Source organism: Hydra viridissima, unplaced genomic scaffold (genome assembly GCF_058129835.1).
Source record: "Hydra viridissima isolate aposymbiotic clone 2 unplaced genomic scaffold, HvirCarnegie_v1 scaffold_16, whole genome shotgun sequence".
In the NCBI taxonomy this organism is placed as follows: domain Eukaryota; kingdom Metazoa; phylum Cnidaria; class Hydrozoa; order Anthoathecata; family Hydridae; genus Hydra; species Hydra viridissima.
The window spans coordinates 4842719-4959725 of record NW_028324315.1 but is presented as its reverse complement, the minus strand read 5'-3'; the positions used below and the strand labels follow the sequence as shown (position 1 = coordinate 4959725).

The 117007-nt window shown below is 29.1% G+C and overlaps 10 protein-coding genes across 15 annotated transcripts in view; 6 read left to right on the top strand and 4 right to left on the bottom strand.

The window, feature by feature from the left end:
• The first annotated feature begins 872 nt into the window (after positions 1–872).
• On the top strand, positions 873–4439 carry LOC145181133 (uncharacterized). Of its 2 annotated transcripts, XM_090073642.1 has the most exons (6): positions 874–1382; positions 1754–1812; positions 2007–2183; positions 2351–2452; positions 3410–3511; positions 3934–4439. In XM_090073642.1, exons 1-6 carry the CDS (start codon positions 923–925, stop codon positions 3967–3969), a joined length of 936 nt encoding a protein of 311 aa, XP_089929768.1. In that variant the 5' UTR covers positions 874–922; the 3' UTR covers positions 3970–4439. The 2 variants fall into 2 exon arrangements, with proteins under 2 accessions (XP_089929769.1, XP_089929768.1); XM_090073643.1 differs by lacking the exon at positions 3410–3511 and having other exon boundaries at positions 873–1382.
• Positions 4440–9721: 5282 nt separating this feature from the next.
• On the top strand, positions 9722–19377 carry LOC149877652 (uncharacterized). The gene is made up of 18 exons (XM_090073641.1): positions 9722–9844; positions 12276–12597; positions 12821–13021; positions 13140–13221; positions 13340–13536; positions 13708–13926; positions 14083–14253; positions 14383–14454; positions 14855–15238; positions 15461–15505; positions 15677–15799; positions 15945–15986; positions 16121–16498; positions 16676–16729; positions 16879–17895; positions 17984–18401; positions 18585–18694; positions 19094–19377. The coding sequence occupies exons 2-18, from the start codon at positions 12279–12281 to the stop codon at positions 19099–19101; spliced, it is 3840 nt and encodes a 1279-aa protein (XP_089929767.1). The 5' UTR covers positions 9722–9844; positions 12276–12278; the 3' UTR covers positions 19102–19377.
• Positions 19378–22554: 3177 nt separating this feature from the next.
• LOC145181647 (mitochondrial fission 1 protein-like) lies at positions 22555–24532 on the bottom strand. Its single transcript, XM_090073992.1, has 6 exons — positions 24387–24532; positions 23801–23859; positions 23562–23694; positions 23249–23319; positions 23029–23134; positions 22555–22787 (listed from the first exon to the last, which is right to left on the bottom strand). The coding sequence occupies exons 2-6, from the start codon at positions 23846–23848 to the stop codon at positions 22696–22698; spliced, it is 450 nt and encodes a 149-aa protein (XP_089930118.1). The 5' UTR covers positions 23849–23859; positions 24387–24532; the 3' UTR covers positions 22555–22695.
• Positions 24533–25446: 914 nt separating this feature from the next.
• LOC149877651 (uncharacterized) lies at positions 25447–27485 on the top strand. Its single transcript, XM_090074350.1, has one exon. The coding sequence runs from the start codon at positions 25458–25460 to the stop codon at positions 27381–27383; it is 1926 nt and encodes a 641-aa protein (XP_089930476.1). The 5' UTR covers positions 25447–25457; the 3' UTR covers positions 27384–27485.
• A 6827-nt stretch (positions 27486–34312) lies between these two features.
• Positions 34313–72537, top strand: LOC145181556 (uncharacterized). Of its 2 annotated transcripts, none has more exons than XR_016447949.1 (27): positions 34313–34446; positions 34933–34977; positions 35331–35384; positions 35469–35564; positions 36329–36430; positions 42810–42887; positions 43262–43317; positions 46804–46882; positions 47684–47702; positions 47869–47990; positions 48123–48179; positions 50181–50264; positions 50357–50440; positions 50666–50765; positions 51250–51333; positions 52446–52510; positions 52696–52756; positions 57344–57415; positions 57584–57719; positions 57926–57963; positions 58103–59704; positions 61554–63176; positions 63436–63560; positions 63655–63999; positions 64198–64243; positions 71483–71582; positions 72289–72394. XR_016447949.1 is itself a non-coding variant. In XM_090074002.1 (27 exons), exons 1-27 carry the CDS (start codon positions 34420–34422, stop codon positions 72331–72333), a joined length of 5334 nt encoding a protein of 1777 aa, XP_089930128.1. In that variant the 5' UTR covers positions 34313–34419; the 3' UTR covers positions 72334–72537. The 2 variants fall into 2 exon arrangements, 1 of the variants encoding a protein (XP_089930128.1); XM_090074002.1 differs by having other exon boundaries at positions 63655–63988; positions 72289–72537.
• A 7869-nt stretch (positions 72538–80406) lies between these two features.
• Positions 80407–89742, bottom strand: LOC149877650 (uncharacterized). Its single transcript, XM_090073550.1, has 4 exons — positions 89566–89742; positions 87989–88315; positions 84441–85802; positions 80407–80985 (listed from the first exon to the last, which is right to left on the bottom strand). Exons 2-4 carry the CDS (start codon positions 88233–88235, stop codon positions 80411–80413), a joined length of 2184 nt encoding a protein of 727 aa, XP_089929676.1. The 5' UTR covers positions 88236–88315; positions 89566–89742; the 3' UTR covers positions 80407–80410.
• A 3194-nt stretch (positions 89743–92936) lies between these two features.
• LOC145198818 (uncharacterized) lies at positions 92937–101376 on the bottom strand. 2 transcript variants are annotated; one of them, XM_090073549.1, is made up of 18 exons: positions 101182–101376; positions 100914–101001; positions 100287–100376; positions 100023–100102; positions 99846–99899; positions 99665–99763; positions 99159–99189; positions 98818–98942; positions 98599–98628; positions 98261–98389; positions 97945–98058; positions 97765–97790; positions 97447–97549; positions 97111–97374; positions 96692–97025; positions 96313–96378; positions 93657–93724; positions 92937–93205 (listed from the first exon to the last, which is right to left on the bottom strand). In XM_090073549.1, exons 4-18 carry the CDS (start codon positions 100050–100052, stop codon positions 93050–93052), a joined length of 1629 nt encoding a protein of 542 aa, XP_089929675.1. In that variant the 5' UTR covers positions 100053–100102; positions 100287–100376; positions 100914–101001; positions 101182–101376; the 3' UTR covers positions 92937–93049. The 2 variants fall into 2 exon arrangements, with proteins under 2 accessions (XP_089929675.1, XP_089929674.1); XM_090073548.1 differs by having other exon boundaries at positions 100282–100376; positions 101182–101355.
• A 4141-nt stretch (positions 101377–105517) lies between these two features.
• LOC149877649 (ubiquitin carboxyl-terminal hydrolase 2-like) lies at positions 105518–110899 on the top strand. 3 transcript variants are annotated; one of them, XM_090074379.1, is made up of 13 exons: positions 105518–105626; positions 106670–106846; positions 107071–107145; positions 107624–107720; positions 107816–107927; positions 108705–108815; positions 108974–109038; positions 109327–109427; positions 109540–109623; positions 109792–109870; positions 109994–110095; positions 110461–110590; positions 110676–110899. In XM_090074379.1, the coding sequence occupies exons 2-13, from the start codon at positions 106676–106678 to the stop codon at positions 110749–110751; spliced, it is 1203 nt and encodes a 400-aa protein (XP_089930505.1). In that variant the 5' UTR covers positions 105518–105626; positions 106670–106675; the 3' UTR covers positions 110752–110899. The 3 variants fall into 3 exon arrangements, with proteins under 3 accessions (XP_089930505.1, XP_089930506.1, XP_089930504.1); XM_090074380.1 differs by lacking the exon at positions 106670–106846 and having other exon boundaries at positions 105530–105626; XM_090074378.1 differs by lacking the exon at positions 105518–105626 and having other exon boundaries at positions 105990–106846.
• A 521-nt stretch (positions 110900–111420) lies between these two features.
• Positions 111421–112587, top strand: LOC149877648 (DNA damage-regulated autophagy modulator protein 1-like). The gene has a single exon (XM_090073988.1). The coding sequence runs from the start codon at positions 111544–111546 to the stop codon at positions 112387–112389; it is 846 nt and encodes a 281-aa protein (XP_089930114.1). The 5' UTR covers positions 111421–111543; the 3' UTR covers positions 112390–112587.
• LOC149877647 (splicing factor U2AF 26 kDa subunit-like) overlaps positions 112581–117007 on the bottom strand; it is a 7316-nt gene continuing 2889 nt past the window's right edge. Inside the window, exons 4-10 of the mRNA XM_090073989.1 lie at positions 115370–115449; positions 114742–114874; positions 114276–114318; positions 113869–113898; positions 113593–113655; positions 113431–113511; positions 112581–112944 (exon numbers count right to left, since the gene is read on the bottom strand). Of these exons, the coding sequence (XP_089930115.1) occupies positions 112860–112944; positions 113431–113511; positions 113593–113655; positions 113869–113898; positions 114276–114318; positions 114742–114874; positions 115370–115449 (515 nt within the window). The 3' untranslated portion in view covers positions 112581–112859. The remainder of the gene's footprint in view (positions 112945–113430; positions 113512–113592; positions 113656–113868; positions 113899–114275; positions 114319–114741; positions 114875–115369; positions 115450–117007) is intronic.

Genomic DNA, 117007 nt, shown 5'->3' with positions numbered 1-117007 from the left:
TGTACTATATGATTTAACTTATTAAATAGTCAACAAAGATATTATTTACCTACTTAAAAATAATTAATTTTATTGAGTTATTAACCTTTAATTAAACAATTTTTTAATTTAACAATTTTAACTTAGCTATAACTATCAAATTTAAACACACCAAATTTAAAACTACCAAATTCAAACACACTAGATTTTCAGTTAATGTAATAGTTATGGGTGTCATTGCTTTAACTAGAACTTTGACCTTGCTTTGTTTATTTTCATATTTGTAAGGTAATTTATTTACTTAATGAACATATTTAGCTCATAATTTCCAAAACCAACATTGTTTTGTTTAGCATTTAATCTTTATTCATTCTACATTATTTAATGTTTTTAGTTTTCATATCTTAGTTTAGTGCCAAGGACATCCAAGACCACACATCTTCTAACAATTTGAACTATCACTTGAAGTTCAAATTGTTAGGATTCATATCATAGGTCTTGAATTCATTTTATCAAGATATGTTAAACCTAATATATAGTCTTTAAAAAAAAATTATTTTTTTTTTAATTGTTCTTAACAACATGGAGTTTATACAAGTTACTGAAGTTATTAAACTCAATTCAATGCACACTAAGTGTTCTAGATATTAGTAGAATAAACATTCCAAAACTTATTTTAGCATCAAGTATAACTTTAAATTCATTATAACCTTGTTTTTTTTTTTTTGTTGTTCTATGATTTACATACTTACCAAGTAAATATTCTTAAAATATTTTTTAACTATTTTTTATAAACCTTTAAGTTAAAAATAAAAATCAATTAAATAGAATTTAAAAATAACTTTAGAAATAGTTTAAAAATTGAATAGTAGCTTAACTACCAAAGTGTGTTTTCTCATGAGTGCTGACAATTTAACTTTATAAATAGTTGCTACATGTTTAGATGTATATAGAAACTACAGCTTCTGTTCATCAATACGAAAACAAGAATAAATCAAAATTAAAATATTCAAGTGGATCAGGTAATCCTGACGAAACTTCATCTGGATACAGTTCTCGTGAAAGTTTTCTTGATCCTATGCAACCAGTTTCAATCAGTTCACAAAAAGATACAGCCCTACTAACAAAGTTTAACAAATCAAATAATTCTATTCCTACTGAGGAATTCACATCAGACAACAAATCTGATAGCGAAAATCTTAACTCTCAGCCATCCCTCACATGGCGTGTATCACCAAGTAGGTGTTGTCAGCACCATGAGTCAATTATGGAAATCAATGATCAGTTGTTGTTACAAAATAGATTGCTTGAAGAACATAATGCTAATTTGAGAGAAGAACTTCAATTGGCAAGGAGATTTTATCAATGCACACTTTCAGAGCTCAGCTCACAGCTTGCTAGGGGTAAAGTATGAGTTATTAAATATTGTGTATACTTCCAGAAAGTATTTGCTTATTTGGTTTATTAACCTTATGATGTTTTGTTTTCTCAAAGTTATAGTAGGTTAACATAAATTAATGGAGTATTCAATATTATTGCTTGATTTGAAAGAAATAGTTGAAAATTTTAAAACAAGTTTTTGATTTCTTAAAAACATTTCTCAAAAATTTCATCACACAAATATTTGCACTTTTTTAAGAAAAGTTCGCCATATTTTTCTTTTAAATAACTTTTCAACTCTTTTTTGTCTTTATTTTTAATATTCAATTTTAGTTAAAAAAAAAAAAAAAAAAATAGAATATTAAAATGAATAATTGTTTTTGCATAATTTTAGCTGAAAACCATATAAAGTATTTGAGTGAAGCCATTGATGCAAATGCAGAAGCTGTTGCAGTAAGTTGTAGCTTTCTTTTTTAAACTCTATAAAGCAAAAAGATCATCTTTCTGTTAATTTGCAAATGTATTTTTAATTTTGATATATGTTTTGATATATGTTTTGATATATGCTTTGATTGTTTTCAAACAAAGTTTTACTAGTGCACTCCTTTTTTTTAAACAGTTTTTAACCAAAAATTTTTTTTTTGAAGGGAACCCAAAATAAAGATTATTTTGGATCTTCTGTAAAGTTACAGAGCAGTTTTGATCGAGATAGTTTTGATTGCTCTTCATCTAGTGTAATCACATCCACTCCTAGAGCAGCAGTTGACATAACTGCATCACGATCAAAAATTCTCCATGGCAGAAGTTTTATAAAAATGAAAGAAGTAAACAGCATTTTTTTTTTTTTTTTTTTTTTCAGAGTTTGCATACATTTTGCTAAAAATTTCCTCTTTTTTTTCTTCTAGGGTTTTTGAATTTTAAGTTAAATAGTTATTTTTATTAAAACTGATGGTTAATAAAATATTAGCCATTTGTTAAAATATACTTGTAGCAGTTACTTGAGCGTAATCAGCTTTTGAAGACAGATATCCAAAAGTTAAAAGTAAGAACAGATTTGACTCGTTCATCAAGTGTCCCTGCCCTAAATAATAAGGTGAGCTTTTTATCTTTTTATTCTTGATCATTTTTACCCCATAGAATTTTGAATCAAAAAAAAAAAATAATAACCACACTTTTGTGAGTTTTGGGAACATGAGGGGTTAGAGCATTTCAATTATTGATGCAGTAATTTTTTCATGTTTTGAACTTAAAAGGAAAACATCAGAATAAATAACATCAGCATTATTTGTGTAATCACACTTTTGTACCTTTTGTGATATATTTTGAACTTAGGTGCTGTGAAACTGTAGAGATATAGTAAGATATATTCTACTATATCTCTATGCATATCATAGTGACATAAGATATAGGCAATTGGTGCCATAAGTAAATATCAAAAAAGTTAAAGTATGTATTTGGGTGGAGTTGAAAGAAATTAAATAAACACTTTCTAATTGGTTTATTTAGGCATTTTTACCAAAATATAGAGGATGTATAAATTAAAAATTTAAGCTACTAACTCAAAACCACCAAATATGGCCTAAGTAATTGATATGACAATGATGTTGTGTTTAAGCATCATGTTTTAACCTTTTTCTTAAAATAAATTGAATTAAGAATTTCAGCGTTGTCCAATGAACTTTTATTTTTAACACAGTAAAGACTCTGTTATAAGCTTACTGTTAATAAAAATTGCATCAAGGTCGCATTAGGATCATTCTATTAATGAGCTATTTTTTGATTATCATGTTAAAATTTACAGGAATTTTTTTTTTCTTGAAGACACATCGTCAAAGTAAAGTCTTTATGCAACCATTAAATCTATCAAGTCTTTTTTGCTTAAAAACTTAAACTGTTGAAGTTAAATGAAGTTTCAAATGATTTCATTGATTTAAGAGAAATTCTGTTGAATTTGTTATCAGCATTTATTTGTATAGCAAAAATAAAAAAAGTTTCTACTTGTAAAATTACACCGCATAAGTTCTTTATTTTTTTTAAAAATATTTTTTAGGTTTTGCCTGATGTAAAGCAAAAATCAGAGATGAGAAACCATTCTGTTAAAAATAGCCGCCTTCTTATGGATGGAAATTTATCTCATGAAAACAAAGCTGAGGTTTGAGACAATTTTCAGTCTTAGACACAAAAATTTTTATCTAATTTTCTATTGATAAACAAATCAGTTTTCACAACTAAAACTACTAGTCATAATGGTAGAGTTTTATAAAATCTTTTCTCGACACGATTAAAAGAATAAACAATTTGCAATAACTTTAAATTTGTCAAGGTGACATGGTCATCTTCACCAAGCAATATTATTTGGAGTTAAATCTCGATGAACAATAAACTTCTCTTTGTGAATGTGAACCTAATAGCTTTAATTTCGTCAAGCTGACTTACAAATCATAAAACTTAATGTGAATATTTTTTTAAAAAATGTTCAGGTTACTACATCATTTCATTTAAGTATCTCCCTTCAAATACGATATGCTTTTTGAAGCTATTTATATTTCCATTCTATTTGTTTCTTTCCTTAAGGCTGATAGACTGCAGTTGAGAACCACTCCCAGATGATCTTGTATTTAATATGGACAGAATTAGTCATGGATTAAACGAAGTATATGCATATTTTAATGCAGATATATACAGAAAAACAAAAACAATTATTTCATTTATTTATTTTAAATTTCGTTTTATGAAATGTTTTTTTTATTTTAATTATTTTTAATGTCAACGAGCAACAGAGGTTTGAAACGTTTTTATGTTCTTTTTATCACTCGCTGTGTTGTTGTTCTTTAGTAAATTAAATATTTTAAAACTATTTTTAGTTTTATAAGGAATTTGACGTAGATATTTTTTTTATCTGAAATTTATTTAATACGAGAAACTGGATATTTTAAATGTAAACAGCGATTTTTATAATTTACTTTCCTATTCCAACCTCACTTTGAGATTTAAGGATCAGGGAACGAGGAAGTATTTGATGGATGAGACAAATACAAATGCTATTATTTCAAAGAAAACATTTACTAAAGTTTAATAAATCCATAGCTTTGAAAATTCATTAAAGAAAATTCCCTCCTCCTCGGTTTACTAAAGGTATACGATTAAAACACGCTATAAAATGTTCCGATGATAAAGAAAAACTTTCTGAAGACACAGCTCTTAGTGGCGGGCGTACACACGATTTTTGTAGCAATATTGCGTCCGGAAGTAAAAACATCTGTTTCCACACTGTCCAAACAGCGCATACGGTCGGACGATTCCATTGCAGCATCTTTCGTAAGTCAAGTCTCTACATTTTAATCCGCATCTCACGTGGTTTGGGGGACCTAATTTAATTTTAATTCAGTTAAACGAAGTATTTTAGGCATGGCTAAAAAAGTTGTCTATAAAAATGTGGTTAATTTTATGAAAGAGGATTTTTGAATCTTCGAAATATTATAAATAAATTCTAAATTATTGGTTTAATATAAATTTTCAATTCAGTAATGTTTTAAAAAATAAGCAACACTTTGTTCAACTTACACTTGAGAAGATGTATATCTACCGTAACATCACTTTGAGACTGAGAATCATCACTAATGTGATTGGTTGATATGCCAGAAGCAAAGATTACAAGGAAAACGACCATCAAAAGCTTCATGGCTAAGGAATTCTAAGTATATAAGTAATCAAATCATCGTTAAAAAAAACCAGAGCATTTTTACCAGCGTTTTTTATATTGAATGTTAAAATGATGAAGAGTTCTTACCTGCTTTGTAATCACCTGAAGGTTTTGTAAAAGAGCATCTTGTTTTGAATACAACTTGGATCTATTTATACGAAACACGGGGGGGAGCAGGAGCGTTGTTGGTTTAGGTTAACCCCTGTAATTATTTTTAGTTAACAACTTTAATTGGAAAATTCCACTCGCAGCACTTAAGAAGCCGCACAATTCGGTAGCCATAGGAAATGATTTTGAGAAACCATATTGCTTGATTAATGAACTTTTTAAGAATAACGTTATGTCAAAAGCGTTATTAAGATATTTCCTTACTTTTAAAGTAAGTCATGGCGTATGGTTTTTTCGTTAGCAACAAAGAATGACGAATAATAACAAATAAAGTACAAGCTTTTTAAAAATCAGTTTTCTTAAATATATTGAACATGAAATAAATAATAAATTAAGAAACAAAGTTAGAACTAATACCTTAAATTTTATATTAACCTTTAAAAAAATTTTGAATTAGTCAAACTAATTTAAATCCATTAAATTTATTTTCCAAGTGCAGCAAAGTCATACATGAGGCAATCAACGGTAAAAAGTCATATGCGACATATATGTTCTAACTGTTCTCTAAAAAATGCTAGACACTAATGACTGCCTCCCAGAAAATCTTTTGAAAATTTAAATATTTTTGGCAAACCAACTGACAAATAAATACTTCTAGATAAGAAAGAAAGTTGAAACAAATATTGAAAAAGATAAATTAATTCTTTTACTTTATTTAAAGGAAAAATTTTCAGTTACAAAACATCGGTGAAAAATTACAACCACTTTCTTATGTTTGGTTAAAGCCTGGTGCCCTAAATTTCTACATTCTGTCGGGACTAAGCAAATTTTAGTCTTGTAAATATTAGTTTTGAAATTTGCATTTTCATTAACAACTTTACATATTTTCCGTTTTTTTTTTTGCTTTTTTGTTTAAGTATATTTCCTATTTATTAACATAAAATAAAATAAGTCTTTGTAAAAGACTCACTTTAAAAAAGAAAGTTTAGAAAACGATGACGTCATAACGAATGATCAGTGATTAATTCGTAACCTTCACGTTTGGAAAATAGGAGAAAACTCATTCTGTAAGCATAGAAATGTGTAGAAATGGCTGAAACGCATTCAATGAGTGCAAAATGTATCTCAAGTTTACACTTGTTTTCAAAAGTATTTATTTCTAAAAGTATTCTGTGGAGCTCAATACTTCATTCCTTAATTTGTATAGTAAGAGTTAAAATCTTAGGCTCAATTATTCCCACATTGACTTTTAGGGACTCTTAATCCCCTATTTATTATCTTCTTATTACTAATCTATGCATTCCATCACCTGAGTATGCGGTATTAAAGATATTTAAGCCTATTTTCAGAATCCAAAATTTTTAATCCATATATCAATTCTGTTAAGCAATTAAATGGCTATTAAAAACACTAAATTGATTGCGGTCACTATATGTATATATATATATATATTTTTTCAACCTCAAGGAAAAAATTTTCGCTAACCTTCGGTAAATAGAAGGAGCAAAAAAGTGAAAACACTGCTGTTGATGTTAGGTAGTTCCTACATCAAATTTTTCCTCTGCCGCAAAGATAGCAGGTGATGATCAACATAGGGTACCTCTATTTTTTACATTTATCAGGGATAAATGGGATCATCAATCAGGGATAGTCTTAAAGATGGCTCTAATAAACACTTAAAAATTAATTCAAAAGTTGTTAGAAATAAAATCCAATTTTTTTCTTTACATTTTATAGTTAAAAAACTAAGTTTATTTCTACCTTTTAAAGAAAAAAAAATATTTTCCATCGTTTTGTGAAATCCATTTTGGAAGTCATGTTGGAACCCAGCTAACAATTCTAAGTTTTTATTTTCGCTGAAGAATTCAAAAATCCTAAAATAAACTTAACATGAATTAACACTCAAATATTTAATCCCCTCAGTCTCATAGAATTTGTAAACAACTGAACTAAACCATTTACACAGCAAAAACCTTATTAATAAAGCCAACTGAATTTTAAAAGTTTATTAAATTAAAATGCAGCCAATTCAGATTAAAAGATATATTTGTGTTGATTTTAAACCCTCAATTGCACCATTTTTTCTTAATATATACTTAAAATTTTACTTAGTTCCTTGATTTTATATATATATATATATATATATATATATATATATATATATATATATATATATATATATATATATTGTGAGGAGGAAAAATGAGAAAATTGTAAATATCTTTAAGTTTTTACCCGGCTCAAACATATAACATTTGAACGAAGAAAAGAGCGAGTCAATCAAATTGGTTGGATGAACAGGTTCAATGAATAAGTCCCACAATTAGTGTTTAAAACTGTTTTCGCAAATACGACTAGAAATACAATGTTATAAAGTTTAACTAATAAAGTTCTCAAAAGTTCTGTAGCCATTCTAAGACAAACACTAATCGAAGGAAAACTTGTAAAACTTGTTTTAAAATACCATGGCTCAGAGGTCGAAACAAGAGTAATAAACGAACTTAGAGAAAAAGAAATCTATTGTCTGTACGAGAATCCAAGATAACATCTGCGGACAGATAGAAAAGGAAGGGTTGAGAAAATCTTATACCTTTTTTGGGGAGATTTTGATGAAGTAATTTAAAGATAGCTTTTGAAGATGTATTAAGAAAGAGTTTTTAGGAGATTTTGAGTAATTCTCTAGAGAATTTTATGAGAAAAGAGTTTTAAGAGATTTTAAAGAGGATCTTCTGAGAAAAGATTTTTGAAGGTTTAAAGAGAATTTTATGAGAAGACTTTATGGGCATTTTAAAGAGAACCTTATAAGAACAGTTGGTAAGAAAAGATATTTGAGTGATTTTAAATATGCGTTATTATCTGTATTAATGTATTGTCATTTGTATAAGATAATATTGAGAGATTATATATATTGATGAGAAATAGTTAAGAATATTTGCTAAGGAAAATAAGGGAAGAAAAACCTGTTCTTAGTATTACTTTATGCGTTAATAACAGTTATTGAAAAGTCTGATACTCCTACCGCGCTCCTGTCATATCTGCGCTACACACTGACAGTCCTTCCTCTATGTATCATATCTGTGTTACCCTCACACTCACATCACAGTTGTCATTACAATATCTGCGCTCACGCTCACATCGCTGTTGTCCCACACTTCTGCATCACTCTAGATAACTCTCTAATCACACAAAGATATCTAAAAAAATATGTAACATAAAAACCCTTATTTTACATATTTTTTTAGGATTTCTATTTAACACAATAATAGAATAACTTAAATAAAAAAAGCTTCGTTAAATCAACATCGTTGCAACAGCAATAAACATCAAAACTAATTTTTATAAGTATTTCCGACATGTTTTTGAATTGATTCAGCGTTGATTGTTGCATATTTTGCGTAAAGTTCATTTACGATTAGTATTTTGTTTTTGTTTTAGGCTGCTTATGGGGATTTGGATATCAACTAGTTTTTTATAGGTGTATTGGTTGACTATAGTTTGTGTATATCAACAACAATCATCGCCAACTTGCAACCTTGGTACAACAACAAGGCAGTTGCAATATGTTGCAACTTCAGAAAGAAATCTTACAATAAAAAGCTTTTCCTGTTTAATACTTCAATGTTACTTTGATATAGATAATGCTTCTACCACCTAATTCTTGTGACCTTGCTTTCACTACCTTATTCTTGTTAGCCTATCTCTATCTTATGGGTCGCCATCATTGATTTTTTAACAGCTGTAAAAAACACCTAGGTTTTTCGTAGTTAAATTATTTTTAACGGTATTTGAAGACAACTTTTTCGCGGATTTCGTTATAAATATTTCATATTACTTAACCTTTTGATTGGCTTTCACTTGAAAAAGTTCTCGCCCATCGCAGTTATTTTTTTGACCTACCAGATCTTAGATGATGTTAAATGCCACCTGTCGTCTTAAATGTTTTCAGAGCATTTCTGACGTAATTTTCGGAAATTAAGTCTCCTTGCTATTTCTCTGTTGCCGGTGTTAAAGCCATCCTGTTAATTTACAACATACTCCGGTGTCTTTTTTACTTACAGTTGGTAAGACGAAATTGATAAAAAAGAAATGGGCTCATCACCATGTTGATTTCTATTAACGTTTAACAGCGGAAACAAACTTTTTCTAAATTTCGTGCTGTTGACAAGAAATATCTATTATTAAGTAGCTAGAAACTTTTGTAACGTTCAAAATTAAAAAACTTAAATCAACAACTTTTCGCAACATCTCTTAAAAAATTAAACATTTGTTCAACATTCTTAGTGTTTTAGGGCGACAAAGAGGAGTGGATTCCGCTAAGAATGCATTGAGAGTACTGTTAGCAAATGTTCCCTCATTTGAAACTGAAACCAAAAAATAAAACCCTAATAATCAGTTTCTGCATTTGATAAAGGTGAATGAATCACGGAATTAAGATAATGATAAATAAAATAAGAACGTATAAATATACAAGAAATAAATGATAAATTCTTCCGAATGACGCGTAGAATAGGATACAATTGACGTATTAATGTCACTGTGTTTATTTGTTTTCTTTAGTCTTCGTATTTCACTGTTTAACTTGGATTTCTCATATTAAAAAATTGACGAAATAAACGAGCAGCCAAAAGAAAAAGATTTTTTTTCAAGAGACGTTTACTTTGAAAGATTAAAAAGGTAAAAATTAAATTTTATTTTATTCAAATAATTTCATTTTACGTAAATACATTTTTTTTTATTTAAGAATTTTATTACAGCCTACGGTTTGCTATTTATAGGAATATATATTTTCATTTTTATTCATACATACTGATAATTTAAAATTTTGTGGCGTTAAATCTAAGGGCGCGTTAAGTCTTAGGATGGTTTAAGCTTTCTTTTTAAATAACTTATCTATCACTGCAATCAACATCAAGTAAATTCAACCAAGCTTAAGCAAAGTAAGTAACAAACCATCTAGGTTTTTGTTTGCTCATTAGTTGCTTTTTAAAATTCCTCTTTTTTAAAAATGTCTGCGTTGAACAAATTGCTTTTTGATAAAAGCTTTATGTTGATCAGCTGATAATAAAAAGCTCCAATTAAAATATATAAAATTATCTACATTTTTTCACTAAATATTTTGTATTTCAATCAATCATCAAACTGAGCGTTGTATTTGTATAAACTTTTCATTTATTTGATTAACAATTTCATTAGTGGGGCAGGTTCGTCCGAAAGGCGATTAAATACATGATCGTGTGGTTGCAAAGGTCACAAACATAAAAAAAAACACTCAAGCAGAAGTATATTTTTATCAACTTATCAGTTCTAATTGTGATTATTAATAAGTATATTATTAATATTAAGAGAAAAAGTTAAGAGTCGTTATGACTACAGTGTTATGACTAGTCGTTATGGTACCAAAACAGTAGATAAGATTTAATTTAACTAGTCAGCATAATTTCAAATGATCAGACTTTTTAAACTTGTGTGTTATACAACACAAACCCCTCGAGAGAAAGGAGGACACTCACCGGTAGGGATTTCCCAACCCGCTGGGTAGTCAGGGAAGTCACAGGGTGAAATCCTGTTGTTTACGAAAAACGTTATTTTTTTTTGTGTTTTATAAAGTCGTAAACATATAAATTTTTTAAAATAGGAATAAAACACAACAACGGTTTCATATACAACTTTTTAATCGTTTTTTAAATCATGCGCAAAAACAACTAAATGAACCCCATCAACATATCTACAGGAAGGTTAGCAACCAGAACGTTTACCCTATTGCCACCGTCCCTGGGCTCGAGAGGTCTACCTAAGTATGTTTATAGGGTCTGTTTCATACTATAAACGAGCCTGACGCGCCAAAGGCATACATGTTATCAACGATGTTTACGTAAACACGAATGTACTATTTAAAATTAACTAAGTAAATATTTAGAAACATTTAAAGATGATAAAATAGTATTCATAGCTATATATTCCTCATAAAAAAAGAAGAAGCCATACTGAAGCCTTTTCAAAAATCTTTTAAACGTTATCTATGTAAAAATATAAATAATTTTCAAGATGTTATAAATTTAAAAAAAAAAAAATTTTAAGATTTAAAAAGAAAATAATAAAATTCAAATAAATATTTCAAAAACAAATAAAAGTTTTATTATAATTTCTGCTGTTTTTCAATTGCCATTCGCTAACAAACCGATACTTTTCTGAAACATTGAATTCTTTGAGTTGTAATATCTTTCGTGGAATGAAAAAATACAGTTGGCCATATTACGAGATCCCGTTGTTTTGACACGGAAACAAATTATTGTCTCCTCAACTCAGTTCAAGGGAATTTGTCGCCGTAGGTTTCTTGATACATATGTGTGTATGTGTGTGTTTATTTTATATATATATATATATGTATGTATGTATATATATATATATATATATATATATATATATATATATATATATATATATATATATATATATATATATATATATATATAGACACACCCAAATCTTAATTTTAGTAATACAAAACTTGTATCAATAATAATTTTAATGTACCGAAGTAGTGTCAAATTTGCTACTGGCAAAAATCACTGATCCTAATTTTTACCAGAATTATAGCACTCGTTTTTTGAACCTACTCTCTCCCCCCCCCCCCCCCTCCATGATAAATAGCACACTTGATTTTGGACACACAAAAACGAATATAAAACGTGTGCGAATCGTTTTGTTTTTCATGTAAAACTTGCATGTAAAGTTATTTGTAAAGTTACTTAGTAACCAACCTTTAATTAAAGCAACGTTCCATGCAAATAATTGCCGAATGACTTTATCTTATAGTAATGGACACTAGCGTCATTAAATTCTATAATATATTCTATAATCAAAAGTATCTTTTAGCTACCTTAACCATGTATCTATTTTAGCTCCCTTAACCATGTATCTATTTTAGCCACCTTAACTATGCACATTATACTAGGCAGAAAAAAGATTGATCATCCAATAAGATTTCAGTTTGTAGTAGTAACACAAGACAGTTCATGTGTACAGTATATACTTACCACATATTTGCATCTATTTGTTTGTATTTAAGTTTATTAAAATTGTTTTTTTTTCTTTCCATTTTTAGAGCATGAGGGTTGTAGTTTTACTAGTGTTTTTCTATGGAGTTTGTAGCAAGCCTACCAGTAAAGTAAGTTTTGATACATCTGAACAAGAATGTCTGCCTTGTAATACAGATTACTGTCCTAAAATAGAGTGTAAGTTTGGTGTAACCAAAGACAAATGTGGTTGTTGTGATACTTGTCTTCGAGATGAAGGTGATACTTGTGGTGGGATTGGTGAGGCACATGGTATTTGCAGAGAAGGGCTTATATGTCAAATTCGCCATCCAACTTCTCAAAGGAATCTCTTCATAGACCAATCAATGAAAATAGGGCGGTGTGAACCAGGTAATATCTATAGTTCTATGATTGATTTAAGGGGGTTAAACGCTGTATCTAATCTTTTCTTTTACCTCTTTTTATCATCTCTTATCTCCTACTGATGTATTTATCTAGAATTTTAAAACATTATTGTTTACAGTTTCTTTGTAAACACTATATTTCATGCCAAAATATATCCATACTGCTGATTTTTTCTCTTAAACCAACTTTATATTTTATTGTTCTTTAGAGGTTTGCAGCAACACTGTTTGTGGCATGCATCAATGGTGCAAGAAAGTTGAAAACTTGCCTGTATGCTATTGTAGAGATGATTGTGAATCTGATGAAGAAAAGTTGTGCAGTTTGAATGGTACAAAATTTAAAAATATTTGTGATCTTCGCAGGAGAGAATGTCAATTGCAAGAGAAGATTCCCCACATTTCATGCAAAGGTAATTAGTTGATATGTTTAAAAAAGTTTAAAAAAAGTTTTGATGTCAAGTTAAAATGTCTTCAAATATTTAACTTGCATCAGAGTGTTTATTTTTTATTGTGCTACTATTATTACAGATTGTTATCGTCCTACAGAAAGTAAACTAGAAACTATTGAATCTGGTACCATCTTAAATACATCAAGGATGTGTGAAAAAGAGTAAGATCACTTTGTTTATTATAAAAGATCACTTTGTTTATTATAAAATCTACTGTTTGATGCTGATAATAGTTTTACTTCTATGTTTTCAGAATTTAACATGTGTCATTTTTTTTAGAGAATGTGTAAATGGGTTATTTAAAATATTCTTGGATGACACTTGTTTAAAAGCAGAAGGTTTTTCTTGTTCAGAAAGCTCATACCTCCATCAGGGTATTTCCTGCTCTGATGGATATTTTTGTAATATAACTAAATTTGAGGAACACCCTGAGTATGGTTATCCAAATCTTGGGCAATGCAATAAAATTGAAGCTTGTAAGTTTTTATTTTCATAGTTTATCTTCTTATATAGATGTATGTATGTGATCTTTATTTTTAGGTTGTGTTCTCTTACGCTTTATTATAATTGCTTTTATGTTAAAAGTTTGTTGATTCATTTTACTTTGATCTTTATTTTTAGTAGGTTTTTTTTTTGTATTATTTTAGCAAAATGCTATTTTGAAGGAAAGCAATACAACTTTGGTGAAAAATTTGTAAACGACAATTGCACAGGTTACTGCAAATGCAATGGATTGTCAAACATAGCTTGTGTTTCTCTATGCCCTCCTGTATTTGTTAATTGCAATTCAGATGAAATTAGGGTGCAGGTTTCTGAGAGAGCTTCAGAGAAATGCTTTTGCGAAAGACCTACTTGCATGAAAAAGTGTAAGTGTAGGATTTAAATTTGACTTTATTCTACTCTTCTTAGTATGATTTAGCTGGCAGGAATTGAAATGAGAAGTTTTAGGAGGTCAATGTCTTCCCATAAAAAACCTAAAAAACTGACTGTTAAGTACTTTATTTGATTTGAATTTTTTTTAGCTGAAATATGTAAATTTGCAGCTGATTCTGGTTCTTGTTATGGATATTTTCCACGATGGCATTTTGATCCTTCAACCAAGACTTGCAAGGAATTTATATATGGTGGTTGTCAGGGTAACAAAAATAATTTTGCAACAAAAGATGAATGCTTGAAATTCTGTGGGGCTGAAGGTTTGTGTTTAATAACAGTTTTTATTGTTTCTAATTTAGCTGGGATAAGATGTTTTTAAAATATTGATTTGTAGTTTAAATACAATAGGGTGTACTTGTTTATATGTTGTTGACTGACTTTTTTTAAAGATGAATTAGCAGAAGTAGCAAAGAGGAGAAGATTTTCCTACCCAGTTAGAAAAAGACAAGAAAGAATAATGAGTATGATTTGACTTTAAATTATAAAAAATAAATTACTACAATCTATCCTGACAAAACACTGCAATCTGCATTGATGAAATTATGTTTACAACAAAAGGCTCTAAAATTTTTCAAAAATCGATACAAAATCAATGATACAAAATCTTTATGAATTTTAAAGATGTTCTATAAGACTCCTATGCAAACTCAAAAGTCTTTAGAAATTCTGTAGGATCTCTTTCCAGGGTATATTTGGAATTCAGACACTAAATTTAAATGATTGTTAAAAAAAACTCTTTTTTTTTTTTTCCTGTGTTTTATACAAAATATGATATACATAAAACTTTTATTACTTGAACATTCAATAAAATTCTATGTCAAAATAAATTTAAAAATAGCTTAACAATATTTTTTTTTTGAGGCAATAAAACAATGACCATAAGTGGATTGGTAATTTTGCCTACAACTGTAGAAATTCCTCCAAAATCATGCTTAGTTGTGCGTTTTCAAGATGTAACTTTAGCAGATATTTCATCTCGACTCATAGCAACTCAAGTTGTTCATTTCAATGAGGTTTTGACTATAGATGCAATTGATTACAGCATAAATAGTAAGATGCCATTACCAGAAGATATTAACAGAATATATTCAGTGAGTGCAGTTTTAAACATAGGTTGGTGTAGTAAAACTGGAGAAAATGAAAAATACATTGAAAAAAAGGATTACCTTTCTGATGTGAGAAACACAGTTGTGTTAAATAACAACAAAGATGAATATATAAAAGATATCAATATTAAGTGCTACGGTGAGTCATTGAAAGTCACTTTCAACAAAAAGATAAGTTTTTTTATAATATAATTTTGTAGTAATATTGTTCCATATCTGATTAAACAAAAAAAGTTGATCTATAGATTAATAGCCTTAATTGTTTTAAAGTGCTTCAGTAAAATGAAAAAAATCTATAAAGATCCTTTAAAATCTTTGTTTTATTTAAATTTTTAATTTTAAAATCATTATCTGTTTTTAGATTGTGATGAAAAGATGGTTTCACTTAATGGAATACAAATGGATTGTAAGCAAAGATTATATTGAAAAACGTTTATCATCAATAATTAAAAATGTTAAAATTGATGAAACTTTCTTGAAAATTTATCAATTTTACAAGCTTTTGTATTTAATTTAATATCATTTATGTAATGATGATTTTAAAATTGTGGCTACTAAATCATACTAATTTGTTTAGCTCCCATTGGAGAATCTGAAGTTGAAATGGTAAAAAAAGATGATGATGAGTTAAGTGGTGATGATGACACTGGAGATTATAATGAAAAGATGATTGTTGGAAAAGTTGAAGGTCCTCAAAGGAGTAAGCTACAATTTAATTGAAAATGTTTTATAATTTACTCTTAACGTAAATTTTTAAAGCAATATGCTTTTACACTACCTTTGATAACTTTTATACAAGACAGTTTATTATTGATATTAGAAGTTTTATTTTATCTTTTCTTTAGGCTGGTCACAATCAATTGGATTTCCTGAAGGTCCAAAATTTGGTGGGTTTTATTTAAATATGTCAAATGTCAAAATGAAATCAAGTCAAGATTTTTAAATTGAGTGCTCACATTAAATGAGCACTCAATTTAAAAATCTTGACTTGAAGTTTTAATTTTATGTTTTACTCACCTAGGAAATGAAATGATGTTGATAAGTGGTAAAATAATTTTTCCTGATGTTCCTAAAATCAATGCATCATCTTGCTTAAGAATATCCCTAAAGGATGTTACTGTTGCAGATTCCCACTCAATAACTATAGCATCAGTTTATGTTAATGCATCTAGTATTGAAGGCAAAGAGTATGAATATGTTCTTGAATCTAAAAAGCCACTAGATGAAGAGCTGAACCGAAGATTTACTGTTTTTGCATTACTGAATGTAAACTGGTGCCCAACTGGAGACTCTTTGAAATGGATTAAAAAAGGAGATTATCTTACAGATACAGCCTTCTCAGTTGAACTCCAGAAAAACATAAGTATTTATAAGCAGGATGTACACCTTATCTGTTATGGTAAATCAGTTTTATAATTGGAATTTTGTTTTGTAGCTTGATATATTATTTTATAGTTTAATGAATTGTTTTTGAAATGTTTTGTTTGTATAAAATAAAATATTACTCATTTAAACTGGTTTTCTGAAAAAACTTTATACTTGTTGTTTTTACATTATACAAAGTACATTTTTTCAGATTGTGAAGTTAAGCCAAATTTTAAGGAAGGAGATAACAAAGACAGAATAAGAGGTTTAAAAAGTTTATTACATTCTTTTCTTTGTGCTTCTGATATAAGGTTTATCAGGCTCAATGTTTGCAGAAATCAATAGCATCTTAGATAAAATTTTACTAGGAAAAAAAAAAAGTAATATTAAACTTTTAAACTTTTATATTCTTAGGCTTTTTAGCATTGAAAAAAAAGTCTTGCTTGGATAAAAAGACAGAATCAGTTCGGAATCATGGAGAAACATGGTTTCCTGATGTATGCACATCATGTGTATGTGATGATGGATTTTCTGCATGTGCAATTAAAAGCTGTGTATCTAATTGTACTACTGCACCAATTCAAAAGCCTGGAGAGTGTTGCCCTCAATGTTTAAACACTTGTTTACATAATAGTAAAGTTTATAATGATGGTGATGAATGGTCGCTTGATTCTTGCACTAGATGCAGTTGTGTTAAAGGAGAGAAAATATGTTCTACAGTTGATTGCTTGCCTGAAAGTATGTTATCTTGTGATAACCCTACTTTGGTTGATGGCGAATGTTGCAAAACTTGTCCTACACTTTTCTCTTCGCCTGAAGTTTATAAAGAGTGTTTTGATGAAAAGTTAAATGCTACCTATCAGCATGGAGATGAGTGGAAACAAGATGATTGTGTTTCATGCAAATGTAACGATGGTTTTTCTGCGTGTGCTGCAAAGTCTTGTGTTTCCAATTGTGCCAATCCAATAAAAATACCTGGAGAATGCTGTTCACAATGTCCAACATGTACATATGACAATAAAACATATCAGAATGCAGAAAAATGGTCCCCAAACCCATGCATGCATTGTCGTTGCGTTGAAGGACAAAGTCTGTGTTCAATTTTTGATTGCTTACCTGATTACATGTTATCTTGTGAAAATCCAGTAAAGCTGGAAGGGGAATGTTGCAAATCATGTCCTGAAACCTCTGATTCTGCATTTAAAATTTGCACAGATAAAAATACAGGGAAAAAGTATAGTGTGGGGGAGTCTTGGAACCAAGATCCTTGTAATGAATGTAAATGTACTCATGAAGGAACTGTGTGCCAAACTTCTGAATGTACTAAACTTAGTTGTGATAATCCTGTTCAAGTGGCTGGACAATGTTGTCCTGTTTGTGCACCTCCAAAAGAATGTCTATATGAAGTAACAAACAAAACATATCGCCATGGTAATTTATTTTTCGTTCATTATCATTCTCTCTGTTTTTAAAATATCAGGTATAATTTCTGGTTTATTAATATAGAAATATATTTAAGGAGAAGAATGGAACTCTCCAGATTTTTGCGGTTTTTGCGTATGTGATCATGGTACTGCTATGTGTGCAACATCTATGTGTGCTATCCCACCATGCTCAAATGGTGAGATTATTACCATACCAGGAAAGTGTTGTCCTGTGTGCTCAACATCAAATGTCTGCAGAGACCCCAACAATGGCCGAGCATATACAGAGGATGAGACATGGCAAAATATTAATTGTGAAATATGTAAATGTACTTCAGATCGAACCATTTGTGAAAATCCAGTGACAAATCTAGAAGACTGTGAAAGCAGTGCAAAGTTAACTAAAAACTGTGATGCTGTATGTTTAAAAAAAAAGACCAATGAGGCCAAATGCAAAAATTTTGATGAATCTTTCCCAATCGGCAGTGTGATAAAAAGAGATTGTAATACATGGTGAAATATTTTACAGTTTGCTTTTTTTTAACTTTAAATAGCGTTTGCCTAATAATATACAATATACTTTTGATAAACTACAGATCAAATAATTTCCTTAGTCTGTTAGTTTATCAAAAATTTTTACAGAAACAGGTATTGTGATATACATGGCTGGAATATTTTTTTTTTTTTTTTTTTCAGCGTTTGCATTGAAAATGATATATGGGCGTGTACAAAAATGGCTTGCCTACCTAAGGAAGATATTCTACCAACAGTAAATATACCTGAGGATCAAGCAGGAGATGATGACGGTAGGTGTAAAATATATTTCTTTGTATTTACTTGATAAACAATAATTACCAAAGAGTTTGAAAATTTAAAAGTCTTCCAAACAATTTTTTGTAAAAGTAATTACTTTATTTATACATACATACACACACACACACACATATATATATATATATATATATATATATATATATATATATATATATATATATATATATATATATATATATATATATATATATATATATATATATATACTTTGTATTAAAATTTATATTTATATAAATTTTTGAAAATGGTTCACTTTTTTTTTTAAATATTCACTAAACTGTTAGACAAAATAAGTTGGTTAAATGGTATTGATTGGTGGTAAGTACTTTTTAAAATATGTTTGATAAATTAAAAGTTGTACTTTGTTTTAGACCCATAAACACTCGATCCTGACTTCGTGAAACATCTCAGTTTCGCAACTTTACGTTTTTAACGACTTTTATTTTTAAGTTGTTGTTGTGATTGTCGTATTGTTATTTATATTATTATTACGTGTAAATATTGTTTTTATTTTTTAGTTTCATACTTTTATATATCCAGCGATGTTTTTTCTGTGCAAACTTTTTATAAATGTTTTGTAAATTTATTTTATAAAGATAAGCGCATATTTTGTTGCTCAGAACAGCATAATAATAATATATATGATATAAAATCACTCCGTAACTTTTTACTTAGTTTATAGGATTTTTGAATTTCTACTTGTCTTTTCAGTTATTAATCTCACTTCATTTTTTTACGGTTGTCCTCTTATGCAACCTTAATCAATTGAGTTTCTGGGAATCAGTTTTCTGACAGTTGCTTTTACACCTTTTTTTTTTTTTTTTTCCCCTAAATGTAAGTTTCTCACTTTATTTGAAGAAATACATCATCACAACCATCGTTAACGCTCCTTCAAGTCTGAGCCTTTAACCGAGTTCTTTTGAAACCTTTGGTCATTTTTTTTTGTATTCTATCAGGTTGACAAAAAAAATTATAAGAAAATCAAGGTAATCAAAGGCAAGTACCGATGTTTGCAATCAAACAACGTGTTTTCATCAGTTTTCATAAAAGTTCAAAATTTAGGCTAAATATCGCGAATTTAAACACTTTCAACGAATTCTTTTTAAAACTTTGGTTGTTTTTTAATGTGTTTTATCAGGCTGAGCAAGCATTATTACCCTTAAGCATTATTATTGTTAAGAAAGCAAGTTAAGAATGCTAAATGATTGTAAGATCCCATGAATTTACTTTCTTTAAAACATCAAATCTTTACATTGTACCTCCCTGGTAAAAAAACACAAAAAAAACACAAAGATAAACATTTGAAACAATTTTTTTTATAAAAATACAGACAAAATACATTAAATAACACGCAAACAATAGTTTATGGGTTGGAAATGATTACTTCAAAGAGAGACTTTGAGAAGCTTCACTATCGCCTAGTATTAGTCTCTGAGTAGGTACCATTATATTACCGAAAGCAGGAAAAATCTCCCTTTTTCACAGGAAATTTTTTCTCGGGAAATTCTTTTACGAATTTTATACGTGGTTCTGAGTTCGGGGAAATTTTTTTTTGTGGAGGCTTCTAACAGTCGAGTTTCCTGTACCACGGGAATGTTAAACAAGTCTCTTGCTGAACAGGAATTTGAAAGGGAAATTCTCGAAAAATTAACATCCAATAAATGCAACTACTCTTAGAATATAATTCTAATGCATAAAATACCAGTAGTAGTTGCCTTTGTTAGTTTAAACATGATTAAAAAAGTGTTTGAAAACAAAATCAGTTTTTCACCAAGACAGACATGATCAATGTTTTATGTAATGAATGTGAACAAAATTTCTTAAACAAGTTGAGAAACATCTCATTTATGATCAGTGCTATTCAAGTTGCAACTTGCAATGGTTTTGAGATATGAAATGATGAAAAACAGCATGACAATGAAATAGAAAATAACTTAGAGAGTTATGCCTGTTAAAAAGAAGGGACATGGTATGACTTTTTTGGGATTTTATCCACTTCAAGTGAAAGAACCAAACCTAAATTAGTGATAAGTCAAGCGCATTCATGGCCAAACGACCACATACAAAAGCTTACTTTGGTGAGCTTGACTATAAACTAGGTTGCCAAACAAGATTTGCCATTTAGAAAAGTTGACAGTTAAGATTTCTATAAAAATATTCAAAATCTAACAAAGGGGAAATATAATCTGATTTCTGCACAATGTCTCGCTCATTTATACCAAAGATGTAGCAATCAAACAGATGTAGCAATCAACATTAAAAAATTGAAAAAAAAATTTTTACATGGACAATGGGACTATAAGTTAGCCTTTACAATTGACTTATAGATATCAAGAAGCAGTAATGCTTTCCAATCACTTACTTGTCATTATGTCAAAAGAATTTAAAGCGCAAAAGATTTCTAACAAGTCAGGAGTCTTTTAGCGAAAAACACCCAGGAGGGGTGTTGGGCAGTTGAAATCAGTTCTTAGTAGTTTTTAGTCAACTTAGTTCAGACCTTAAACGCTGCTTGGAAATAATGTCACACAGTGATAGCTAAGTTTACAACCTGAAGCCAACTCAAGATGAACAATTACAATACCGGGTGGAAATTCTAAAACCTATTTTAGTGTTTTCAACACAAGTTAGTTTATACAATGGAATAAATGTTCATCGTGTTGTACTAAAACTCTATCCTCTGCGGGGCAAGTTGCAAATACTTGAAGAACTCTTTTCTGATCTTTTAGTGATTGTTGATGTGACAGGTCAAATACTTAACAGGTTTCCACATTAAAGAGCATGTGTTTTAGAGTATGCAATAGGTGATTTCCTTGACCCAAGACTTAAGGGATGCCAACTTGCCAAAATTGTAAACAATGACATAGTAAAGGATGCTACAATATAGTCCCTATTCAACTGTACAACCTTGATAAGGCTCAAATTTTCAGCTTCTTACCTGAAGAGAATCAACTGCAATTCTCTGATGAAAAAAATGCAACCATGGTTGCCCTGAAAAAACTCTACTTCAAAGAAAGCAACAGACCCTTAGATAAAGATCATTCCTTTTCCGAAGCTAAGTATGAAGTAGAATGTTAAGTGGATGGTGGATATGAGAAGGAGCTATGGAATATCCTACAATATTGGTAAGACAAACGTATGCAGTGGCCTCACCTTAGCAGTCTGGTAAGGAAATTTCCCTCTACTTCAGCCTCTTTCACTTGAAAGAGGCTGAAGTAGAGGGAAATTCTCATCTGCTGGCCTTCAGAAAAAACAAGCACAAAAATCTCAACACAGAAAAAATAAAAATGCTAGTGTACATGAAAGAATTTAAGAACATATTAAGTTTAGGTAAATTAGTACGTTATAAATGTAATGTAATACTGGTTTTAATTTAAGACATATCAACTGTTCCGCGTATTATTGCTTTTCAGATTTCAAAGTATTTTTGAAGAACGGAAAGATTTTTGTTTATCGGGATATTTTTTAGAAATCTCGTTTATCAGGTTTCTTTATCGATAAGTGGGAAAACCGATTTAAATTTTTTGGGAAATTTAAACGAAATCTCGACCACGGGAATTATTTTCGGGATATTTTTTCGAGCACTCGATCTCGATCTTTTTAAAAGTCGAGGTTCCGATGCTACCTATCCTTGAGACGGTGTACATCAACCGTGTACATTTAAATTTTTCCTCAATCGATATCAATTTACCATTGGTTCAAAATTAAAGCACTGTTCAATATTACAAAAATAATTTAGACAACTTTTTATCTACAAGCAATCGTCATAAGAAACTTGAAGAAAAACTACCATATCCTTAAACTCATAGAAAATAGGTTAAAAAACTCACAGGGGTCAAAGTTCAATAATGATATGATTTAAAAGAAACAAGAAAACAAAAATAAAAATAAATAATCATTAGCAATTCAAAATAGACCCAATAAAATTTCTAAATGTTGATATAGGCGTAATTTCAAGAGCTGTTCAGAAGACTGCTTAACGACGTTTTGATAACAAAAGTCCAAGAAATAATCCACCAACAGCTGCCACAGCTGCCCCACCAATCATAGCAATACCAAGAACACCATCTTTATAAATAAAAATGAAGTTTTAACAAAAATAAAATTAGGGAACTAAACGGAAAAAAATTGTGCTTGAAACAAACTCTCTTAAAGAAATGAAATGCACACACAGAAACTCTTTTTCAAGCAATAATATTTCTTCATGTGACAAAAATATATTAAAAATATGACTAAAAAAATGAGGGAAATAACTAATACAGAGAAATTTAATCAAACCAAGTTCTTATCAACTTTTGTTGTTACCTACCAGATTTCATTTTATCTTCTATAGATTTTTCCAAGTCTTTAGCTTGAGCATTGCGAGGCTCAATGTTCAATAATCTCTTCACGTATCGCAGAGCTTTATCATAGTCCTAGAATCAGTATTTTCAAAAATGTACAACTTTCCATAAAAGGATATAAAATAAAATTAAGACAAAATTTTAAAAATTTTAATTAAAAAAAATAAAATAAAACCTTTCTCTTACCCCCAGTTTGAAATAACCTAAGGCAATAAAATAAAGAAAGTCCCTTGAGTCCATATTTGTTGAGCAGAGAGCTAAATTAACAACAAATAATTCAGAAGTGAAAAAAAAAAGAAAACAATTTTTAAACTACTAATCCAATCAGATCACATCAGTATAAAGATTTTGGATTCCCAAAATCAAAGTGATCCCTAATAAAACTTATCATGAGATCCTTTAAAAAAATATTTTAGAGATTAAATATAATAAAAATATTTTATAGATTAAATAATTTAAAAATCTCATTTGAGATAGCAGAATTAGTTAAGTAATTTACCTTCAAGTAATCCAATTCCTTTCCTAATATCATCTCTGTATTTACTTCTTATTAGGGACCAACCATATTGAAATTGTGTTTCAGGACTCACTTTTCCTGAGCGCAACTCTGTATCATATTTATTTTGAAATCTCTTAGAAAAGAATAAATTTCGTAAATTTGAATAAATAATTTTTTGAAAATAAATAATAAGGCTTTATATAAATAAACATAAAGTTACAAAGAGTAAACACGCTTACCAAATAATCTTCATCGCTAATAAAATCATGAGTGTGAACATCAGCCATAACTTTCTATTCTAAATATATTAGTTGCTCCTTTTTATAAACATTATAAAGATTTTGAAGGCATTTGATTAGTTATTCTGCATTTTGATTTGTTCTGTGAATTTCTAATCTTTATGTTTCTTGATATCTCATTTTTATGATCATAGATATACAAGCATTATCACCCTATCACCTAAAGCTACATGGAGAATGATTGATTTTTGTGTACTCAATGAAAAACTTGCTTTTTAAAAATAAAAACCAAGTGTTAAGAGTTTTATATAACATTATAAATAGGTTTTTAGGGATCACCTGTCTTTTTACTTATATGGAGTAATTTACTTTAATACAAATAAATGAAATAAATAGATAAGTGATAATTTAGCTTATAATTACATTATCTTAAGATTGTTGATAACTTGTGGAAATTTATGTATTAAGAAAAGATTCCTTGATTTAATGCGATTTTTTTTGGCCACGTTGATATTTCTTAGTATATATTTTTTTTATTTGATTAAATCAAAATGGCTAATTGTATTTATTTTCATTGTTTCCTTACCTAAAGAAACCATACTGAATCATAAATTTATCCAAATATAGTTCTGCAGTGTCATGGCGTCATTGTTTCACGGCACCATCTGCCATAGTTCAAATCCATGGCTTACTATATAACAGGCCTTGCCAACGAGCGGCTTGCGTAAAAAACTGGAGGCAAGATAGTTTTATGTTTGAAAAACTAGAAAGCCGTTTTACAAAATAAATACGGGGGTGTTTTTTTTGTAACAATAATAATTATATAACATTAAATAATTATTATAAAATTAACAAAATAATTTTCATTTAAAATTTATTTGATAAAGTTAATTAAAGTTGAATATATATATATATATATATATATATATATATATATATATATATATATATATATATATATATATGCATAAATTTAATATTTGCATAAAATTAACAATAACCAAACACCCGTCATTATTTTAACTAACTTCCAAATTAAAAAAAAAAGTTAGTTGAGAGGTGAAGGATTAAGCAAAGGATTTAATTTAGTATTTAGAAAATGGTTCGTCGATGTTGTGTAACAAATTGCAATGGCAATTATAATCCTCAGAATAGAGTTAAAACATTTAGACTTCCAAGAAACATTGAAGAACGAAAACGTTGGATTGCTATAATACCAAGAGATAATGTTCCTGATACTGATAACACCGTAGTATGTGAAAGACATTGGCCAAAAAATTATTCAACTGTTACTGTTTATGGGAAGCTGAGACCTCGTGATGCTCCGTCAGTATTTGATTGCATAAAGCCAAGGTTAGTTCCTACTGTACCCATGCCACTTAGAAAAACATCAAAAAGTCTTAATAGTGCTCGCTGGTAAGAAGAGGATGAGTTAGCAATATTTAATTCACAAGAAAAAATAGAAAGTATTAATGTTTTATGTGAAAAGTTAAAAACTAATCAATTTAATTTTGCTATTATTAATTATTTATGCAATCATATATTACATATTCAGTCTTCAGACTTTTTAAAGGAAAGTGCTATTCCTAGATTTCTTCTTTGCATAAATAAAGATCTCATTTTTGAAGCATTTCATTGTGGAGTTAAAATTAGTGTTATGACTTTATCATCTAACCGAGTTTATATTATGAACAAATTTTCTCATATCCAAGAAGCATTAAGATTTTTAAATTGTTGTGAAATAACACCTAAAAAAGAAGTTGTATATCAACAAATTTTGTCAATGAATAAAACATGTATTGGGGAAAAAAAGTATCCAGTTGAAACAATTGTGCGAGCATTTGAGTATTTTTCTCTTTCACGATCAGCCTACAATCGTATCAGAGAAGATTTTGAACTTCCAAGTTTACGCACTTTAGGAAGAATTACATCTAAATGTAAATCTTTAGATGATACCACTTATATCAGACATATTTTCTCTAATCTCAGAGATGATAGACAAAAAACATGCATTTTACTTCTTGATGAGGTTTATGTTAAACCAATGTTGCAGTATCATCGTGGCATAGTATTTGGTAAATCTGTTAACAAACCTCATCTATTAGCAAACACAGTACTGAGCTTTTTGGTTGTAACATTGTTTAATGGACCAAAATTTCTTTACAAAATGTTACCAGTCAGAGAACTTGATGCTGAGTTTCTTTTTGAACAGACAACCCTGATTCTTGATGCAATTAAAAATAATGGGGGCAATGTTGTTGCTATTGTCTGTGATGGTAACAGAGTCAATCAGAAATTTTATAACTTTTTTGAAAAAAAAGAAGCATGGTGCACTAAAGACAATATTTTTCTTTTATTTGATTATGTTCATTTATTAAAAAGTATACGTAATAACTGGATTACAGAAAAAACTCAAGAACTTGAATTTTATATTGATGGTGAAAAAAAAATAGCACGGTGGGTTAATATTATTAATTTGTACAAGCTTGAAACGAAAAACATTGTTAAAATGTCTAAATTAACGGAAGTTTCTGTTTATCCAAAGCCGATTGAAAGACAAAAAGTTATCACTTGTCTGCAAGTGTTTTGCGATGAAACATTGTCAGCATTAAAAAGTCATCCAGACCTGCATGATAATGAAGGGACGATTATTTTCATCTCTAAAGTCATTGAATTTTGGAAAATTTGTAATGTTCACAGTCCGTATGCAGACATTTGTTTGAAAGATTCTAATCGAGCTGCTATTGCTTCTGCTAATGATGACAATTTAAGCAAACTTTCTGCAATGGGTGATTTTGCTATACAAATAAAAAATACAGAAAAAGGAAAAAGAGTCAAATTACTAACAAGAGACACTGCTAGTTGTTTAGCTCAGACCTGTTATGGTTTGGTTCAGTTGTCAAAATATCTTTTAGATACAACTCATCAGTATGTGTTATTAGGCAACTTTACAACATATCCATTAGAAAAGCTTTTTGGAAAATTAAGACAAGGCTCAGGAGGAACTTATTTTATTTCCGTTCAACAGGTTCTTGAAAAAATAACTATATACCGTACAAAGTTGCTATTAAAGTTTGAGAAAAGTTCAGATGTGTTAGCCAATCTAGGTTCAGATCACTCTTGTCCAAAATGTAAATTTTTACCAAGCGAGGGTATTTGCAACGTTATTGACAATTTACCTGCTCTGTGTGACTCATTGACCGTCGATATTAAAATGTCATTAGTTTATATTGCAGGGCACATTATTCGTGAAGATGAAAATCCAGATGACACCTTTTATTTCTATGAAGCGTATGGAAACTTTGTAAAGGACTTAAATCGAGGAGGTTTAACAATTCCTGGTGACAAAGTTTGTCAATGGGGAACTTACTGTTACATTCTTTTTTATGAAGTATATAATGACACTTGTCGGTCATCACTGTGTAACCTCCTTATGATGCTATCAGAATTTTATTCATTAGGTATGCAAAGACATCATGGATTAACAATGACAAATATTTTATTTAATAATTATTGTCGACTCTATTCACCTCGTTCACACAAGGAGCCAAAGCAGAAGCTGATAAAACTCAGCACAAAGTAAAATGCTTTTAACAAAAACTGTAAAATAGTGTTTAGTAAAATATCTAAAAAGCTTGTATTTACTTTTTATTCTCTAAAGATTTTATCTCTTTTTTCTCAAAAATTTATTTTTAATACTTAAAAAACCCATTAATAAATTTTGTGGTAAATGCTAAAATTAAATTACAGCAAAATATAAATCTATATATACTAACTAAATTGTTTAAACATAATTAGCTTTAGATACATTTAAGTTAATTTAAAATTGTTATAAATGTTATTTGTTAGTTATATTACAATGTTAGTTATAAACAAAATTAAAAAAATAATAGTAGTAAATTCATCTTTTCACTTTTTATAAGTTGCTTTTAGTAGATATATCATACAAATATTATATTCATGCAAAAATCACCTAACTGAGAATGTAAATTATTGCGAAGTAATATTTTTAATCTTGCCTCCAGTTTTTTACGCAAGCCGCGCGTTGGCAAGGCCTGTTATATAGTAAGCCATGTTCAAATCTCTTATTGTTGATTAGGAACCGATTACAAAAGGCAGACTGAGGGAGATTGTACTATAATTGGACCTGCGATTAGAAAAAAGAGACAACGAACAACGGCATTTCTCAGTAACACGTTCATTTAATTACCTAATATCTTACTTGAGAGAAAAAAAGGCAAAATTTAACAACCTATTTACATTCCATGCATCAAATCATTGGTTTTTGAAAAAATGATTGTACACTTGTAGTTAAAAATACTTTCCTGAATCACTTAAAAAACCTTTAAAATGCGCACACTCGTGCAAACGCGTTGTACCTTTGTTGAAATATTTTGTTTAGGCCTGTATTTTGACACGTTTCATAAATTTTGATCAGTGTTGTGGCAGGTTTGTTTTTTTTTTTTTTGCATTTATCGCCTGCCCGGATATCCATTGAAAAAGTAGTATTTAGTGCTCCATTAGTTTAAACGCTTTGAAGTTAGCTGTTATGGGCAATTCCACAAAAACATAACCCATGGACAGAAGAATATCTTTCTATAGATTTTCAAAATTTTCATATCTTCTGAAATACAAAATCTCAGTGTTTAGTAATATGTAGATTTTAGTTGAATTCGAAATAAGGATAAACAATGGTAGTAAGCTGAAGAGACAACATTTCGGGTACGATTTTTATGTATTGCTCATAAAAATATCTTTTTAAATGTGTTATAAATTTCATTAACACAATAAATAAGTTCGCAATAGTTATTCAGATATATATGAATAACCAAGAATTAGTAAGACATCCTTTGCGAACTTGTATACTTTATGTTTTTCATTCGGCACCAAAAAGCAACACAAAGTTTATTATTAAAGTTTCAATAAATTTATTAAGAGAGTTTGAGCAGTTTTCATTTTTAGTTCACTGAAGGTTATTTGTAAAAAGATAATCATTTCAATAAATACTGTAATTATCAAATAATATATCTAAGTTTATTTTAAGTTAATATATACATTTGGAGTGCAAAATTAGGCAACAAAGTCAAAAATGCTGAACAATTTTATCCACGGATGGATTGGGAACACAAAGTGGCGTGGGACCAGTTTTCTGATTTCTTTTTCTGACTTTTTATTTCGATAATATAGTAAATTAAAAATTTGGCAACCATGAAATTTATAACACTGATGTTTTATTTATTTTCAACAACAAATTTTAAATTCTACAAGAAAAGAATATTCAACAACAAAACATTTATTACATCAAACAACAATTATATAATTATATAGTTCACATCGTACATTTACGTAAAGATACGTAAATATCCAACGTAAAATACGTAAATACGTAACGATCCGTAAATACGTAATGATACGAAAATACGTAAAGATACGTAAATACGTAAAGATACGTTTACGTAAAAATACGTAAAGATAAGTGACGCAATGATTTGATTACATATATAATTCAGTTGTTTATCTCATAAGAGGTAAAAGATGTTTCTACTTACAAATAAACCACAAATATACTCAAAAATGTTTTAAAACTGTAGATATCAAATCTCGATACCCTTGTAGCTAAAATATAAAAATAATAGTATACAATTATCAATAAAAATAAATAAAAATGATTTAAGATTCATATGATGCACCTATTGCATAAATAAAATGGAGAACGTCACTGATTGGCTGTCATATAATTATATTATAAATAATAGTTATCTTTAACAAGTCAAAACTTGTCCTAAATAAAAAATTACAACATTTAAAGTTTTAACCTTCTATTTCTCCCACCCTATTTATTTATTCCTTAACTTTAACATTGGAATTTTATATCTATATTTATTTTGAATTTTTTTTTAATGTTTACATTTATTATTAGTTTGTTTTCAATTTATTTCAATTTCTTGATTGTTTGTTTTCAAATCTGTTTATAACTTTGTTGTAAGCAAATTTAGGAGCTGTCTTAAAAAGTCTTAAAAACGAAAGATTTACGATGCGAGATACAGGATGTCATTAAATACAGGACATTAAATATCATTAAAGAGATTTTTTGGATAAAAATGATTTTTTTGTATTGCTCTTTTTTAAATGAAGCGATTTTAGAAAGACATGCGGTATTAGATTTTCATAAAGATTGACATGCATGCCATAAATATAAACCGAAAATTGAGTGATGTATAGATAGATAGTAGTAATTCAAAACTAACCTAGTGTCGAACCTTTGCTAATATTCCATTGGAACGACTTAATTTGAGAGTAAGTTTATTTATGTCTATTTTGAATGAAAGTTTCTCATCTATCGCAACGCTAAGACAAGTTATATTACTAGACAAAGACAGTTTTTTGCCACTTAATCTAGAATTCAAGTATTTTGGAAAATTCGTGTTAGTTTTTCTCAGAAAAGTTAGTACTTTGTGTCTTAAAAATTACTATTTCTGTTTTTTTAGTACTCGGTGAAAATTTATTTGCTCGAAGCCATTAAACAAGACTGGCCATATCCTGATTAATTAATGTTTATTTAGTTTTTTTGAGAAAATTTGTTATTAATTGAAAATTAGTATCATAAGCAAAATGATGACGTATTTTAATATTTGATAGAAAGATTAAGATCATTGATACTGATATAAAAGAGAAGAGGAACTAATATCAATCCCTGAGGATGCTTTTAATGTCTAAGAAGGTGCTGTTTAAAGTAAAAAACTGTTGAGATTGGAAAGGTATGATTTAAACTATTTAAAGGGTATGCCTCGTACACCGTAATAGTTACGCTTTAGTAGGAGAATGTCATGGTACACGGTGTTGTTTAAGGAAGTTTTTGTTTACATTAGGAAGAAGAGAAATCGGGCGATAACAGGTGCAGTCAATCTTAGACCCTAATTTGTAGACTGGAATAACTTGGGTTGGCTTGAAGACATCAGGAAATATTCCTTTGCGAAATGAATTATTTAAAAAGATACTTAGTAGTTTACATAGAATTTCTGACGCCAGTGTAAGAAGTTTTGTTAGCAGACTCTTCGGCGCAACACTCTTACCTTGTATGATAGTGAAATTTAAATAATTGTGGGTTTCCTCTTTTGTTTTTGGTTGCATGTAAAAAGAGCGTTTTTGAAAGTTGAATCTAGAGTTTGGAATTCCGTTGGATAATTTTGAAGCAATCGTAGTGAAAAAAAGATTAAAATGATGGGAGCTTTAGGATTAGTTTCGCATTTGTTGTTGATGAGTAGGCAAGTTGGGGTGACTTATTTGGCTTTACATTTATCAATTCTTTTATATCTTTCCAATTGCTTTTTATATTATTTTTATTGTGGCTTTAAAAAAATTGAGTAAAATTTTTTTTTGCTGAACTTCAGAAGATTGCTTTTACGACATTACGACATTGTTTAAACTTTTACGACATTACGACGTTTAAATTTTAGGATATTACGACAATGTTTAAACTTTATAAAAAGTAAATTTTTCATTTTAGAGCTTTTTTTTTTATTGAATTGAAAACCAAAATTTACTAATGGCTTGTTAACTTTTTGTAAGAGGCTTTGTGCTCCACAGCACAACCCTTTTCCAAAATGATCGGTGAGAATGAAATGGAATATGAAGTGCTAAGAAAGAGTACTGTGGTTTGGAATAACAGAGAGAAAAAACTTATTTATTCAAAATAAAATAAAAAATATCTGACTAATTTTTCATTTGAATTTGCATTTTGAAATGTAACATTATGATAAACTGAGCAAGATGATCAGATATTGAAGCGGAAATGTTGCTTGAAATCATTTAAGAAGAATAAAAATTTAGAAAAATATTATTAATTACTGTCTTCGAATGAGTGGTTATGCGTGTAGGCTGTATAATAAATAAAAAAAAAAAAAAGAAAAAGAATCTGAAACCATTAATTCTAAAAAATGTGAAATCTCATGTATTTGAAAAAAAAATGTTTATGCTAATCTCCCATTCGCATAAAAATTTTTTTTGTCAGCTAATTTTCATCAACGAATTCAGATGGGCACATTCAGACGGACACATTCAGATGGACACATTCAGATGGACACATTCAGATGGACACATTCAGATGGACTCATTGATGCATGACGATATAAACAACCATTAAGTTGCTTTTTTTAGAATTTATTGCTTTAATAAATATAATTCAAGTTCTTTACTTTTAACCAGGATCAACTCAGTTCTAATGTTAAAGTTTGAGCAAGGCCTAATATAATTAAAGCACTACCCTCTTATGCTTTAGTTGGCGTGTGAACAGATACATATCCACTTAAATCAACATTAGTTACAGATACATCTTTATCGTGCAGGTTAGATTCAGTTATTCCAATGATATCAAGCAAATCATCAAAAGATGTTAATTGTATTTCAAAATTGTCAATATGATAAGGTAAAAAGATATCTTTGTATGGAAATTGCTTAAAAAATTTTGGGAAACATAATTGCACCAAGGAACATCTACATAGTTGCATATAATTTAAGGTTTAAGATAAGTCAATGAGGTCCCCAAAAAAGTTTTTCAAGTTTGCATTATCAGATAGATTTTTTACCAGGCTAAATTTCCTGCAAGTATGGTAGATGAAGCAAGAGCAGAAGTATTAGAGAACGGAAGAAATGTGTTTATACAGCTAAGGCATTATCAAGTGACTTTTTTTTATATTTCAGTTTGTCAACTCGATTATGCAAAATGTAATCGAGAATTTGCACAGAATTCAAAATGACTATGTAGCTATCATTAATTCAGATTTTTTATATAAAAAATCAACTCACTGTTTATGTTAATCAATGGAAACCTATTTAATTTTTTACTTTGCACATTTATGTAACATTAATAGATGATGCTGATTTCGCATTTAATCTTTTTTTTATATATATTTTAACACTTTGGTTCAACCTTGGATTCCGCTTTTTTTTTTTTTTTCTTCTGGGAAAATACTTCCGCAAATTTAAAGCTCTCCTTGCTGTATTTCCGTCATTTGTATTTCCAAACCCTTCGTTGGGATATTCATCAACAAATGTTTTTCTTTGAGCCTCTCCTTAAAGTATTTTTTCTGTTACTACAAGAAGATTTCTAAAGGAGACACTTGGCACAAAACTTCTTAATTACTCTGGATTATAGATCTTGCAACCAATATTCATGCTTAAACTTCTGGTTAATACAGCTATTTTTTTAATTTACTTTAAGTTTGAGGCGAACTATTGCAATCTAAAACTGACTCATCATTCTTTAAAACCATTTTCAAGTATCTTAGATTTTATTACTGTTTATAAACACCTGGCTGCTTTATCTGATGAGCAAAATGTGCAGTTTATGGCTGCACCCATTAAAGTTCTACCAGATAATCATTTGTTAATATACAGTTCTGTATTTTTAATTGTAAATGGAGCACAAGGGGTTGGTATGTTAAACTTTCTACAAGCTTGTTTGGTAAATAGAGGAGTTAAAGTTGCACATACTGTTCAGTCTGTAAGTATGACTTGTTCAGTCAGTAAGTGTTTTAAAAAAATAAAAGCAATCTTATTATTATAAATCATAATGACATACAAAGTGCTAGAGGCTTATACTATATAATAGTATAGAGTATATTCATTCACTCCTTTATCTATACTATTTGGAATTATGTTGCATTTAAAAGAGCTGGCATTCTTTAGGAAGTGTAGTATAACAGGTTATAGACACATTGTAAATGTATCATTAATGTTCAAATCCTTTGAGTTGTTTTATGATTTGGAATGAAATATTTTATGTAAGTTGTACTAAGTAAGGCAATTCGGATAAAATAATTGTTTCTAATAATCTGGATATTGGATGCAGTTAAAAATAACTGAATTTTTAGTGATAACTTAACCTCTGTTTTCATTATCGTTTGCTTTGGTGCATCATGGGGTTGATAAATTAATAGCTTTCTAAGCTTTTGTTAATTTTCTTCAGTTTTAAATTTTTTATGAAAATGCGCAAAATCTTCTGGGCTTTTCTTTCGCGCTCTAAACAGTGATAGTACATGGTTATTTGCTAGCCAAAGTTTGGAAATTTAGAACGTTCTTCGTTATTTTTCCAGATCCGGGTTTTCTGTATTCAAGATCTATTGGCTAAACAGTTATTAATTTTTATAAACTACTCGTAATCTGTTCTGCCTTCTACCTAATTTATCTTTCAATACTTCTTTATCAAGCTCACTCTCTTACATGGCTAGTTTAATAAATATTATTGATTAAAAAGGATTCATTTTGATAGTTGCATTTTTTTGAATTGTATAATTATCATAGAGGTGTTACAGATATAAACGTATATGATATATCTAGATTCAAGTGTGTTTTTACCGAATTCCTATTAGCCATAATACTGAAAGTTATATATATCCTAATAAAATATATGCAAAATAAGTTACTAACAATAATGAGATCCGAAATCTAGGGATCTTAACTAATTTTATAATTTTGCATCGTGTGTTATAACCCTAATATTTCAAGACGGAACAAACTTTAAAAATAAAAAAATACCGCGTATATTTAAATAAAATTCAGATGAAAAATGATAAACATTATGTATAGTGCATTTAATGGACAAACAACGATAAAGATAAATGGTTTTTTTGATTAAGCATTTAAAAGTAGGTAGCTTATGTGGAGTTTCGTTTTTTTTTTTCTTCTATTTTGGTCTGAAATAGGTGCTCTAGGTTAATTATTAAATGGTTTCCTAAACTACTAAGGCTTTCCTGTTACATGGTACAATAATATACATACAGCTTATAGGAATGACTTCAAAAGGCAGTTTAAACATGTAGCTGGACACATTTATCAAGTGGTAGATTGGTAGTTCCAGACTGACCTTTTATATTCACCCAGCAGTTAACAGATTGATATTTAAGATTTTCTACTAAATAAATTTTAGTTTTGCACCTTCTTCCCTGCCCTCCCTTTTTTTTTTTCTTTTTCTTTTTTTTTTTTTTTTTTATAGCAATTTGTGTCAGATTATTGCTTAAATTGAAAATATATTATAACTATTAAAAAAGTGGTTGTCAAAAGAAGAAAGTAGTCAATCCACCTAAATAAGAGATAAATAAGAGATAAATAGATAATATGCTACTGTTTTTTAGTTCGAAATGAATCAGAAGTACTATAAAGTGAGTCCAAATGAAGAGGTAAGACAACATCTATTTATCATTTTTTCACTTTTGGAGTAACAAGATATTTCTTTGTAAAGTATGTACTTATTCAAATTTGTTAATAAAGCATAGTTGTTCATCCCTGACTATAAATATAATCAAAATGATTTAAATATTCTTTTAAAAAATTTGAATTAGTATTTGATTATTTTATGTTTAATCAAACAATTGATTTTTGTTGATTTTTTATTTTGTAACTACAGTATTAGCACTATTTGAGTAAATCGAGTTAGGATTATTCCAGAATTATGTATTCATATGCATAATATGGCTTGTAATGTTTTCCTATAAAGTTGTTCTTCATAAAAACTGTAATTTTTTTCTATTAGGTTGCTCTTCATAAAAAAGCTTTTAAAGAAAGCAAGATGAAGAGATTAAAAGAAGTAAAGTTCTTAAATTATTTGAGTTCTGGTTTTAATTATGCAATTTTAAACTTGTTTGTAAATATTCATGTTAAATGTTTTAAGGTCAGAGAGCAGGAAAAACTTGTGTCAGCAGCTCTTTTAGATAAAACAAAAAGCAACAAAGTCCAGCATGTACAAGATATGTTAAAAATTCTCAAGGTAAAGGCAACATTAAAACTTTTCTTAAGTAGTTAATTTACATGAATAAATGAACAATAAATAATGGCTTCTTGTTAAAGGATTAAAATTTGTGTTTATCATTGTTTTTCTTAATGATCTTTGTTACAAACATTTATAGGTATATTTTTTGCTGCTTTACACAATATGAATTATAATTTTAAGAACTTTTTTTAAATTTACCAACTTAAAATAAACTTTTGAATAAAACTCTTTGATATTATGTAATTTTATGTCTATGTGAATGTGTAAAGCATTTCAACTGTGTTATGTCTATGTGAATGTGTAAAGCATTTCAACTGTGTTATGTCTACGTAAATTTGTAAAGCATTTCAACTGTGTTATGTCTACGTGAATGTGTAAAGCATTTCAACTTATGTGAAATAAATTATGTAAATTTATGAAAATTTATGTAAAAACATACATTTAGTTCTCCATGAACATAAAAAATATGCACCTAATCTTCACAGTTTAATTATTATATTTGCTATCTTATTTTATAATTATATAATAGTTTATTTTGTAAGTATAGTTATGTATTTATTATTTATTGTATAAATATAGTTATATGTTTAACAATTATTTTATAAAAAATTTTGTATTTACTATTTATTGTATAAATACAGCTATATATTGAATGCTATTAGTATAAAAAATTTTTCTAAATTTATTTTATAAATATAATTGTATATTTACTATTTGTTGTGAACATATAGTTACATATTTATTATAAATTATATATATAGATTGAGTTTGAAGGAAAGAAAAAAAAAGAAATTGACTCGCTGTTAAAACAGCTCAATAACAGATTTAAAAGTATTGGTGAAGGACACAATTTTGTTTGCCAAGTATTTTTTCTTACTTTCTTAATTTCCTTTTTTTTTGTGTGTGTGTTTTAGTTTTTGGTTTTGTAAAATGTTTGTTGTTGGTTTTTTGCAGTCTTTTTAGAGTTCAGCTTTTTTAAGTTTTAAGTTATTGATATTTGTATAGAATTAATCAAGGCTCTGGAGTCGGTAAGCCACATTTCTGACCTTGATTTTATCATGGACCAACTCTGATTCCTTTATAAGTCACCCATTTGTAACAATAAATTTACTGTAGTAAAATGTTAACATTGGCTATTTCATCACCACGATATAAATTAACCATTTAGTGCTTTAAACAATTTTTATTAGAAAACAATTTCTGAACAAACAACTTTTCTGAACTCTTGTTATGCAATAAACTCTTATGCAGTCGCTAATAAAATTATGAATTTGTAAAAATCATGTTTGAAGCATCGTTAGTTGGACAGAAAGAACTTGTTCTTTTTAAGTTTACATTCTTAAAAAATCTTTTCCACCAATACCTGGAGAAATTCACTGGTTGATGAGCTTTGGTGTTTTTTATTGCCAATGTCTTGATATTTACTTCATTTTTTTCGAAATCAAATTGGACATTGATTGCAAAATAGTTCACTCTGTGAAGAAACACAAAGTGTCCCTTGAGAGATTCTTTAAGTTCTTCTTTTTGTTTAACAGTTTCTTCAATCACTAATTTTCTAATACTCTATCTCCAGAGAGATGCTAAGGTTGCAGGTCATCTCTCCATTCAGACCCATAAAAGCTGGTTTTGAAAATAACAATGTATGCAAAATATCCTTTACAACAAGCTTTATGATCTGTTTTTTAAATGTATCTACTGTCATTGTCACAGTAAATTTGTCACTGACAAAATATCTTGCAACTGTTGTCTGCAAGGTTCTCTGCTCCCTTACTTGGCTGGAAGTGCTGGCCACTGGTTAATTACTTGGGATACAGTCTCTCTCTTTCACAGCTTTAAGTACTTCAAAATAAAAGTGCTGTAAATGTCTCTTTAGATTGGAAGCTCTTTTAGGAGCATTCTTATCTTTGCCTGCATATGCACTGATCTTGGCTGCACAAATTTTTTTTTATCTGTCACCCTTCTGCACTATGAATCTGTCATTTTGCCAATTAATCACACACTCAACACTAAAAGGTTTTTCATCTGAGAAAGTAATGGCTGTTGACAAACCATGACTTTTCACTTGATTCAGAAGCTTCTTTGATAGCTCCAATCTCAAAGTTTTTAACCTTTCTGTCAACAGTTGGCATTGGATTGCCACACTTTGCCACACAGATTGGACCACACTGACTTTTTCAAGTGTTTTTAGAGTTCTTTTGACTGTCCTCTCATCAACATGGAACAGTTTTGCTGTCTTTAATGGATACAGTAGGTTTCTTTTCAACATGCTTATTAAGCTTTTCTGTGAGCTTTTAATCAACTCTTTTGTTCACTGGAGAGGGTTTTTGGCTCTCTCAGAACTGTTACATTTTTTCACTTTATAAAATGTAGTTTTAGACACTCCAGAAAAAAAAATCACTTCATGTGCAGGTGAAGCTGCGTGAATCAAATTTAAAACTTCAGTTCTTTTGGCTTCCATTAAAAAACTTTTAACCAAAATGTTTTTTATTCACAATTTTATTTAAATCTAGGACAGTCATTGAACATTAACCAACAAAAACAAATTGCAGAAGTATTTTACTTACATCACAAAGCCTAGCCAAAAATCAGTTCGTGAATTGCTGCCACACCCTATATATACATATAAATAAATATGTTACATCGCTATTGATGTATGTTAGAATTATATTTGTCCTAGATTTTTCAAATAATGAAATTAGAAAACCAAAAAATATAACTAATTTTAAATAGTTGAAATCAAAAGAAAAGGATGAAAAATTTTTAATTAGTCATACTATACCAGTCATTACTCTTCACGTGAATGAATGTAAGTATAAAATCTTTTGGTTTTCTTTCACCTAGAGAAGGTAACATTAAATAGATTGGTTTTTCAAGTCCTTTCATACCTAAGTATGTTACATGGTACGTTGTGCATGGGCTGTGATAACCCTTTTAATCTGTTGTTTTAAAAAAGATTTTTTTCCAAAATTTTGGGTATTTCTTTCCTTTACAGTGGTTTATCTGCAGCTTTTCTAGTGTCAAGAATTTCTTATTAAATTTTTTAATTAACAATTAAAATTTCAAAATCTGCATTGCTGTCCTACTTTAGAGTTCTAAAGTGTGACTTTCTGTAAATTTATGATTAAGTTATTACCATTAAATATATATTCTATTTTAAATATACATTTTTTTTCATTACAATCTTTGTATTTAACATACCTACAAATAATTTAAGTACTTATTATACACAGATACATACCATTAATTGGCCCTGTCATTGCAATCTTTGTAAAAAAGAGATATATTTAAGATGCAATAATTGATTCAAGTTTATTCTGCTGTTTAGTTACTAACAGTTAAAACAGGTGGACTTTTAGAAATCTTCTGTCCTTTTACTTTTTTACCATTTGTTTTTTACCAGTTCTTAATGCAAAAAAGATAGTGAAAATTATGCATTTAGCGAGTAAAATGTTTGTAAAAATCCGTCAAAGTTAAATCAAATCCTGAACGATATGGATCCAACACATGTCATAGACAATATTACTGTAACCATAGACATAATAATATAATGATTAAGCAACTAGCTATTTACAGAGTTTTATTTATTAATTACAGGGTGTTAATTACGGTGTATCAAAAAACAACTTTTTTTAAATTTGAAATTGTAATAGAGCGGAAAAGTTGCATAATGCTATAAAAAGTAAATGTGCCTAATTTTTTTGTATATTTTTTGTGTCTTCAGTTCGCGCTAGGGTTTTATTTTTCTTAAAAAAATACGTTTCCTGACCTTTTTTATAAAATAAAAATAACAAATTCTATGTATATACTAGAGTTGTATTAGAGTTTAAACATTAGACAATGATCAAGTTAGAAATGGTTACAATATTTAAGAAAATATTTTAATGTCTTCAGTTGCCGCTAGAGGGCTGAGTTTTTAAGAAAAAACACAATTTTTATTTAAAACAAAGTAATTTTAATTATGTTGTTGATGCTTTCACTTGTCGTCACTGTTTACGTCATTTATTTCCATCACCATCAGCATTATTTAACACAAATTATGTCTACAATCAAAACATTTATTTAGTAAATATTCAGATAAAGAGCAAAAAGCACAGGTTATAATTTATTAGTTCTGATTTACATCTGTTTATCATTAAAATAGATTGAAATCAAAGAAAATTTTATTGGCAGAAATGTCTTCTGCTGCAGTAACAACAAGAAAAAAGTCTTCTGGTCCTATCTTCGGTTCACCAGCAGACTTACGTGAAAATGTCTTGCCAACATACAAACATGTCATGCTAAGTTATCTTTTCCCAATACAGAAAATGAGAGTGAAAAGTAGTGGAAAACAGCCTTCCTTGAAAGAAATATCAGAAAATTTGGCGCACAAAATAGAAAATTTGTGGAGAAAAGCATTGATACCTACTGTGTCTCATAAACGCATTGTAAAAATCTTTCTTGATTACAATCAAAAGTATAGAAATATTATGAAGTCCGTTAACAAAACAAAACAAACAGACAAGTTAAAGTCCAAAATAATAACATTTCAAAAGCATGCAGAAAATACTTTATTTTATGTTGCAGCATGCAAATGCCTTGATTTTTCTAAATGCATCTGTGAAAAAGTAAAGAAGGTACCAGAGAAAGAACATGATTTTCTCAGCGATCAGAGATTTATGAGAATTATGTATATGGAAAGACTCGATATTCAAAGTACTTTAAGATTACGGCGAAAAGAAGCAAGAAAAAACAGAGTAAACAGCCCCTTACTGTCTAACCCATCAACACAGTCTTTAGCTATTACAGGTATTGAAGCTCAAGCAATAACATCAAGCTGCATTCAGAATTCAAGTTTTTATTCTATATCTCAAGATTCTGACACTGATGACATTGTGATTTGGAATACTGACTCAGAATCAGAAGCTGATTATTTAGACACAGCTGAAAGCCGCAAGCGAAAATGGAACGGAAAATATAAAACTGAATAAATGAGATCACCGTTACTATCCTTAGCACAAGCCTGCGATAGAGTAGGTGTTTCAAGATGAGGTGCTGCATTTATAGCGTGTGCTGTGCTGGAAGATATGAACATAATTTCAAAAGGAGACAAATCTAAAGTAATTGATAAAAACAAGATTCAAAGAGAATGAAAGAAAAACAGACTTAAAATGCAACATTTAGACCATGAAAGTATTCAAATGTTAGAAGGTTTGTATTTTGATGGAAGAAAAGATACAACATTAGTAATTGATACAAACAAGGAGAAAAATATACGAAAAACTATAAAAGAAGAACATGTAGTTTTAGTACAGGAACCAGGTTCAAAGTATCTAGGGCATTTAGAGACTGCATCAGGGCATGGATACAGCATTAAGACAAGTATAAAAGGATTTTTAACTCAAAACAACATTGATACATCAGTTAGTACATACAAGTTAGTTGCCATGAGTTGTGACGGGACAGCTGTCAATACCGGATTTCTTAATGGTGTTGTTGCTTTGTTCGAATTAGAACTAAAAAGACCTGTCCACTGGTTTATCTGTCAAATACATGCTAATTAACTGCCTCTACGGCATCTAATTAAAAAACTAGACGGACCTACATCAGGACCTAACGGATGGTCTGGACCAATCGGAAGAGAAATTAAATTGTGTATTACCTTGTCAATAGTCAACTACATTCAAAAAATAGACAAAAAATCTCTTAGTTCTGACCAAAAATACTTACTTGATATTTGCAAAGCAATATCTACAGGTTATTGTCCAAACGCTTTGGCTAACCGAAATCCTGGAAAACTTAACCATGCCAGGTGGGTGACCACTACAAACAGAATATTGAGGTATTATGTTGGATGTAGCGAACCGTCACACAGGCTGAGAGAAATAGTTGAGTTTGTTATTAAAGTTTACTGCCAAATATATGGTATGCCAGTAGTGAAATAAAAAGTATCATCGATCCAGTTATACAAAGGAATGGTTTTTTTGCGCATCCAGAAAACATACTTCTTGCTATGATATCGGATACTCGCCCAAATGTGAGGAAATTGGCATTACAACTGATAATGAAAGCAAGATCGATGAAAACAAACAAAGTCCGAAAGTTCTCTATACCAGAAATCAATTTTAAAGCAAAAGACTATGTAGATCTAATTCATTCGAAAAAATGTGAACTAAATGAACCTCCGATTACCACTCACATTTCAGATGAAAATCTAATTGAATTGTTAACAAATGTTTATCTTCCAGATGTGCAGCATTTTCCATGCCATTCTCAAGGAGTAGAGAGATGCATCAAACGTGTAACCGAAGCTTCAGATCAAGTTTGCGATTTGGCTAAAAAAGATGGCTTCATTCGTGCAAGACTTGCATCGCAAAAAATGCCTTTATTCAACACAAAAAGACAGTTTGAGACAGATCCAAATGGATCAGATAGTTGAACATTATTACAGCTAAACTTTAAACATTTTTCAGAAATATTTTCCACATAACTTTAATTGTACATTATGGACTGCAGAGCTTGTTTGCCAGAAACTCGTTAAGCAGTGTTTTTTTTAAAAACTTAGCCCTCTAGCGGCAACTGAAGACATTAAAATATTTTCTTAAATATTGTAACCATTTCTAACTTTATCATTGTCTAATGTTTAAACTCTAATACAACTCTAGTATATGCATAGAATTTGTTATTTTTATTTTATAAAAAAGGTCAGGAAACGTATTTTTCTAAGAAAAATAAAACCCTAGCGCGAACTGAAGACAAAAAATATACAAAAAAATTTGGCACAATTACTTTTTATAGCATTATGCAACTTTTCCGCTCTATTACAATTTCAAATTTAAAAAAAGTTGTTTTTCGATACACCCTAGTGTTAATTGCAGGGCATGTTTTTTATTAATAGCCTATCAATTATTATAGAAATATGTTAAAAGTGCAATATTTCTATTAATATTTTTACTAATGTGTTGAAATATTGAAAGTTGCAAATGCGGATTATGTGTATATATAATATGGAAATATTACTTATTTATGCCATATATAGTGAATATGGCAAGGTATTTTTGTTTATTTTCTTTACACAAGTATGCCACAGGTACATTTGGTTTCTTTTATTTGTTAAAGTGTTAGGTTTCAAAATTACTTTTATTTGAAACAAAAAAAAATGATTGCTTTTCAATATTACATGAAAAATGTTAACTAAGAAGTTTTTAAATTTAAAAAATGCAAACATTTTTCAGGGAACTATTTGTTTTTTACTTTAACTTCAAGGAGGATGGAAAAATGAAGGAGCTTACTGCTGCAGAGAGAGCTCTAGTTACAAAGCGTTACAAAAGAGCTGTTAATAAGGTGAAATGGTTTTAGTATATGTATATATGTATGTATGTATGTATGTATGTATGTATGTATGTATGTATGTATGTATGTATGTATGTATGTATGTATGTATGTATGTATGTATGTATGTATGTATGTATGTATGTATGTATGTATGTATGTATGTATGGCATACATACATATATACATACATACATGTATGTGTATACATACACATACATTGTATGTGTATGTATACACACACATACACATATGGAAGAAAATAAATCTTTTAAAAATGTTTATAGTAAATTTATGATTTGCATAAGCAATAAATAAATATACATATACTAGTAATGGGACCTTCTGATTTCTTTCTTTGATATTGTTAATTTTAAAATCTTAAGATCTTAAAAGAAAAAGCACTAGTTGATGCATCTGTTGCAGAGCAAGCTGACTTAAGGTAAAAATAAAAATTTCTTTTGGTGTGTTATAAACCTTAAAAACCAGAACAGAAAACCAGACAATAAGATTATGTACAATTTTGTATTGTATTAATTTTTTGAGTACTCCATAAATTATTTCAGCTATTTTTGACTGTCCCTCCCCTCACCTTGTAACAGGTCAAAGCATTTTTACCAATCCCCCTAAGAGTATGTCTTAAATTTTTTAATCCCCTAGATTAATACCTGACATTTACATTGTACTCTATTAGCTAAATTAATATAATGTTTATACTTAAGTTGTATTACATTATACAAAAAGTTTAAATATACCTCTGCATCCAGCATGTGAATTAACATTAAAAGGTTTTCAACATCTTCATTGAGAATGAATTAAACATCAGATGAGTCTTAAGCTTTTTTTTCTTGCTGTACAATTTGTTAATTTGAATCTTCAGTCCTTGATGAGGCCATTTGAGATTCTTCAGCTACTAAATCACATTCAATAGGCTCTACATGAGGTGGAGCATTTGATTCAGAGCATTCAACTAGATTTGATTCAGTATCTTTGGCATGAGAGATTGTTGATGTTTTTGAAGCTAAAGACTAGTTAAATAAGTAGCATTTGACTTTCATTTCTTTGGAAGAATATTTAAAAACTCTTTTGATGATGTTTTTTGTCATTTTTTATTTCATTCCATATATAGAATTTATCTCTTGTTAACATCTCTGCTTCAACTTTGCATGACCATAAGCTTTGGCATAATCATCAAATAACTATTTGTATAAATTGCCATTATCAATTTTATATAACAGTCAATGCCAAAAAAACTAGCCAAGAAATTTTGTGTAGTTTTTTTTTACAAAAACTTGAAGTAAAGTTGAAAAAGAAACAATGAATGATTTTACTGAAAGTATCATTATATAAAATTCATGTTTATTCTCAAGTATCAATCAGTATGTAGAAATCATGTTTATTCACAAGTATTAATATATATATATATCAATTTATGATATGTTATATATATATATATATATATATATATATATATATATATATATATATATATATATATATATATATATATATATATATATATATATGTTAAAAAGAAGAAAAAAAAACACTGAGTTGTTAAGGCATTAAAAAACACATTTTGTTTAATGTTGTTGTGACAAATACAAAACCTATGTAATAGGTTTTCAATTGGATTTAAGTCAGGTGACTAATTCAGCCACCAGTCCAAGGTAAGCATGTTTTTTTTCAACATACACCTTTTTACATTTTGCAGTAACTTAGGATCATTATCTTGTTGAAATAGGTAGTTACCATCAGGAAATAATTCCATGCAACTTGGTTTTGCTTGATAAACAAGGATCCCATGGGATTGGTCTTGATCCATAATGCCATCAACTTTGTGAATCCTTCCTGTAGCATGCACAGCAAACCATCCCCATACATTTATCTTCTTTTGATACTTAACAGTGGTTTTAACACACTTAGGATGATACTTTTCATAACTATGCTTCCAAACACAGAATCTTTGAGAGCATCTAAAGTCAAATGGAGTTTCATCTGACTAAACATGTCTCCATTGGGCAATAGTACATTCTTTATGTGCACTGCACCATTCAAGCTTATGTGAAAATTTGAAGAAACCTCCTGACAGCTCAATGACAAATTTTTGCACTTATGTAAATGACAACTTATAGTTTCAATAACAGTAATTTTTCTTCATCCAATCTTACTTGCAATATCTCTATGAATCATTCCAAATGATGACATCTCAATAATTCTTCCTTTATTGATGTCATTCAGGAGCATTTTCATCTGTATATTATATATTTATATCTTATCTAAAAAATGATAAATTAGCATATTGGATCATTAATATATACATATCAGAATTTATATATTGTTTATTTTAGTATATATTTATATACTAAAATAAACAATAATACGATAATAAATAAATAAAAAGCAGAAGTTCTAAATTTCATTTCGTGTTTAAAAGTTCATTAAAAAATGTGAGTTTAAGAAAAAAGTTTAAAATACAAAATGTAAGTTTAAATGCTCTAAATAAATTCCTATTATAAAACATGTTACTTTTAGTTTTTTGCTGCTGGGAAAAATTGTTCCTATTTCTGAAACAAAATGCTCCTCATGTTTCATCAAATCATGAACTTTATTTAACAGTTTGTTTTCACTGTTCTTATTAAACTCAGCAAAATTAAAAGATATGGGTTTAAGTTTCAGTGAAATGCTTTGAAAACCCTAAAAAAAGTAACTTTTTCTACAAGAAAAACTTTTTTTTGGCGTTGACTATTTAAAAAATTTGCAAGTTGAATAATGGAATTTGTGTGAACATTGCTGGTGGATATTTTTGTGAAGGAATGTGCAGCATTGGTAATTAATTTTGACAAAATTAACATTTCACTCTTTGTTTGAATCAGAAATAATAAATTAACTTATTTTGTGTTTGTGTGAGTAATTTTTGTGGGACGGAGTTTGTAGTAAAAAGTATTTAAACATGATAACTCAAGCACTAATACTAAACTTTACATCACGTTGAGTTTGTAGTAAAAAGTATTTAAAAAATACTTTTGAAAAAATACTAAAAAACACAAACTTTTTTTCAATGTATAAAAACAATGAACTTCAAACAATGCACAGCCATATTAATAGATAATTATGCTGCACGTATATCAAGAACTTTTCTTTTAAATGAAATCTAGAAAGTAATATATAAACCAACCAATAACAACAAGCAGAAGTTTTTTAGTAACTGATGTTTAAAGTTGAGCTAAGCATTTAAAAGATTTACAAAATCTTTAATTTGCAATTCAAATTTCGCTTTCAAATTTTTTTTACAAGCTTCTACTTTTTGAAAGAAATACACAAACTGTTACTCTAGTTACTTATACTTAGCTGTTACTCATTCTTGCACATTTACAAGAAAAGGTTTTGGATTTTATTGTTCCTAAATTCACTGCAACTCATGTTTTTGAACAACTGAGACCAATTTTTTTTAAATAAAGATGGAGTTGATGCAAATATTATTACAAAAACTCAAGTTTTTAACCAATAGTTTGAGTTTTTATTAGTAATGATTGTATCAACTATTTTTTTCCATAATTCTATGCAATAATTTATAAATCTAAAAGTTTGAGACTTCTACCAGCTGTAACAAATCATCACAAAAAATAAACCCTCCCTCCATAATATACTTATATATTATTGAGGGAGGGTTTTTTTTTTTTTTATGATTTGTTACAGCCTTTGTAATCAGCTTACCAGGCTCCTCATTTATTAAGATATATGTGTTTGGATTTCTGATATTCTTCTGAAATCTCATTCAAATCAAACCTAGCTGTGATATTAACATTTAATGTAAAAAAAATAATAGTGAAAAGAATTCCACAGTCTGTTATGAAACATTGAAGGTAATTTTACAATTTCATTTAACTTTTCAAAACATTTTTTTTAAAAATCTTTATGATTGCAGAAAGAAGATAATTGCAATGGAAGAAGACAGAAAAAAAGCAATACTTTCACTTCCAAAACCTCCTCCAGATCCTATTGCTGTAAGGAAATTTTTTTATAAAAAATTAATATTTCTTTTCACACTTAAAATAGTTATTCATTTTAAAATAAATAAATATTAACTTAGTATAGTTGCACCATTATATTAAGATGCACACATAAAATCATAGCATTAAACAGTTTTTTTCAATGAAATTTAAAATGATCAATATATTGATTATTTTTTTTTTTTTTTACTGATTAGCAAAACTTTGTGTAATTAGCTACAGCATGATGTATAAATTTATCAAAATTTAACAAATTGTCATAATTTATATAAGTTTCATATTTCATATAATTTTCAAAATTTATATAATTAGCATATTTTAAATAGCACTGTGTGTTTGTAAAGTGAAAAGGCATTTCTTCAAAACCAGTAATCTTCTTTAAATGGCAATATTTTAATTGAATTTTTTTATGCAAATAATTATGAATATTGAATATTTTTTACAAATTATCATTGAGAAGTTATTTAAATGTTGCAACTAAAACTTTTGTTTCTCAAAAAACAAATTTAGCTATTGTAATTCAAGTTTTTATAAAATTACTACAAGTTGAGTTGTTTAGTTCTTATAAAAATAAATTCAAGTTCTTATAAAATTTATAAGTTGAGTTGTTTAGTTGTAAAAAGTATTTTAATATAATAAATTATGTAAAAAACATTTACACTTCTTTATTTTATCTTATCTTTTTTTTCTCTCTTTCTTTTAACATAATTATTTCTTTTAACATAATTATTTCTTTTAACTGCAGTTTACTGTATTTATTTGATTATCATTTATTTGTTGCTTATTTATCTTTAGAATTTGAAGCCAATAAAAGGTTTGAATGAAAATTTGATATTTTAAAGCAATTTCTTTTCAAAATATTTTTAGTTATTATTTTTGTATTACTTATGGTTTTATGATCTTCTTTTAATAACACCACACAGCCAAACAAACACACTCTAATTGATAATCAGTTATTTGGATTTTTAAAATGCCTTTAGTTGTTACTTCTATTACAAAGAACCAAACTGTTGATTCATTTGCACTGTCTCATTATAATCTACACTCTGTACTATCAAGTTTTCCTGAGATTCTTGTAGAAAAAGTTTCAGAAGAAAATCAGGTACATAATTTTTTCCTTGTTTGACAATTTTAGCCGAATTGATTTTAGATCAGTCAGTGTTAGTTATGATTTCCAAACTTTAGATGTTTCATGATGGTTCATCTAAAGTCTGGAAAATAAAATTATTTTTAGGTTGATGCTAAACTTTCTGCAAAAGAAGAGGAAATCAAGTACAAAGTCCTGCAAGAAGTAACTTTTTTTAGGATACATTTATAATAAACGGAAATTATTCCTGCATAATTAATGAAAATTATTCCTGTAAATTGTAAATATACCATGTCCTCCAAAACTAAAGAAACTCTAATAGGAAATGCTTTTCCTGGAAATAAAAATGTTTTAAATAATTGTAAACAGTTTTAACTAAAAAACATTTAATAAATATACCACTTGCTAATAAATGTGGAATATATATATATATATATAAATATATATATATATATATATATTTGGTTCTCATTTGTATGACTCTATTTAAATATTTTTTACATGAAAATAAAATGGTATGTAAATGGTAAAAAAAATAATGTTATTAGAACAGCACTGCAATTTAATCAACAAACTGTTCTCTTTGAATCTGGCTTTTAGTTAAGGAAGATGATAAATTTATCATTAGTCATTTATATTAAATTTAACACTAGAAATCTTTTTTAAGTAGAAGCTTTTAGTAAAATTATAGCTGAAAGATGACAGGATGGCTTGCAATAAATATAATAGTGTTTTAAAACAAAAAATCATTGATAATTATAATACTGCAATAACACAAAATGACTTATGTAAAAAGTATAAAATATCAAAATTGGTTGTTAGTCATTCAGTTAAAAAATATAAAACCAATGGAAGTTGTAACTCAGCACTTAAGTGGATGACCAAAGAATATTACTCCTCATATTGATCAAAAAATTACTAAGTGAAAAAAATCCATGTGCTAGTGCCAGAGATAGAATTTGGATATTGATATTTTGCAAAATCCTGAACAAGAACATTTGATTGATGCAGGGTTGTAAAAGTTATTGTGTACCATAAAAACCATTCATATTGGCGAAGAACTGAAAAGCAAATTTAGAGTTCACAAAGGGTCACAGAAATCTGATGGCGAATTAGCGGAGACAAATGATTCAGTCAGATGAGTCAAAATTTAATCTGAAAGGTTCAGATGGTTAACAAAATGTGAGAAGACCAGTTGGCAAATGGTTTATGTACAGTATAGGAACTGTTAAATATTGGTTCAGCAAAGGCTTGATAGTTTGGCGGTGCTTTGCTGGATTTTCTGTACTGCCACCACTCTATTGCATATAGGTATAATGGACAAATACATATGTAGTTCCATTCTAGAAAATTAAATGTTACCTTTTGTAGATTAAAATTGGTTGCAAACATGTATCAAAACTTGTTGAAGCTTTTTTTAAGGTTCAGTACAAATACAATCATTGTTTTAAAATGGCTACGTTATCTATTGAAGTAAATTTTATTGAGAATTTTTCTGAACAACAAGTACATATGTGGTAGGTTCAAAAATGCTGAAGAATTGGATCAGGAAATTCAAATTGTCATAAATGAAACAAGTATAAACTGATATGCTTAAAAGTTCTTAAAATAAAGATAAATTTTTTCTTTTGGTAATTTTTTTTAGTTATATTGTTGTTTCAATAGATATCTATCTTGTTTAGAAAAGATATCTATCTTGTTTAGAAAAGATATCTATCTTGTTTAGAGAAGATATCAATCTTGTTTAGAGAAGATATCTAACTTGTTTAGAGAAGATATCTATCTTGTTTAGAAAAGATATCTATCTTGTTTAGAGAAGATATCCATCTTGTTTAGAGAAGATATTTATCTTGTTTAGAAAAGATATCTATCTTGTTTAGAGAAGATATCTATCTTGTTTAGAAAAGATACTAAGACTGTTTTTCCTGAATATTTTGTATTGAAATCAAAGTATTTCATTACATTATATGGCTTTTATTTATCTTAATATGTGTTCTTAGTTTTAGTAGGCAGTTTATAAATATTACAATTGGTTTAATGCTTGTTAAAATTTTAAAAAATTACTCAAATGGAAAACATTCAAAGAGTTAAAAAAGCATGAGGAGGGTGTATGCAATCTTGGGAGGGATATGCAAAGAAAAACCTATTTACTTAAGTTGTTGATCAAATAGTTGAATACTGTTAATTTATTTTTCATTTTTTAAGAAACTTTTGAAAGAAAGCAATGAAAGAGAAGAAAAAGCTGAACTTAGGCATAAACATGCTCTTCAAGAAGTTCAATTAAGACAGGTACATATCAGCTTTTAAATAAAATTTAAAAAAATAATAATTTCTTGTTAAGAAAGTTACTGGTGGATGTTACTTAATGATTACTTTTGTAGCAACAAGAAGATCTAATTGGTGAGTTGAATAATCTGGAATTAAAAGATCGATTGCATAGGAAGAATGTTGTAGCAAAGATAAGTGTACGTTTTTTTAAATCTTTTTTTTAATAGTTACAATTTTGAATGCTGCTGGATACAGTGTTAGTTTACTAAAATAGAAAAAGTAAAAAATGTCTTTTTTTAAAGAAGAAAACATAAAGAAACTTCAATGGAATTGGTTCATAAATAATTTAAAATTGTTAATTTATTTTAAATTATTGATGAAGTAATTTATTTTTCAATATTTGCATTTTTTTAAATATTTAGAACAAGGTTTTCCAGCCTCCATACCAACGTTTACAGGAGTCAAAAATGAAACAAATGAATTTAGAGCAGGCATTTGAAAATGCATACAACCCAACACCAGGTTCTTTTTAATCTTTTAAAATATTCTTCACTATTGAAATGAAGTTCCACAACTTTTAAAAGAAATTTTTTTTTCAAATGGCCTAAAAAAAACTAAAAGGAGTGAAATGATTGAGATAGTAATAACAAATGATAACGATAAAATAATGATAATAATGATAGTAATAATAATGATAACAACAATAACAATAATAATAACAATAACAATGACGATGACAATCATGATGACGATGAAGATGACGATGACGATGACGATGACGATGACGATGACGATGACGATGACGATGACGATGACGATGACGATGACGATGATGATGATGATGATGATGATGATGATGATGATGATGATGATGATGATGATGATGATGATGATGATGATGATGATGATGATGATGATGATGATGATGATGATGATGATGATGATGATAATGATGATGATGATGATGATGATGATGAGAATAACAGTTTCTTTTTATCTTTCTAAGGAGATGCAACAGAAAACTATTACAAAAACTTAGATGAAAGTAATTCATCATGCAATCTTCAGAACGATTCTTCAGAAGCAAAGGGTACTCTTTTAAATTTAATTAGAATTTCGACCATTTTAATACATTTGTTTTTTTTGTTTTTTTTTCAGTAGTTGCCAAAAAAAAACTTAAAGATGGCCTCTTTTTCTTTATATCACTTTGAAACCTTATACTTTGTTTAATCAAGGATATTATCAATACAATCAATTAAATCAATCTTGTTGTTGCTAAAGTAATAAGTTTAGTGCTAATGAAGCAATAGGAAGTTATAACTTGGAATTAAGTCCAATTTAATTTCTTACATTAGATCCAAATAGTGTAAATTTTAAATAATCAATAAATAGAATATTGACCCAATCATATGATGTGCAGTGAAGGTGACATTTCTTGTTTCATGATTCTAGCAATGCAATTCTTTTTTTGATTTACACACTTGGCCCTTGCCTTGATATTGTTTAACTAAATTAAAATTTCTCTCTTGCTGAGATAAGCTTCTTAAAACTTTATGAATAAGGAATTCCTAGTTTTGCAGTTTGTAGTTTAAATAATGATTTAAAGTCTAAACTATGAAACATTTAAAGAAAGTTTTACAATAAATAATGAAGTTAATTTGTAATTGAGTAAAATTGTAGTGTATATAAATTACAAAAAAGCACTCCAAAAAAACTAAAATAAAAATCTCTTTGCCTAAATAATTTTAAATGCGTGTTTAAAGATAAATATTAAAATCAAAACCCTGGTGTGATGTCATTTGTCTAGCTATTCAGTCATAAATTGTAAAGAAAATTTTAGCTCAGATCAGTGTTCATTTTAAAATTAAGATTTTTATAATGAATTTAAAAGTTCTAATGATTTCTTATTATAAATGTGCTAATTTGGAATAGCCAAAAATGCAATAAAAATCCTTGTTAAGCATAAGTCCCACAATATTTTTAACCACTGTTTTTTTTTATATGCATCTGTATACCCTGTTAAATGAATTGGAAAAGATTTTTTTTTTTTTAGCGATCTGAATATCTGCTGAGACATTATTACAAAGTTTTTCAGACCAAATAATTTTTTAGCGTATATGTTATGACTTTATAAAAAAAATTTTTGTGTGAAGTGTGTGAAAAAGTCAGCTAACTGAGACTTTTTTTTTTTTTATCTTTTAGATAAAGAAAAAGATAAAGAAAATCTTTTAGACAATTTATCAGTTCGAAGAAAAGATAAAGATACAGTTATTTTGTTATTTTGTTTTTTTATAGAGTTTTTTTGCATTTCAATTTTTTTGCTTTTGATTTCAAAATGCTTTTAAAATGTTTTAAGATAATTTTAAAAAAGTTTTTTTTTTTCTGGAAAACTTTTATCTCTGAAATTATTATGTAGATTTTCTTAATTCATAAAGAATCTTAAATAATTTAGATTATAGAATCCAACCAAAAAGAAAATGAAGTTGAAAGATCAAAAGAAGACAGTCAACCAAGTAAAGCCTTGTTGTATATTTTTGTGATATTAGCTTGATATCAGTTTTAATAGTTTTACATATTTATATGTAGATATAGTTATGTAGATAAATAGATATATTGATAAATATGAATATATATTTTACCGCGGCCTATTGCATAATGTTGTAGTGTTGAAGGTAATTGAAACAAGATGCCTCACAAAATTTTAGTTATTTTGTATGAAAATCCGTTTTCTGATTTAGCTTTAAAGGTTTTTTTGATTGTACAAAAAATCCCATGAAAAGCCCTATATTTAATTAAACTTTTCAATTGTTTTCTATTGTTGCCATATTTATCATCTATGATTTTAAGTTATTAAAAGTTGTTTATCTAAATAAGAAACTTTTTGAATCTATTAAAAAATGTCATCATAAGAATGGAAATAATATATGAAATGTATGCTTGATGCCACTTCTTGCTAAGTAGTTTTGTTAAGATGAGCTGTGTCAGTTCTCAAACCCATAAATGTAATAGGATGCTTTCAATACTTGTTTAATAGTTCGCTCCACACTCAGGGAGTGAGATGGGAAGTCCAGAATATCTGGTTTAACAGATTTGTCTATAAAGTTTTGAATTTCATGAATTGAAAAATGCTGTGTGGTAGGAGCTTCCATATTGTCTAAACCAGTAAGGTCAATCAACTCATAACAGTGATTGGCATTAAAATTTATTTCAGGAATTTTTTAAAATTTATTTTGCAGACTATTCATGTTTATTTTGTAAATATATAATTGTGATAAATACTGCGTTATAACTGTGTTTAAAAGAATAACAAAATAATTTTACTATTTAAGTTACATTAATATTTTAAAAAGGTACCTTTAAGAGTCAGTATTGATTGAAAATTATGGTTTTGGATCTTGTTGTCATCATCTTTAACCATGGCATAAAGAATGTTTTCAGGTTTTAGGCAAAATGTATTGATTTTCTGCTTCACAATACATATTAAATGGTTAAATGAGGGAATACTTAGTTGGTAGAAAAAGATTAGGAGAGTTATGCAGCTTAGATAATATCTTTCTTTTAAACCATGCTGGAGCATAAACCTGAACAATATAGTAGACTAGTTTTTTTTAAAGGGTGGTTTCGTTCATTGTCTCTTATATATAAATATAGAATATGTATAGCTAGAGTTAACCATGTTTGAATGGGCTAGTTTTATAAGCAGCCTATTTATTAGCAACTTTACCAACTTTGCAATACTCAAACGTTGCTACTAGGGTCTTTTAGTACTTCTTCTGGAATATACCCATCAACTATTGGACTTTTGACAGATTCAAACAAAACTTTTTGTGTATCCTAAATAATTTCAGCACTTCATTTCCCAAAAAGGCAGCTGAAACCTCCTGGTCCAGTTCTCATACCATCTTTTTGAGTGGTCTGACCAAGTTTGCTACCCACACCATGACAAATTAACTGATTTTTTTATCTTTACTTTCACTAACTTTCTTTACTTGTGCTTTAGCCCTGTCAGTTTGCACAGTAATCTAAGTTGCATTGATATCAATATCTTTTTCTCAAGATATGCTTAATATCATGTAGTAAAGGATTTGCAAGTGCTGAATCTAAGTTTGGCAAACACTCATTTCTGACTAATTCCATAGCAAATCTGGGAAGTTTAATTAAGTTTTAGTCTCCAAAAAAATTCTTTATTGGTTAGCATTTAGCTTTTTTGGATCTAGATTTTGTTTGGTACTTTCTCTACCATGCTTGCAATTAATGTTTTTCACAAGAACAAGATCTCTTACTTTTCTAGGTTTGTCAATTATTAGAGATAAATTTGGATTCACTGCAGCTTAAATTGATTCTAAATTATTTTTAATTTGCTCAGAAAGGCCTATGATATCTGCAGTTGGCATGAATAAAATAGAAGTAGTATTAAATAACCTGTCTGTAAGTACTTGGGTCTGTCATTAATAATTCATATGGGCCACCACTACACTTCATTTCACTTTTTTCCTGTATCTTTTTATTTTAGATAATATTTATAATTCTTATTGAAGTTTTTATGTTCATTATCATCATCATCATCATAATCATCATCATCATCATCATCATCATCATCATCATCATCATCATCATCATCATCATCATCATCATCATCATCATCATCATCGTCATCATCATCAGCAGCAGCAATATTTATTTAAAATATTAGTATATTTAAAACAAGTTTTGAAATGAGATAACTAGTTTGGAATTTAAAGTTTCAAAGATTGAAATTTAAAATATCTTAGAAACTTAACATTAGTCTATAACTGAGGACTTTAAATGCAAATCTGTAAGCCATTTTGAATGCAGCATATCTGAAATTTAGTGGAGCTACAGTTATACCTAGTTACAGTAACTGTAACATTACTCAATTTGATATATAAAAAAAATGATAAAATCAACCTACCCTAACTTATATCTACCCTAATTTATATCTAACTTATGTATGTATGTATGTATGTATGTATGTATGTATGTATGTATGTATGTATGTATGTATGTATGTATGTATGTATGTATGTATGTATGTATGCATGTATGTGTGTGTGTGTATGTATGTACATATATATGTGTGTATACAAAATACATAAAATACATAACACTTAAGCTATTTAAACTGAGTGTGGTCCAAATTGACAAGTTTTAAAAAACATAAATACGTACAAAACAGGAATGGGTCTCAATAAGTTCTATGAAATATTTTAGAAATATTTCAGGAATTAATTTAAACATTTAAAGGTTGCACATGAATAACAAACTTTATTCCTTAACAAGATGGGATTAATCTTATTTCTAGTATTTCTTAAAATAAAAATAATTAGAGTAAACTATTATTAAAGTATTATTTTTATTACTATAAATAACAGAGCATTCAGTTGCTGTTCAGCATTTCAATTGCTGAGCAATGCTGTTCAAATATTTGTGTATTCTTTTTACAATCAGGGAAGGTAAGCCTTCCTACTTAAAGGTATACTTAGATGCAACCTGCAAGAGGAACTGAAACTGACTTTATCATGTGTCATGATTATCCTCTTGAATAAGAGCCACTCTTTGTGGCTCTTATTCAAGAGGATAATCATGACACATGAAGAAGTCAGTTTCAATTCCAATCACTCATCTTCTAGCTGACTGATAGCCTATTTGACCCTTTCATGTGCTAGGGTTTTCTTCTAAGAACTTCTGATCAAGTTTTAGTTTTTTACAAAAGTCAGCAGAGCTGTTGGCACAGTGGTGACTCAGTGCATGTTTAAATAGCTCTCCATCCTTGATGAGTGAGACTATCAGTTGTCTCTCTATGTTATCTGGTATTTCATGGTCAAAGAAAGCCAAGGCTGCTAACTCTTTTGACAGATGCTACAGAAAATGTTTTTTAAATGCTGTGGTTTCTTGTCATGGTAATCCTGCAACATTGTGAGAAGTCTGAGATCATTTTGTGGTGCAGATGTAGGAAATGATACTTCCATCCAAGACTTCTGATAAAGTTTGACAGTGAAGACACATATTGCACAGAGCCCCTACTCTTGTTTTGACAGTTTAAACTGGATACAAAACATCCAGGTCATTGATGAGTAAATAACTTAACCCATTGATCTGCTCTGTGGATTGGTCCAGGGCCCTGAAAAAGCACCAGAATCCTTCTTACATAACTCCTCATTACTACTACTTCTGCCTGAAGAATCTAACTAAACAACTGCATAAGATGTAGAGGCTTCTTCAGCATCCTGACTGTGCCTTTGCTCCTAGATTTTTCTGTCCTCAGAGTAGGCTTCTTTTGCTGCATGATCTTGTTAATTGATCTGATTGCTCTTCTTTTTCAAAACTCCCTACAAGGAGAATATTTTAACAGGTTTTTCAGGTTTTCTGTTTACCAACTTGTGGTACAGGTCTTTAACCACAAATTTTCTTGAGGAACTGATAAATGTATAAAAAAAAGATACTTATGGTTAAATGTCTCAAATTTGTTGTTATAATTGATTAGAATACGGGTTCTATCCCAAAATTCTGCAGTTTTTTTAATCATTGTAATTGATGCCTCTCTTATTGTCAATATTTTTTCTTGTAATAGAGGCAGTGTTTTCAATCACACAAACAAATATATTTTCTATCACAAAAACATTTATCAATCACACAAACAATTGTGAAATTCATTTAATTCCAGAAGTGTACAAGTTAACAGTGAAAGTTACACTGAACTCTAGGCACAGCTCTTGTTGTAAGGTTTTCATACAGTCTCTTCTTATTGGCTGAAAAGCTAGAAGAATTATGTGGGACTGGCTAAACTTAAACTATCTTTGTGCTAGAATATTCTGTGACAGATTCCTAGAGTCTGATTGTAATTTCATTAGGTCTTGAAAACATTTTAGTCAAAAATGTAATTAAGCTTAATGCTAATTGTGCAACCTCTGAATTATTTTCAATCCTTAAGATTCTTCACACAAAGCATTATCCTAAAAGAAACTCAACCAAATTGGTTCCCATGATTCTTTTACTTATTATTTTTGATATACAGATAAGAACCAGGCTTATGTTTAATCATAATTTCATAATAAGAACTTTAATGCTTTTTCCATTAGTACCTTTAAGTCGACTTGAAAAGTTGCGGATGCACATAAAGCAACAAAAGAGAAGTCAAAAGAGTTCTGAAGGTTTTATATTTCTGTTAAACTTTATTTTCTATTAAAATATTTTTATGAATTACTTAGAATATAAATTACTTAACTTTCAATTAATTGTAATTTTTATTTTGTTTTAGTTAAATTTTACTGTTTTTGATGTTTGTTTTTTTATTATTTCAATTATTATTTTTTATTAAGATTTAGCTACAAACACAATCCAAGATTCTAATCAAAGTACTTGTGAGTCAAGCTCATCAAAATCTATAATAACCACTGCATCAACTCAACATATTGAAAGCTTACAATCAATGAACATTAGTTCCGCTTGTGAAAGGTGATAATCATATGCTATTTATAGATAATTTATATACAATTATTAGAGTTATTTTGAGTATATATGATAATTTATTTATAGAACAAGAATTGCTTTATGTAGGCTTTTATAAAGTGATTTTTAAATTTTTTGTGTTTAAATAAATAACTAATGAAGTATTTAATTTTATATTATATGTATAATATGTAAATAAATTTTATTTCTAGTCAATTGTGGAGGTTTTCAACACATGCTCCAACTGAAGGTGCTTGCATTTTTTACTTCTAAAATTAGCACTAAAAATGCTTTATAATAAATATACTTTATATCTTTTTAAAAATTTAAGTTGTAAAGTTAAATCCTGACTTTATAGTTTAAAAAAATCATACTTTATATTTATTCAGATTACTCTACATCATCGTTAACCGTCAATGGCCAGGAAAAAGTTTTGTCTGAAAAATTAACTACTGCTAATCTTAATTATAGTCAGCGTCTGCTTGAACATCAGCAAGATGTATTAAAGTTTCAAGAGTCATTGTTAAGAAATCAGGTTTTGAATACTAAAGCAGCAGTAAATCATGCAGGTATTCCAAATAATTTCATTAACAAATCTCACAGTTCAGTTTCCAGTAGTCAGTGTTTGACACAAGCATCAACTATGGTTAGTGTGGCGCTGAATTCTCAACATAAACTTACTTCTGTCTCATCAGGGCATATAGATGATTTGTCCTTAAAACAGTATTCTTTGAGCAAGATCAATAATTCTTTCTCTTCTTTTGAAACATCTCAGCAAGCTAGTGAGCACAGCATACTCGTGGAAAAAATGACTTGTGAGGTTCAAATCCAAACATCATTTGTAGAATGTGATGGTGCAACTCAGACCTCTTTCAATGAAAGAACAAATGAAAATAGTAGTGATAAAAATCCTAGTAAAAAAAGTGATCCTGAACTCACTCTTAATTCATGTGCTGAGAGGGGGGAGTTGACTTCTAAACTTAGCTCTGCTGCAATTCCAAGTTATGAGAAGATAAAAAATAAGAAAATTGCTCTTCGTCAACAATATCCTGAATTATTTGTGAGAGATTCCAATTCTACAGAGCGAGTTCGTGACTACAAACAACGTATTAAAGATCAGCAAAAGAAAATTAAATTGGTTCATGAATTTAAAAAGGAAAAGAATGAAAGGAATGAAAACATTGATTCGAACACAAGAAAAGATTATGAACAGTTCAAAGGAAAACGAAGTTTGGTTTTGCCTAAAAGTTTTAATGATGCTGATAAAACACAATTAACAACTAAGCAACAGAATCTTTCTTTTCCTGTGTTTGATAAGCTTGTAAATATAAATGCAAATATTGATGTTAATAATATCAGAGAAGAATATAAACAGCCGTCTTTACATTTCAAACAAACAAACTTGGTTGGTAGCATAAATAATAAGCAGTTTATTGATAAAAATAATAAGCAGTTTATTGATAAAATCAATTCTAGTAGTGAGCGTTCATTACTTCAATCCGATCTACATTTAAGAGAAAAAGATTTACCAAAAACTGATGTTACACCTGATTTGTTAAGCAATACCCCATCTACCAGTGAAACTTTTTTCAAAAAAAGTATTAGCCCTTCCATAAATACAGTTCCTATGCAAACAAAAAAATGTGATGACTTGGCATCATTGGTTAACAATCATTCAATAGAACAAGAGAAAAAGAAAGAAAATGTAGATCTTGAAAATAATTCAGGAAAAGATAGAGTTTATATGTTAGACAGTAGGCTTGAAAGGCAAAGTTTTTCAGAGCTTATGTTCTCAGCATCACCTCCCCAGCAAATACTTTCTAAAAATATTAAACCATCTTTAGTACAAAACTATTTAAACAATTCAAATTTTTTTCACGAATTTTATCAAAATAATATACCAGATTATTCTAGAATAAATCGTGTCTCAGAAGATCCACCGTTTTCTCCTATCTATGAAGTAGATGAAAAAACACCCTACAGACTAGCAGGTAAGTTTTTAATAAACTTAACTTTCCTTGATGTAATTAATGTGAAATTGTTGTTAATGCTAAGTTTAATATTTAAGTTTCTTTTAATTTCTGTTAAACATTTTGATTTAAATAAAAAATCTGAATTAAAGAGACAAAAACATCTGATAATTTAAATTTTGACTTTTTAACTTCTGAATAGAAAAATTTTTAAAAATTTAATTTTTGAAAGTAAGTTAATTTGATTTTGTGTATATAATTTTTTGCATTTTTTAGTAGTAAGCAATAAATTGCATGTAAGAGATAGTCAAGCAATTGTGTGAAACATGAACAATATATTTTTACTAGCAACTCCTATATTTAAGTAATCGTTTGTGATTTAAAAAGAATTATTCAAAAAATGATACAGCACTCAGCCATTGCAATTCACAGTTGTTCATGGCATTGTGCTTATGTTATCTTGTTTACCTAACAAAATCACATAATGGTTTGTGACCTGTGAATGGTTTAGTTTTAGTAATTTCATATTTTCAGTAAATATTTTTTTAATCCAACATCTAAATTTAATTTTTTGATTTTCTTTTTTAAATCAAGTTTTTGATTATTCATAGACAAAGAGATATTGGGGTTTTAAGAGTGCTGCGTTCCTCACTGTGCAATTAGAGTTATGTTCTTCCTTTCATATTGTTTGTAACAATATGTTTCCTCTTTCTAATATAAAACCAGGAAACCTAAATTCATTTTCTTCCCTGAAAAAATTATTTTCAACTTTTCTTTCAATTACCGTTCAATTTTTTTAATTAAATCAATTACCATGGAGTTTTTTTTTTTAAAACCAGGAAACTTCAGTTAAATTATTACTAAAAAAATTTTAATAAAATTCTTTTAAAAAATTGAATGGTAATTGAAGGTAAAGTTGAAGACAACTTTTATGTAAAGAATTATTGTACTTAAAACTTTTAAAACTTCAAATTCACTCCATAGTTGGGATTATGTAATTTAGGTTTCCTTTTCAGAAGCTTGAATGCAAAAAGAAAATTATAACAGCAGGTAAAAAAATTATAAAAAAAAAAAAGGTTTTTAACAACAAAGCTTACTTAAAAATTTAGTTTAAAGTTCTTATATTTAATAACAAATGTTTGAATTAAATGTTTTTACCACAAGTATCATTTTCAAAACATTCAATAACTTCAGTGCTGCTCCCAGAACATATTTCAAAAATGCTTGTGCTGTTGCAAACCCGGGACCTGTTCATGAAATTGATCCCAGATAATGTCTTTTATATGTAATAATATGTAATCAAAATAACAATTTAATATGTAATCAAAATAACAATTTAATATGTAATCAAAATAACAATGCAAATGACATAACTATCATGTAATGAAAATATGTAATCAAAATAACAATGCAAATGACATAACTATCATGTAATGAAAATATGTAATCAAAATAACAATGCAAATGACATAACTATCATGTAATGAAAATAACAAATTTATAAGTTTAAAAAATATTTAACAATATTTTGTAACAACTTTGTAAAAATTTAAATCACATAACATACATACTGTTTTTTTTTTAATTAACTGACTCAAAGTTAGAATAAAAACAAATATAATTGTATTTAGTTCAATACCAAAATGAATTTGCTCACTTATTTTTTTTTTAATTGCTCCTAATTGGTATTCTTAGTTCTTCAACAATAATTTCAGGAGTAATTATTAGTAATTAAAAAGTTGTAATTACATATTAATCAATATTTATATGAATAAAAGACACTAAGGTTGATAAGTTGGAATAACTTTTGGTTTCTGTAACAAATCTTAAAATGGTTGAAATGAAATGTTTTAAAATTTTTCATTTTTAGATGCTGCATCATCAATTATATCCCTTCAAGAACAATTTTTATCAAGTCCCAGTGTAACCAATCAGAGTAGTCCAACTGTTACTTTTCATAGTTTACCTGCAAAACATACAGAATTTAACTATATAGATAAGAACTCTAAACTTTTATCATTAAAAAATGATTTCAATCAGCACTTTGCAGATAAAGAATCATATACAGATCAGTCTTTGAACCTAAGAGATATTAATCCTGCAATTAGCAGTAATGAATCTAGCAATGAGTTTTATGCTTTGCATCCACTTCAACAGAGCTCTTTATTGTATTTTTTTGAAAATCAACCAGTGCAGTCATCAAATAGAAATTTAGAAGTAAGAAATGTGCAGTTAAATGGCAAAGAGTTATTAACATATGATTCTGAGAGCTCTCAGATTTTGGAGAGCCCATTACATAGTCAAACAGAAAATAATTTTGTTACTGGTATAAATTTCTTGCAATCCGACTCAAATTTTGTAAAGTTAACACAGGCTGTTGAATCATCTGACGATTTTGATAAATTTTTACGACCTGCAATTGTTGAAGACTATAAAAAAACTTTTGAAGCTGATTATTCTGAACGCAATAAAGCTTCCGCAACAAACAACAAACTTTCTGATGATGCTTCCTCTCTTTCTTCTAGTGGTTCTCTGTTATTTTTACCAGTGTCTTGTTCAAATCAAAATAATCTCAAAAATTCCTTCATGTTCAATCCTATTTACACTACAGCAAATGAAAATGAATCACCTCTGTTATCAACAAACAAGTCTTCAGAGTTGATTTTAAACATATTAAATCAAGTACAAAAAGAATCTGATCAAAGCTTTTTTAGTACTCCAGAAAATATATTCCATCAACTGCCAACACAGGTTGAGAATTCTTTAGGTTCTCAATATCCTTATCATACTCCATCAAATTCTAATTTTTTTCCACATGACAGTCAGCAAAGTTTGTTTATAAAACCAAGTTTAGAAAATTATGATAAACTATCAGTTGAAAGCAATCATAAAAGTATCTACATACGATCACAATTTGAAGATGTTAAAAATATGCCAAAAAAGGGTATTGAAATACAGTCCTCGTCTGCCAGATCAGTTTCTCCATCTTCCTCATTTTCTCCTACAAACATACTTTCACTTTCTTCAAAACAGCTTGATGTTAGAAAAATTTCAGGAATTAATAGCACTGTTTCAATGTCGATTTCTGAGCTATCAGACTTACAGCATATGCATCAGGAAAAAATGTCCAATTATAGTTCACAGCATAATGAGTTAGGTAGCATTTCCAGCAGTATGGATCTCCAGGAACAAGACATTTCATCATCTGATGAAGAAGATCAAATGCCAGATCAATTTACTATGCAGCAATCTGTACAACAGATTTCCAGTCAAAGTTCAAGAAACTTTGTGTTGCCTTATTTTGACGATATTACTATGGATTTTACTGCACGAAAAATAAGTGCATCCAGTCTTCCACGAATCTCAATGAATATTGAACAAGATAGTTTTATACCTCTTCCTTACCAAAAAGGTAAAGAAATTTGCTCTGCACCTGCAGATAAACAAAGAAGTTTTGTTGAAAACAGTTCTCAAGATGGTTACACGTTAAAAGGTGTGTTAATGTTACAAACTTATCTTCTGTTTGAAAGCTGAGGCAGCTGTCATTTAAGCGACCTTGATTTACATTTGGTTTTTTTAATTCAATTTTTTGCTTTTGTTATAAAAGTCATCAGGAAGGATATCAAAGATCGAATTTTAAATAAAAAATCACTGCCCCTTAATTTTCAGTTATGATAAATATAATCATGTGTATTTATGATTATTCTAATGCATGGTAATATATTATGAACTCAAATGATTTTATTATATAGCTAACTTCGATAAAAGTCTATCTAGTATGAGTGCACAGGTAAATGTGGAGGATAACAAAAGTGCAGAGACAGATCGTGAAGATACTTTTTTGAGTAATCTTCTTGAAAAGAATAAATTTAATGATGTAAGATTCTTTTGGTCAATTTCTTCTTTTCTATACATTATCTCTGCTTTTTTTCTTTGCTTTTTTTCTTTAATAATTTTGGTTTGTCATTTAGCTGACGACTGAACTTAGTGTTCTCTCAGATCTTGATCTGTCTTTAATATCTGGATCTGTTGATTGGTCTTCTCTTGCTCCATTTCATAATTCAGTTTCTCCTAGTCAAGAATCTCTTGAAAAAGTTCACAATCTTCACTCCTATCACCTGGATGATTCACAAAAGAATGATGATGGTGAGATCTCCCTAAATTCACAGGAAGATTTCTGTAAATCACCTAAGAATTCCAATTTACAGCAATCGGTCAAAAGTTTGAGTGAATGTAAACCAGTTGCTCCACTTGAAGAAAATACAGTTTTAAAATCAGAGCCGGATCGTTTGAAGCTTGATAGTGGTCAGTTAAAAGTATCCAAGCTATTTTAAATTTAACTTCATAAAATTTGACAAATTGATTTAAAATAATTTTAATTATAATTTTCATTTTATCATGAACTTTTTATTTATTCTCATGGGTAATTTTTAGGCTTGGTTTACACCATGGCTGATTGAAAAGTTATTTTGAAAAATTTTAGTTATAAAGTACTACTTCATTATTCGTTGTAGAAATCGTGAAAGAAAGACTTGTTGAAAGCAAAAAAAGAACGAAAAGGTAGTTTTACTAATTAAATAGATTTGTGTGTATACATTTTTAAGCATTCTTTTTGACTTGGTTGTGTCTGTTGTAAGTTTATCCTACAGTTGTTAGACCTTTATCATGTTTGTTATAAAACGTCATACTGGTTACTGATTATCAGAAGCTAAGTAGCAGTTTGCATGATATATAGTCAAAAGGCGGTTCCAGGACATCGACCCCTTCCCATACTTAAGGATGCATAAAAAATGGTAAACACTTCATATCATGACAAAACCAATACTTAAGAGTCGTCTTTAAAAATCAAGAAGAAGTATAAAAATAATCATGTTATTTCTATACCAGTTCTTCAAGATGCCTGTTCTTCTTTATTGCCTTGTTTTGTAATGTCCGATGGCCAAGGTGTGAATTCCGTCTTCTAAGATGAATCTTTTGTCGTCGTTAGCGCTGAGTGCTACTTTGTTGATTTCTTCGGTGTAGACATTGTGATGACATGATCGGAAGACGTTCATGGTGGTGAGTTTTTCTTGTTTAGTCATTAAGCAGTCGTAGTAGTCTTGATGAGTGATGTGATTTTTAACAATGCACTTCTTAACACCTTTGCATTTTTTATGTTCTTGATCATCTATTTCTTCAGGGATGTAGTAAGAGTAGAGTTTGGGTCGAAGACCAACAAACTGCGTGATTTGCTTTCCACCGGTTTCATCTTTGAACTTGCCAATGATCTTTTTATTTTCGCCTACTTTGAATCCAGCGTTTTGAATGGCGGGATGATCTTTAGGAAAGTCGCTCGTGTCATATTTTTCAAGCACATCGTCAGCAATGTCTTCGTAAAAATCATCTGTTTTGATTTCGTAAATGAGCGAGTCAGTGTCGGTCATGAGTAGTTTTGCACGATCGTCGTATTTAGGTTTGATGTAGTCATAGTGGTGTTCAAACATGAGAGTTTTGCTGATGTCTAGGATGCTCATTCCCAAGTAAACGGGTTTGTCGTAAGTGACTTGTGTTTTCTTCATATGAATTGCGATGAGTTTTTCATCAAAAATGGTGTACCGATCATATCGAGGGCTTTTGGATAATTTTAAGGCTTCTTTTCTTGTGGTGACCAGTTTAATATCGACATGCTTTAGAATATTCTCCATGGTTTTTCCAAAGACGGAGTTGTTCATGAGTTTAAAGAATTCTTTTTCAAAGTCGTTTTTAGCGACTTTTCTTTTATTGGTGTTGAGGTCAATATACTTTTTCATGAAGGGTTCTTCTTCAAAGGTGATACCACGATGAATTTTGGTAATAACTAAACCCAATCGTTCATAGAGTTTTAGGTTTTCGTGATGAACGACGTATTTTTCTTTGTTGTTTAAATTGGGAACGAGCTTATCCACTTTTCCAATGGTCAGTCTTTCAGGAGCCAAAGGGTAGTCGTTGTGAAAATCGTGAAGCTCTTCAGGATATCTTAAATCAACTTCCAAAATGCACGGCATGCTACGCCAATTTTCAACATCAGTCATCCATTTGAATGCTCTAACGGGAAGAGGTTTGCTCATTGCCCAACCATAAAATTATTAGCGTCTAAGTACTGAATGAATTTGGATGGTTGTGAAGGATCATAGTTTTTCATGTATTTGTTATTAGCGTTTCCAAGTCGGTTTGAGATCATGCATATTCCACCGCGTATCCCTCTTTGAACCATGAGAAGCATATCAATATCGGTTATTAAGTCCAATTTAATTTTAGTTTCCTTTAACATAGCGTCCCAAGCCAAACCAGGAGAGGTGTAATACCAAAGAGGGTCTAGACCGTAATTTTCTATGCAAGTGTCTCTGAAATTTTCAAAGACATCAGCTAAAATGAGCACGTCTGAGATGTTGTACAGCTCGTGGTAATCTTTAAACGTTTCACATCCAAATACGTTCCAAACGTTTTGCGCATGCGCGTAGTCTTCATCGCTGATGTGTTTATCGTCTAGTTTAGAGTAAAAGGCTTCTTTGGGTGGCAATTGTGTTTCAGAGAATTTTTTAATGGAGTCCACCCATTCGTAAGGGTAAATGCCTTTTCTTAATAGCAAATCTCGTTTTGCTCCGCTGTGGAATGAATTTAAGTTTTTGCACATGATGTCTCCTTTTTTAGATCTTCTATGAGCGCAATCTTCACAATTGTCTTTACATTTGCATTTTTTACCTTTCTTAACCATACAGTCCTTTTTGCATGTTTTTGGATCTAATTTTGAGCACTCCTCACACAAATCTTTAACAAGGTTGTCAGTTAAATCTTTTAAAGGGCTTGGCATGAACCTGTAGCTGTCAACGAACCGTAAATCTCTATACACTATTTTTGGTTTACCTTTCTTATCAATAGAATCTCTCACTTTGATGCTTTTTGTAAAGCTGATGTATTTTTCTTCATTGTTGGGTATACAAGTGATCTTTCCTTTTTTTCCACCTAATCTCTTGATGAACAAATGGCTGTCATAGCCAGACAAGTTATGAAAGACAACGGGAATAAATTTTGGAATTTTATAATCCAAGTTGCATTTGTTATGAGCAGCACCACGGTACTTTCCAGTCAAATGGCAGTGATCCCATACTTTATCACCGTTAAGATCTTTTTTGCAAATATGACATTGGGTAGCAGCCTCAAAATTCTTTTTATCCTCATTAGTCTCTATTCTCTTATTTTTCCATTGTTTTTGTAGTAAATCGCTATCGTCACAAATTTTTATAAAGTTAGCTTCAAGCATGGTAACAAATTTTTGAGCCACGTCGTCATCATCACTTTCTGCTGTATAGGTTTCAAGCTTTCCCTTGTAAATGGTTTCGTCGTAGCATTTGATATAATAGACGATGGAGCTTGGAACATGCTTTTGACATTTTTTGGTGTATGACTCTTTATTATTATACTCAGTGTTGTCATCGATAGGTTTGATGAAACTTTCAAAGTCAGCATAGACGCAGTACGGAACTCTCATACTATTGTTGTAGTTTTTAAACTCAAGGGTCGACCCTTCTTTTGGAAGATCGATTCTCATTGGCGCGTTATCATAGCAGTATTTTCGATGAATTTGGAGCTTTTCTTCTTGGTCATAGCCGTGCATGCACCTTCTGCAAAAATATCTTTTATGTTGATGTTTTGATGCTGAAGAACGAGCAAACCGACTGAAATTTTTAATGAGGCAATAATGGCTGTTTTCTTCGTTTGAAATATACAACAAATCAACACAGTGCTTTCGATCATGAAATTTGGATATTTGCATAGGTTGAGGTTTATTCATTTCGTAGTGAAAGACGTTCACGCTGATGTCAGGATTATTTTTCTCAAACTTTTCGATTTGAGTCACCTTTAAAGGAAACTCCATTCCTTCCCAATTCAACTCTTCTGATTTTAGAATCAAGTCATCATCAATTCGTTCGTTATGCGTATTTTTCATGTTAAGCGCTCTGGTGACGCACCACTTGAAACATTGATCGTCATCGTTTTTCATGTTGATGATGGCATTTTTGCCTTTTAGCTTTTTAGACAGCTCCATGTAGGAAGAACCCTTGAAAGGTTCATAATCGATAAATCTGATATCCATTTTTAAAATCTTTGACAAGACGCAATTGGATCCCATCTTGTTGTAATTAGCGCTTCGCTCCAAGATTTTTTCTTCCATTTGACTCACAACCGTTCTTACATCTGTACCCTCCAATATAATTTTCAAGTTGGATGAAAAGTGAGCCATCTGAGTAGTCTCTTCACCTGTTAAGATGCTTACGCGAGTCATTTCACAGATTAAAACAATTCTTACCTTTGTGTTTCTTTCTCCTTCTATGGTTTGAATGACCGACTCTCTCACCAAGTTTAAAAAAGGAACAATGTCTTGGTATTGAGAAGAAGGTGTGTAAGAAAATAGTCTAGCAGCACGCTCTGCAGAATGTTCAGTCATTTTAAACTTTACTGTAAATGGTTTTGGCGCGAGAGGTTTATACACTGTTCTTAGTACAAGTGATTTGATAGACTGTATCTTTTCATCGATTTGTTCCATTGATTCGCTTACCTTCTTCTTGACTACTTCAGGAACGTAAGGATCTATCCATTCTTTAATATCATTAAACTTATTTGCAACATAGGACGCCACACTTTTTGCAGCTGACGTCAGACTTGATAAACCAGGTCTTGGTGCTGGAACCGGTCTAGGTGTAATAACGTTTGTTGAATCGATAACTGGTGTGTTAAGAATAGAAGGTTCATCTCTTGTCATCCTATTTTGCAAGAGAGCAGAAGGTTCGAATGAAATCAAGTCGTCAGACCTTGGTCTTGGAGCAGGCACAGGTCTTTGAATATTAGGATTTTGCAAATGAATTGGTTTCGGAGTAATAGGAGGTTTTACCACAGGTCTTGGTGGAATGAACAATGGTTTAGGAGCAATGACAGGTTTCGGAGCGATGGGTGGTTTTATCGCTGTGGAAGGTTTGACAACAAACCTTACTTTTGTCGGCTTTATTGAAACTTTTGTCGGCTTTATTGAAACTTTTGTCGGTTTTACAGAAACTTTTACAGCTGGTTTAACAAACCTAACCACGGTAGGTCTTTCAGGCAAAGGTCTCGCCTCAGTCGTTCGTCTACGAGGAGCAGACCCATAACCAATGACAGGTCCTATAGCTTCAATGAGCTCGGCTTTTTTCATTTTATAGATACCTTTGATATCACCACGGTCTTTAGCCATCTCTCTTAATTCTTTCACAGTCATTTTATTTCGATCATTAACAGGCTCTTTGACAGCAATGACAGGTATTGTTGTTTTAATAGCCTCAACAAGCTCTTCCCTGGTCATTCTGGTATAGCCTTTTATAGCTCTTTCTTTAGCATCCCTTCTTAATGATGCCATTGATACTTTTCGATCTTTAACAGTTTTACTTTCCATTTTTATTACGGAAAGATTTTTCTTTATGTCACTTTCAATTTTTCGCTCTTTGGCGGTAGTTTTTGCTTTTTGCTTTTTAGCATCAGTTTTATCACCCATTTTATTAATGGAAAGAAAATTTTTTTCGATGCATTCAAGTTTTCGCTCTTTAACAATTAATTCCGGTTTTGAAGAATAGATACTCATTTTTATTATACTAAGATTTTCTTTAAGTCAATTCAATTTTTTTTAAATCTTGGCACACTTTCAGCATATTTTCTTCTTCGAAAAGTTTTTACCGTTTTTTTTAATTCTCCCGTGAAAAGAATTAAAAAATTATTTGGAAAGACGTGAATACATATTTTTAATCTCTCTAATATGTTCAGTGATTTTACGACAATTATTACGACCGCTAGCATTTAGTTTCCAATTTGTTCCTATCAGGAATTTATTACGCAGATCAATGTCTTCTTTTATATTTCTGATCACTTCTTCAAAAGGTGCTACTTCAACCATTTCTTTGAAAATGATTCGATGTTCCTTTGGAAGTTTTCTTACGTTTTTTAGAAATTTAAGCAAACTTTTTGATTTAGTCGTATCAGAAGTTGACTCAAAGCTATCATCAAGAGCATTTAAAAGATCATCCTTTTGCATGCTTTCCATCTTTTTATTTATGCCAAGAATTTTATTTAAGTCAATTTTTTAACATGACAAAAGTTAAAAAATCAATTTTGCTGCTTTTTACGTTTTTCAAGCTTTTCAGAATTTAAAAATTCAATCTTGATTCCATTATCCACCTTTCCATCTCGACGCTCTAAATATCTCCATCCACGTCCAGTTCCTGCCATCGCTTTGTAAAGAGACTTGTATTCTACCACCTCACCCGTTTCAATGTTGGTTATTCTCACAGTGATGGGTTTTTTCTTAACTAAACTAAGCCATTCCCATTTTGGATCAACAGGTTTTTTTTCTTTTGGAGGAGGCTTTACTTTTTTTTCTTTTGCTCTTTCTAAAATCTCATCTTTACTGATCAAATTATTTTCAACCGCAAGCATCATCAACGTTATTAAATCATCTGCTGTTTTACTAACGCCGTTTTCATTCAACAAATTTTTCAAATACGATGTTGTATATCTCATTTTATTATAACAAGATTTTTTTTAAGTCAATTCAAAAATCATGATTCTTTAGAATGTTTACTAATGACTGGTCTTGTGTTTTTTATTGCTTTCACAAGCTCATCCTTTTTATTCATGTCTTGTATTTTAAAGAAAAACATCTTTTTAAAATACGTGGAAAAAAACATAAATTGGTTTTACGTCTACGTTGATCCTTTCTTAAAATACGTGGAAAAAAAACATAAATTGGTTTTACGATTACGTTGATCCTTTCTTAAAAAGGTTATTGAACGTTTGAATCGCATCTTCTCTTCCTTTTTTGAATCAAGTTTTCTTTAGTAACTTCATCTATTCCCTTTTTTGTTTTAGTTCTTATTTCCTCTGTTAAGGATTTAAACTTTTGAAGCTCGTTTAAAATCAATTCATACTCTGAATCGCTTATTTTTCCGTCTATCAACGCTTTGGAAATGTGTTCGCTGATCGTGTTCAATTTTGACTCGGCCAACACTTTGATCTTTTCATGCTTCTCCGCTTTTAATGCTAGTTTTTTGTTGACTTACCCTCCTACAATGGATAAAAACCCCATACCAATAGCTACACCTTCACACCTTGGCTATCGGACATTACAAAACAAGGCAATAAAGAAGAACAGACATCTTGAAGAACTGGTATAGAAATAACATGATTATTTTTATACTTCTTCTTGATTTTTAAAGACGACTCTTAAGTATTGGTTTTGTCATGATATGAAGTGTTTACCATTTTTTATGCATCCTTAAGTATGGGAAGGGGTCGATGTCCTGGAACCGCCTTTTGACTATATATTGCATGTTCACGAGAAAACGTTAAACTCTGAGAAAAAATTTTGGACTCAGGAACCATCGAGACTAGAAATACCCTGAACAAATCAGTATGGCAATCAAGTGTCTTCAAGAGCTTTTTGGCGTCTGTAAAATGAAAGAGAACGTTCAACTTAGATTTATCTTGTCTAACAACACATAAAAAATGCAAATAAACTATGAGCTCATTTGCATTCAAGTATTGCAGTCACTCGGTTTTTTTTGTCTATTGATTTCTGTATGCATATATTGTTCATATACTTTTCATGGGATGTGCGTGCGGTTTATGCAGTCTAAAAACATAGACAGATAGTTGAATTAGATTTTTAGGCCGGTTCGAGGGCGCATCGCTGCTGTAGTTGTTTTCAAATGTTTTCTTGCATTGATTCAGCCGGTAAACGGTTTTCTGTTATTTATTTAGTTTATATGAACAACTTCCTGAAGTAAGACAGCGGAACGCTCGCAAAGAAAAAGACGAAGTGTTAAAAAGAAACAGAGAGAAACTGAAAGAGTATCACGAGGTATATATATTTACATTAACATGATTACGTATCGTCACCTCAAAGTAAGAACGCACCATTTTCGATTTTCTATCAGTTTTTATGTTTGAGTATAAAACCACTCAGTTCCATGTAAACTGTTCAAAACAATATTTTGAAACAATAGTTCGAAGCAATTGTTTAACGTCTTTAACAGTCGAATTGAATTCAGCTCTCCACGCTTTTCTGGAGAAAACTGCTTTGCCCGCCCCTTTTTTCTCTATAAATGTATAAAAAACGTACAAACACCATTGATCAGCGAAATAAAAGTTCGTCTAATTACTTTAGTTAACAATCGAAAATCATTTATAATCCTGCGAGAATTCACAAAAACAATCCTATATCATTTTTCTGAACACTAAGCACGCTTTGATTTTTTAAATACACCGGGGGGAAACCCGAAATCTATCAGGGATATTTTTAGATCATAATGAAGTTTAGTCGTATCTTTACTTATATGAAACCCGTCTCATATATTGTAAAAAATTGTAAATTGATTAAGAGATCGTAAAAATTTCAAAGGTTCGAGAGTGATTTTTTAGGTTTTTAGTAAAATATTTAAACTCCGCTATTTTTTTGAACACAGGTGAACTCATTTTTTTGTTTCCAATGTCATGATTTTTATTTCTTGCTTCATAAATTTCTTTTGAACTTTTGAACTTTTATGATTATGTCTTTTTTTCTTTAGAAGCTTCAAAGGAATTTAAAAAAGCGTGCAAAGAAAAATCGGTGAACCCTTGATATCGATAAATCTAAAATTTTAATTGCTTTTAACGTAAATTATTAAATTGTTTCACTTTATTTATAATTTGTACTGGCTTGTGTAATATATAGTTGTTATATTTTGCAAAAATGATTAACATTTATGTATTCGAAATTTTGACGTGTGAAAAAGTATTTGTCCGTCACTTTGCGCATTTTATTGCAAATTGATAAAGAATTCGTGTTTTCTTTGCTATATTTTCACATTTTAAATTCTCCTGATATTTCTTTTGACGCATGCGCTGTACGAATGTAAGTGTATTAGAAAAAGAAACTCGAAGAACAATTTTCTAGGGCAGCCATTCAATGTTTTTGCAGGCAAAAAATAAATTGTTATCTTACGTGTTATATATATATGGATTTATACACATATACTAATACATACATACATACATACATACATACATACATACATACATACATACATACATACATACATACATACATACATACATACATACATACATACATACATACATACATACATACATACATACATACATACACATTAGTATATATGTGTATAAGTTTCGTGAAGTAGATTGTTTCTGGTTCACCGTATTGTAATTTCAAGATAAGAAAATCTATTACAAGAAGAAAAAGTTGTATAATGTAAAATTTGGAATAATATTACATATTGCAACTTTTTCAAATTTTATTTCAAATAAACTTAGAAAAGAATTTCAAACATCGTAGTAATTACAAATTTTTTAAATATAAAAATGTTTTCAAACGCTTATAATATTTCACACTTACAATTTACCTTGAATTATTTTATCTTTGATTACTGAAATATTTGTATATTCCTCTGTTCTAATTTTTATATATATTTCTATGTTCTAGCATTTCTACTTTATATTTATTTATTTTATAAGTTTATAAAACTGAAATAAATTAACATTCTAACATCCTCTAATAGTCTTAACTTCATCTCCAGAGGGGAGAGGGGGAAACACTATTATTTAAACCGGAAAATGTGCTAAAAGCATTTATCTGTTGTTGCGCTTCAATAGTTAAATCAGCCGCCTTTATCATGTTTCTTCCTTGATCATGTCATGTAGCATAAATGTGATCAACACTCTCACTAATTCTGTTTACAAGATCTCTCAATTCGCTTGCAAAAGCTGATCTGAGCTATCTATTGTTGTGTAACCATTCCAAGCATCATCGAACAAATTTCCATTTTTTGTGTAACGAATAGGGAACAGAAAAAATATGTTTCGTCCTTTTTTGAGATACAGAATCAAACATTTAAGATGGAAATCTTTTGTGTCTTCAGTTTGCATCTTCAAATGCACAAATTTGTTCAGCTGCCTTCAAAATACATTCTCTTGCGGTGTGACTTTTTAACGTTACATTGAAGTAAGGAGATTGTGAATGAATTTAACATCCCATTTCTTCAGCAGCCCAGAGAGACATACTTCTTCATAAGATAAATATTAAAAAATCTCTTAAAACATCATTGATACGTTTAATTTGACTTTCTTTTCCACGTTTAATTTGACTTTCTTGCACAACTAAATTTGAAGTTCTTCGTCATCATCTGGAGGATTGACAACAGCTTGAGTCGTTCTTCTCTGAAACCCCAAACCCTCATCAGTTTACGAATATTTTGCTATTCAGCGATTTTTAAAATGCGCTACATTTCCCAATTTTTATTGTATTTTTGACATATTTAATGTGATTTATCGGTATTTAGGGCCGTAATAATAATACTTCACTTAAATAAATACGTCACTTATCTAAATTTGAAATTATTTTGTTTGAAATTTTTAAAAAACCGCTTGTATTTTAAAAATTTTCAAAAGATTCAATTTGATTGTTTATTGAAAAAAGATCGAAAACTTTGTTTTTTGTTTTTTCTAGCAGGTAATAAAATAGTGAAAGGTGAATTGAGACAAAAAAAAAGGTGAGTTGAGACAAAAAAAAATGGTGAATTGAGACAAAAAAAAATGGTGAATTGAAGACAAAAAAAATATAAGACTTAAAAAAGTTTAATTGGATCTTCATAAAATATTGAACAAATTTTTTAATGGCGAAGCTATAAAAAGTCATGCTTTTTCAAGAGTTGACAATTGGACTTTTTGAAAGAAAGTTATGAAAAAGCTAAACATTTTTAAATGCCTTAGCTGCACTTTTCTTGGCTAATTCAGTTAATTGCAACCAAGATGCTATGTTCAAACCAGAATTCCCGCGGGGAGTTTTTCTTAAATCGTTTGAAAACATTCTTAACTTTCTTAAATAAATTTAAAGTTTAGCATCTATCTATAATATATAGACTTTTTGCATGTAAATGTAGCATTATGTTATGATATGCAGTAAGCATCAGAGTCTCGGAAATCTCGTATGTACAATACTACCATCAACAATACTTCGAAGTTGATATTGGAAAAATCAATCCTTCAATAATATCCTAGATAAATTACTAAACAAATTACACCAAAGTAAAGGAAATTAGTTGTCTACACAAATAGATTTTATCATTTTTTCAAGATGAACATTTGTAAATTTGGGAACATTTTTTCGTGTAAACAAAGTCTGTCAAGGATAAAATAGACCTGTAAGAACAATTTTAAAATGGCTAAAAGAAATATAACGAAATATAAAAAAGTTTAAATAAAATTTTTTGTCAAGATCTGGTTTCATTCAATTCCTTGGTCCTTCATTCACCAGCCTTAACTTTGTGTATTTTTTTAAGTATTTTTTCCGATATGTCGCCATTTTTTGCCTCGACTATTCTATAAGCTCCATAACATATATTCCATTATGCATTATCTTTTTATAGATGTATTTTCTAATGGGTTTTTTCATAATTCATTTGATAAAGCAAAACCTTTTAAAAAGTTATTCAAATTTATAATTATCTTGCAAAATGCGGCCAGATATTTCTTGTATATATTATTTCATTTGTCATAGAAAACACATATTAACCCATTTGTTTTTGTCAAATAAAAATTAGTTTACATATAGCTGGTAAATCATATTATGTTAATATTAAATACTTAGTTATTCTTGCGGTTTGCCATAAATTGGCTTTGCTAAATTCTTTAAAACTATGACAAATTATTTTTTTCTTTATTGTATTGACATTCATTTTATGTATTAGTTATTTATCCTTAAATGTTTATATTTTTGTTGTTAAACAAAAAATAGAAAATTCTATAATATTCATAAACTAGAAGTCTACAGCAATATAGTAGATGGAGTAGCTCCCTAGACATGAAACCAATATGCTCTAGGTAGCTACAAAACTAGTTGATATTTTGTATTATTTATTACATCTCTAGTTATATAAGTACTTAAGTAGTTAAGTAAATGATCTCAATTTCTATATTATCATCAACGTTATTTCTTAAAATATTAAGAATATCTAGCTATATAAAATTAAGTTTAAAACCTGATTCTATTGCTGTTATCTTAAATAACTAAAAGGAAGTTAGACGAGACCAAAAAGTTTCGAAGAATCCGACAGACTTTAATATAATTTAATTTCTATTGCTTAAAACAAAAGATTTGTGACAATGCGCAACGAACGTGGTTCACAAAAAAAAACAAAAGGTTGCACGTCCATCTCTTATAGGTCCATGGCACGCAGTATAAATTTAAGAGGTTCTTTTTTTTATCGAAAGGCTCGTCAATACATTATATCACGCCCCGATGAAAAAAAGATTTGATAATTTGTTCGCGATTGAATGAAGTTGCGTCAGTTTAAAGACTGCCCGGAATGATAATGACCCATTGGATTTTTAAATATTTTGAGAATCACATATTGGTTTGATTCTACTGTTTTTAAAGCAAACTTATCTTCATACATAGTAAAGCTTTTAGAATACATCATCTGCGACCTGATCACAATAGTTTCTCAATTCATTAAATTTCGTGATGCCGCTCTTCAAATTCGACGGAATAGATTAATGTCTGCCACATTTTGTCATTCTTATGCAGCTCACGTTTCATGCTCGCCTAAAATCCTTCAATTGGGTGAGGTTGTGACACGTTTTTGCCAAATTTTTTGGTTTTAAATACTTTTAGCAAAACACCAGTCTTTTGGATTAAGTTTTAAACTTGGTGGATCTCTTTCTCGGTTTCTCTGCTTTCTTTCCGATCCAATTTGATGATACGACGGACAGTTTTCCTTTGAACTTTATTTTGCTAGCGCTTTAATTGGAACATTACAACTTGTAAGCCACTCGTCCGAATTTTCTCCCATCTAATTGCAAATGAATTTTCTGTTTACAATCAAGTTTTTTAAAACTTCTGTGAAAGGGATTTAAATGAATAAAAAGAAAAATAATCAAAATCTGTTAACTTGTTCTCAAAATATTTCAAAAATCTGTTGAGTCATTATCATTCCGAGAAGCCTTTAATTGCGAACGAGAAAAATTTTAATTTTTCGAAAATCGATGAAAAATTAATTGCATTTCTCCTAAATGACAAATTGTGATTGTTGTTATTCTTTGATCTTTAAAATTCTAAACATTTTTATGACAATTTTAATAAAAACTAAACAGGTCAAACGTATGTGTATAATATTCTTTAATAGTACGTTATTATACTTTAATTATCATGTAGTAACGTTAGTAACGAAGGGAGTTTGTAGAGTAGTTATCGTAACAATTATCAGTTTAACGGGAAAAAAAAGTTGATGCAATCACAATTATAAAAAAATTCAAATTATTTATTATTAATTTCAGCTTTTGTAAAAATAATTGTATAATTTCCGACTTTAAATAAATATGTAAAAATTAAGCTACCATTTAAGTCGTTAAAAACATTAATTTTGATACTTGAAAGTTCAAAACCTTTTTTTTTATGCACTAAAGAAGTAATTTTTTTCACTCAAGACGAAAAAAATTTTAAGTTTCAGTTCACAATTGAGATTTTGCTTTAGCAGTAGAAAATATGTTGTGCATATATTAGTTTTATACTTTTATTCACTGCTTTACTACTCAGCTTTCAAATAACTAGAAAAGGAATATATTTTCGTTAAAATTCTAGAACCAGCACAACGATTGAAGGTAAAAGACGTAATTACTGTCTCAGTTTGATTGATTTGAGCAGAAAAACGATGTACATTCACAGCATATTAAAGAGAAATTCATTACATAAACCATACGAAAAGATAGTATCACTCCAAAGTCCATATGAAGTCTTTTTCCTAAATAAGGATGTCTATGGAAAAAGACTTCATGTGGACTTCTAGGAAAGGCTAGGGAATCAAAGAGTTTATGCAGAAAATACTTATATTAATAATTTTTTATCTTTATTTTTATGTATACAGTACAAAATATTACAAAATTTGAATGTTATTTGAACAAACTCTTTTTGTTACTTCTAGCCCAAATTAACCGTTCCGCATTTTGCTAGGAAAGACTATTGCGTTTACTATCGATCACTCCTCCTCCCACAGAGTTAACTTTTTCAGACGAACAATTTGTAGCTTTACCAGCAAGAAAATCAGCCGCAACTTTGGATAATAAAGGGAAAATGTTACGTTTGTTTTTCCAGTAGAGAATAGAACAATCTGAACGTCCCAACGTTTTCTCTTCGATGTATGCAGTAGTTTCAAAATTTAATTGCTGATCTAAAGTTCTATTCTCAGGTAGAGTACGATTTTTAGTGATATGTTCAAACATTTTATCAAAACTTCCATTTGCTTAAGATGACAAATTTGCTACTTCGAGTTGAATTTCAACGGAAATCATAATATTTAAATCGTGTTTTTTTTTCAGATGTCATTAGATAAGATTTTACGATTTGTAACTCTGTCAAAGTAAACATTTCTGATTTAAATCGAGGGTCTAAGAAAGTAGCGGTAAGAAAAACGTCTTCACTTAAATCAAACCTCATTTCCAACTGCGTAATGAGATCGTCAACAAATTTACCTATCCCTCTTTTATCCATTAAGAGAAGATAATTTTTCAAAGTTGTAATGCACGGATTAACTAAATTAATGCTTACGCTTTTTTCCGCACTTAGTATAGCAGTGGCTTCAGATACTGCATTTAAAATAGGAGTGACTGTTGTTAATAATTGCACTTGTGTTTCAGTTAGACAATTCGGTGGCACTTTCATACAGTTTTTTTACTTGAACACTCAACTAGAGCTATTTCAATAAAACCATGATTTTCTTTAATCCATTCCAATAAGTTAGAAGTGCTGTTAAAGCGCGTTTCCACATCCATTGGAGGCTTTGACTCAGGTTTTCCTTGAGAAATCTGACTTTTTGAGATCTACCTGTCCAACTGATGACGAGTGAAAAAATCCTACTATTATGAGCCTTGCTAATTAATGTAACAAGAATTGGTTGGTTGTGTATAGCTGATTTCACACAAAGTTGGATTTTATGAGCACAACAGCCTAGCCAATCAATCCCAAGAAGTTTAAGCGTGCATGGCATACTAGGAGTAGTATCCGTTGTAGCTCGGAAAATATTATCTGAAGTCAAGTCAAATTTTGACAGCACGTTTCTTAAAATTTTTTCAGTGGAAGTAGCTTTGTGACAAGCATTAATTACTTCCATATTTACAACTGATAAACAGCATGATTCTAAAACCCAAGAGGATGAAATAAAGTAGAAACAAGAAAGTTATCGCCATTGTTGGCTTTAAAGTGATCAAAAGTGATGCTAGGTTTGGAGATTAACTGACTTTTTATAATTTGTTGGAAGTTAACATATAAATCATCGACCATATCACCTAAATTTCGAGATAAAGTGGTCGGGTGTGGTGGATGATATTGCCCTTGAGTAAGCACCGAGCACAGATTAATAAAGCCAGATCCAGAAGTTGTCTCAAATGATCTTCCATCTTCAATTGTAAACATAAGCACCGCACAATTTATGGTTTGTGTCGTAGTTTTTTTTAATAACTGTATCTATTGGAGGTCGAATAAAATACGAATTTAACGAGGAACTTGATGATTGCTCGATTGTGTTATCGGAATTCTTTTTTCTTTTAGTAGCAGATGTGCGCTTTTTTGTTGCTTCTACGTGTAGTTTTTTATGGTCACGTTTTAAATGGTTCCATAAATGAGATAAAGTTCCAGTTTTCTGAACAGAATACTTTTTGTTGCAATTTTCTTGTTTGCATTGCCAGAATACTCCTTTTTTTTCATAGAATTTTTTAACTGCCGATTTTTTAGAAGTCATTTTATAGCTTGATGCGAAAATAGCTTGATGTAGCACTAGCAAAAAGTATCGAATTTAAAATTACTTTAGTGAAAGCGAAGTCAAACTTTAACGACGCAAAAAATAAAACCTAACTTTTGCGATACTAATTTGCTTCCGCTATGTTTAAATCCCTAATCGACAATTAATTTTAATGAAAAGTATGTTTACGTTCCAAAATTACTCTACCGCTGAATTTTCTGATAACATAAATATTGATATTTTGAAAACTTTTTAACGCCGTTTGTATGAAAACAAAGTAATTTAAATAAAAAAATGATTCGAAAAACTCGAATCATTTTTTTCGAATCGAATCTCGAATCGAAGCGCCGTTTGATTCGCGAATCGAATCGATTAGCAGGGCCCTATAAAAAATATTGGTAAATTCCGAAGACTTTTTGAACATGCCAAATATTTATCTAAAAAACTGAAAATTTCTCCTTGTTCCAAGTTTCATGTTTTAGAAAAATATTCATCTAAAAAACTAAAAATTTCTGTTTTTTTCAAGTTTCATGTTTTAGAAAAAAACTTATTGCTTTAATTTCTAAAACAATTATATATTTCATCTATTATTTTCTATATTTCCTATATTTATTTAACATATCGTCACGGTCATATCACAATCGTGTCATTTTTTGGAGGCCTTTTGAGTTAGCAGTTGTAATTTATAGTTTACATTTTTCTATATCATGACACAAACGCCTAAATCATGAACCAATCAGAAATTTTTTAATTTTTTTCATTTCCACGGAGCGCAAGAATTCTTATACAGTTTTTTTCTTGTTTTTCCAAGATATGAAAAAGTGACGACGATTGTGATCACCATGACGACCGCGAGATTGTTAAGGATGTTTGAAACTTCAAAAAAAATTCGAATTCATCACTTCAACTTTTTCAACTCTTCGATATTATTAAAAATTTTTCCGCGGATATTGATCAACAACTTTTCGAACTTAAAACCACAAAGCCATTCACAAATGTCGTCGATGAAGTTTGTGTCGTCTTGAAGGTCAAGAGTTAGTCTTTCAGCGAGTCGAATCCACACGAGGAAGCTTTCGAACTCGTTTTTCGATACGAATGTTCGACTGATGTCTATCCACAAATGTTCAATCCTATGTTTCGGATTCCATCCATCGATCTTCAATGGACGAGTAAACCATACGTAACGAACGTTGGTTGAACATTTGATAAGAAGATTTTTTTCATCTTCAGATAAAATATTTTTATAAACCATTAACCAATTCAATTTAATTCCAGCATCAAAAAATTTCTCCATGAAATATTTCTCATGTAAAAACTCTTGAGCAGTTTTTCTATCGTCCATTACAATCGACCAATCTCGTTTACTAATCGATTTTTTTAAGTCCTCTGTTATCAACGCTTGTGCTTCAAAGAAGCATTCCATGAACATCTTCATGAATATCTTTTGATCCCTATCTGATGAATCTGAAGAATCTGAAAAACAAAAATACATTACAAATATTATAACACAATTTTCGTTGAGTTAGATTTGACACTTGTTTTGGCCTAGGAATACAAGAATGATATCAGTTTTTCTCTACCACATCAAACTTTTTTTATCCAAAAGATACCCCCGTTTTATCTCAAAAACCATTTAAAAAATACCGCATTTAACAAATTTGTGATATTTTTGTTTTTATGTGCATAATTTTTAACTGAAAATAAAAAGAAACATTGCTTTACTGTAATGTTTATAAAAATTTGTTTTGCTCGTCCATAGGGTGACGTATAGACAAAGGATGAAATTTAGACAGGATGTTTTTCATAGAAAGGATATTGTTGATTATACAAAAGTTATTGCTTTTCATACAAAAAAACTTTTGTTCAAACAAAAGATTTTGTTTGAAAAATACATTTTTTACACTGTCAATTATCAGATTAAAAAAAATTTATTAAGATAAAAAAAAAAAAAAAAAAAAAATAATGAAATTAAAAAAATCTTTTTTTTTTTTTGCATCAAAATTTTTTTTTGAACACCGACACATTTTTATATATATATATATATATATATATATATATATATATATATATATATATATATATATATATATATATATATATATATATATATATATATATATATATATACAGTAGAATCCCGTTAACTCGGACCCTGGATAAGTCGGACTTTTACTAAGTCGGACGGAATTTCAATTCCCCTTGAACATTCTCTATCAACTTACTGTAAAATCATCCGCTTAAGTCGTACCCTGGTTAAGTCGGACCATTCGCTAACTCGTACTGTTTTTTGAGGTCCCTACGGCAAAAAACTTCGCTTAACTAGGACTTTTATTTTGAATTTGCATATAAGTGCGTATAATAACAAAACTTCCAATACTCTAAACGCTCGAAAATAAAATACTTTTAAGTCAAATATAGCTAAACATTTTCACAAAGAGCTTTCGATTCAGTTAAGCTCCGATTAAATTCTATTTATTAATAACTATTACATTAAAAATTTAAAAATATCAATTAAAATTCAAAATTTAGAACGTTCGAAAATTAATTACTTTAAATTAATTACTTTTGCGTCAAGCATAATTTAACGAACTAAACATCTTCACTGATATCTTCGATTCGGTTTTACTTCGATCGAGGTTTCTTTACTCTAAATGTCGAAGGTTACTAAGAGAAAGCTATCAAGTAGAACTTTAACAGAAAAATACAAAATACTAAAAGAACTCGATAAAGGAGAACCATCTGTATCTATATCAAAGAAATATAGGATTCCAAAGCAAACATTTTGTCGGGATGGTCAAAAGAAAAAAACAAAATATATTCAGAAGTCGAAAAAAATAAAACTTCTGCGAAAAGAATGCGTATGCGTGTCTCCCTAAATGAAAATTTGGATAAAGCATGTTATATGTGGCTTTTAAACACCCGACACCAAAACATTCCTGTGTCTGGAACCATTTTCAAAGTCAAAGCTTTGCATTTTGCAAAAGAACTTGGTTGTTAAAACTTTCAAGCACCCGATGGATGGTTAGATAGATGGAAAAAAAGAAACAATATATCGTTTAAAACAATTTCAGGTATTTTATCATTTTAATTTTTCATTTTTTTCAGTAGTTTGTCTTAAAAATGATAATAAGCATGGAACTTTCATTTCTATTCCATCCCCAATAAACTAACAAATTATCAAACCAATTCTTTTGTTTTAATTTGTTTAAAGTCATTACCACGTTTTGGCTCATTACCACGCAATAAGCAATAAGTGGATAATGTGCAAAAAAACTGCATAAAGTCCTAAACCATAGCTAATAAAACTTATGCTGACTTTAAAGTTGCTTTTCTTATATTTCATAGGTGAAAGTCAAGATGTTACTAATGAAATGACCGTTCCTTGGAGGGAAACAACTTTGCCGACAATATTGTCTCGTTATAACTCTCGTGACATATTCAATGCAGATGAGTTCGGTTTGTTTTATAAAGCACTTCCCAAAAAAAGTATGCATTTGAAAGGTGAGAAATGTAGTGGAGGTAAGAATTGCAAGATACGGCTAACTGGCTTGCTGCAGCTAACATGTGTGCAGAAAAACTTCCAATATTTGTTATTGGGAAATCAAACAAACCCCGTTGCTTTAAAGGAATTAGAAGCACTCCATGTCGTTACCGTGCGAAAAAAAAGAGCTGGATGACCTCTGAACTGTTTGAGGAGTGGGTTAGGGAAAACGACAGAAAGTTTGCATTAGAAGGCCGTAAGGTAGCATTGATTATTGATAATTGCACTGCCCATCCGAATATTGAGAATCTTAAATCGATCACACTCTACTTTTTCCCCCCAAACACAACTTCATGTTTGCAGCCGATGGATCAAGGAGTCATTCGATCGTTGAAGTGTAAGTACCGAACTAATTTAATTAACAAGGTCATAAATGCAATTGATAACGGAAAACAAATGCCTTCAATCTCCATACTTGAAGCTATGAAAGTTCTTGTTTATTCTTGGAATGAAGTTTCAGAAACCACTATTATTAACTGCTTCAACAAAGCAGGGTTTAAGGAAGTAGTAGGAGTAGGAATATTAGACAAAGATGAAGAATACTTTCCTGCATTAAAAAATTCAATTGATCAGTTACGTCAGCGTGATATGGATCTTGTTCCGGAAGATTTTACTTACGAAGATATGTTAACAATTGATGATGACGTTTCGGTTATGGGAGGAGTGATGACAGATGAAGAAATTGTTCAAGATATCGTTGAGGTAGTTGAAGAAGAAACTCAAGAAGAAGGAAACGAAATGTCGGATGAAACGGTGACAAAGCCAACGACTGAAGAAGTTCGTAAAGCAATTGATACCCTTGTTAATTTTTCGATGTTTACTCAGAGTGGTGAAATTGGAAGAGTAGCTTTGAATGCTTCAGAGCTGTTTGAAAAAGAATTGTGCGAGTCACTGAAACAAACATCGATTGTGGACTTTTTTTGTTTATAGTATATATTATATATACAAAAATATATATTTCACATAGGACTATATTATTCAATATATATGTAGATAATATTTATATATCGAGGAACATTCGATAAGTCTCGAAATCTCAATAAGTCGGACATTTTCAAAAAGTCCGACTTAACGAGAGCTTGGCTTAATTCGGACATTCTCTAAGTCGGACAAAATATATATACCCCTTCAGAGTCCGAGTTAACGGGATTCTACTGTATATATATATATATATATATATATATATATATATATATATATATATATATATATATATATATATATATATATATATATATATATATATATATATATATATATATATATATATATATATATATAAATCATAGTTGAAATTTCTAAATTTAAAATTTTTTATTTGTAAATCTTGAAATTTTTTTGTGAAAAACTTAAAAATGTTTAAACAAAGTTTTCAAGATTTACTTACCACAAATTTCTTTGAGCCAAGATTTCCCTTTGTTGAGAGGTTCTTGTAGTTGGCTAATCAAACTTAGAAAGTTTTTTCCATCACCATAAAGTAATCCACATACAGCAGGTAAACAGCTGCGTAACCTTTCCTGTTTGAACACTTCTTCAGGATTTTTGTAAAAAAACATGTAAACAGAAGCACAGAAATTCATTAAAAAGAGATGAACAAAGTGATATTGATGACTAAGGCTAGACTTTACTATAAAACCAAATGGTTCAAAGCTATTATTATCAAGAACTATAGCTAGTTCAGTTTCAGAAACCGTCACCCTTCCTTCTTGTAACATAATGAAGGCAACATTGCAAACATTAAAAATATGCTGCTTATTCTTCTGCATAAGTTGATATAACGGTTCATCTGTTTCGTTGATTTTTTGCACAAACTGTAAAAAGATCAATGTTAGTAATTCGGTTGTGGTTTTCAAAGAAAAACCGTCAAAGCATAAAGAAAGTGCTGAGCACAAAACTTTTGTATAAAATGGAACAGACATTAAGGCTTCACCAACAGGTGAACTTGTGATGAATTTTTCTATAGTATTTCTTAAAGTTTTGCTCATCAAACTACTTTTAAAATAATTTCTTCTTCCAATATTGCTGAATCCCTTGATCTGTATGTGTAAAATATCTTCACATTTTTTAACTAAACTATGATACTTCATAACAGCTTCAACTCTTCCTCCAAGGACACACCTAATGTTTCTTGTGTTTAGGACATGCCTTAGTGTAGATATTAAGGGAAGATTGCTATAATCTCCAGACATGCAATTATATAATTGTTCAAAATGAATAAATTCATCCAAACCATCTATTAAAAACATTACACTCTTTGTAGAAGACATTATGTCCTGTTTTTTTAGGATATTTTTGTAAAACTTGTTAACAATTTCTTGTGGATTTGAAACACAGCTGAACTTACTCAACTTTTTGAACTCAAAATAAAACACAAAATCTAAATTTTTCCAAATTAAACCCATTGCCCAACAAAAAGCACACTTTTGAAGAAAATATGTTTTCCCAATACCAGCAATCCCAGAAAGCAAAAGCAACTGTGGTTGCGCTAGAGACACTTTCTCAAACGTCATTGTCTTATTACTTTGGTCATGAAGCTTTTTAACAAAATATTCCCATTCATCAAGCTTTTTAGAATCTGCATAAGCTGACACATCATCTGCATTAATACAAATTAAATCAAGATTACTAATATCAAGGTCAACATCAGTGTTCACCTGGTCAACCTTTTGTTTGTCACTGCAACATCTGATCAAGATGTTTGTGTCACCATAAGATCTGGTATAGTAAGATTTGAGAAGGTCACTTGCTTCTAAAAATTAAAACTGTAATTTTACATATAAAAAAAAGAAAAGAAAAAGAAAGATTTATTGAACTAAATGTTTAGAGTGAGATAAAATAAGTGGATTCAAGGTTGTAATTAACAGCGTTTAAAAGAATTTTCATGATGAGCAATCACTTATAAACCATTTTAAAACAGCAAACCAATACAGTTACCATTTTCATTTGACAACAAAAACAAAAACCTTTTTTGATTGCACCAATCAAAATCTTTTTTGAAATAATTTTTGTTAATATCATTTCTCAGATAAGATTTCTTATCAGAATCATATATCACAACAGTTTCTTTAACAAACTTTTTAAACAGTTTCTTTAACAAACTTTACATTTAAGATAATAACTTTTAACATTTAACAACTGATCATTTTAAAAAGAGAAAGATTTTTGAAAAACAATCAGTAGTACTTTTAAAGTAGTTATATGGATATATCAAAAGCTATGTTCTATAGATATATCAAAAGATCTTAGAGTAAAATATGTAAAGAAAAATTATGTAGTAGTTTTTTGTAATACTTTTTGATTGATTTCTTTGTTTTTATTGTGGTATTTCACAGGTTTTAAAAATATTTCATGGAAATTGCACCAATCAAAATGATGCAATACATTACAGCAAAAGAAAAAAAGAATTTTTTTTCCATAATAAATTTTATAACATCAATACATTTAGTTGGATAGCCTTTTGTGTTAAGAACATCCTGACAAATGTCTGTGGTGTGGAGTCAATGACCTTAATGTGGACATGATGCATATCTTTTCTTAATTTGAAGTAAGAAATTTGTTGGATGTTTTTCTTCCTTTATGTTGTCAATCTAAATGGTCTCAAAGATTTTCAGTCCAATTAAGATCTAAATTTTGTAAAGGACAATAATATTTGATTGGAAAACTTTTAAACAATCTTCAAGCATTTTGTTGTTGTGTTGTTGTGTTGTTGTGTCATTGGGTTTTGTGTGATTTTTTTGTTTATGGATTAATTCCACGTTGGATTTTATGCTTGGTATGCAAAATTATTTGTCAATGATTTCCTTGTATATAGCTTGATCAAGAGTACTGTTACTATGGTGATTGGACTAAACATGGTGAACTGAAGTACCTCAATCATTAATCCATGTTGAAACAATTGGAAATTGATACTTGATGTAAAATCTTTAATTAACAAAAAATTGACTGTACTTTATTACCTCAGATCCAAACAGCAGTAAAAACAAAGAAAGCAACCAAAATAGTACAACCAAAGTAGTACAAAAAATTACCTGCCATAAAAATTCCATCAATTTCTAACAGTAAAATAATATATTTGTATTGTGTTCACACTGAAGGAAGTGTAGAAAAAGAAGCTGCAGATAATAATTTTATTTGTAAAAACTGTATTTTCTAGCTTTACCCAGTGCTTCATACTTAACTAGTAACATAAAAGCTTTATGCATCATATTAGACCTGGGAATTCATCAAACCTGGAATGCCAAGGTGTTGTATAACATACTGAATACATCATTTTGGTCAAAGTGATATACATTTTAAACCATACTTTTTAAAAAACTCTAAATGAAGTTCTTTTAGGCTAAGTAAGTTCTGTTATGTTTGCAGCTCCATCTTTTTTATTTGAAATTTTTCTTGAAAGCAGTAAAAATTAACCATATGAAGTTTAAAATTTACATGAACTAAATTTTTTATAAGGGCAAAAAATAAGTTCAAAATCTTTCACTTTACTTTAAATGTTAAGTTCTTTTTTAAATATTTCTTGAAAGCATTTCATATTTCAAAACTAACTAATATGAATAAATAAGTCTAAACCTATTTTCTTCAATACATAATTAATTAATTCATTTTGTTATTATTAACTAACAATTTAAAATGTATTTAAAGGTTTTACATTGTGATCATTTTAGATTGTGATTATTGCAAAAGACTTTTAAAATTTTTTCAGTTCTGGTATGTTCTACAAGAAATATGAATTAGGCAAATATCTTGATGTAAAAAAGTAAATGTTTTTTCCCTTACTATAAATGGAAAACATCATGTAAGCTAACACAAATTTCAAATTTGTGCCCTTAAGAAAATTAGTCATGAATCAGACATATAGTATATATAATGTAGCTAATTCAAAAAAAAGAACTTGTAAAAATTAAAACTTGAAAGTTTTAAACTTAAAAAACTTACGCAGCAACTTTATTTCATTTAAAATTTCCAACTTCCCAATATCTGCCAGAGATTTTTCTATTAAAATCATAAAATTTGATGGATTTCTTTTTATGAGCTCTTCAAGAAATAACTCCAACTTTGATTGATCATTTATATTTTCAAGATCAATATAACCTATAATGTGAACACTTAAACCAGTAGCATGAGCAAACACTTTACACTCAGGTGTTAGTTTTGTTAATATATTTTTCACTAGATTGTTCATCTTATCACAACCAGGATTTACTCCAAATTAATTTAACCAATTATTGCACACCAGATCTTTAGACAAAAATCAATTGAAATCTAAATAAAGATATTTATTTCCAAACATGAAATACTTTGTTGAATAAAATACATATTGTTTGACAAATGTCACTCTGTTTTTGCATACAAAGAAAAAAAATAAAAATTTAGAAAAAATGAAGAAAAAAGTTTTTCTCAATCATTAAGTTAGCCCTTTACTTTAGTTAAACTTTAACCCAGTACTCTTTAAATATATCTTTAAAATTTTTTTACTTCATAAGGTAATATCTCAATATATCACAGATAAGAAATATATGCAAACATAATAAATACAATTTTCTAGAGTTAACTATTTTATTTTAACCAATATTTAATAAAATAAACTTTGCATTTGAATATAACTCATAGCTACTTTCATATTCACAATTCAAGAATTTTGATTTTAAAAAGAATTACTCATAAAAAAAGTAAAATCTTCATACAACTTGTTCACTTTTAAGATTTAAAGTAAACATTCTCATAGATGAAAGGTTTTGAAAAGTGGTTAAGTTTGAAAATATTCAGAAAAGTGATCTTAAAATAAAGATTGAAGGAGCACGGTTTTGAATGGTTTAGACAAATTTTGATGCTAAACATTGTCTCATTTATTGGTTGCTTATTCTGATGAAACATTTTTTATGGCTAAATGAATATGATAAACAATCTGTGACAAATTATATAACAGTAATAGGGCAATACTGATACACATTTCTTCAGAAGCAATTTTAAAACTTGAAGAAGCTTCTTGTTGTAAATCAGGATTGATCTCAAATCAATTATTAAAAAGAAGGGAACATTGATATACCAAATAAGGTAGTTCAAGGGGTACTACAAATTTTCAAGTTAACGAATGAATATGGAATAGCTTATATGAAACATTTGTGGCTAAAAGAAATTTAGAAATATCATAAATTTTAGGATAAATTAAGAGGACTACCTATTAAAAAAAACTCTCCAGAAGTAAGAAATTTGCATAAGATTTTTATGTATCAGCAGACAAAATTCTCTTTTTGTTGTAATTAGCTGGTTATTGTAACCTTTTGGAAAGGTCCCATCTGAGGTTTCCTTTAAAAAAAACTAAGGCAGTGGAGTATTTCCAGTGAAAAACAAATATAGAAAGCTCCAATAATGAGTTCAATTGTTAAAAAGGAAGATAACAAAAGTGAATGTCTATTTGTAATATCGATGACAAATTTTAATGAAGAATGTAAGAACTCATAAGAAATTCAACAAAAAAATTATAAGTAGACTACAGAAATGTTTTTGCTCACCTTTATGTACCACCCTTTGTCAATCATAACACAAGATTTGGTCTGCTTCCCACAGGTCCTTAGTATGTATTTACAAGCTGTAGAGCCACATGAAGTTTTATCAAAGTATAAAAGCACTTTCTAAGGGAGAGGCTGTTATTCAAGAACCAGAAACAAAATTTGGATATTTACCCTTAAAGGAAATAAATGAAATCAAAACATTACAAACACTTTCCCCTGAAAAATATATTCATATTCATTTTGGTGCTTTATTTTTTTCCCAAACAGCATTTCAGAAATTTTGGAAAAATGCTCTTAAACATGATTAACACTTTAAGCCTATTGTAAAAAATAAAAAAGATAAATTATACATAAAAAAATTGAGATACTGGCTGATCGTGAGACCCTAAACGGCATCGGTCTTAAAATATATATTTGACACAATTCTAAAAAGGGTTTTCCGTAATGTAGATCCTTACATTTCATGCCTTATTCGTGTTTTTAAATGTTTTTCGTTATTTTGAAAAAATAACACTTCAATAACATTTTTCTACTATGTATAACACTCGAAAAATTTTTATAAATTTGTCTAGCATTCTTGGATTTGTTTTTTTTTTTTTTTTTCATCCAATTTGTCTTGCATTGTTGGATTCGTTTTTTTTTTTCATCCGTTTCGATTAACAAATAATATATTATTCGATTCATGACCAAAAAACAAGTTCACTTTTAATATTAGATTCATCTCGTGTCATATGAAATTGAAGACCAAGTGCTTTGTAAATACATTTATTTAAAAAGTGTATAGATTCAATTACAGGTAAATATCTTATTTATTATATACAAATTGCTTTGAATTTTAATTTTCATTAAAATTCAAAAAATCAAAATTTTAACTTTGATTTTTTGTTAAGGTCTTCAACTCTCAACTGAAATGGAAATTTTCTTTAATACACCGCCTACAAATAATCACAACTTATACAAAGTTCTAAAAAGTCTGCAATTTTTTAATGTCATTTTAACAAGATTCAAGTTTATAAGAGATGTGAAGAAGAAAACTGTGAATACATTTTAGATTAGGCCGAAACACCTAGATTCAAAGTAGGATTTCAAGTAATGTCAGATAAGAATATTCTTGAGAACCTAATGAAGGTGGACAAGAAGTATTCAGATTTTAGTTGAAGCAAATAAAGGGGAACAGCTAAAGACAAGTCAAATCTAGAGGATTTTATTGCAGTTTTAAAAAAGCTGTTTCGGATTGGTGGCTATGATTTGTATAATCATATTAGGAGGGACAAAAAACGCTCAAATAAAGACAAATATGAGGATCTAAGTTTTGAGACGAGACACCTCACTTTAAGATTACAAGACAGAAAATTCCGCCAGAAGGTGGGTTTATTTTACCATTGTATTAAAATATAGTATGTGTATTATACATTACATGTTTAATATACAAAGTTGTAAAAATATGTATTTTTATACAGATTGCATATGTTAAAGTAAATGACTTTTAGTAAAGTTGTGAGAAAGAAGAAGATTAACCAGATGAACCAAATGAACCAGATGAACCTAAGTAAAGTGATGCCCTCTCAGAACTAGAACTTAGTTCCACTAACACCATTGCTGCTCCTGATTTAGATTTTTAACCAGGTGATTGGTATTGTAAAAGATTAGACTTACTGCACAAGTGTAAAACTTACTGCACAAGTGTCTTGGGATATTTTGATGAAAATGTATTTGTCATTGTTACAGTGAGTGATATCTCCTCAATATAATCAGAAAATGACGGGCAGAAATTTTTTAAGGTTGTGGAACTGATATCACTAAATAAAAACCAGTGCTTCAGCTTGCTTTAAGGAAAATGAAAAAAAACTGCTGAGGAACCTGCTAAATAATATAAAGATGTGATAAAAATTATATAAGTTTAAAGAAATGAAGAAATAAAGACTGCTATTGAAGAATTCCCTTTTCCCTGTATAATTCATTTTCACAGATTTTTTTTTGTTTGAAATGAATCAGGGAAAATGACTGAAGATGAAAGATTAGCTGTGCATGTTAACATTGAGGGAGACTCAAATCTTCTTGGAGTATCTGCTTGCAATCTTCTTCAGGTAAAGATATTTACTTAGGAATCATGAAAATATATTTAAAAAGTGCAAACAAATGCTTTAAGATCCTAAACATGAGGATGCCAAAGTAAAACAGGAATCTTTTGATTGGAAGACTGTGGAAAGAACAGTTTTGAAAGATACTGCAAGACAAACCTTGGATTACTGTCAGTATTATGTTACTAATTAAAGTAGGGTGAGGAATGCTAGGCTAGAGTTGGCTGAACTAATCATGCAGTTTTTATCTGCTTCTGCCGATTTCAAATTCAGAAAAACCAGGGCTGTTGATCATACTTGGTTTTTGGTTAAAATCTATCATACCTCAAAATGTCCAAGCAATTGAGGTTTGTGCAGGAAAACAGTAAGATATTGGTAGATTTGAAACTCATCAATGTCTTCAAGCACAAGAAACCATTTGAGCTCCTGCTTCTGATCTAGATACTATTGTTCAGATGAAAGAGGAAGGCTTTTTCTTACAACCTGAGGTAGTTGATTCTGTATTAACATTTCTTTACAAACATGGTATCGCACATGATTTCTTGATTTGATAATTGTTTCTTTGACTCTTTTGGATAAAAAGGTTTCTATGGAGAAAAAAGCTGATACTTTGTTTTCTTTTTAGATGCCGAATTCTGATTTTTTCAAACATAGAAACAAAGATCAGAGATACGATCAGTGTAACTTAAAAAATGAAGATGCCAACAACTCTCACACCTTCAGTAGATGAATTTTATCAAACGTTCTTAATGATAGGGTTTGATAATTAGAGTGAAAGACTGATTGTTACCAACAACATAAACATACAGATGATGATATGATCCAACAGTTCGTACATAAAGACTGTTGGAATAATAATGACCTGTTGAAATAATTGGAAAACTACTTAATCGATTTTGATTATGTTTTTTTTGTTTTAAAGCAAGTTTCTCTCCAAATACAGTGAAGCTTTTAGTTGACAACTTCGAGCTGATCACAATGTTTTCTCAATTTAACTTAAATTTTCCCCAGCTGTTATTCTCTAAACGAATTTTAGGGAAAAACCAAAGTTTAACCGATATATTTAATTTTGAATGTTAGATTATTTTTTTATTTTGCTGCTGTTTGGGAACTTCTACATAAGTCGAATACTTTATTTTTCAAAAATAATTGTGTTTCCCGTAACTGTTGGTAGGTCTTCCTGGATTTAAAAGACTGAGCAGTAAAGACGAATTTCTTGCACAAAAACTCATTTTCTAGCTCAAAACTAGGATAATTTTTGAACTGATTGTCAGAAAAAAAAGGAAAACATTTCTTATCGAAAGAACTCTATGTAACTCCAGAAATGCTCCAGGATGAAGCTAGTACAATATTTAATTTCAGATATATTTACAGAAATATTCGCATATACATTTCTTCATGACCTAAAACTTTCTTCCTCCTTTCGCTCTTTTTTTAGTATCCGATTGAGTGCCGTTACGAATACTCGGAGCTTTATTCTTATTTCTGTTCTTTACATTTGCAAACTCATAATAATGTGTCCCAGTTTTCATCTTGTTCGTTGTCATGCGGGGTTCCTTCTAAACAAAACGAGATATAAAGGTATGTATAGAACCATTGCAGGATATTACAGAGTGGCTGTTCCATTCTGATCAAAGTTACGGCTTAATTTAGGACTTTATTTTTTTAAGAATCCAGTTAATCGTTAATTAAAAATTCAACTTGTTAAGGAAAAAATTTTAATTAAAAACAACCTTAATACAATTACATAAATTTATTCTTAAGATAGTACTTAATTTGTTTCGATGTTTTAAAAAAATTACTTTTTTAAAGACCGAAATATGTGAGTTCAAAAAACTCTTTTAAAAAGAGTTTTCTGTTCTCACATAAAACGAGGAAAATAACTCGATAAAACGAGTTATTTTTCTCGTTTAAACATTTTTAACAGTAAACCCCCCCCCCCCCACCCCACCACCTTAAGAGAAAAGATTTAGTCATACACAATAATTTTTCAAACAGATTAACCGTAACCTTTTTTTTCTTGTCACTTTCTGCATTTATGTCATCGACTTTCTTTCTCTTGTTTACTCTCTTTGGTTCTAAACATTTAAGTCACTCAAGGATTTGAACAAAAAGAAAAACAACAAAAAACACAAAAAACAAACAAAATAATCACATTTACACCAAAAAACAATAGGTAAACAGAAATACCTTGCAAACTAAAAGGAAGATATAAAGCTAAAAGCAATCTTTAGAATGTAAAAAGAATTTTTGCATTTTATAGACAAATAATTAGCCATGTAAGCATATTAATTTGTTCTAAAAGAAAGGTTTACTATGTAAAAAACTAAACTATTCTTTAAGAGCACTAAAATTGAAGTAAATCCTTTAGAACTCCATGTAGCAGATCTGCTACAAACTATTTATTTAGCCAGGCGTTTGAGTTTTAATAAGTTTGGCTTATCTATTTATGTCAATAATGCCATTTGTGGCAACTTGTTTACATAACATAATTAATTTGGATATTTTTAGATTATGTTATCAAGACCAACATTTAAATCTTACATTTTAAAAATGGTGGGAATGTCTGTAATTTGGCTCCAAATTACTCTCTTTTATAAATTTCTATGACAGTATGTTTCTATGCAATATGTTTATCAATTTAAAAAAGGTTGAAGAAGTTTTTAAAAGTATATGTTTTAGCTTTATAGTTTCAAATGTATAGAGTAGCTTGTTTAGGTTGTATGCAGCAGATTTGCTACAATGGGTTATTTTTAGTTGCATAAAAACAAAAATTTTAACATAGAACTGGCTCTTGCTTATATTCTTGATGGGAAGAGTGACTTTGAAGACTTAAATGACTCAGATTTAGATTATGAACCTGAAAATATCAATAAGACTGTAGATAAGACTCTAAAGCAAAAGAATTGCGATGAAAAGAATATCATTAACGATAATACAATATTAGTGATAATGATGACAACCAATCTTTGATAAATAAGAACAAACCAACAAAACAACTTTGGAAAAATGTTGACTTACATTTTAGTGATATAAAATTTCACCATAAACCATACCAGATGATGAGACTACTCCTTACCACTGCTTCAAAATGTTTATCACAGATAAGCTTCTTGTAATAGTCACATAACATCAAAAGAGATTGAAAAGTTCATTGGTGTCTATTTAAGGATGGGGCTTAAGATGCCATCCATTAGATCAGATGTATTGGGAAACATACATGAGTTATGTTAGCTCTGTTTTATCACATAATTGTTTCTGGTCTATTTTGCGTAATTTACATTTTGTTGATAATATAAACTTAAAACAGTAAACTAAGGATTTTGACCGCATTTGGAAGTTGTGCTCTTGGATTACAGGACTATATGAAATTTTTTGAAGGTATCAGAAGTGGATCTAATGGATTTCTTGATGTTTACTAGGGTAAAGAAAATGAATTAAATCATCATTTAATTGAGTTGGTACATTTGTAGTTCTCAATATGTCATCCGGTTTACTATCTGGTCATAACTTTAAAGTGTTTGCAGATAACTTTTTCACATCACTAACTGTTGAATGTAATCAAAGAATAAGCAATTTTTCCATTACTCAGTGAAAAAATTTGCATAAAGTTAGCCGTGAAGGTATGATTATTGTACTGACACATATTCTAATTAAATTATGGTACGATGGTATGACAATAACGTTTTCACTTTGAGGTTATCATGTGGAATTGAACCAGTTCATGCTGTTAAACAATGCAACTAAAATTGTAAAAGGTATATGTTAATCAACCCTATATTGTTAAAACATACAACAAGTATATGAGTGGAACCGATAAGCTTGATATGATATGCTTGTGTTACAAAGTTAATTTTAAGTGTCATTTTTGATATATATATATATATATACATACATACATATATATATATATATATATATATACATACATATATATATATATATATATATATATATATATATATATATATATATATATATATATATATATATATATATATATATATATATATATATATATATATATATATATATATATATATATATATATATATACATTTGAGTGCATACAACAGTGATTGCATTACTAAATGCATGGATTCTATACTGTAGAGATTTAAAATTTGTAAACCCAAAAGCAAAGCATATACCCCTGAAAAAGTTTCAAAAGAGGTGGCAAGTCTTATAAGAACAGAGAAATGCAAGGTTGGCAGACCATCTCTTGAAACTATGATATCACCAAAGGCTAAAAGATCTACGCTTGTTTAAAGCAACCCAACATAAGATGTAAGACAAAACGGAACAAACCATCTACCAGCATACACTGAAAAAAAGACAGCGATAAAAAATACCCTGGTTTTCATATATTCAATCCCAAAAATGTTTAGCTTTGTATGCAAAGGGAAAGAAACTGATTCAAGGATTTTCATGCATAATGAGTTATTAAATCAGAAGGAAAAAGACATTTTTTATATTTCCATAGGTCACTATGGATAAGTATAATTTAAGGATTAATAATAAACAGAGTAATTTTAACATTTATATACTGTCTTCTATCATTTATATCTGTCTTATCGTTATGTTTTTTAAAAGATCATACATTTGGGTTTAAGTAATTGGTTATAAAATACAAAATAACCATAATACATAATACCAGATAACATACCTCTATTATTTTCAACAGCTTCAACACATAAAATGGAACTGTTTGACGTGACTTGATATTTCACACCTGAAAAAAGAAAAAAATCATTTCAATACAGTCCTATATGGTTTGTAACTTACATGACTTCCAATTAGTTCTAAAGTATTTTTAATTGCTCAAATATGGAAATTCAAATTTCATTCAGATTTAAGGTTCAAAAGATTTACCACTATCTATTAAAGGTCAGAGTGTTATCAGAAACATTAATGCACTGAGCTGAATATAAAAAGGTAATAACACAGATCATTACACAACTATTTTGTGTTTTTGTTAGCTTATTTAGACTTCTGGCAAAATTCAAGTCAAGGAAAACAATTCAGCAACTTAATGTTAAACTGACCTTGTTGTTCCTGAAGCTCAACTTCATTGTCCAACTGTAATTCACCAGAACTTTCACATGTGTCTTTTTTACTTGTGTCTTTTTCACAAGTACCTTTTTCACACGTGTCTTTTTGTATTTGAGTTTGCACGGAAGTTACACCTTCTAAACTGCTATCCTTTATAACATGTTGGGATTCATCAGCCAGTTTAGGAACTGGATCACTGTTTTTGCCTGATACATCACCATTTGTATTTATTTCTGTATCAGGTGGAGCAACAAAATAGGGCAACCTTCCTCTTTGATAATCAGTTAAAATCATTTTTGCAACAGTATTAATATCTGGTTCTCCACCCTGTAACAATATTAATAATGTACATTTAAATGCAGGTCTTAGATCAGATTCCTGAACTTGCATATTTTTAAGTTTTACTTCATACCTTAAGTAACCTCCCAGATTTCCTACAAAGAGTTTCTAAAAACTCTTCAGCAGACTCCCAGTCATCTATTTGGTAAGTTTTTTGAATATACTGTTTTTTAACTCGATGAAGAACTTCGGAAATATGGTCAGAGGCATCTTTAAGGTTTTCTACACGCACAACACCTTTAAGCACTATATCTGTTTCTGTATCATCAGAAGGATAAACTACTCCAGGACAATCGATTAAATAGATTCTTCGCATTAACGTCACATATTGCCAAACCTAAACATAATTTGTAACATCACAGAATGAAAAGGATCAATAAGTCAATATTACATAGTGAGAAAGAAATACCTTTGTTTCCCCAGGAACAGGAGCAGCTTTGCAAACTTTTTTTTTCTTTAGTGTATTAATTATAGAAGATTTTCCAACATTAGGATAACCAATAAAACCAACACTGCAAGTAAAAGAACAGAGATAAATAATATTTGCAGATAAATAAAACACAAATGTTAAAATAGCACCATGTTTCTAAATTAATCTAGGTGCTGACTAACAGTGTCAACATAAAATATTAGAATTTAATTTATCAGAGAATTGGCACTACCTAATACTAATTAAAAAGCAGCAATTGACTTCTCTGAAAATTAATAGATTTGACAAGTAACACACCTGATATTTTTCTTATCTTGATGTAACTATAAGTGAACAGAGACACATAATTACATTAACTTAATAATTGAAAGAAATAGTTTCACTTTATAAAAAACAGTTAAAAAAAGAAAAAAAAAAAATATATATACCATTTCACTTCATAAAAAACAGTTAAAAAAGAAACCTCTAAAAACATACCTTTCCAAATTGACGAAGAAGTTGAATTAAAGCTCCTTTACCAAATGGATTATTAACATTTGCATGAAATGCCAATGTAGGATATTCTGTAGATAACAATGCAACCCACTTTCTCTATAAAAATAAAGAGGGTGTGTATATATATATATATATATATATATATATATATATATATATATATATATATATATATATATATATATATATATATATATATATATATATATATATATATATATGATTAACCAATAATTTTACAAAAACAAATAAAATTCAAGAGTACCTAAATTAAAATATACGATGATTAAAACCCTACCGTCACCCATGTTGGAACAAGATCACATTTATTTAGGATAAAAACCAGGTGCTTGTGCTTTTTCTCATTCTTTAAAAAAGTTTCAATATGCTTTGAACGAGTTCCATTAGGATCTCTAGCATCAAGTACCTAATAAAAAAAAGCCAAATAAATAGAAAACTTAAATGAATAAGGAAGTTGTTGAAGATTAAATACCTTTACTGAAATTGATCAAAGCCTAACCCTAACAGACTTCAATTTTATTAACTTACCAGTTCAAATTGTTATCAGGGGATTCTTTATTTACACTCACTAGGGGAAAAAGGAATACAAAAAATCAAAGTTGAAACACCACATACCTGTATGACAACATCTGAAGAATCAATGACCTAAAATAAAAACAACAAAACAGTGGAATATATCAACATAACACTCAATATTTATTACTTGATTGTCTAATAAGTAATAAGTTAGTACTACAAATATTATCAATGATTATTATTGCAGTGATAGCTACTGCAACATATACTTTGCAGTGCAAACTCTGTAAACCAAAGTGCTTTAAAATAGCTTTTCACCTTATAAAGTTCATTCCAAATTCTTTTCGACTGACCTTTAGAAAACATACGGTCTCGGATTTCACTTTTTTCATTAAAACTATTTACATTCACTAAGTCTGAATCCTTCCCAACAGTATACTGTTCTAAAAACAGAAAAATTGATTTGTTACAAGTCAGATTTAAAATTTTTTTTACAACTTTAAACAGACAAACATTGTGGTGAAAAGTTCAAATACTAAAAAATATTAGTAATTCTGACAAAAACACAGCATTTGTAAAAAACTATGGCTCTCATATTTTTATATCTATTCCAAAAACAACCAGCCACTTTTGTTTTAAGTTAGAGAAAAAATACATACCTTGTGATTCCTCGGCAAGAACTGCCAAACCCTTAAAATGAACAAAGGAGAATGTAAACCAATAAATAAATTGACTGAAAAAAATATGTAAAAAAACTGACTTTTATCTTAAATTTTCCCTTTTAATAATGCAATTACAAATTTCAATTTAATAAATATAACAAAATATAGTTAAAGCAAATTGATAAAAACCAAAAAAGAAATTCAGGACCATGGAGAAAAGTCAGCTATGATATGTAAATGTAAGGAAATGATAAATTGCTATAAACAAACGGTAATTTTCCTTTATACATAAATTTATTTCATTACAATCTGGATATTAATCTAACAATATTTACATATTTAAGAAAAACAACTCAAACATACTTAAAACCAAGACAACATCAAGGCTTAAATGAAACAGTTTGGGTATATCACCTGCACTAAGTACAGGTGATATACCCAAACTGTTTCATTTAAGCCTTGCTCATAAAATATTAATAAAAATTTGAATTTTAAATTGTTACCTCAAGATCGCCAGCAGCAATAACAGGGCGCTTTCTGTGAGCCTTTGGACCAAATGTGTTATCAAATGAATCGGTATCAAGCAAATGAACCCTAGCTGTCTGTAAATATACATGTATATACCAAAAACAACTAAAAAATTTTATTTCACAAAAATTAAATGCAAAGTAAACTCAATCATACCTTTTTACGGTCATCCAACAGAGACAAAGGTAACTGAGTCTTTTTCATAATAACCTAAAATCATGACATAAACATTCAGGACAAATATTCAACAGAAACAGTTTAAATATAAAGAATGACAAAATATTATGGCTTCCATTTAATTTAATTTATGAAATTAAGATCATTAAAAATAACCTTATAAGGATCTGACAAAGTTTTCCCCATTTCTTCCTGAAATTTTTGCAGTGCAGTTTGAGATATAACTTTCGTATTACCTAATTTAAAAATAAATGTTTAGCTCCATGTAAATCAGCACAGAATGTAATATTTTTCAAAATAAAATTTAATTAATTTTTTTATCTTAAACTATAAATAAATTTTATTGTAATCAATACAAAATTCCTTGTTTACTTTTTAAAAACTCAAGAGATCATCTTTGTTAACAAGAAATTACCGAACCATTTCCTGTTTGGTTCCACTCTTGCAACTTCTCCTGATATTGCTTTTTTCTGGAATTCAGCTGCTATGATGATCTTTCCTTGCTCATTCCTGGTTAACAATAAAAACTGTTTTACTTATAAATTTCATTCTAGGTTACTTCTACCAGGTAAAAGAAAATACAGAATTAAACGCATTTCTCCAAGGTAGAAAGACAACATTAAAATCTTTTAGGGGGAAAAGGGGATCTTAGCAAATACCAGTAATGATCAAAAAATAGAATACAATAAAACCAAAGAATAAGAAAAAAAAAAAGCTCTAAATTGGAGATGTCAAATTTAGAATAATTATGGAATTATTTGTAAAATTCTATAATTATGCATTATTTATAAAATTCCAAAAGTTTTCTGATTTGGGGATCATCAAAAATATCAGCCTTTGACTATACCATACTTAACCCAAATAAAAGTTGACATTTTTATTGAAAGCAATAAAAATTGTCCAACTTTTTAATGCTTTCAATAAAAATTTTCTTTGGTTTTATTGTATGCTAATCCTTTTCTTTGGAAGCAGAAACTAAAAAGCGCCAAAAACTATTCTTTCTGTAAAAATTAAAAAATTACTTTGTAGAACATATGCAATTTTTACCTAATCGGCTTACCACCTTTGTACATTTTTATTCGATTTATAGTAGCCCTACTTCGTGTCCTTGAGCCCACATCAGGTTTTGGACGATCTAAATCAAATTTACCAGGGTAAATATTATAATTTTACTGATATAAAAATGACTGGAGTAATTTAAACGCAATACCCTAATTAAGAACGACCTAATAACACTGTTTTAATAACAATATGGCTAAAGGCAAAATAATTCAATTTGAAACAATATATTGATTTTTATCAAAATTCAATTTACCAGGATTGTTACTACCCTTCTTTTTGTTAAATGTATTACTGTCGGCATGCTTCCTCATTGGTTTACCCATCTTGGAATGAGATACAGACTGACACCTACAGGATTCTTATCGTTGCGTGAAAGAATTTGTAGCTTTTGCTTATTTTTAAAAGTGAATTAGTGGTCACACTGACTTGTGGTTCAAAATCTGCTTTTAGTAGTCACGAACGCATGTTTACCAAGCCACTGAGAACCGTATCGTTAAACTGCCGTAAAAAAACTGTTTTTTGCGGCATTTTAACGGCATAGTTAAACTTTACATAAAAAGTTATATGAAGATCATACCACAGTAAATGGCTAGGTGGCACTTAAAAAAGCAACAAAATTGAGAAGGTCAGAAGAAGACGGGTCCTGAAAATGTGTTAACTGAATTTGAAGAAGAACAATTGGTTGAATGACTTGAAGTGTAATCTAATTTTTGGAGCTATCCTTAAATTAAGGATGATTTTACTAAGGGTGTTGTAGACGTACGGAAACTTCGTAAATCTTCCGATACTCCACCGTTTAAAAATGTAATTCCAGCTGATGGGTAAAATAGTTTTTTAACAGAAACTCTGAAGCAGTTCTTTGTAACCCTAAATCTATTAGCAGAGCAGCAGCAATTGTTCCAGCCAGCAGAATCAAGAAATTTTTCACAATTTTTAAGAAAATACTTTTACAGATGGTTTCTAAAAGAACGGTTCTTCCAGATACCTCCTAAAACATTGATAAGATAAATTTTGAATTGAACCCGAGCATGAAGTGAGTCTTTTCTAGGAAAGGTGCGGAAACAGTTTACAAAGTTAATTCATTAAAACCTAAAGAAAAAATCAAGGTATCTGATATTGCTTTGAAGGTAATGCTAAAAACTCAGATCATTTTGAATTAAAAGCTTACTCAGATGGGAGATCTTGCTTAGGCTCCTTGAATTTTCAGTAATGATTTTCAGCTCACTTAAATTCAAATTCAATTTAGATGACAAAATCAACGCTCTTTCAATGATTATATTGAAAACATTGATGAGAGATTGAAAGATGATACTTGTCCTGTTTACATCTTTATTAAACTAATAAAGATGGAAAGAGCAAAAAAAAAAAAAATCAAAGTCATTTGAAACTGTTGCTAAAAAGAAGCGTGGAAGACCAGGTAATACTCAATAATATAATAAATATTAATAAATTATTATAATAATAATAAATTTATATTTTTAGTGAAATTTTGAATATTTTGAAAAACTTAATTAAAATTTTTTTTAATTCTTATTTTGCTAAAATGCAACAAAAGCAATTTAACCTTAATGTTTCTTTTAAATTTATCGCATTTTTTAGGTTACTTTAGGTTAGGTAACTTTGTTTTCTAGTAAGATCGTGAAGATCCATTAAAAACGGGACAGTAACGTGTATAATGCTTTATATACCGCACATTTTGATGCAAGTTTCATTTGAAAAGAACATATGACTCAAAAGTTATGAGTACTCAAAGTTTCTATGAACGAAAATACCGCAAAAAACAAATCTTTTACCCAAGACAATTTAAAAAAGATAGCTACGGCGATGATTAGGGACAGACCTAAAATATGATAACACGGAGGCCGTTTTTTCCATGTTTTCCCCCTGTTTTTCTTAAATATCAGAATTACAGTGATTTTCTGTTATTTTTAAAAACTCCATTACGGCTTTCAGCCAGTTTTTCACATTTACAGCTTTTATTCACCCGTTTTAATTCTAGAGAAGAATAATTTTTAATGTATCACATAAAGACATCACGCATGATGACTAATCGTAGGCTTAACTTGTTTTTGTGATTTACAGATTATTCAGATAAATCGGAATCAACTGATTTAATAGAATATCAGCGTGTTGCGTACTGCGATGCTACAGCGAAACTGATGCAATACTATTGCCTGGCTACTGAAGTACGCTTCACGCAGCCTGGGATGTTTGATCTACAGCAAGTTAAAATTTTGACCAACAATGCATTCCTAACAAGTGAAATTGCTGCCTTAAAGTGGCTGTTAAATATGTTGATGGTAATGCGAAGCCACTGACATTAAAAAAATTGGTGAGAATTGTTAACCAAACAATAAACAGTCAGGTAATTAAACCAAACTTTTACAGGAGATTTCAAATGGCAGGTCAACTGTTGACTGATTTTTTTACCCCAAATAAAATTAAAACCTTTGATGTAAAAACAGATTTAAATCCAAGCCACGTGGCTTCACTTCACTGAAAAGATTTATCAACTCTTGTAAATCAGGTTGTTCGGTCGCGAGAGATTACAGTTAGCTACATAGTAAAGCTTCGCATTTATTGTGGAAAGAGCTTTGTAAGGTTTTGCATCAACATTACTAATAATTCCTCAGGAAAGGAAGCTGGCAACTCACAACCTTAACTGTACACCAGTACTTTTATCAACAAAAGTCAAACTTTAAAAGAGGCAAAGCCACACAGAATATAAAAGTAGACTGTTGCGCTACATTGTGGACTTGAATAGAAAGCATCTTTAAACTTTCGCGAACAAAGTTGAAGAAAATGTGTCTAAGAAGTTGTGGTAGTTTTTGAAAGATGAAACAAATGAGAAATTTTAATATGTCAAATTAGAAAGAAAACTGTTGTTAACCACAGAAAATAATCCCCCCTCTGATTAAAAAAACTTCTTTTTTTTCTTGTGTAGAGTCATTTTAAGAAATGCTCATTCCAAGAAATATGAGATTTTTTCCAACTTTTTCAAGCCCAAGAAACATGTTTTTATTTTATCGTAAAAAGATGCTTCCTGTTTGTAAAAGAATAAAAGAATTTGCATTTTATTTGTTCATATTGATGCATTTTTTATGCTATTAGATAAAATGTTAAAATAACACATAAAATTGAATTACATAGAAGGTATCTGAATCATTATTGTTAAGACATATAACGATTGCTATGCAAAAAATTCCCTTTGGAATATCATTAACGATTTGCTCTTTGGACAAATATTAACGATTTCAACACTACAATTCCCTTAGACATTAATTTCGCACGGAGAAATTCTCGTGTGAATCTCATACCTAAGTATGTAGGTTAAGATCGTCTTTTACAATTTTTATGAAATTTGCATCAAGGGATATGTATTACTTCATATAGGTGATGCTCTCTGGAGAGACGCGTTCTGTATAACTAATTCTTCGGGTCACTAGATCTTTGGGTAATTAGACTTTCGGGTAACTAGATATTCGCGTATGTAAATCTTCAGGTAAAATAAGATCTTGGGCAATCAGGAATTTGTTACGAATTTTTATGTGACAGTTGACAGCAAACAATCTTAAAAAAAGGTATTGAGCTCCACCAAACTAACAGCTATCAACAAGCGATAAAGTGAAATCATGCTCACGTTAGTTTTGATTTATGACAATTTATTTTCAGTCTCGAGTTCTTCTTGAGCTGCATGAAAAATGAAACAAATAAAAACATCAAATACTGTTTAAATATGAAAATAAATATAAATATATAATGAATATGAAAAAATATATAGATGTGATTCAATTCTAAGATAATTGGGTTGCAAAATAAAAAGGGATGGAGTTGATTGGAAAAGGTATTTTAGAGTGAGAAGTTTTTAGAAACGCGATAGTGGCATTAAAGAGTTAGTAAAATAAAGCTGATTTATTATCCAAGAGTGTAGAAAAATCTGGAAAACGAAGTTTAGATTTTAGTTTTCGTTTCAAAGAATGAAGCGCTAAAGGAAAAAGCTTCTAAAGTTAGAAATGACATACCTACAGCTAGAGTGATAAAGCGGATGATGATGAGATGAACTTGGAAATTTTATCGGACCTCAAAAAAATGTAGAGCCTCAAAGTTATCTTTTTGAATGAAATGTAAACAGTTAGCGCAACAAAATCATTTTGGCCCATCACCTAAAGCGAATTCACTCTCAAGTTTTAAAATTTTAACGTAGGCGCCGAAATGTAAATTTTAAACGCAGCCCATAATCTTGTCCGCAGTTATCCCGAATTTTTAAAGCGCTTGCGCTTCGCTGAAATTTCCTCGAAAAATCTGTTGTTTACTCTCGGATTCTCTCTTAAACATGTTTTTTTTTTTAAAAAAAACCTTTTTTTTAAAAAAAAAAAAAAAAAACAGCAACTCTTGTCATTAAATCTAACTTTTATTTACGAACCTCTTATCTAAAATTGGCTCATTTTTAATGCACAAAAAGGGATATCGTCTAGAAACTCCGATTTTGAGACGAGATTAAAACAAGCTTTATTTAGAGCAAGGGTTGTCTATACTAAACGAAATCTCCATTGTCACTAGTATTTCATATAGATTTTAAATTAGTATGTGAGCCCACATGGTTTTCTTAGAGACAGCGTTTCATAATGGTGGTAATAAATAAATATGTTGAGGGGGTGAAATCAATATTTCAAAAACAAAGCTGTGCCTAGTCTTAAGGTATAATGACTTTTAGAAACAGAAAAAAAATTTATTAACATAAATATCTGTCAATAATACAATTTTTAGTTTTGGTTAATTGTATATAACAACAGAGTAGTTAATTCCATCCTCCAAAGCTATTATTTTTTTGCTATTTATGGTTACATGTTATGATGTTATTTACTTTTAAAAAGTACATAAATAGTTTACTACATTGATTAATTGTAACAAGAAAAAAAATCTAGTCATAGTTATCTGCCTGCATAATGCACTTAATTTATTTTTAGTTTTATGATAGCATAATTAACTCAACATTTTAAAATTGATTAACAAGAATTATTTTTTATTTGTAAAATGAAATAACATTTATTTATTAGCTGTAAATATTATCTAGGTTGTATTTCATATGTATACTTATCAGATTAAATTGAATAGATGTGTTTTGACTAACAATTAGCTCAACATTTTATTGAAGAACGAAAGTAAAAATCTGTATTGGTAATTAAACAATGAATCAAAATATTGCCAACCATAAAGTTGTAGATTCACTCAATGTAAATAAGTCACCATTTCAAAAGTTAACTCCAAATGGAGGAGGTTATGATACACATGATAAAATTATGAAAATCCCTAACAATAAAATGCTTAAGGAACGGTCATATTCAGTAGATATGCCCCACAGAGAAACGGTTCGAGGTCCTCTTAAAGCTGATCACTCTATTCAACTTTCTCAGAGAAAACACTTAGATAATGTTAAAGTCAGTCAAGTTAATGTGCTTCCTCTAAAAAAATCAACTTCAATGTCAGATGTAAGTAATAAAATAAATAATGACGAAAAAGATAATTTTAAAAGACTCTTTGATAATGGTTTTACAGAGAATGGGCAATCTGTTAGAAGACGATCATTTGAGCTATTATGTAGTGCTAAGTTAAAACTAAATAAATTGGGGCAAATAAGCTCTACTAAGCAAAACACTAAATCAATCCATAAGAGTTATGGGTCTTCAAATGATGTAAACAATGTGAGAGAACGTATTTCAAATATAAACTTTCTAAATCAGAAATCTATGGAACATGATTTAACAAGTCACCACAATGATAATCCAAATGAGGTACAAAAAGCTGACCAAATAAGATTAAAAAGATCAAGTTCTGAACTCAATGTTAATCTCAGGACATCAAATTTTAATTCAAGCATCAATGACACTTTAGGGTCGACATCACCCACTCAAAGAAGGGTAAGTAAATGTTTTGAAAGTTTAAATGAAAATTAAAAACAGTCTCTTGTTTTTCTTTGGTGAATAATTCATCTGCGTATTTATTATATAAAATCTCATTTAAATTTCTTGCATTTCTTTGCCTGATTAATCATCTCATATGGTTTCTATTAGTTCATGTTTTTAGCCCAGCTTATCTTTAAATAAACTAGTTTCTTTTAAGATTTCTGTTTCATGTAATTTAGCACAGCTTACCATCTAAAAAAGGTCAAGTACAATTCGGTCATGGTTTGGTTGGTTTGCAAAACCTTGGCAATACAGTAAGTTTTCATGATTTATTTTTGAAGATATTAGTATTTGTTAAACAGATCTTAATTTATTTATTACTTCAATAATTTGTTTGAAAAAATTAACATGGTGGCTTCATAAAGTGGTCATTCATGGTCAGTAAGTTTTCATTGTTATTTATACATGTCATTCATGGTCACACATGGTCTTTTATAAGATATGATAATCAACAAAAAAAAGCTAGCCCAGTTACTTAGTTATATTTAATCTGAGCAAAATATTTATTGGGTTAGAATGTTTCATACAAAAAAACCATCTCAATGAGGAAGTATAGAACTTTTAAGTATTAATTAAAACTCATGCTATAAAATAGCTTCATTTACATGATTTTGTTTACAACTCTTGTTTGATCTTGCTTCATGAGTCCAACATTTGCCATTTAGTATTTTAAAAATATTTCATATATACAGGTGCAGTGTTATTGAATCTAAAGTTTTTTTTTATTATCAGTGCTACATGAACTGCGTTCTTCAATGTTTATTTAAAACAAAATTATTGCGTGATTATTTTTCAACCTTTAAAGGATCTAATGGTAAACTTGCAAATGGTGAGTTTTTGCTCTGTGTTTTATCTTTGTCATACGTTTCACTGGCATAAATATTGGTTTATCATTTTTCTTGAAGAATTTTTCCTATTTTTCAGCATTTGCACAATTATTAAAAGATGTTTGGTCAGAAAATGCACCAAATCATATCGCCCCTTCTAATCTGAAAAACCATATTCAAAAATATGCTTCTCGATTTTCAGGCACAAAGTAAGATTAATTGACATTTAATTTTGAAACTGAATTTTTTTTTTTTTTTTTTTTTTTTAACTGTATGTAACCTTAAATAAGTTTTTTTCAAAATATCTAGAAAAACTCCTGTTTTTCTAGATATTTAGAAGATCTTTTAAATATTCATCATTTAGAATAAATAAAAATTTTAGAAGAGTTTTTATCTTTGCACTATCATTTATCATAACAATTTTGTGCCAATTATGATATAATGATTGTAAGAAGCAGCAAGAATTTGCATAAACTAAAGCATTTCAAAAAGCACATTTATCTTTCTTTCTAATTGTATTCTATCTATAGAAAACTGTGGTTGTCTGTCATGTTGTTATTACACCATGGAGGAAAACATAAAAACATAGAATATTTTCACCATTTAACAAAATAGCAAAAGTTTATCATCTATTTCTAATTGCCTACAAATAATTCATCTCCACTTCAGTTTTCTCCATTATAAAAGCATGCATATGTCAATCGTTCCAGTATATAATTTGAATAATTTTATTAGCTACATTTACTTCTGCATAGTTATTGATTTGTGTAATTAATCCACTCCTTTATATACTTTCTTAATTTTTTTGTTTGTTTTAATTTAATAATCACGAATTGAAATAATCATATTGAATTGCATAACATTTCATATTGGACAATGTTCCAACCAATCACGAATATTGAACAACAAGCCAATCAATCAATTGTATTTACAACATTTTATTACGTTAGTTTAAATATTTTATTCAATCTGTTTTTAATCCTTAGTCAACAAGATGCACAGGAATTTCTGCGCTTTTTGTTAGAGGGAATTCATGAAGATTTAAATACTGTAAAAAAAAAGACTCTTTATCCTGTATTTGATGACAAACATTTAAGGTATTTAATTTCAAACATCCGTTTCTAAAAAAATAGGTTTTTCCACCCCACCCCCTCCCACTTTCACCTTCCATAAAAAATGTTTTTTTTTTTTAAATTATTTTAATATTTGGTTTGCTATGATATCATTAAGTTCCTTTTTTTTTATTTTATTTTAGTGATGGTGAAAAATCAAATGTGTGTTGGGATAGATACCTAACAAGAGAAAGCAGCCCAGTGCAAGGTTTTAGATTTGATTTGTGGGCTTTTGTTTTGTTTTTTCCAAGTTTGTTGTAATTACATTAAATGAAGCTTAAGAAGTAAATTAGTAGTTAAAAACTTATTAATTTATATTTCAAGTTTTACAACAGCAGTTGATATAATTAGTTAATTAGTACAATAGTGTAAATTTCCCTGCAGCCAGCAAAATATTGATATTGCTGCTTCTTGCTTAAGGTTTATATCATGAATCTTTTATGGTATCTCTTTTCCAGCATGAGCAATGTTAATCGTCATGCTTTTTTTGATATAGATATGTTTGTTGGTCAGCTTAAAAGTACATTAACATGCTCTGTTTGCCAAAATCGCTCAGTTACTTATGACCCTTTTTGGGATTTGTCATTACCAATTCCGGTAAAAATTGTCTTTTAAGTTTGTTTTCGATTTGATGTTTAGGGTAATTCTTTCTGATTTAGTTTTAGGATATTTTACTCACAAATCTTATATTTGTAATGAATTTCAATAGAAATCCGTTTTATCAAGTATCGACTTAATAAAATGTTTTGAAGCTCTTACACAAGAAGAAACACTTGATGGAGAAGAGAAACCAGTGAGCAACTTTCATTAATATTTTTAATACTCATGTTATTTTATTTTTTGTTTTAAATTTTTGTAATAATTGCCTATCTTTTAAAACAAATTTTTTGTTTTTTTGTCTTGTTGCATTTATTTTGCCTTTTATCAATTACTGTACTTTTATTGTTGATTTTTATATTAGACCTGTGAGAAGTGTAAAAAGAATAGAAAATCTTTCAAGGGTTTTCTCATCGAAAGATTCCCAAAAGTTCTTGTTTTGCGTATCTTTTTCTCTTATAAAAACGCTGTATAAGAATATTTTTTATTTAAAATGATTTGAAGGGATTTTAAATTGCTTTTTATGTTTCTTTGCGATTGATTTTCCTTTACTTGGAGTAATTTAGATCTGAAAAGATTCTCGGGGCAACGCTTTCGAAATAAATTAGAGACCAAAATTGACTTTCCAAATATTCTTCCGTTAAGAGAATTCTCTGCTGATAGCTCAGGTGAAAATAATTTTTCAAATATAAAATAGTGAGGCAATCTTACTTACAGTTAAATCCCGGTAACTCGAACACCGGTTCACTCGAAATGTTATTATCTCGAACTGTTTTTAATTGTGGGAAAAACTTCGCTTAAATCGAAAATTTGTTAAGTCGAACCATTTCCTTGGTCACTTAAAGGTTCGGCTTACCAGGAGTTAACTGTAAATAGGGAAATATTTATTGGAAGCAAAAAAAATGTAAATGAGAAATAACAGTTAAAACAGTTAATTTTTTTTTCTTTCAACCAAGGAAACAAATATAATTCTTAAATAATCGACAGTTATTTAATTTTTTTTTGAAGTTTTTAATGATAATTTTTTTTACAGACAAACGTCTAGAGCCTGTATATAGCCTTTATGGTGTTGTTAATCATATTGGAGGGACACTTGGTGGGCATTACACTGCTTTTGCGAAACATCCAGATACCGGTTGTTGGCACATATACAACGATGCGATGTGCGTGTTGTATTTTTTTATTATTATTTTTTTTTAACAAAGTAAAAATTCTGTAACGTATCAATTTTCCATTGTATTGATTTAGAGTGGGTGAAGCAAATGTTTCTCGCGTAGTCTCTCCATCAGCATATCTTCTCTTCTATGAGTTAACATCGACGTAGTTTTAAAATATCGTTATAAATTTTCTCGTCCTATATCATGTATTTATACTCTCTTTTATAGAGATTTATTTAAATGAAAAACAGTTCAGTTGTAGTTTACCAAGATTACAATGTCAGGATTATTTAAAAAACCCATTTTCGATTGCCATCAGTGGTATCTTTGAGATAGAACCACTGTTTTTAAAGAATTTTTAACATATATATATATATATATATATATATATATACACGCACATTCATACACTCATACATATATGTCTAGAGGATTTTTATACAAAATAATTTAAAGATTTTTTACTATTTTAAAAACGATATTTCGCTTTTTAAAAAATTTGTAAATATGTTATTGTGCTTAAATTGAGAAGAATGAAATGAAACTGATTCTCTGTCTTGCAATACTTTCATGTTGTGCAAACGTTAGCTTCGGGAATATTTTGAGATAAGTGTTTAAGAATATCACTCTGCAATTAAATACACGATTAATCGTAGAGTAATAGAGTTTAACATACGATTAATCGTAGAATGATCGTGTAAATGGCACGTTTCTCTGGTTCAATGACAGGTTATTGAAGGAAAATGAACAAAAATACAAACTTTCTTTTAAAAAATGTAATTTGATTGGTTTCTATGAACATGAAAATGCAAGGCTTTCTTCGCATATTCGGTATTGTAATGCGAAGATGTGAGCCTAGTATAAACTAGTTATAACTCGTAATTTAAAATTCTGAAAAATACATTTAACATTTGTTATATTCGATTTTTCGCTTGCTTTTCGAATGTTTCTGATTCCTGATGCAAACGTTAGCCTGGATTCCAATTCTGTTTTGTGCTATCACAACGCTTGGGTATGTTATACCATACATCATTTCTACAAGTAATGGTCATGTATATTACATATTTCCTGCTATAAGTGAAACCGGAAATCATTTACCAGAAGCGCTATTTTTTCGTGAGTTACTAAACTTCTCTGGCTTTTTATCAATATGTAACGTTTATGTTCGTTACGAACAATACAACTTAATTTTGGCCGAATTAAACGCAAGTTTAACGTCAATAAAAAAGATAAACTTATGTTGCTTAATAAACGGTATTCTCGGAGGAATCGGTGTCACATTTGTGGCGAATTTCAAATCAGAGGCTCCCAACCCATTAAATACAGAACAGAAGAATATCATCTCAGAGCGGTCCATTCACTATGCTGCTGCATTTCTTGTTTTTGTAACAGGGATTTTATATTGTATTCTACAAACATTTTTATCATTCCAAGTTGTTTCTTATAGAGTAAATACACTCAAGATTTGTTACATAAGATTGATATTAACAATCAGTGCAGCCTGTAACTTTTTTTTGTTTATTATCGGGAAATTGGTTTTGAAGAACCTTCTAGGGCAGCCCACGAATGACTTGCGGATACGCGAAGATCCGTGGTTTTACTTGCACGCGATTGCAAACTTCTCAGAGTGGTTATTGTGTTTAAGCTTTACGTGGTTTTCACTTACGTTTATAAACGAGTTTCAAAAAATTGAAATAAGAGCTATTTTTAAATTTAACAATGATAAATCCTCGAACTCATCTCAATCAATAAGTTTACCAAGTGGCACTTCAAACGAAAATGAACCAAATGAAATAAATAATTAGAAAACGACTGAGTAAAAAAAAATGCAAACATTTTTTTAACGGACATCAAAGAATTTTGCAAACTTACAGCCCGATCATATAAGCAGCTACAAGCATGACGAACCTTTGTTTATAGCTTGATAAAGAAGCTTGCAAAGCAGTTATACATTTTAAAAGCATTAAAAATTGCTGTAGGTACAAATGGAAACCTCTTTGTTAGTTCTGAATTATTATTACTACTAATACATCCTACATTAATTATTGATATATTGCAAAAATTTTTACCAATTGCTTTTGACACAAATTCTTTTTATAAAGAACATTTCAACCTTGCAGTTTTGTTTACCATCTTATTTTCATTTTGATTTTAAGTTCAAAATGGTTAACGTTAGAAAGCAAAAGAAAAGGTAAGAAAACCAAAAAGTTTAAAAGAGAGCGAGACGCTAATGTCAGAACACATTTTTAACCATATCAACATATTTGCAATATCTTTAACGACTTCTCGATCTTCGTCGCCGACGTGGAGAACGTGAGCGTGAGCGCTTTATGGGTGGAGAGGGGGAGATAGATCGTGACCTAAATAGAAAAAAATAGTGCAAAATCAATTTTTTTTTGTTGATATGGTGGAAAAAAAAAAATAATGCGTTCTAAAAGTAAATTTTCTTTCAGCAAGCTCTACCCGAGATTTATCACAACCAATCAGAACGTTGCAATATTAAATAAGCAGAGGGTCTTGAACTAACACACACACATTATATATGAGTCAGCTCAGGACTCTCATACTTTCATCCTCATTTCTTCTCAAACTTGCAGAGCTTTCAATTTGTGGGCAAAAAGTCGAAACTTTGGGAATTAGTTCAAACGGGGTTGTTTGAGATAAAAACCAGGTTGGTTGCCATAAAAAACTGATTGTTTGTGATAAAAATTTGATAAAACTTCAAGATAAATTTTCTGTAATAAGGGTTTATTATCTTATTTTTTATGGATGATATTGTGCATTATGTGGTCCCAGGATTTATGGAAATATCTTTATTGCAAAAAAATCAACAACAAATACCCTACCTTCCACGTTTGACCATGGGTCCGCTGGCAGCACCACCACCAACACCAGCACCACCACGTCTTCGTCCATAAAGTCTTCGTCTAAAAGATATGATTATTAACATTTATTGATATGTTATATCTATCAAATTAAAAAATTCTAAGAGTTAATTTAAAGTTTACCTCAACTCTCTGGATATTGGTTTTAGATGCATAAAATTGCAAAATCCACCTCGGGTGCACTCTCTAAAATAAATTTTAAGCTGTTTAAAAAATCATTGGTTTCAAGAACCAATTAATTGACAGATTTTAAGAACAATATTTATTATTGTGCTAAAGCACAAAAATATAAAGCAATTTCTTGATAGTTGGATATTTGCAAAAACTAAAATTTTTTTTAAAATTTATACAAAAATCATTATTATAAATAAGATAAAAATTATATTTCGTATGACTAACCCCATTTCATATTGGCGACAACAGGATTCCCTAAATAATGATGCAAAAAATTACAATTTAAAAGTTTTATTATAAATTAGCTTTTAAATAAACAATATATTCAATTTTAAATATATGTAAAATATATTAACTAGTATAATAATAATAATAACAATAATAATAATAATAATAATAATATGATAATAATAGTAATAATAATAATAATAACAATAACAATAACAATAACAACAATAACAATAACAATAATAATAATAATAATAATAATAATAATAATAATAATAACAATAATAATAATAACAATAAAGATGATAATAACAACAACAATAATAAACATAAAAAAAAAACACCTTTTACTAACAAAGAACCTTTTAAAATATTTTTATAAAACTAAAAGAATTTTGATTTACCTAAAATCTGTTACAGGGGAAAGTTCTGCATATATTGGCTGCCCTGTAAAAGAATTATAAAATATGTTAAGCCTTACCTTGTTTAAAATAAAAATAAGACTGCAAGACACCTTTTTTTTTATTTTTGATAAAATTTTAATTCGAATGGCCAAATGAAATACTTATAGTCCAGCTGCAATGAATTAAAATTTTGAACTTAAACCAATGAAATTGAATTAAAGATTAACCAAACGATATCGCAAACAGCAAACTGGAATTTGAGAATGTTAAATTAACAAGCTTACCACTTTACAGACAATTGATGAATGTGTTAAGTCTTAAAAATGAACAAAAATATTGAACAATGTTTTAAATTTGCATTTACAAAACAAAGTTCTCAATGGAAATAGAAAAACAAATTGAAATATAAGAAGCTTTGATTCATTCTAAGCATTTGAATTATAAATATATTTGGCAATAGACTTACCATTGTACCATCTATTGTTAACATTGTCTACAGCCTTTTCTGCATCTTCTTCAAATCGAAATTTAACATAAACATTACCCACTAAATGATCGCCAAGGTTATCACAAACGTTCATTTCTTCTATCTCACCGTACTAAAGATTTTTAACAAAAAAAAAAAAAAAATCAACTTTTGACACTGACATTTAAAACAGACCAAAATTTACACGAAAAAATTGATAACAATGTATCTTTTTATAATTGCTATAACTATTATCAATATTTACATTTTATATGCATATCAATGTTTTATTATACTTTCAAGAACAAAAATCAAAGGGGAACAAGATACTTTTTGAGATCAAAATGTGAAAGTTTAATTTTGATGACTCAAATCAAAAAAAATATAAAAATAAAACTTTAAACATTTTATTTTTAGAAGAAAATTCTTAAAAATAATTCAAAGTTTTGAAAATAAAACCAACTTTATTTTTTAATTTTTTTTTCAATTCTTTATTGCATTTGATTATTTGTAAATAATTCATTTCCAAACACTAAAATATATTAATAATTTCCATTAGGTAATTCCTTAAAAATTATTTAGCAATAATTTATTCCAGCAAAACTATTATAGAAACTAAGTTGCATACTTTTGCCTCGAGTTCAAGAAAAACATCTTCAAAGAAATTATCATAGTGCTCTTGAGCTTCCACATCATTCATGATTGAAGCTAAAATTTTTAATTAAAAAGATAATTAATATAAACTAAAAAAAAAAACAAACCAAGAGTTTAGACTATAACTGTATATTTATTTACAACTGTATATTTATTTATAACCTGACGGGAGCAGGCAGAAGGCAAAAGTCTTATCTCCGTTGTGTCTTTTACAAATTTAACAAATAATAAGCTATCATATAAAAAAAATATTACTGTCTCGGTGAAATTATGTTAAATGATTTTTAATAAAGTTTTACTTTTTTTTTTCTTCTGAATACTATAACTTAAAATAAAAAAAACAATAAAATTTCAAGTTACGTATTGATTTAGCAAATTAAGCAGCTTTTTCTGTCAGTTTTTCACAGAATCTTTTTTTAAAAAAAAATAATGGAAATAGAAAGAATTTCATTTAGAAAATTTCTTTTTTTGTTTTGATGCTTCTAAATAAATCCCATTTAACTAAAATGTCTGTCAACAGATCAACTGTTGCTAAGGTTTTCTTCCAATTATTTAACATGGTTTGAGGGTTACTTCAGATGCATCATGATTACACCTGACTCACCATATTCAAGTTACTTTTAATCAATTTCTGTGTTATGAAAATAATTGACAAGTTAATGCTTCTAAATGTTATGCATAAAAAACCACTTGAAAGATCTATTGGCAAGATGAACTAAAGCAAATCACAAAACCTATATAAAATGAATTTGTGTCCTGGAGTGGGCATTATAAAGCCCAGACAATTGAGAACCTAGAATGAGATCTTCATTAAGTTTATGACTCTATGCCATGACATTTTAAGACTGTTCTTAATGCAAAAGCTACCCAAGTAAGTGCCAATGTAGTTTAATTATTCAAAAGTGAAAATTTTATCTTTTCTTATGTGATACATATTCACAATAAAACTATGGTAGGATAATCAGCAAGTAGAACTTGCAACTACTTATCATAAAGATATAACTGCTTATAAACTTATAACTATTTGCCAAAAAACTTCTTACAGTTTAAAAGTTACAAAATTTAAAATGACAAAAAAAACAACAACAAAAAAAATTTGGTCTCACTTTTTTGCTGTTGTATATTATTATAATATTTACAGTTTAAGACATTATTATATATAAGTATTATTATTGTAAACTAATTTTGTAAATCTGTCACAAATAGAGAAGATTTATGCACAAATGATGGTCTACTGATCTTGCTATGCTAGAAAAAAATGATGCATACTCAACAAATATCTGTGGATCATGTTGAATTACTTTTTAAAAAGATGACATAGGCATAAAAAAAGAAACCTGGCAATTATACTAAACTAATTTACTAAACTAAGAGACACATCAGGCAGAAGTTTAAAATTAAAAGTATCAGAAACAGAAAATTTGTAGTCTATAAATCATGTCCCAGTATTCAGAAGATCTTAGGCAGCAAATATTTAATCCCTAATGTGTACACTTGAATTAACTTGAGCATGCTTTCACTTGCATAGATGGTCTACAAAAACCTTATAAATGCAGTTTAAGTAGTAATCAAAAATATTAGCAGACAAACTATTCCTTAACAGCATCAAGGC

Coding starts and splice junctions, on each gene's coding strand:
- LOC145181133 (XM_090073642.1), top strand. CDS start 923: ATGTATATAGAAACTACAGCTTCTGTTCATCAATACGAAAACAAGAAT. Junction 1,383..1,753: donor CAGCTCACAGCTTGCTAGGG/GTAAAGTATGAG, acceptor GCATAATTTTAG/CTGAAAACCATATAAAGTAT. Junction 3,512..3,933: donor CTCATGAAAACAAAGCTGAG/GTTTGAGACAAT, acceptor TCTTTCCTTAAG/GCTGATAGACTGCAGTTGAG.
- LOC149877652 (XM_090073641.1), top strand. CDS start 12,279: ATGAGGGTTGTAGTTTTACTAGTGTTTTTCTATGGAGTTTGTAGCAAG. Junction 13,022..13,139: donor TCCCCACATTTCATGCAAAG/GTAATTAGTTGA, acceptor CTATTATTACAG/ATTGTTATCGTCCTACAGAA. Junction 14,254..14,382: donor GAAATTCTGTGGGGCTGAAG/GTTTGTGTTTAA, acceptor CTTTTTTTAAAG/ATGAATTAGCAGAAGTAGCA.
- LOC145181647 (XM_090073992.1), bottom strand. CDS start 23,848: ATGGCTGATGTTCACACTCATGATTTTATTAGCGATGAAGATTATTTG. Junction 23,320..23,561: donor AGGAATTGGATTACTTGAAG/GTAAATTACTTA, acceptor TTGTTAATTTAG/CTCTCTGCTCAACAAATATG. Junction 23,135..23,248: donor TAGGTTATTTCAAACTGGGG/GTAAGAGAAAGG, acceptor TACTGATTCTAG/GACTATGATAAAGCTCTGCG.
- LOC149877651 (XM_090074350.1), top strand. CDS start 25,458: ATGACTTTATCATCTAACCGAGTTTATATTATGAACAAATTTTCTCAT.
- LOC145181556 (XM_090074002.1), top strand. CDS start 34,420: ATGGTTTTTTTGATTAAGCATTTAAAA. Junction 50,766..51,249: donor TGCATACAACCCAACACCAG/GTTCTTTTTAAT, acceptor TATCTTTCTAAG/GAGATGCAACAGAAAACTAT. Junction 59,705..61,553: donor AACACCCTACAGACTAGCAG/GTAAGTTTTTAA, acceptor TTTCATTTTTAG/ATGCTGCATCATCAATTATA.
- LOC149877650 (XM_090073550.1), bottom strand. CDS start 88,235: ATGAACAATCTAGTGAAAAATATATTAACAAAACTAACACCTGAGTGT. Junction 85,803..87,988: donor AAATGAAATAAAGTTGCTGC/GTAAGTTTTTTA, acceptor TTTAATTTTTAG/AAGCAAGTGACCTTCTCAAA. Junction 80,986..84,440: donor TTGGCTCAAAGAAATTTGTG/GTAAGTAAATCT, acceptor TTTGTTTTTCAG/ATTCTTCAGATTCATCAGAT.
- LOC145198818 (XM_090073548.1), bottom strand. CDS start 101,251: ATGGGTAAACCAATGAGGAAGCATGCCGACAGTAATACATTTAACAAA. Junction 100,103..100,281: donor ACCAAACAGGAAATGGTTCG/GTAATTTCTTGT, acceptor TTTTTAAATTAG/GTAATACGAAAGTTATATCT. Junction 99,764..99,845: donor TGTTGGATGACCGTAAAAAG/GTATGATTGAGT, acceptor GTATATTTACAG/ACAGCTAGGGTTCATTTGCT.
- LOC149877649 (XM_090074378.1), top strand. CDS start 106,118: ATGAATCAAAATATTGCCAACCATAAAGTTGTAGATTCACTCAATGTA. Junction 107,928..108,704: donor TCTCGATTTTCAGGCACAAA/GTAAGATTAATT, acceptor TTTAATCCTTAG/TCAACAAGATGCACAGGAAT. Junction 109,871..109,993: donor CCCAAAAGTTCTTGTTTTGC/GTATCTTTTTCT, acceptor GGAGTAATTTAG/ATCTGAAAAGATTCTCGGGG.
- LOC149877648 (XM_090073988.1), top strand. CDS start 111,544: ATGCAAACGTTAGCCTGGATTCCAATTCTGTTTTGTGCTATCACAACG.